The following is a 121,896-nucleotide window of genomic DNA, read 5'->3' on the forward strand; positions in this document are numbered from 1 at the left end:
TACCTCTTGCTTTCCTGATCTTTGCCTCTGTCTCTCTCTCTCTGCTTCCTGAGGCTCTAGAAACTTCTGAGCTCTCCACAAGACTGACTTTCACTTCCCTGTTTGGGCCTTATATAAACTAGGGCTCTCTAGCTCCCTCTAGCGACTAGAAGCTGGAATGACACCCCTGCAGGCCTGTACATTCAAGTTTCACAGTAACCGGGAAATACATAACATTACATTACATGACAATTTATAAAACTGACATATACCAACTTCTCCATAACTAAGGAGGGACGACAGCACACCAAGTGACACTTTGGTAGTGACGGGTATTACAGTTCCCGTACACTACATACCCCACTGCTTTAAGCTGAGTACGACCTCGTACTCCATCATGGGTCGCCCAACTGGAATCTCTACCTGAAATAGAAAATAGAGACATGCAGGCATACATACATGTAATTCATCTGCATTTACATTTACATCAGGTCCAATTGGCAAAAGTGAAGGGTAGTGACAAGGGGCGTCGTTCTCTTCTCTCAGGATAGTGAATGGAACGGGGGCGCTGACCTGGCACAGCATAACATTATAACCAGGATAGTCCATGACAATGAATAAGTCCATAATAGAACAGCAAAATAACGGAACTACCCAGGAGTTTCCCGTGGGTGTATCACAGGCAAGGGCTCACGTGGAGGAGTCCATTCTTGCGCACAAATGTCAAGTAAAGTATTGCCCGTGGCAACTGTTTGGGAGGAGACACCACCAGAATAATCAAAGTCCCCTAAACGGACTGGTGGGCGTCCCCTGGTCATCCGGGTAGACCTTCTCAAAACAGGGGTCTCCTCTTCCCTTAGCAACGAGGTAGAAGGGAGAGGAGCAACAGGAGGGTCTCCATCCGTGAGACCTCGGTCAGGAACAACTGGAACAACAGGAACAACTGGAACAACAGGAACAACTGGAACAACAATATCCGCGAGAGGGGGAACTGGATCCGGAGCATCTTGAACCGGCTCTGCTGGAGGTGAAGCTACAGTAGATGCCGGAGCAGGCACCAGCAAGTTCAACCAAGGTGTCAGAAGCCAATGCATGGGATCAGCGTCATACCTCAGATTACTAACAGCCTGCATAGGATCCTCGGACTGTATGGCTGACTCTGACACCGGATATTCTGATCCAGAACTCTCGGCACTAGGTTCTGGCGTCAGGCAGAGTTTCAACCGGTTTCGGTGTACAATTTGGGTTCCCTTGTCTTCCCGGGTGATCTCATAAGTGTGAGTTCCAACATTTGGGATTGCAGTGACAACATAGGGACTTCGCTCCCATTTACTGTCCAGTTTACTGGTACGGCGGTTATTCTTTAACCATACCACGGCCCCTATTGTCAAGGGTTCTGCATGGGCTGCTTGATCATAGTCTCTCTGCTGTCGGTCCCTAGCATAGTCCATACGTTCCTGAACAATGGCTTTGGCGGTATTCAATCGCCTTTGATGTTCAGCAACCCAGTCAGTGTTAGGTAATGGGTTAATGCAATCAGGAACATGTATGTCCAATGAATGATCAGCAGGCAATGTCCCTTGGCGCCCAAACATCAAGTAAAAAGGGGTATACCCGGTGGAACAATGTATGGTATGATTGTATGTGAACATGAGCTGTGGCAACAGACTGGGCCAATCTCCTCTGTTTTCAGGAGGCACGGCCCTCAGCATCTCTATCAAGGTCTGATTCATTTTTTCACATAATCCGTTACCTTGAGGATGGTAGGCCGTCGTCCGGATCTTCTTACAGTTGTGTAAGCGGCACAGTTCATGGAACAGATGGGACTCAAAAGCAGGTCCTTGATCGGTGAGGATCTTTTCTGGACATCCATAGGGCAGGAGAAAGTGCTTCCAGAACATTTCGGCTGTAGTCTTCGCTGTCTGGTCTCTCACAGGCACTGCTACAACAAACTTTGTGAAATGGTCAATAATAGTCATGGCATAAGCATACCCTGAGCGACTAGGCTCCAGTTTTACATGGTCGATGGCGACAAGTTCAAGAGGACGGGTACTTACAATGGGTCTCAGTGGTGCCCTCTGATCATGGTGCTCACTTCGTTTCAAGGCACAGGCTACACACTCTCGACACCACTTCTCCATGTCTTCTCTCATGCCTACCCAGTAAAACCGCTGGCGGATAGTAGCTTCAGTCTTTTGGACCCCAAAGTGACCGGATTGATTGTGGTACATCTCCAACACCATACCTGCATCTCGTCGGGGTATGAGAATCTGGTGTACTCTTTCGTTGGACACTGGGTCTAGGCTTCTCCGTAGCAATAGGCCCTTTTGTATGAAGAGTTGATGGCGCTGTCTCCACAGTTTGATGAGCTCAGGATCTGCACTCTTACGCCGAATCCTCTCAGGGGCTCTGCCACTAGTAATGAAGTCCAACAACTCACCCAGCACTCTACTTTCAGACTGAAGTTTCACCCACCTTTCTTCTTTAGGATCAGGCCTACTGGAGGGTGAAGGAACTGCAGCTCTGTTATTGGTAGCTCGAGCCTGATCCTGTTGAGCAAATTTGTTATAGAAAGCCGGCATCTCTACATCTTCCCAAGCATCTCGCACATCATCAGGAGCTGTCTCTGTGGGAAGCCTGGATAAAGCATCAGCATTATCATTAGTGCGTCCAGCACGATACTTTACAGAGAAATTATAGTTGGCAAGGCGAGAGGCCCATCTCTGCTCCAAGGCCCCCAATCTAGCTGTATTTAGATGTGCCAGAGGGTTATTGTCAGTGAATGCAATGAACGGGGTGGCGGCTAGATAATCCTTGAATTTTTCCGTCACCGCCCACACTAATGCCAGGAACTCTAGTTTGAAGGAACTATAATTCTGGTCATTTTTCTCAGCTCCTTTCAGGGAGCGGCTTTCATATGCTATCACTCTCTCTTTTCCCTCTTGGATCTGGGCTAACACAGCTCCCAGGCCTCGCTTGCTAGCATCAGTATAGAGATGGAAGGGCTTGCTATAATCTGGATAACCTAACACTGGAGGCTCGGTCAGTTTCTTTTTTAGCAATTGGAACGCTATCTCTCTTTTCTCATTCCACTCAATGGGCACAGGAGTTCTAGGACTCTTTTTGGGTTGCCCCCTCAAGAGCTCCTGGATAGGATCAGCTATTTGAGCAAAATGGGGGATAAAACGTCTATAGTAGCCGGCAAAACCCAGGAAACTCCTCACCTCTTTGACAGTAGTAGGAACCGGCCAATTACGGACAGCTGCTAATTTATCAGGGTCAGGTTGCACTCCCTCTCCGCTTACTATATGCCCCAGGTATCTTACTGCAGGTTTGAGCAGGTGACACTTGGATGGCTTTACCTTCAAGCCATATTTGATAAGGATTTCAAATACTTCTGCCAAATGCTTCAGATGGTCCTCATATGTTTTTGAGTACACAATGACGTCATCAAGATACAGCAGCACTGTTTCGAAGTTTTTGTGACCCAAACACCGTTCCATTAGTCTCTGGAAAGTTCCTGGAGCATTACATAGCCCGAACGGCATACAATTGAATTCGAACAGGCCCATGGGAGTAGTGAAGGCAGTCTTTTCTCTATCTGCAGGGGCCATGGGTACTTGCCAGTAGCCACTGGTCAAGTCCAATGTGGAGAAATAGGCAGAGGAGCCCAGAGCAGTTAGTGACTCCTCAATGCGGGGCAGTGGGTATGCATCTTTGTGGGTTATTTGATTAATTTTCCTATAATCCACACAGAAACGGATACCACCGTCCTTCTTCTTTACAAGGACCAGGGGTGCAGCCCACGGACTACGGCTGTCCTGGATTACATTAGAGTCTTTCATCTCTTGGATCATTTCTTTTACAGTCTGATATGAGGTAGGTGGTAAGGGTCTGTACCTCTCCTTGATAGGAGGATGAGAGCCAGTAGGTATGGTGTGTTGTATGGCACTCACCTCTCCATAATCAGTGGCATGCTTACTGAAGGCCTGGTGGTGCTCCTTGACAAGCTGTATAATCCCTTCTTGTTGCCGTTGGGGGGTATTCTCGTCCCCGACATGGAGCTCTTCCCACCAGGGCACTTGTGGCTGGGTCACCGGCGAACATCTGCTGTCTGCAGCTGGCGGCTTTTCTGTCACTGGAAGACGAATGATGTCTTGGAAGGACACCTGGGACAGCTGGGCAACAGGGCAATGCTTAGTAAGCGCAACAGGATGATTACTCAGATTAATCAGACGGACAGGTACTTTACCTTGCGAGACGTTCACCAGGCACTTGGCAGCTCTCACATAAGGATAATCCTCCATCTGGATTGGTTCCACCAGGGCTGGATAATCTCGGCCTTCGACTCCCAGGACAGCACGACACCACAAAAGAGTTTGAGAATTAGGAGGCAAAGTCACAGGCTTAATATCACGGATCCTGGCAGTACAAATTTCTCCTTTCCCATTAGCAAACCTCTGCTGGGCACTTAACACAGTAATAGTCTTTTGAATCACCCTTCTGGATGCAGAGGAAGCTGTGGGCAAAGTCTGGTGTAATACGGCAAGTACTTCTGAATAACAGTTTTTGAAGACATTGGTGCCTAGAATGACAGGATGTCCTCCTCTGTCACCGGCCTGTACTACGATCACTCCCTGTTGAGGCAGGGTTACTTCTCCCACCTGCAGGGTGGGTTCCCAGTATCCATGAACCTTTACTGGTTTGCCATTGCTGGCGATAATTTCCACCCAGGATTCAGGCGGTTGGGTCAACTGGTTGGTGTCCCAGAACTTTTCAAATGCAGGCAGCTGAATAGTAGTGACCTGAGACCCAGTATCTAATAGGGCTTCAAAGGGGACCCCGTTGATCTCTATATTGATTTTAGGATGGGATCCTACATAACGTGGCATCCAATTTGGATCCTCTGGACCTAGTGTTCTACCTCCCAAGGGGTGGTCCTCAGCCTCAGGGGTTGCCCGTTTAACTGCCAGCACGTGGATTCTGTGTGTCCCAGCTTTTTGCAGTATGTACACACGGGCTTCTTGCGACCTCTATTACGCCTCCCAGGATCCCTGGGGTGAGTCTCTTGGTAAGGAGGTGAGAACGGCCTAGGAGGTGACAGGAATTCTTCTTCTAGCATTATGGGTTTTTCCCATTCCTCTATTTTTCTGCACACTTTCTCTAGACTTTTAGTGAGGTGATTTACTTGTTCTGTCAGCATGGCAATAGTATCAGTAGCTGACACTTGAACAGCTTGGCCGGCCTCAGCTCGGTTAGTGACAAGCGGTTTTGGCTTGCAGGCTGATGACTCAGATAGGGCGCTCAACTCAGGAGATACTGTGGACCCCAGAATTTTTATAGCCAGTTCTTTAAAGTCCAGAAAGGCACTGTTAGGGTGCTGGGCGGACAGCATCTTTAACTGGGTCCTTATTTGTTCACTAGACACCCCGTTGATAAATTGTTCCCTCAGGGTCTGGTCCCGGTTATCAGCCTCTTTGGGATCTATCTGGATTACAGCCCCTAAAGCCTCCTGAAGTGATAGGGCATAGTCACGGAGGGACTCACCGGGCTTCTGTCTCTTGCCAAAGAAGTGCATCTTTATCTCTGAGGCAGTCCTAGTCTCAAAAGTGGCTCTGAGGCGGGTGAATATCTGTTCTAGAGTGCTCCGCTCAGTAGCAGGCCAGGATAACACTTCCCTGCGGGCAGCTCCCTCCAGTTGCGCCAGCAGGATTTCCATTTGCTGGTCGGCATTTATAGGGTATAATCGGAATAGTGCCAGCAACTTTTCTTCAAAGTCCCGTAGGGTATGGGTCTCTCCCCTGTAGCGAGGGAACCATGGAGCCCCGAAATAATAAGGCATGGTAAAGGGCATCATGCTGGGGGCTGTCGGTTGATTAGGAGCCGCAAGCTCTCCTGGGGCCGGCTGCTCAGGCACTCCTGGCTCTGACATAGTGGTCTATTGAGAGATGGCCGCTGGCGACTAAAGGGGCCGGAACAATCCCCTTCCCTCCGGTTATAAGTGCTTACCGGTATCGCTGGTCTTGCGCAGGCCAAGTCTCACGAGATTCCGGACGTCCTGAGACCGCGGTGACGCAGGAGAAGCAGGGCCGCGGCGGTGCGATGATGAAGAGGGGCGGGACTCTCTGTGTCTTTGCAGGGATCCGCCCACGAAAGTCCTCAGCGGCGCGGGAAACTTTACTCCAGGCAGCCGGTGGCCATCTTTAGCAAAACGCTGTCCATTCACTGACAGCAAGCAGGATTGCAAAAAGTCCACAAAACCACATTCCAATGCGGCGGTTTTCTTCCTCTGTGCAGCGCAATACTGCACAGCGCTTTTTAGAGGTTTTTGGGACACTTTGGGTATGATTTTCAGTCCACAAAGTCCACTTGAATAAAACAGGTAAATTGTCACTTTGGTCACAGGGCAACTGTATAAGGCACAAAGTTCACGCTTCTTGCACTAGAAAGCGTGCGTATCCTGTTCGTGACCGCCAAAAGAGAGGTGCAGCGTACTCAAGTTGTGTGCAATAGGTGTTTCTGGGTGATGTAGTGCAATATACACTAACCTGGTACAGCTGACTCTCTGCAAGGGCAGGTATAGGTAAGGAATAGTTCGTGACGCCAGTGCCAAGTAAACGGTGGCACGCCGTTTGCGGATGCAGGAATAAATGGAGGAAACGTAGTCTTAAAACAGAACTCCAACTTTAGTAGTTTTCCAAGCAGAGACAATATAGGAAATGCAGTTCCTTAGCATACAGTCGATTTTGCAATTCGGTCGATGCAGGCAATTCAGTTACAGCAGGGTAATTACAGAGTGTTGAACACAGGACTTGCAGCACAGGAGCTAGCACTCTAATTCTGTCTGATCCTGGAATACAGCAATTCTTCACCAAGGCCCATTAACCTAATTCTGGCTTTATATCCTTGGCTATGGCTTCTATAAGTACCTCCTCTGTTATGCTTAGTACCTCTTGCTTTCCTGATCTTTGCCTCTGTCTCTCTCTCTCTGCTTCCTGAGGCTCTAGAAACTTCTGAGCTCTCCACAAGACTGACTTTCACTTCCCTGTTTGGGCCTTATATAAACTAGGGCTCTCTAGCTCCCTCTAGCGACTAGAAGCTGGAATGACACCCCTGCAGGCCTGTACATTCAAGTTTCACAGTAACCGGGAAATACATAACATTACATTACATGACAATTTATAAAACTGACATATACCAACTTCTCCATAACTAAGGAGGGACGACAGCACACCAAGTGACACTTTGGTAGTGACGGGTATTACAGTTCCCGTACACTACACCTCCCCTCTGGCATTGCACCAGAAGCACCAAAAACAGCGAGTCTCACCTTGTCCACGGCTCTCGCCAAGAGGGGGGCCCGAAGGTAGGGAAGTTAGCAACTTTCAAACCTGAATAGGAGTCGCCATCTATCGCAGCCCGTCTTCTTCTGTATTCCAATCGCACTCCCCTCAAAGCAGGGTTCGGCTAGAACTCAGCTGTTCACTTTTCCTTCAATGCGCATACCGACTGACTACATGACCACGGTAACAGCTACGATTCGTAACAGGGTTTTGCAGGCAGGAGTTCACCGCAGGCTACGCGACCACATTCACAAAGGCATTCGTATGTTAAACCGGCTCGTGGGCAAGCTCACAGCTGAAGCGGCTTCTCACATGAATACACCTGGGCTGGGTGCTCACTGCACGAGAGGGAGGTGCACGCATCACCTGTGTGCGTCTGCGCTCATGCTGCTCTGTCTGAAGTGAAATATCATTGATTTAAGAAACAGCAGCGACTCAGCAATCCAAAATACAGGCGAAACTAGCAACACGTGGGACGCCAAGTCCGGAGAAGAATCTTTGCGGCTACAGCGCTCGGAATAGGTGAAGCGGTTCCCGTACAAGTTGCTCCCGCTATAGTCATCAAGGCGGTAACGTAGCTATATTAGAGCAAACATTAATTAAATGTTTCATTTTTGAAGTCTGAATGAACATTCTATTTCAACAAGGGGCATAATTACTAAGCAAAAGACTAAAGAGACATTGTTATTCACTGGCATGATTTTCTCATAAACAAGTGAGACTATACACCAGTAAGATAAAGTAAAGGACATTGAATGAAATAGATATAATTGATCAGACACACAAATAATGGATTACTAAAGATGAATCAAAATCACAATTAATTGAATCTTATTTATTACTGTCACCTTTTATCACTTTATTTTTTATTTATTTTGTATCATTTTTTATTGTTTATCACAAACAATATTTTTTCTGGGTATGATAAATATATTTCTGGACTAATCACATGAAATATGAACTTTTGCTCAGACAAAATCATGGAACAACAGAAAGGACATAGCAATTCAGGGAACTGAACTATCTCAGATTATACATTTTTATATTATATATTTTTTCCCTTTTTATATATTTTATGAGTATTTTTATATGAATTGATGTATTATATGCATTAAGATTTATGTAATCCTTGATGAATTATTAGGGGTGATGAAATATTCTATTAACCCTTAACCCCTAACCGGACGTGATTTAACATGTACGGCGGGCTGATCAGGCAGGTGCAGGAGCTGCGCCTGCCCGATCAGCCGCAGGTGTCCGGTAGTCACTGATAGCCGGACCCCTGCTGTATGCACCGGCATCAGTGAAAACACAGATGCTGGCGCATTAACCCCCGCACTGCCACGGTCAGTGCTGACCGTGTCACGTGCAGGATCCTGCTGGATGTGGGGTGGCCATCGGGTCCCCGCACTGCTGTGACGGGGACCCGATGGCAGGGAAAGCAGCCCGATGCCTTCCTTAGGCATCGTGGCTGCCTTCCGTGACAGTCTATGAGATCCAGCAAGCAGGCTGTAAGTGTATTACATTGAGTAATATACTTACATACAATGCATTACAATACAGAAGTATTGTGATGCATTTTACAGGGGATATCAGACCCCCCAAAAGTTGAAATCCCCCCCAAAAAAAAAAAGGATTTTTTTTTAAACAATAAGGAAAAAAAGAAAAGTAGACATATTAGGTATCGCCGCGTCTGTATCGACTAGCTCTATAAAAATATCACATGACCTAACCCCTCAGGTGAACAACGTCAAAAATATTTAATAACAAGTGTTAAAAAAAACTTTTTTTGTCACCTTACATCACTAAAAGTGCAACACCAAGCGATCAAAAAGGTGTATGCCCCCCAAAATAGTACCAATCTAAACTGTAACCTCATCCCACAAAAAATGAGCCCCTACCTAAGACAATCATGCAAAAAATAAAAAATATGGCTAAAACGTGATTTTTTGGGGTTTTAAAAATGATATTATTGTGTAAAACTTAAATAAATAAAAAAAGTATACATATTAGGTATTGCCACGTCTGTAACGACCTGCTCTATACAAATATCACATGACCTAACCCCTCAGGTGAACACCGTAAAAATAAAAAAAAGCAATTTTTTTTGTCACCTTACATAACAAAAAGTGTAATACCAAGCAATCAAAAAGTCATATGCACCCTAAAATACTACCAATCAAACCGTCATATCACACCGAAAAAAATTAGCTCCTACATAAGACAGTCGCCCAAAAAATAAAAATAAATATGGCTCTCAGAATATGGAGACACTAAAACATGATTTTTTTTGTTTTAAAAATGCTGTTATTGTGAAAAACTTAAATAAATTAAAAAAACATACAAATTAGGTATTGCCACGTCCGTCAGAACCTGCTGTATAAAAACTAAACCCTCAGATGAACACCATAAAATAATAAGAAAAAAGTGTGGCAAAAAAGCCATTTTTTGTCACCTTACATCACAAAAAGTGTAATACCAAGCAATCAAAAAGTCATATGCACCCTAAAATAGTACCAATCAAACTGTCATCTCATACAGAAAAAAATTAGCCCCTACATAAGACAGTCGCCTAAAAAAAACTAAAATAACTATGGCTTTCAGAATATGAATACACAAAAAAAATCATTTTTGGTATTGTCGTGTCCATAACAGCCTGGTCTATAAAAATACCACATGATCTAACCTGTCAGATGAACATTGTAAATAACAAAAAATAAAAACGGTGCCAAAACAGCTATTTTTTGTTACCTTGCCTCACAAAAAAGTGCAATATTGAGCAACCAAAAATCATATGTACCCTAAAATAGTACCAACAAAACTGGCACCTTATCCCGTAGTTTCCAAAATGGGGTCTGTTTTAGGAGTTTCTACTCTAGGGGTGCGTCAGAGGGTCTTCAAATGTGACATGGCAACTTAAAAATATCCCAGTGAAATCGGCCTTTCAAAAACCATATGGTGTTCCTTTCCTTCTGCGCCCTGCCATGTGCCTGTACAGCAGTTTACGACCACATATTGAGTGTTTCTGTAAACTACAGAATCAGGGCAATAAATATTGAGTTTTGTTTGGCTGTTACTGGAAAAAATGGATTCATATGGAAAATCTGCCAAAAAAGTGAAATTCTGAAATTTCATCTACATTTTTTTTAAATTCTTGTGGAACACCTAAAGGGTTAAGAAAGTTTGTAAAATCAATTTTGAATACCTTGAGGGGTGTAGTTTCTAAAAGGGGGCCATTTATGGGTGGTTTCTATTCTCAGACCTGAACTGGTCCTTAAAAAGTGGGTTTTGGAAATTTTCAAGATTTGCTTCTAAACTTCTAACGTCCCAAAAAAAGAAAATGTCATTTACAAAATGATCCAAAAATGAAGTAGACATATGGGAAATGTAAAGTAATAACTATTTTAGTTGGTATCACTATCTGTTTTAAAAGCAGAGAAATAGAAAATTAGAAAATTGCGGATTCTTCCAAATCTTTGGTCAATTTGTTATTTTTTTTATAAATAAAAATGAAATATTTGCACTCAAATTTACCACTGTCATGAAGTACAATATGTGACAAGAAAGCAATCTCAGAATAGCTTGGATAAGAAAAAGCATTTTAAAGTTATCACCACATAAAGTGACACATGTCAGATATATCAAAAAAATGGCCTGGTCCTTAAGGTGAAAAATGGCAGGGTCCTTAAGGGGTTAAGCAATCATTAGACAGCTATGACAATGCTTTACAAAGTATTGCTTTTATAATTCCTTGAAGATTTGCTATATTCTTATAGAGCCCTGCCACCTGCAGGCCTCCATATGAACTACATTGCTAAAAACATTCATTTCTGCAGACAGACACACAGCATTAGATACAAACAACTGCGTCCCCCATAGCCATGTGGGGGATCTGTTGGGGCCTGAAAAGTGCTCGCTCCACCCTGGAGTGGCCGGCATCTTTAAAGACCTTATTTCTGCCGTGCATGTATGACACAAGTCGGAAAAGAGTTAAAACATAACTCCTTTCCACTGACTAGGGCTTAACCACCTCCGGACCGCCTAACGCAGGATTGCGTTCCGGAGGTGGCAGCGCTGCGCAGAGTCACGCATATACGCGTCATCTCGCGAGACGCGAGATTTCGCTCAAAGCCGGCCCGCGCATGCGCATCGCGGGCCGGCAAAATTAAAAGAAGTATTTCGTCACCAGCCTGCCAGCAACGATCATTGGCTGGCAGGCTGGCGATTTTCAAAAAATCCAATCCAAAGTCATATAACAGATCATATTAGTAAATATGATCTGTTATATGGCTTGTCTGCTCCTGTGCTGGTCCTTTTCGTCGGTTGGCTCCAGCACAGGAGCAGACTGAACTGTGAGTAGCACCAACACTACACCTTAGCCCCAGATCACCCACCTGCACCCCAATTAACCCTTTGATCACCCCTTTGATCGCCCCTGTCAATCACTAGTGAAAGGAAAAAAAGTGATCAGTGTAAACTGTCACTTTTTTTTTTTCACTGGTATTGGCTGTTAGGTTTTAGGGATAGTTTAGGCCCCTTGGTTAGGTAGTTAGCGTCAGTTAGCGCCCACCCCACCGCAGTCACTTTTATTCGCTGTTTAGCGTATCGCTAATCAGCATTTGTACTTTTATAGTATCTGTAAGTGATCAAAACTGATCACGGTCAGATCTATAATAGTATTAGTGTCACTTTAGTTCGCCCTCCACCCAAAACGCAGTGTTTGCCCGATCAGGCCTGATCGGTCGCCCACACGTGCGTTCACCCACGCCCGCCCCACCGCAGTGACAAAAAATATATATTTTTTGATCACTGCACATTCATTTTACACGCACTGCGGCGATAAAAAAATCAGTTTTGATATTTTTTATCAACCGCAGCGGCCTCCGGTACTTCGCTAGCCTCCCCTTTGTAAGACAGGTTTGCTTTTTTTCTTGGGTAGTCTCAGGGAATACCCCTAAATTTAGTAGTCCAAAATGTCAAACAGGGGGTATTCTTCTGAAGAGGCCTACAGGATTCTGACCCAGTCGGATGAGGAGTGGGAACCCTCATCTGACGAATCTAGCGGGTCAGAATATGAACCTGTGGAAAGCAGTGGCTCTCTGACCCAAAGTTCGGACGAGGAGGTGGAGGTCCCTGGCAGCACCAGGCGTACCCGGCCCCATGTCGCTAGACCACAGGTTACGCAGGATCCGCTTCAAGAGCAGCAGAGTGGGGCTGTCGCTGCCGGATCACGTGGTGAGGCATACACCAGCAGCGCAGCCCTTCCTGGACCTAGTACCAGCACTGCCGTACAACCTGGTGAAGTAGCGAGCACCAGAAGGGCAGTTGAAGCTGGTACGGTGGCACGTGCAATAGTTACCCCGTCGCAGCCACCGCACAGACAGGCCCGTAGAGCCCCTAGAGTCCCTGAGGTGCTGGCAAATCCTGATTGGCAGTCACCAACTTCAGCCGCACCAGTAGTTCCCCCTTTCACCGCCCAGTCTGGAGTTCGGGTTGAGACGGCTCAAATCGGTTCGGCCCTGGGATTTTTTGAGCTGTTCTTGACTGCGGAGCTCTTGGACTTAGTCGTGGCAGAGACCAACCAGTATGCCACACAATTTATAACCGCTAACCCGGGAAGCTATTATGCCCAGCCTTTCCGGTGGAAACCAGTCCAAGTTTCCGAACTTAAAATTTTTTTGGGCCTTCTCCTCAACATGGGCCTGACAAAAAAGCATGAATTGCGGTCATATTGGTCAACGCACCCAATTCATCACATGCCCATGTTCTCTGCTGCTATGTCCAGGACACGATTTGAGACCATCCTGCGTTTCCTGCACTTTAGCGACAACACCACCTCCCGTCCCAGAGGCCACCCTGCTTTTGACCGGCTCCACAAAATTCGGCCCCTCATAGACCATTTCAACCTGAAATTTGCAGATTTGTATACCCCTGAGCAAAACATCTGCGTAGACGAGTCCCTAATATATTTTACCGGGCGCCTTGGCTTCAAACAATACATCCCAAGCAAGCGTGCCCGGTATGGGGTCAAATTGTATAAGCTCTGTGAAAGGGCCACAGGCTATACCCACAAATTTCGGATCTATGAGGGAAAAGATCAGACCCTGGAGCCGGTCGGTTGCCCTGACTACCTGGGGAGCAGTGGGAAGACAGTCTGGGACTTGGTGTCACCCTTATTCGGCAAGGGGTACCATCTTTATGTGGACAATTTCTACACAAGTGTGGCCCTCTTTAGGCATTTGTTTCTAGAACGGATTTGCGCCTGTGGAACCGCGCGAACTAGTCGCGTGGGCTTCCCCCAATGGCTTGTAACCACCCATCTTGCAAGGGGGCAGAGGGCTGCCTTGTGTAACGAAGAACTGCTCGCGGTGAAATGGAGAGACAAGCGTGACGTTTACATGCTCTCCTCCATTCACGCAGACACGACAATCCAAATTGAGCGAGCAACCCGTGTCATTGAAAAGCCCCTCTGTGTCCACGACTATAATGCGCTCATGGGAGGGGTGGACTTCAATGACCAGATGTTGTCTCCGTATTTAGTTTCCCGCAGAACCAGACGCTGGTATAAGAAGGTGTCTGTATATTTAATTCAATTGGCGCTCTACAATAGTTTTGTTCTCTACAGTAAGGCTGGGAGAACAGGATCCTTCCTCAAATTCCAGGAAGAGATCATCGAGAACCTCCTTTACCCAGGAGGTTCCGTGGCCCCATCCACCAGTGTAGTTAGCCGTCTACACGAGCGACATTTCCCCAGTGTCGTTCCTGGTACCTCAACCCAACCGTCACCCCGAAAAAGATGTCGTGTCTGTAGCAGGAGTGGAATAAGGCGTGACACCCGCTATTTCTGTCCTGACTGTGCTGACCACCCTGCCCTATGCTATGGAGAGTGTTTCCGGAAGTACCACACACAGGTACACCTAGCATAGGGATCACATCTCACCAGGACAGGCACACAGGGCTATTAGGGCCCATTCACTCACAGCTGCTGCAAACCTCTCCTTTCACCTGGGATAAAGTGCATAACGTACTTCGCCACATCTTTGGGCGATTTGCGCTTTGCACATTGTCCCATGGGGAAGGAGAGGTTTGTTCTATAAAGGTAAAAAAAACTAAACAAAAAAAAAATACCGGTAAGTAAAAAAGTTAAAGGTTCAGTTAAAAAAGTTTAAAAAAAAGTTTCTATGTTCTGTTCAACAGTTAATAAAGTTATTGCTTTGCGGCCTGGTTTTTTCTTTTTTGTTTTGTTTTTTTTACCTTTCAGGTGGACCAACCGATCGACCAGCTGCAGCACTGATGTGCATTCGGACAGAAGCATTGCGCTGCTGTCAGATTACACGCAAGTCGGTGTATGCGGCGCTGCAAGACGAGATTTCTCCTCTGCAGTAAAAGATACGTTTGCCGAGGCATATGAGCTGAGGAGGTGGCTGTGTTCATATACTTTGGCAAACACTTTGTATATATAAAAAAAAAAATCCCGGCAATGATTTATTCATCCACATCGATTGATGTGAATGGAGAAATCTGGTTTGCCAGGGCATACGAGCTGAAGTGGGTATGGATGTTGGGCGGAGCTCCTATGTCCTGGCAGACGCCTTTCCCCTCCTTTTTCTTTTTTTGGCAGAGATTTTTTCATCCACATTGATCGATGCGAATGAAGAAATCTGTGCCGTTCATTTTTTTCTTTCAGCCCAGAGGCTGAACGGAAAAAAAAAATCTCATTACCCGTATGCTCAATATAAGGAGAATAGCAGAAACTCCTAATGCTGGGCATACATGTAATGATTGCGGAGACCCTCAAATGCCAGGGCAGTACAAACACCCCACAAATAACACCATTTTGGAAAGAAGACACCCCAAGGTATTCGCTGAGGGGCTTATTGAGTCCATGAAAGATTGAAATTTTTGTCCCAAGTTAGCGGAAAGGGAGACTTTGTGAGAAAAAAATCAAAAAAATCAATTTCCGCTAACTTGTGCCAAAAAATTTTTTTTTCAATGAACTCGCCATGCCCCTCATTGAATACCTTGGGGTGTCTTCTTTCCAAAATGGGGTCACATGTGGGGTATTTATACTGCCCTGGCATTTTAGGGGCCCCAAAGCGTAAGAAGAAGTCTGGTATCCAAATGTCTAAAAATGCCCTCCTAAAAGGAATTTGGGCACCTTTGCCCACCTAGGCTGCAAAAAAGTGTCATACATGTGGTATCTCCGTATTCAGCAGAAGTTGGGGAATATGTTTTGGGGTGTCATTTTACATATACCTATGCTGGGTGAGATAAATATCTTGGTCAAATGCCAACTTAGTATAAAAAAAATGGGAAAAGTTGTCTTTTGCCAAGATATTTCTCTCACCCAGCATGGGAATATGTAAAATGACACCCCAAAACACATTCCCCACCTTCTCCTGAGTACGGAGATACCAGATGTGTGACACTTTTTTGCAGCCTAGGTGGGCAAAGGGGCCCACATTCCAAAGAGCACCTTTCGGATTTCACAGGTCATTTACCTACTTACCAGACATTAGGGCCCCTGGAAAATGCCAGGGCAGTATAACTACCCCACAAGTGACCCCATTTTGGAAAGAAGACACCCCAAGGTATTCGCTGATGGGCATAGTGAGTTCATGGAAGTTTTTATTTTTTGTCACAAGTTAGTGGAATATGAGACTTTGTATGAAAAAAAAACCAAAAAAAAAAACCATCATTTTCCACTAACTTGTGACAAAAAATAAAAAATTCTAGGAACTCGCCATGCCCCTCACGGAATACCTTGGGGTGTCTTCTTTCCAAAATGGGGTCACTTGTGGGGTAGTTATACTGCCCTGGCATTCTAGGGGCCCAAATGTGTGGTAAGGAGTTTGAAATCAAATTCTGTAAAAAATGACCTGTGAAATCCGAAAGGTGCTCTTTGGAATATGGGCCCCTTTGCCCACCTAGGCTGCAAAAAAGTGTCACACATCTGGTATCTCCGTACTCAGGAGAAGGTGGGGAATGTGTTTTGGGGTGTCATTTTATATATACCCATACTGGGTGAGAGAAATATCTTGGCAAAAGACAACTTTTCCCATTTTTTTATACAAAGTTGGCATTTGACCAAGATATTTATCTCACCCAGCATGGGTATATGTAAAAAGACACCCCAAAACACATTCCTCAACTTCTCCTGAGTACGGGGATACCAGATGTGTGACACTTTTTTGCAGCCTAGGTGGGCAAAGGGGCCCACATTCCAAAGAGCACCTTTCGGATTTCACAGGTCATTTTTTACTGAATTTGATTTCAAACTCCTTACCACACATTTGGGCCCCTAGAATGCCAGGGCAGTATAACTACCCCACAAGTAACCCCATTTTGGAAAGAAGAGACCCCAAGGTATTCGCTGATGGGCATAGTGAGTTCATGGAAGTTTTTATTTTTTGTCACAAGTTAGTGGAAGATGAGACTTTGTATGAAAAAAAAAAAAAAAAAAAATCATCATTTTCCACTAACTTGTGACAAAAAATAAAAAATTCTAGGAACTCGCCATGCCCCTCACGGAATACCTTGGGGTGTCTTCTTTCCAAAATGGGGTCACTTGTGGGGTAGTTATACTGCCCTGGCATTCTAGGGGCCCAAATGTGTGGTAAGGAGTTTGAAATCAAATTCTGTAAAAAATGACCTGTGAAATCCGAAAGGTGCTCTTTGGAATATGGGCCCCTTTGCCCACCTAGGCTGCAAAAAAGTGTCACACATCTGGTATCTCCGTACTCAGGAGAAGGTGGGGAATGTGTTTTGGGGTGTCATTTTATATATACCCATACTGGGTGAGAGAAATATCTTGGCAAAAGACAACTTTTCCCATTTTTTTATACAAAGTTGGCATTTGACCAAGATATTTCTCTCACCCAGCATGGGTATATGTAAAAAGACACCCCAAAACACATTCCTCAACTTCTCCTGAGTACGGGGATACCAGATGTGTGACACTTTTTTGCAGCCTAGGTGGCAAAGGGGCCCACATTCCAAAGAGCACCTTTCGGATTTCACAGGTCATTTTTTACTGAATTTGATTTCAAACTCCTTACCACACATTTGGGCCCCTAGAATGCCAGGGCAGTATAACTACCCCACAAGTGACCCCATTTTGGAAAGAAGAGACCCCAAGGTATTCGCTGATGGGCATAGTGAGTTCATGGAAGTTTTTATTTTTTGTCACAAGTTAGTGGAATATGAGACTTTGTAAGAAAAAAAAAATTAAAAAAAAAATCATCATTTTCCGCTAACTTGTGACAAAAAATAAAAAGTTCTATGAACTCACTATGCCCATCAGCGAATACCTTAGGGTGTGTACTTTCCGAAATGGGGTCATTTGTGGGGTGTTTGTACTGTCTGGGCATTGTAGAACCTCAGGAAACATGACAGGTGCTCAGAAAGTCAGACCTGCTTCAAAAAGCGGAAATTCACATTTTTGTACCATAGTTTGTAAACGCTATAACTTTTACCCAAACCATTTTTTTTTTACCCAAACATTTTTTTTTATCAAAGACATGTAGAACAATAAATTTAGAGCAAAATTTATATATGGATGTAGTTTTTTTTGCAAAATTTGACAACTGAAAGTGAAAAATGTCATTTTTTTGCAAAAAAATCGTTAAATTTCGATTAATAACAAAAAAAGTAAAAATGTCAGCAGCAAAGAAATACCACCAAATGAAAGCTCTATTAGTGAGAAGAAAAGGAGGTAAAATTCATTTGGGTGGTAAGTTGCATGACCGAGCAATAAATGGTGAAAGTAGTGTAGGTCAGAAGTGTAAAAAGTGGCCTGGTCTTTCAGGGTGTTTAAGCACTGGGGGCTGAAGTGGTTAAAGGGCTTCTGTCACTCCACTAAACTCATTTATTTATTTTTGTGCACTTATAATCCCTATCCTGCCATATTGCCATACATTATGTTATTAATAATTTTTGTTCAGTAGATTTAGCAAAAAACTTACTTTTATCATATGCTAATTACCTTTCTACCAGCAAGTAGAGCGTCTACTTGCTGGTAGCAGCTGCAGAAAACCGCCCCTCCTTCTGTTGATTGACAGGGCCAGCAGCGATCTCCTCCTCTGGCCGGCCATGTCAGCATTTCAAAATTTGCGCGCCTGTGTTAATTCGGCACAGGCGCTCTGAGATAAGGAGGCTCGCCTCCTCAGCACTCCCTCAGTGCGCCTGCGCCGAGGACGTCACCGAAAGAGAAGACCCCACAAGTGACCCCATTTTGGAAAGAAGACACCCCAAGGTATTCCGTGAGGAGCATGGCGAGTTCTTCGAACTTTTTATTTTTTGTCACAAGTTAGCGGAAAATGATGATTTTTTATTTTTATTTTTTTTCTTACAAAGTCTCATATTCCACTAACTTGTGACAAAAAATAAAAACTTCCATAAACTCACTATGCCCATCACAAAATACCTTGGGGTGTCTTCTTTCCAAAATGGGGTCACTTGTGGGGTAGTTATACTGCCCTAGCATTTTAGGGGCCCTAATGCGTGAGAAGTAGTTTGAAATCAAAATGTGTAAAAAATGCCCTGTGAAATCCTAAAGGTGCTCTTTGGAATGTGGGCCCCTTTGCCCACCTAGGCTGCAAAAAATTGTGTCACACATGTGGTATCGGCGTACTCAGGAGAAGTTGGGCAATGTGTTTTGGGGTGTCTTTTTACATATACCCATGCTGGGTGAGAGAAATATCTCTCTAAAAGACAACTTTCAAAAAAAATTTATAGAAAGTTGTCATTTGACATAGATATTTATCTCAACCAGCATGGGCATGTGTAAAAAGACACCCCAAAACACATTACCCGACTTCTCCTGAGTACGGCGATACCACATGTGACACTTTTTTGCAGCCTAGGTGGGCAAAGGGGCCCACATTCCAAAGAGCACGTTTAGGATTTCACAGGGCATTTTTTACACATTTTGATTTCAAACTACTTCTCACGCATTAGGGCCGCTAAAATGCTTGGGCAGTATAACTACCCCACAAGTGACCCCATTTTGGAAAGAAGACACCCCAAGGTATTTCGTGATGGGCATAGTGAGTTCATGGAAGTTTTTATTTTTTGTCACAAGTTAGTGGAATATGATACTTTGTAAGGAAAAAAATAAAATAAAAAATCATCATTTTCCGCTAACTTGTGACAAAAAATTAAAAGTTATATGAACCCACAATGCCCATCAGCGAATACCTTAGGGTGTCTACTTTCCGAAATGGGGTCATTTGTGGGTTTTTTCTACTGTCTGGGCATTGTAGAACCTCAGGAAACATGACAGGTGCTCAGAAAGTCAGAGCTGCTTCAAAAAGCGGAAATTCACATTTTTGTACCATAGTTTGTAAACGCTATAACTTTTACCCAAACCATTTTTTTTTTTTACCCAAACATTTTTTTTTTATCAAAGACATGTAGAACAATAAATTTAGAGAAAAATTTATGTAGAAATGTAGTTTTAAAAAAATAATAATACAACTGAATGTGAAAAATGTCATTTTTTTGCAAAAATTTCGGTAAATTTCGATTAATAACCAAAAAAGTAAAAATGTCAGCAGCAATGAAATACCACCAAATGAAAGCTCTATTAGTGAGAAGAAAAGGAGGTAAAATTCATTTGGGTGGTAAGTTGCATGACCGAGCAATAAACCGTGAAAGAAGTGTAGTGCAGAATTGTAAAAAGTGGTCTGGTCATTAAGGGTGTTTAAGCTAGGGGAGCTGAGGTGGTTAAGTAAGGTCACAATGAGCTCCTTAGAGAAACCCTTGATTAATAAGTTCCGCTCAAATTCCAAGCAGGCAGATGGAGACCACTGACTGCTGGATGAAAAACCGGACCCTGGGACAGCAGATTCGGGATGTCTGGTAGAATCCAGGGGTCTGATATCGACATGGTCCGGAGCAGAGTAAACCATGCCCTCTTGGGCCAGAAGGGGGCAATGAGGATAACCCTTGCCCTGTCCTTCCTGATCTTTTCCAGGACTGCTGGGATCAATTGGAAGGGGGGAAAGGCATAGGCTAGGGGGAAGTTTCACTTCAGGAGAAAGGCATCCACCCCATAGGGGGATTCCCTCGGATTTATTGAACAAAAAAGTTCCACTTTTTTGTTCTGGCTTGAACAAAAAAGATCTATAACCGGCATGCCCCAAGACTCTGTGATCATGGAAAATATTGAAGTGTTCAGGGACCATTCTCCTTGCTTCAAGGGATACCTGCTGAGAAAGTCTGCCTGAACATTCTCCTTCCCCTTTATGTGGAGAGCTGATACGTGGCTGACCTGTTTTTCTAATGTCCCCAGTAATCTCCTTGCTTCCCACCCTAGGGTTATCGACCTTGTTCCCCCTTGGTGGTTCACATACAGTACAGACCAAAAGTTTGGACACACCTTCTCATTCAAAGAGTTTTCTTTATTTTCATGACTATGAAAATTGTAGATTCACACTGAAGGCATCAAAACTATGAATTAACACATGTGGAATTATATACATAACAAACAAGTGTGAAACAATTGAAAATATGTCATATTCTAGGTTCTTCAAAGTAGCCACCTTTTGCTTTGATTACTGCTTTGCACACTCTTGGCATTCTCTTGATGAGCTTCAAGAGGTAGTCCCCTGAAATGGTTTTCACTTCACAGGTGTGCCCTGTCAGGTTTAATAAGTGGGATTTCTTGCCTTATAAATGGAGTTGGGACCATCAGTTGCGTTGAGGAGAAGTCAGGTGGATACACAGCTGATAGTCCTACTGAATAGACTGTTAGAATTTGTATTATGGCAAGAAAAAAGCAGCTAAGTAAAGAAAAACTAGTGGCCATCATTACTTTAAGAAATAAAGGTCAGTCAGTCAGTCGAAAAATTGGGAAAACTTTGAAAGTAAGGGCTATTTGACCATGAAGGAGAGTGATGGGGTGCTGCGCCAGATGACCTGGCCTCCACAGTCACCGGACCTGAACCCAATCGAGATGGTTTGGGGTGAGCTGGACCGCAGAATGAAGGCAAAAGGGCCAACAAGTGCTAAGCATCTCTGGGAACTCCTTCAAGACTGTTGGAAGACCATTTCAGGGGACTACCTCTTGAAGCTCATCAAGAGAATGCCAAGAGTGTGCAAAGCAGTAATCAAAGCAAAAGGTGGCTACTTTGAAGAACCTAGAATATGACATATTTTCAGTTGTTTCACACTTGTTTGTTATGTATATATTTCCACATGTGTTAATTCATAGTTTTGATGCCTTGATAGTCATGAAAATAAAAAAAACTCTTTGAATGAGAAGGTGTGTCCAAACTTTTGGTCTGTACTGCATGTCACGGTCGCCTGATTGTCTGAGAGAATTCTCACGTGGCCTCTGCCTAGTAGGGACTGAGAAGCTTTCACGGCCAGTCTTACTACCACTAATTCTTTCCGATTGGAAGAGAACAATCTTTGACTTGGGGACCATTGACCCTGAAAATTGTACTCTCGAATATGGGCTCCCCACCCCCATGGGCTTGCATCCGTGTTCAGGACAATAGGATCTGGATAGGACCATGGGACTCCCTGAACTAGATTGTCCCTGTCCAGCCACCATGATAGACTCTTCCATGTCGTGTTCGAAATTTTTATTCTGACATCCAATGTCCCCCTGTGCTTTTTGAAGGCTGTTAGTATCTCTGACTGTAACTGACGGGAATGAAGTTGAGCCCACTCCACCGCCGGGATGCAGGAAACTAGAGACCTCAGGACCGACATTGCCTTTCGAAGAGTCAGAGAGGTGGAAGAAAGGGATTTGATTTGATTCCAAATTTTTGAAATTTTTTCTTCTGGGAGATATACCTTCTGAGTCTCTGAATTCAAAACTAGGCCTAGGAACCTCAGTTTTTTTTACCGATTTTAATCTGGATTTTTTGTAGTTTATAATCCACCACAGTTCTTGAAAGGTTTGTACAACAAACTGAACGCTCTTCTCGCAATTCAGCCGGGAATTCGCTATGATCAAAAAATCGTATAGGGGACTATCAAAAACGTTTTTGATTCTTATGAACGAAACCATCTCTGCCACCACCTTTGTGAATATCCGTGGGGCCATGGACAGGCCAAAGGGCAATGCCTGGAACTGATATTGCTGAATCTGACCCTCCATCGTAATTGCCACTCTTAGGTATTTTTGAAATTTCTGGTGCATGGGAATATGAAAATTGGCGTCTTTTAAATCTATTACGGCCATGAAACAATGAGGAAAAAGAAGCTGGATCGTATTCCTCATTGTTTCCATTTTGAACTTTTTGAAAACCAGAAATTTGTTCAAATCCCTTAGATTGATGATAGTCCTGTGTCCAAGGAAGATTGGTCAACTACCAGGATGGGATTCACCATTTCACCCTCAGCAGATTCTTGTCTTCTTTATTCCTCCATTGTCAGAAAGAAGAAGGTAGGGAGTCTATTAACTTTAAGGAAAAAAAGAATAAATAATCCTTTAGTCCACACCGTGATAAACTAATGTTTCCAAGAAAGGAAATTCCCCATACATGCAGTCAAGCACAGACCGTCCTGTAATAGTTCAGGGACTGGTCTGGCTTGTACCTCTTAAATATAGCACGAGCGGCGTCCACCACCGGAAGCACAGCTCTGCTCCTGCGACCAGCTCCCGGAAGATGCCGCCCACTCGCTCCATGTCATCACGTGGACGTCATGCGTTCCACCGCCTCCCGGACGCTGCCCATGTGACTAGCCAGAAGCGCGTCATCACGCGCATCGCCAACCGGAAGTGACCGCCCGTCGACATCACGTGTCCGGAAGAGTCTGCACCGGCCTGCTCCTTTTAGAAAATCAGTGTGGCAGAGGCCTTCCTCAATGATGACCACATTTACCGCCACTCCAGTTGGCGCTTTCCACGGGGCAGAGCTCTCCCTGAGAGGTAACCCGCATGCCTGCCGCAAAATACGGAGGGCCCCTGGAGCACCTCCATATCCAAGGGTCCTGTCAGCCTGCCCAGCATCGCGATGGACCCAAGAACTTAAAAGGAAAACTGTAGGTCTCCCACTCCAGGAAACCACTAAATGGGTAGAGAGGCTCCACCCTTTTATTTCTGTAGGTTTCCTGTCCCTGGGGGTGGATACCTCTCTCTATGGTGCTGTCATGGGGAAGGGGAAAAAAATTACTATATTTTCCAGAAAAACCTCCTCCTCCTCCTTCGTTGTTCCAGCCAATCGCAGCGCTGGGAGGGGACATCAGAGACATCAGTGTCTGATGTCCCCTCCCTGACCTCGGAGGTGACATGGGCTGATGTAATCAGCCCCAATCACCTCCGTCCCAGCCACCAGCAGCACCACAGATTGGCTGATTCTTGTATAGCGCTGCCATAGGCTTGAGCGTTGCCCCAGCCAATCGCAGCGCTGGGAAGGGACACCTGTGTCTGGTGTCCCCTCCCTGACCTAGGAGGAGACATGGGCTGATGTCATCAGCCCCCTCCCACCTCTAGCCGAGCCCCCCTGCAGCTCCATTCATTGCCGACGCTGCGATGGGCTGGTCTTCACTAGCCAGCCAATCAGGGTTGCAGGGGGGCAGAAAAACTACTATTCTCCTTCAGCTAAGATGGCTGACTGCCGATTAGTGCAGTCAGTTTACTCCGGTCACCGCGCGATTCGCCGCGGTGACCGGAGTTATCCATGACGTACTATTACGTCACGATGCGGTAAGTCACCGACTTTCATGACGTACTAGTACGTCATGTGTCAGGAAGGGGTTAAGTGGTAAGAAAATAAAATAAATAAGTTTATTAAATTCAAGTAAAAAAAAAGCTTTTTGCCATTGAAAATACATTTTTCAATGAAAAAAAATAAATAAAAAATCTCCCCCAGATGTTTGGTATCGCTTCATCCGTAACAACCCGGACTACATAAATATCATGTAAATTATCCCCTACGGTGAACACCGTAAAAAAAAAAAGAAATGACAGAATTGATCATTTATTCTTAGTTGCCACCGAAAAAAAGTGTGATCAAAAAGCGTAATTTACTCCTAAATGATACCAATGAAAACTACAAGTCTTCCTGCAAAAATCAAGCCCTCACACAACTCCATAAAAAAAAATAAAAAAAAAATAAAAGAAAGTGGCAATGCAAAATGATTTTTCCCTTTTAAAAAAAGAAAAAATATATATATATATGGTATCGCTGTAATCGTACTGACCAGAGAAGATATCATATTATTTATACCGAAAAATGAATCGGGGGTGATCAATGACAGGGGGTGATCACCCCATATAGACTCCCTGATCACCCCCCTGTCATTGATCACCCCCCTGTCATTGATCACCCCCCTGTCATTGATCACCCCCCTGTAAGGCTCCATTCAGACGTCCGTATGTTTTTTACGGATCCACGGATACATGGATCGGATGCGCAAAACACATACAAACATCTGAATGGAGCCTTATAGGGGGGTGATCAATGACAGGGGGGTGATCACCCCATATAGACTCCCTGATCACCCCCCTGTCATTGATCGCCCCCCTTTAAGGCTCCATTCAGACGTCCGAATGTTTTTTACGGATCCACGGATACATGGATCGGATCCGCAAAACACATACGGACATCTGAATGGAGCCTTATAGGGGGGTGATCAATGACAGGGGGGTGATCACCCGATATAGACTCCCTGATCACCCCCTGTCATAGATCACCCCCCTGTCATTGATCACCCCCCTGTAAGGCTCCATTCAGACGTCCGTATGTTTTTTACGGATCCACGGATACATGGATAAGATCCGCAAAACACATACGGACATCTGAATGGAGCCTTACAGGGGGGTGATCAATGACAGGGGGGTGATCACCCCATATAGACTCCCTGATCACCCCCCTGTCATTGATCACCCCCCTGTAAGGCTCCATTCAGACATTTTTTTGGCCCAAGTTAGCGGAATTTTTTTTTTATTTTCTTACAAAGTCTCATATTCCACTAACTTGTGTCAAAAAATAAAATCTCACATGAAATCACCATACCCCTCACGGAATCCAAATGCGTAAAATTTTTTAGACATTTATATTCCAGACTTCTTCTCACGCTTTAGGGCCCCTAAAATGCCAGGGCAGTATAAATACCCCACATGTGACCCCATTTCGGAAAGCAGACACCCCAAGGTATTCCGTGAGGGGCATATTGAGTCCATGAAAGATTGAAATTTTTGTCCCAAGTTAGCGGAAAGGGAGACTTTGTGAGAAAAAAATAATCTATTTCCGCTAACGTGCCAAAAAAATAAAAAATTCTATGAACTCGCCATGCCCCTCATTGAATACCTTGGGGTGTCTTCTTTCCAAAATGGGGTCACATGTGGGGTATTTATACTGCCCTGGCATTTTAGGGGCCCTAAAGCGTGAGAAGAAGTCTGGGATCCAAATGTCTAAAAATGCCCTCATAAAAGGAATGTTGGCGCCTTTGCGCATCTAGGCTGCAAAAAAGTGTCACACATCTGGTATCGCCGTACTCAGGAGAAGTTGGGCAATGTGTTTTGGGGTGTCATTTTACATATACCCATGCTGGGTGAGAGAAATATCTTGGTCAAATGCCAACTTTGTATAAAAAATGGGAAAAGTTGTCTTTTGCCGAGATATTTCTCTCACCCAGAGACACCCCAAAACACATTGCCCAACTTCTCCTGAGTACGGCGATACCACATGTGTGACACTTTTTTGCAGCCTAGGTGGGCAAAGGGGCCCACCTTCAAAAGAGCACCTTTCGGATTTCACAGGTCATTTTTTACACATTTTGATTTCAAACTACTTACCACACATTAGGGCCCCTAGAATGTCAGGGCAGTATAACTACCCCACAAGTGACCCCATTTTGGAAAGACGACACCCCAAGGTATTCCGTGAGGGGCATGGCGAGTTCCTAGAATTTTTTATTTTTTTGTCACAAGTTAGCGGAAAATGATGATTTTTTTTATTTTTTATTTTTCTTACAAAGTCTCATATTCCACTAACTTGTGACAAAAAATAAAAACTTCCATGAACTCACTATGCCCATACCTTGGGATGTCTTCTTTCCAAAATGGGGTCACTTGTGGGGTAGTTATACTGCCCTGGCATTTTAGGGGCCCGAATGCGTGAGAAGTGGTTTGAAATCAAAATCTGTAAAAAATGGCCGGTGAAATCCGAAAGGTGCTCTTTGGAATGTGGGCCCCTTTGCCCACCTAGGCTGCAAAAAAGTGTCACACATCTGGTATCACCGTACTCAGGAGAAGTTGGGCAATGTGTTTTGGGGTGTCTTTTTACATATACCCATGCTGGGTGAGAGAAATATCTTGGCAAAAGACAACTTTTCCCATTTTTTTATACAAAGTTGGCATTTGACCGAGATATTTATCTCACCCAGCATGGCTATATGTAAAATGACACCCCAAAACACATTGCCCAACTTCTCCTGAGTACGGCAATACCAGATGTGTGACACTTTTTTGCAGCCTAGGTGGGCAAAGGGGCCCACATTCCAAAGAGCACCTTTCGGATTTCACCGGCCATTTTTTACAGATTTTGATTTCAAACTACTTCTCACGCATTCGGGCCCCTAAAATGCCAGGGCAGTATAACTACCCCACAAGTGACCCCATTTTGGAAAGAAGACACCCCCAGGTATTTCGTGATGGGCATAGTGAGTTCATGGAAGTTTTTATTTTTTGTCACAAGTTAGTGGAATATGAGACTTTGTAAGAAAAAAAAAATCATCATTTTCCGCTAACTTGTGACAAAAAATAAAAAATTCTAGGAACTCGCCATGCCCCTCACGGAATACCTTGGGGTGTCTTCTTTCCAAAATGGGGTTACTTGTGGGGTAGTTATACTGCCCTGGCATTCTAGGGGACCTAATGTGTGATAAGTAGTTTGAAATCAAAATGTGTAAAAAATTACCTGTGAAATCCTAAAGGTGCTCTTTGGAATGTGGGCCCCTTTGCCCACCTAGGCTGCAAAAAAGTGCCACACATGTGGTATTGCCGTACTCAGGAGAAGTTGGGAAATGTGTTTTGGGGTGTCATTTTACATATACCCATGCTGGGTAAGATAAATATCTTGGTCAAATGCCAACTTTGTATAAAAAAAATGGGAAAAGTTGTCTTTTGCCAAGATATTTCTCTCACCCCACATGTGTGACACTTTTTTGCAGCCTAGGTGGGCAAAGGGGCCCACATTCCAAAGAGCACCTTTTCGATTTCACCAGCCATTTTTCACACATTTTGATTTCAAACTACTTCGCACACATTTGGGCCCCTAAAATGCCAGGGCAGTATAACTACCCTACAAGTGACCCCATTTTGGAAAGAAGACACCCCAAGGTATTTCGTGATGGGCATAGTGAGTTCATGGAAGTTTTTATTTTTTGTCACAAGTTAGCGGAATATGAGACTTTGTAAGAAAAAAAAAATTTAAAAAAATCATCATTTTCCGCTAACTTGTGACAAAAAATAAAAAGTTCTATGAACTCACTATGCCCATCAGCGAATGCCTTAGGGTGTCTACTTTCCTAAATGGGGTCATTTGTGGGGTGTTGTACTGTCTGGCCATTGTAGAACCTCAGGAAACATGACAGGTGCTCAGAAAGTCAGAGCTGCTTCAAAAAGCGGAAATTCACATTTTTGTATCATAGTTGTAAACGCTATAACTTTTACCCAAACCATTTTTTTTTACCCAAACATTTTTTTTTTATCAAAGACATGTAGAACAATAAATTTAGAGAAAAAATTATATATGGATGTCGTTTTTTTTGCAAATAAATCGTTAAATTTCGATTAATAACAAAAAAAGTAAAAATGTCAGCAGCAATGAAATACCACCAAATGAAAGCTCTATTAGTGAGAAGAAAAAGGAGGTAAAATTCATTTGGGTGGTAAGTTGCATGACCGAGCAATAAACTGTGAAAGTAGTGTAGTTCAGAAGTGTAAAAAGTGGCCTGGTCATTAAGGGTGTTTAAGCTCTGGGGGCTGAGGTGGTTAATACTGTGATAAATGTGGTTTGACGATAGCAGTTTATCCATCAGTAAGCGACTTTACAAAAGTCGCACGTCTTTACGAAAAAGTCACATGTTCTTTTAAAAAGTCGCATAAGATAAGCATGGTTCACACTAGAGTGATTTTGCACATTTTTTGCGACTTTTTAAATTGTCGCAATACTAAATCTGTCTAGAGATTCATTTACATAATAAAACACGCCCACTTTCAGAAAACTGGCAAGCATAGCGCAGAGCAAATAAAAGTCGCAAATTTTTGCGCAGTTTAAGCGATTGCGCAAAAATTTGCAACTTTTTCACTCCATTATTCTGATTTGAGCTAATGATAAATCTGGCCCACAGACTTTTGGGTTTTCATTAGCTATAAACCATAATCATTAATATTAAAAGAAATAAATGTTTGAAATAGATCACTCTGTGTATAATGAATATATATATATATACACTCACCTAAAGAATTATTAGGAACACCTGTTCTATTTCTCATTAATGCAATTATCTAGTCAACCAATTACATGGCAGTTGCTTCAATGCATTTAGGGGTGTGGTCCTGGTCAAGACAATCTCCTGAACTCCAAACTGAATGTCAGAATGGGAAAGAAAGGTGATTTAAGCCATTTTGAGCGTGGCATGGTTGTTGGTGCCAGACGGGCCGGTCTGAGTATTTCACAATCTGCTCAGTTACTGGGATTTCCACGCACAACCATTTCTAGGGTTTACAAAGAATGGTGTGAAAAAGGAAAAACATCCAGTATGCGGCAGTCCTGTGGGCGAAAATGCCTTGTGGATGTTAGAGGTCAGAGGAAAATGGGCCGACTGATTCAAGCTGATAGAAGAGCAATGTTGACTGAAATAACCACTCGTTACAACCGAGGTATGCAGCAAAGCATTTGTGAAGCCACAACAGGCACAACCTTGAGGCGGATGGGCTACAACAGCAGAAGACCCCACCGGGTACCACTCATCTCCACTGCAAATAGGAAAAAGAGGCTACAATTTGCATGAGCTCACCAAAATTGGACTGTTGAAGACTGGAAAAATGTTGCCTGGTCTGATGAGTCTCGATTTCTGTTGAGACATTCAAATGTTAGAGTCCGAATTTGGTGTAAACAGAATGAGAACATGTATCCATCATGCCTTGTTACCACTGTGCAGGCTGGTGGTGGTGGTGTAATGGTGTGGGGGATGTTTTCTGGGCACACTTTAGGCCCCTTAGTGCCAATTGGGCATCGTTTAAATGCCACGGGCTACCTGAGCATTGTTTCTGACCATGTCCATCCCTTCGTGACCACCATGTACCCATCCTCTGATGGCTACTTCCAGCAGGATAATGCACCATGTCACAAAGCTCGAATCATTTCAAATTGGTTTCTTGAACATGACAATGAGTTCACTGTACTAAAATGGCCCCCACAGTCACCAGATCTCAACCCAATAGAGCATCTTTGGGATGTGGTGGAACGGGAGCTTCGTGCCCTGGATGTGCATCCCTCAAATCTCCATCAACTGCAAGATGCTATCCTATCAATATGGGCCAACATTTCTAAAGAATGCTATCAGCACCTTGTTGAATCAATGCCATGTAGAATTAAGGCAGGTCTGAAGGCAAAAGTGGGTCCAACACCGTATTAGTATGGTGTTCCTAATAATTCTTTAGGTGAGTGTATATATATATGAGTTTCACTTTCTGAATTGCTGAAATAAATTAGCTTTTTGATGAGATTCTAATTTATAATAGTGGGTAGACTTGAGTTAACCGAGCTTTAGATCGTAGATTCAAAGTCGATTTGTTCAAACACTTTTTCTTTTAAAACATGAATGGTAGGGAGAGGAGAAAGAAAGGCAGCACTGCCAGACGTCACAATATATATATTTTGATGTACCCGGTCTTCAACTACCTGTCCCTTTATACGCCTCCGCCGGTGCACAGCCTCGACAGCATAACATAAATGAAATGAAGGGTAATAGAATAGGCGGCACTCACCAGCATAGATAAGACGATTCTTTATTCATACAAAAGATAAAAAGTTACTCTTCGGGCTGTAATGTGGCGTCAGAGAGGAAGGTCAGATAAATACACCTAGATCATTTCTGTCATTTAGTCCCAATGGACCTGCAGCATTAGCCTTCATAATCCACATGGATTCCCTCTGTAGGAGTGCATGGTGCCTGTCCCCACCTCGGGACCTAAATGGCACTTTCTCTATCCCTGCAAAGGAAATGCACTGCAGATTACCACCATGTTCATTGCGGACATGTTCAATGAACCTGGTGCAGCCTTTTCCCATTTTAGAGAATTTAGATGTTCTCTAAACCTCTCAAATAAGGGGCGGATAGTTTTTCCTATATAAAAGGCCGCCGGCAAGTGATCAAGTAGACCACATAATTACTTCTGCAAGTAATAAATTGTGTGACTCGATGTGAAACTCCACCAAATGACAGATGTTTCATTTGATTATGATAATTGCAGAAGGAGCAATTCCCACACTTGAAATTGCCCTCAGGTCTACTGGATGACAGCCAGTTGCTGGGCGCCTTGTTCCTAAACCTGCTCCTTACGATCTTATCCTTTATGGTTTGACACTTTTTGAAAACTATGAGTGGCCTGTTATTTGCAACCACTTCCAAACCTTCCTAATTTTTCAAAATATCCCAGTTATTACAGAAAGCTTGTTTTAGGATGTTTGCTACGGGACTATAGTTGAACGTGAAGACGAATATTTCTATTTCATTATGGGTATTTTTCCTTTTTCTATACAAAAGCTCTTGTTGAGTGAAGGAACCTGCTTTTTTTCTGGCTGTGTCTACATCCCTCTCCTTGTATACTCTGTCAAGTAATCTTCTTTTTAGTTCCTCTGACTGTCTGTTGTATCCCTCTTCAGTATTGTTCATACGCGGTATGGATTTCTTGACACTATCTGGGTGGAAGCTCCTGTGATGCAGGAGGGAGTTTGTGGCTGTCGGCTTTTAGTGGCCACTAGTGTGAATGCCATCCTCTCCAGCCTCTATGTGTACATCCAGAAATTCAAGAGACCGGCTCCCAAAATTGAGGGTAAATCTCATGTTCATATTATTGCTATTATTTAAAGGGCTTCTGTCACCCCACTAAACTAATATAATTTTTTTGCGGGTACTTATAATCCCTATACTTCGATATATCTATACAGTATGTTATTAATCATTTTCGTTCTGCAGATATGGCAAAAAACGTACTTTTATAATATGCTAATTACCTGTCTACCAGCAAGTAGGGCGTCTACTTGCTGGTAGCAGCCGCAAAAAACCGCCCCCTCCTCCTGTTTATTGACAGGGCCAGCCGCGATCTCCTCCTCCGGTGGCCCTGTCTGCATTTCAAAAATCACGCGCCTGTCTTGATTGGGCGCAGGCGCTCTGAGAGAAGGAGGCTCGCCTCCTCAGCACTCCCTCAGTGCGCCTGTGCCGATGACGTCACCGAAAGAGCAGACATCAACAGATCCGTCCTCCAATGACTTTCAATGGTGTTCAAGACGGATCCATTTTGGCAATGTTACAGATAATACAAACCGATCCGTTCTGAACGGATGCAGACGGTTGTATTATCGGTGCGGATCCATCTGTGCAGATCCAAGATGGCTCCGCACCAAACGCGAGTGTGAAAGTAGCCTAAAAAGACATTTTTTGTCATACATGTAGAAAAATGGGATTTTATATCCTTGTCTTGGGTGATACATCGAATCCCCTTTTTAAAATGGAATTGCAGTTAGTACAGGATAAACATGGGAAAGTTCCTCTCTTCCTTGCAGCTAGAAAAGTCTGTTTTGTTCTGATGTCACCTCTGATAAGTGTATTCCCTACAGTTCTATTTTTTATCGTATTTTAATATTTTAATGAATATACGTAAATGTAAAATGACAATGATGGAAAGATTGTATTTAAAACGCACAAGCACGGATGATTAAGGGGGCGTGACCCCCGAAACGTCGCGCAGCATGGGGTAGCAATCAGTTCAGCGCTCTCAGGGTTACTATGCATTATAGCAATTTATTTATATGAAAAATAAAAGGACTGAAAAAATACAAGCAAAGCTTCAAAAGAGTGAGTATTATTTATACCTCACAAATAATCTTTTAAACAAGACTAATACGACCTGCACCTATCAGACAATGGGGGGCATATCCTAGAGATATGCCCCCCATTGCCCCATTGTCTGTTATGGCAAAACCCCTTTAAGTAAAAACAAAATTATAATAAAATACTCTTTTGTGATGGAAGTGTCCGTTTAACTGCAAAATAAGACAAAATAGGATCAAAGGGGAAAAAGTGGCCAGGAAGGAGTTGCTGGGATTGTTTATTATTGGGCGTAGCATATCCTCAGAATACAAGGGGTTCATGTAAAAGATTGGCGCCAACACACAATAGGTGACGTGTTTACATCAAAGCTTTATGCAAATATTTATATTTTATACGTGAGTAAAACCCTTTCATTCACTTTACATGTTAATATCTCATGTCTTTTTAAGTGTTATTGTTTTACAGAAAATCCGAATGATTTTTACTTTGCATTTTAACATGGATTCTGAATTGATCGTCTTTATGTAGCAAATCAAGACTTGTGAAAAGCAAGTCTGAAAGTCATCTGGAGAGATGATAAATGACAGGATCCACCAGACGATATAGTAATCCCGCAAACAGTCGCACACCAGCAGGTTAGGAAGTTCAGTTGTTTAGGGTTTATTATATTCAGTCCAAATACAGCAACTCAAACCGCCTCACTTCAGCAACCCCTCAGGCCCTTATTGTTAGGTCTCATACTGGAAACTCAAAATGTCATGATTCTTAACCAGTTTGCAGGTTCAGTTCACTTTGCATAGTGATGATTTCGGGCTCACACATAGGCCTCATGCACACGACCGTTCCGTTTTTTGCGGTCCGCAAAAAATGGAAGCCGCCTGTGTGCCTTCCGCAATTTGCAGAATAGAACGGGCAGCCCATTGTAGAAATGCCTATTCTTGTCCGCAAAGCCGACAAGAATAGGACATGATATTTTTTTTTTTGCGGGGGCCACGGAACGGAGCAACTGATGCGGACAGCACACGGAGTGCTGTCCGCATCTTTTGCGGCCCCATTGAAGTGAATGGGTCCGCACCCGAGCCGCAAAAACTGCGGTTCGGATGCGGACCCGAACTACAGTCGTGTGCATGAGGCCACAAGCTGGTCTTTTCCTCAGACCAACACACAGATTGCTCTGCTCTCTCTGACAGTTTGCTTTTGAGCTCCACCTGGGCTCCAGCTGAGGTAGACAATCCCCAGGATAGAGTATGGGCATGACCTTCCCACCCTGGTGGATCAGTCACTTCTAAGTCCTGGACCCAAACTCCAGTACTTAGTGACACATACCGTACCTACCATCTACCACCCGATTGCTTACTTTATGTATATATTGTATATATACACACATTTATGGACAAGAATGTGTTGGCATTTATTAGCAAGAAAACACTCACCCACACATAGCAAGGATTTCCCAGATTGCTAAACATCCTTGGTCTGCCTGGTCCCCCTGCTTTCTCACCAATCATTTATGGGACCAGTGGAGAAGCCAGCTTCCCCTTTCGCTCTAATCTTGTAATCACTGACATGTATCATCATTATATTCACACAAACACTACTCACAAAAAGTTAGGGATATTTGTCTTTCAGGTGAAATTTATGGAAAACGTAAAAAGTTCATGCTACAGTGATATCATATTATGAAAGTAGGGCATTTAAGTAGAAGCAGCAATGGTGATTTCCTCATCTCAAACAAGTTAGGCTACTTTCACACTAGAGTTTTTTGAGGATCCGTCATGGATCTGCAAAAACGCTTCTGTTACAATAATACAACCGCAGGCATCTGTCATGAACGGATCGGGTTGTATTATGTCTTCTATAGCCATGACGGATCCGTCTTGAACACCATTGAAAGTAAATGGGGGCGGATCCGTTTTCTATTGTGCAAGATTGTGTCAGAGAAAACGGATCCGTCCCCATTGACTTACATTGTGTGCCAGGACGGATCCGTTTGGCTCCGCTTCGTCAGGTGGACAGCAAAACGCTGTAGGCAGCATTTTGGTGTCCACCTCCAGAGTGGAATGGAGACTGAACGGAGCCAAACTGATGCATTCTGAGCGGATCCTTTTCCATTCAGAATGTATGAGGGCAAAACTGATCCGTTTTGGACCGCTTGTGAGAGCCCTGAACGGATCTCACAAACGGAAATCCAAAACTCCAGTGTGAAAGTAGCCTTATTGAAACAAAAGCCAGAAACAGTGGTGGGTATACCCCCACAAAAAATGTCAGTGTCTCAAAAACTTGTCATGTGACCTTGAGCATTAATTACAGCTTGACAACCACATCTCATGCTGTTCACAAGTCGACTTCTTGTCTGCTGAGGCATGGCATCCTACTCTTCTTGAAGGGCGGCCCTCGGGTCATTGAGGTTCTGGGTACAGAGTCTACACAGCGACTCAGCTCATCCCATCAATAGGATTCTGGTCTGGGGAAAGTGCAGGCCACTCCATTCGAGGTACCCCAGCCCCCAGCTGTATTATTAAATAAATGGTTGCCTCTTTGAGGCTTTTACCACTATGGTTGTTCCGTGGTTAGATCAGGTCTTTAATAGGCCATAACACTCGTGTAGGTTTTCAGGATGCTAATTCCATGTGGCAAAGATGCTGTGCTACGATCCCACACAGCACTCAGGTGGTTCGGTCAGCTGACCCGGTCATGTGATGAATTCTGGGTCATGTGATTCGGTCGGCTGACCCCGTCATGTGATGAGTACTGGGTCAGGTTATCTTTTCTAAAGGTCCTGCTCACAGGTCCTTGTAGGTTGGTGTCACCCTTATTGAAGAGTAAGGATAAATCTTTACCGGCAAAAATGTGAAACATAAAGAACAGCTGTATTCTTATTCCTTTTGGTCCGGACCAGTAGAAGAAATATGGCGATGGAGCACAAACAGCCAGACGCGTTTCGAGGCTACTTGCCTCTTCCTCAGTGGCTACAGAACTGTGCTCCTCTTTGTATTCTTTTAGGCCCCTTTCACACGGGCGAGTATTCCGCGCGGATGCGATGCGCGAGTTGAACGCATTGCACCCGCACTGAATCATGACCCATTTATTTCTATGGGGCTGTGCACACGAGCGGTGATTTTCACGCATCACTTGCAAGCAAGTGCGGATGCGGTGCCATTTTCACGCACGGTTGCTAGGAGACGATCGGGATGGAGACCCGATCATTATTATTTTCCCTTATAACATGGTTATAAGCTATATGTACCACCTAATCAAGGTCGCCTGTTGGATAGGAAGGGCAAAAGTGCCCAAAAATGCTGCTCCCCAGAAAATTAAAGCACATTAACACTTAAAGGTGCCACTCCTTCAAGAGTAAGGGAGAAAAAAACTACAGAAAATAATGCATTAACACAATAGATGCAAACATTATATATTGACTAAGTCCTCACTCTGAACAGATGTACTTTCACACTTGCGTTTTTATTTTCCGGCACTGAGTTCCGTCAAAAGGGCTCAATGCCGGAAAAGAACTGATCAGGCATATCCCCATGCATTCTGAATGGAGAGTAATCCGTTCAGGATGCATCAGGATGTCTTCAGTTCAGTCTTTTTGACTGATCAGGCAAAATATAAAACCGTAGCATGCTACGGTTTTATCTCCGGCCAAAAAAACTAAAGACTTGCCTGAATGCCGGTAAAACTGTGAAAAAAAAAATACAAGACAGATCCGTCTGTCCGCATGACAAGCGGAGATACGGATCCGCATCCGGATGCGTCTCACAAATGCTTTCAGTCTCATCCAGATCGGCGGATCCGGCGGGCAGTTCCGACGATGGAACTGCTTTCCGGATCACACTGCCGCAAGTGTGAAAGTAGCCTAAGGCTAAATATATGCAGGATAGCGTGCGGAAATGTATGTCAGCCAGGCCAGTTCAGGCACAAAGACTGCCGGATGCTGTGTGTAAGCCTCGTTATATGGCAGCACTCCTGGTTATCATAGCTCGTGCGTACGCTGCTGGGCTATGATAAATCTGCCCCTATGAGTCCGTCTCCTGCAGACAGGACAGAGAGCTCTATGAGGGCACTTCTCTTCTCATTCAAGCAATCGGTGTGGGTCTCAGCACTCAGACATCCACTTATCAAAACCTTTAATATGTCGCTATGACATATAAAACGTTTTTTGAATGCTCAGTGACACTTAAAGTCCGATAATACATGTCTGAAACCATCTAAGGAAAAAATGGTATATTTAAAGGTATTCAAAAGAAATACAAATGCTGTAATATCATCGCTGAGGGTACCACCTTTTTCTAAAGTAACGCTACTGGTGAACTTTTCGAGATAAAATCACCCGTAATTGTAACTCGGTACTAGCTCCCGAGTGAAACAAGCGAAAAAACAAGGAAACGGAGCTCATAGTACCGTGTATAAAAATATATAATTTTATTATGACATGATTAAAATATAAAGCAATAAATAATATACCGTTAAAAAGTGAAAAGAAGCAGAAAAAAGAACGCCACCCTGGGATAGCACACGTGTCAAATGTAAAACATCATGATCAATGAAATAGATTATATATGGTACAGTGACTGGCCATTGACCAAAAATACAACATGGGTATCGGTTAAGTCAGCAATCAAAAAGATACCTACACGGCAGAAATGGACAGGGTTTGCATGCAAGTGCAGCATAAACCAGGTAGAAGCAAACCCCAATAATAACCGGGTATCAAATGGCCTGAATCTAGAAAAGACCGTGTGCTATATCACCCAGGATGGCGTTACCCCAACGCCCGTTTCGGCATGCCTTCGTCCGGGGGTAACGCCATCACTGTGAATCATCTATTTACAGGCTCTCTCCACCAATCGGATGTTAGTTGTACGTACTTGTCCCCACCTGTGCATGTATACTGGAGCGCGTGGTTCCAGTCAAACCGCGCCCAGTCACCTCCCGGCCCGCGTCCCGCCTACACGCCCACATCACGAGACCAAGCCACATGATCGGACGATGGCGGCGTAAGGACGCACAGGCAGCTTAAGAGGTGGGTACTAGTGATACCAGCAAGGAAATTCTCCGATGCTCCTCTCCTACAGGAAGAGGAGCTTACAGTTTAATGCCCCTGGAAGGCAAAACTTAAAGGGGTTCTCCGAGCATTATGAAAAATACAAGCATTCCTTCCTTGGACCTGTTGAAGCATGATGGTTTCATTAATATTTACCCAGCCGCCGTCTACACTGCATTCACACAGGCCGTGCGCTTTTCCGCTTGGGTCCCGAGCAGATGTATGCACTTGTTTTCCGAGTAGTAAAGGCAGCTGAACAGAGACCCAGGCGGAAGTGCTTGCGGCCTGTGAGAGCAGCAGAGAGAGTGGCATCGACAGTGCAGCGGATGGTTAAGTATTAACAAAACCATCTTTATTCAACAGGGGCGAGGAATGCTTGTACTTTTCATAATGCCCGGGGAATGTCTTTAACTCTATTATCCATCTGAGTATCCACCTATGCGATGTCGACGCAGAGCTTCCCTATATCCTTTCACCATTGAAATGCTGACAACAGGGCGCATTCACATGACCGTATTATTTTCCGGTCTGCAAAATGCAGATCCACAAAAAATATGGATGGCATCTGTGTGAAGTCCATGTTGTATCCGTTTTTTTGGGTGGATCCATTGTAACAATGCCTATTCATGTCCACGAAACAGACGGACATGTTCTATAATTTTTTCGGAGCTACGGAATGGGCATATGGATGCGGACAGCACAAGGTATGCTGTCCGCAGTTTTGGTACAGCCACTGAAATTAATGTGTCTACATCCGATCCACAAGAAATGCAGATCAGATGCAGAGCAAAAATATGGCGGCTTACAGTGATCTTAGCTCCCAAGCACCAACTAGATCAGGCAGTTCAGAGGTCAATGGCGAACAATGTGTCCCAGCCATCCCCGATGAGCTTCTGCGTATCTGCTCCATTTTAATGTACATTTTACCCTCATGGTTTTAACCTCTTCTAGCGATTTTCCATTTTTTACTCTAGGCCTTCCAGAGGCCATACATTTTTTATTTTTCTGTTCAAATAACGGTATGAAGGCTTTTTTTTTTTGTGGCGTAATTTGTGCTTTCTAATGGCACAATTTAATATATCATGCAATTTAGTGGGAAGGTAAAAAAAAACGCGAATTTGTTTTCATTACGCTGTTTACCATACGGGATATATATTTTTTACATTTTAATAGTATGGGCATTTTGGGATTCAAGGATGATAATGATCTTAGATTATTTTTTATTTATTTTTTTCACTTATTTTAATGCCCCCTAGAGAACTTTAACATTAGATCATCTGATCATGCGACACATGTCGTTGTGTAGCCCTAGCCTTAAATGCCAGACACAGCACATCTGCATTCAAAGTGTAGTGGCTGTGTCAGGTTACTATAGCTCAGCTGCCATTCACTTCATTGAGAGCTGAGCTGCAGTTCCGCAGGACGGCCACTACACTATAAATGGAGCTGTGCTTCCTGATCTATCCACTGTGCTAGATCCAGTGCTGGAGGCAGCAGGGTGCTCGACTCTCACCAATCTGTTATTATATGATCTACCCTGAGAATAGGCCATCAATGAGGAGTCTGGAAAGCCCCTTTAATCTAAACTATTCTACAGGGCGTATCTGTACGTTCACTGTCCATCCAGTTCGGCGTTTTTGTTTTCCGGCATAGAGTTCCGTCAAAAGTGCTCTATGCCGGAAGAATCCTGATCAGTTTTATCCCCATGCATTCTGAATGGAGAGAAATCCGTTCAGGATGCATCAGGATGTCTTCAGTTCAGTCATTTTGACTGATCAGGCAAAAGAAAAAACCGTAGCATGCTACGGTTTTTTCTCCGGCGAAAAATACTGAAGACTTGCCGGAATGACGGATCCGGCATTTTTCTCCATAGGAATGCATTAGAGCCGGATCCGTCGCAAAGATTTCCGTTGTTTGCCTGATCAACGCATCCGGCTCTTCTTTCTGCGCCTGCGCAATCGAATAGGAGGAGCTGTGGGCGCCGTCAACTTCCTGTCTCTCTTCGATCCTGCCTGCGAGGGAGAAGGGAGGACGCCATTCTAGGTGAGTATAAAGTTTTTGTTTTTTTGTTCGTTTTCGATTTTGCAGGGAAAAAAAATATAAGCAGCTCCTATTATACATAGGAGCTGTATAGATCATGCTAGGAGTAGTAGTCTTGTTGATTACTACTCCTAGCATCCACTATGTACTTGTACCACCAGTGGGGCCCTATGTACTTTTGCATAGGGACTGCATGTGGTGCAAGTACATAGTGGATGGGATGCTAGCATCCACTATGTACTTGCAGCACATGCAATGCCTATGTAGTTTTGCATAGGCAATGCATGTGGTGCAAGTAAATAGGGGATGCTAGGGGTAGTAGTCCTGTTGACTACCACCACTAGCATCCACTATGTACTTGAACCACATGCAGTGCCTATGTAGTTTTGCATGGGCACTGCATGTGGTGCAAGTAAATAGGGGATGCTAGGGGTAGTAGTCCTTTTGACTACCACCCTGTAGTAGTCCTTTTGACTACCACCCTGTAGTAGTCCTTTTGACTACCACCCCTAGCATCCACTATGTACTTGCTGCACATGCAATGCCTATGTAGTTTTGCAGAGGCACTGCATGTGGTGCAAGTATATAGTTGATGCTAGGGGTAGTAGTCCTACAAAAAGTTAACTCGCTTTTTTTTTTCTCATGTAGTCCAAAATCTATTTCCCACAATTTTTTGGGCCAAAGAAAAAAAATAATAATTTCAAGATCAGGGAAAGGAAGGGAAACCTAAAGAATGTATACCATAATGTCAAGTAAGTATAATTTGTCTTTTTTTTTTGTATTAATATTTAATAATAATAATCTGATTAATATTTTTTTTTCTACAGGCTCAACATCTTCTACTGATGCCGGGACCTCTCCTCCAAGACGTTGGCGCAGACATGAGGTAAATTTTTTTTAAAGCATTCTGCATTTACATTATGAACGCATTTTAAATTTAAATTTTTTTATTTCATAGTCATCATCTGTGGAGGAGAGGCCTCGCGACACAGAGCCTACTGGAGAGGAGGAAGTTGGTGGTGAAGGACATGAAGCGGTCATTTTTTTTTTTTTTATCTCAATATTATTATTTCTCTATTGAATTTTTTTTTATTATTGTTACAGGTCGCTAGTCCCGTTGACTCCAATAGAGGACGTCAATCTAAATCCAGAGGAAGTCGGGGAGCCCGCGGCGGTCGTGTTCGTGTGAGTATTTCATAGAGGAGTAGTTTTAATTGCAAATCTGTTAAAAGCATTTCTGTCACCAGGTTTGGGTCTATAGAGATAGGGACCTGCACGGCTAGATCGCCGCTAGCATGTTCGCAATATATCTGTCCTATAGGGCTGTGTGTTTTTAATTTATTTTAAAAAGTATTTTATAGATATGTAAATGAGTGCTGAATGTGTCCAAGGGGCTGCACTAACCTTCCTTGTGTGCAGTGCCGGTATAGTGTTCCTTCCCTGTCCTGACATCAGCTTCATGCAGAGAACAGCGCATGAGCGACACATTTAACACTCATTTACATATCTATAAAATCATTTATTTTTTTAAATTAAAACCACACAGCCCTATAGGACACATACAGTATATTGCGGACATGCTAGCGGCGATCTAGCCGTGCAGGTCCGTATCTCTATAGCCCCAAACCTGGTGTTAGAATCCCTTTAATCATTACATAATATATATTTTTTTTTTATTATATATTTTTAGGGTTCAAGACGCTCCACCAGAACGGATGAGGAGGAATTTGGCAGTTGTATAATTGACAATGAACTCCTCATCCAGATGGTGGAGGACAGACCACCACTGTGGGACCACACGGACCGCCGCCATGCTGACCATCATGCTACCCGGCTCCTCTGGCTTGAGATATGCGAAGTCTTGGTGGCTAATTGGGACGACCTCAATGAGAGTCAACGGGAGGAGTGCCGTAAGTATACTCTAGTATAATGCACATGTGTACTTTTCATTAAAAATTGGTTTTGTGTCTGGTTGAAGTTTGTCACTCACTGCTACCTATAGTGAACATCAATAATTTTTTTATTGTTGTTGTAGCAGGTTCAAACAAATACTAAACCATTTCTGATGTCTGAAATAAATTATTATAATATTTATTATTTTATTTTTTTCTTCCGGACAGGGACTACAATCCTGGTGCGGTGGCGGTCAATGAGGGACCGCTATAAGAAGGACTACAACGAGGAGGTCAAGCGCCCGAGTGGTTCGAGAGCAAGCAAAAAGCGGCCGTACCGGTATGCGGCCGCATTAGGTTTTCTCCGTAGAACCTTACATCTGTGAAGGTAAGCTCTAATGTTTATAATGATTATGAATACTAATCTCCAATCTATGTGTGTGGCCTAGCCAGACTGTCATTTGACACTCTGTTGGGACATTCGCATATAGTTCCCTATTTGTCCATTAATTATATTTTTTTCCTTTTACAGCACATCTAGCAGTACTTGGGCGCACCAAGCTCCTCGTGAAGTCCTTCCAGAGGCCGGAGCACAAGAGGCGGTCCCCGAAGAGCCGCCCACCGTGGGTCCCTCACGTCCTACTCCAACAGCTGGTCGGGACCTCAATGTTCCCCTACCTGTGCCCTCTGGCGACTCAACAATGGCCACAATGGCACCACTTTTTGAGGCATTGATGCGTCGCCAGAGGACCGGTAGGAGCCGTCAGGCGGACTATGAGGATCTCACAAGGCTCGTTTCCGAGTCCTTGATGGGATATACCAATAGAATTGCAGCTTTGGAGGAACAAGTGCGACGTCTGCAGGAGGGGGCGGTGCATACGTCGCAATTGGGTCCTGTGCATCACTATTGGTATTCGTTGCTCCCCGTGATGGAACGATTTACGCCCGACCAGTTGTTTGAGGCCCGAAGACAGGTGGACAGTGTCTTGTGGCAAGTTCAGCACCGCCCCACATACTATCCCCAATCCATGCCCTATCCCCAATCCATGCCCTATCCCCCATCCATGCCCTATCCCCCATCCATTCCCTATCCCCCATCACAACCTCAACAACCCCCTACCCAAACTACCTACCCCCCTTTCCTACCTCCTCAGCCCCCATCCCAGCCTCCCCATTCCACCGAGCACTTTTCTCACCACTTTTCTCCTTCTCCTCCTCAATATTTTCCTTCTGCCAGTTTCAACACTCCTTCTACTCTTGCTCGGTCAACTCCTCCCGCTCCCCCTTCCAGATTGAATACTCCCTCTGTTGTGCTTGCCACAACACACACTTTTATGTCCACAGGGGCACAGGAACGAGGGGGACCAACCAGTGTTCAAACCTCCACCACCACCCAACCTTCTACTCCCACCACTCCCACCGGTCCTACTTACAGGCATTTGTAGCCTTTTCTTATTTATTTTTTTTATTCCAAAAAGTTATTTATATTATTTAAAAATATTTATTTTTAAAATAAAAATTTTATTGTTTCAAAATTTTATTTGCTTTGTATTTATTAAAAAAAAAATTCAATAAAAGTGAACATCCACATCGCTTTTGAAGTGAACTATACTTGGTTTGCTCCACCAGTGATGGCATATCACTTTAGTGTATGTAGGAAAGGTCTTTAAAAATGTCCAATCGCCAGTGGAGCAACACAAGTATGTGTCGCTCCTCTGGCGTTGGTCAGATCACTACACAATAACAGGCCTGATAAAATCTACCAGCGCCAGCGGAGCGACACATACTTGTGTCGCTCCTCTGGCGTTGGTCAGATCACTACACAATAAGTGGCCTGATAAAATCTACCTGCGCCAGCGGAGCGACACAAGTATGTGTCGCTCCTCTAGCGATATAGAAGATTGAAAATGAGTATATAACAACACAATAATATAACATCAGTGTAGAAAACAAAGAATGTATTTCTCTTCTATCGTGCGAAAAATAATATATAATTAAAATTTCAAATACTTTGAAAAACAATATTTATTCAACCACAAATCCTATTTAAAACTAATACAAAAATCTATAAACCACCAAAAAAACAGAAATTAACAGTAATTCAAAATTAAATCCAAAAAGTTTATACAAATCGGTCCTGCCAGTCCACCCTTCCTGCCTCCAAGCAAAAATAATCCGCAAAACAATCTCTCATCCGTGATACCGCAACACTTGACCGTGGTCCAAAACTTTCAATGCTTGCCACCTCGCTGTCCTCCGGTATCTGGTCCAAATTGAGTGGTTCCTTTTTAAGGAGGTAGTTGTGTAACACAACAGCACACTTTACAAACTCATCCACCGATTCCACCTTCATATGAATTGGTTTTGTAAAAATCCGCCATTTTGCAACCAAAATTCCAAATGTACATTCAACCATTCTCCGAGCCCTGGTCAAGCGGTAGTTGTAGGTCCGTTTCGTTAAATTTAATCCGCGGCTTGAATACGGTTTCACAAGATTTCCACACATTTGGAAGGCCTCATCACCAACCAATACAAACGGCATGGGTGGGGCATCAGTACCTGGCAGTGGTTGAGGCTGAGGGAAATCAAATTGTCTGTTATATAGACTACGGCCCATATAAGAATTTTTAAAAACCATGGAATCGTTTGTGCGTCCATAGGCCCCTACGTCGACGGCAACAAAACGATATTGTGCATCTGCGATGGCCATTAGGGTTATCGCAAAATATTTCTTGTAGTTGTAAAACTCTGATCCGATTCCTTGGGGCTTGATTATTCTTATATGTTTCCCGTCTACTGCACCTATGCAGTTGGGAAACTGACAAACGTCCCAATATTTTTTAGCAATTTTTTTCCAATGCTGTCGAGTTGGATGTGGAATAAATTCATCATGAAGTTGATCCCACAAAATACGGCATGTCTCCTTCACAATAATTGAAACAGTCGATATGCCAAGGCGAAATTGGAAATGGAGTGAGCTAAAACTTTCTCCACTTGCAAGAAACCTATATAAAAAAAAAAATTTCATGTATTTAAAAAAATTATATAATATACAAGGTATATCAATCAGACACAATTCTATGGGACAATTTATTAATATTTATCAAGATTTTTTATGTAGACAATAAAAAAAAAAAAAAGATAAAGGTTTCTTATCCATGGTGACCTATATTGATCACAGTTCATTTGTCATCATTTGACTATTATATGGATAGAAACTTTAAAAGATGCAGAATTAAAAATAATAATGCTGATCATCACTTGTGGCCTATGCACTTTGTACAATGATCCCAGGAAAATAGTAAAAATTTTAAATTTTTTATAGTTTTAGAGCAGCTTTAAAAAATATAGACAGAATTGGTACTATATATAATATTTATCTACTTTCCCTTATGGTCAACAACAGGCGTTCTGCTGGGGAAACACAGCTGCGGAAAGTGGTGTCTTGTCTTTGAATGTGAGGTGACACACGTTGTAACAGATCATCAAAACTTTCTACCGTCATCCGTAAGTAATTAAAAAATTTGTCAGGATAATTCCTCAATTCAGGAAACAGAGTTTCAAAAACTCCCCTTCTTATTCTTGCAGAGGTTATTGGATGAACCCAATAGCGACGCTTACGACGCTGTCTGGCTCGAAGACGTCTTCTCCAGCGCAAAACCAGAATTAGAGCCTGAAATCCAAAACTAATATGGTCCGGCATCATCTTTGCACTCTGCAGAAGGAACTTCTGAGTGGTAAGTGACCTTGGTTTTTCTTTTATAGCCACTTGTAGTATTTGCTTAACAGATTAAAATCTTTTTATCTCTGAAATTTGAATAACGGATCCGTCGAAAAGTGTCTGCCGTATGCAACGGAATGACGGAACCGGCATTAATTATTATAGACGGAACGACGGATCCGTTGCATGAAAAATATCCGGTAATGTTGACTTTGACGGATCCGGCAGTCAATTCCGGCAACGGAACTGCTTGCCGGATCACTCTGCCGCAAGTGTGAAAGTAGCCTTAGGCGCATTCACATCACCACGGTGATGGATCATGTGATTGGACCATGTGATCTGATGTCACCACAGGTCCTTTAGCCGGCAGCTCATGATTAAAGTAGTAAGAAGAGACAGGCAGCTACGCGATCAAGAGGAGGAGGTGAGTTAATTATTTTTTAACCCTCAATTGACCTTCTACTAAGCATTCTGTACTAAAGAATGCTATTTTCCCTTATAACCATGTTATAAGGGAAAATAATACAGTGAATAGACTGTTATCTTAGCAACCATGCGTGAAAATCGCACCACATCCGCACTTGCTTGGGGATGCTTGCGATTTTCACACAGCCCCATTCACTTCTATGGCACCTGCGTTGCGTGATAAACGCACAATATAGAGCATGCTGAGATATTCACGCAACGCATAAGTGATGCGTGAAAATCACCGCTCATGTGCACAGCCCCATAGAAATGAATGGGTCCGGATTCAGTGCGGGTGCAATGCGTTCAACTCCCACATTGCACCCGCGCGGAAATCTCGCCCGTGTGAACTCAGCCTTAGGGTACTTTCACACTAGCGTTATTCTTTTCCGGCGCTGAGTTCCGTCCTAGGGGCTCAATATCGGAAAACGACTGATCAGGATTATCCCCATGCATTCTGAATGGAGAGCAATCCGTTCAGGATGCATCAGGATGTCTTCAGTTCAGTCACTCTTAGGCCTCTTTCACAAGACCGTATGGCTTTTTCAGTGTTTTGCGGTGTGCGTTTTTCACGGATCCGTTGTTCCGTTTTTTTTTGTTTCCATTGTATTTCCGTTTCTGTTCCGTTTTTTCTGTATGCCATATACAGTATACAGTAATTACATAGAAAAAATAGGACTGGGCATAACATTTTCAATAGATGGTTCCGCAAAAACGGAACCGATACGGAAGACATATGGATGCATTTCCATATGTGTTCCGTTTTTTTTGCGGACCCATTGACTTGAATGGAGCCACGGAACGTGATTTGCGGGCAATAAAAGGACATGTTCTATCTTTCAACGGAACGGAAAAACGGAAATACGGAAACGGAATGCATACGGAGTACATTCAGTTTTTTTTGCGGAACCATTGAAATTAATGGTTCCATATACGGACCGTATACGAAACGCGCAAAACGGAAAAAAAAACGGTAGTGTGAAAGAGGCCTAATGGTATTTGGCCGGAGAAAATACCACAATGCTGCGGTATTTTCTTTGTCCAAAATTCCGGAACACTTGCTGGAATGCCTTATCCGGCATTATTTTCCATTGAAATGCATTAATGCCGGATCCGGCACCAAGTGCATGCATGTGGTGCGAGTGGAAGAAAGTCGCCTTTACAACAAAACGATCGGGCATGTTGTCACCATCTGCCATGGGGGTAGTCAGGACGCCTCCATACACATTAGGCTAATGGGCAATTGCATCGCCGGAACTGCCCGCCGTATCCGGAAAAACGTGTGAAAACGGATTACATTTGAATCCTGATCAGGATTCTGATCACAATGAAAAAATGCATTGGAAAAAACGGATCCGCCATTTATGGACATTTTTGGGGTTTAACATGCAGAAGCCGGATCCGGTTTGAAGGAACACACGGCGCCGGATCCGGCAATAATGCAAATCAATGGGAAAAATGCCGGATCCGGCGTTTAGTCAAAGTGTTCCGGATTTTTGGCCGGAGGTAAAAATACAACATGCTACGGTTTTCTGAAAAGACTGAACTGAAGACATCCTGAACGGATTATGGCTCTTTCACACTTGTGTTGTCAGGATCCGTCGTGTACTCCATTTGCCGGAGATGCCCGGCGGATCCGGAAAAACGCAAGTGAACTGAAAGCATTTGAAGACGGATCCGTCTTCAAAATGCATTCAGTGTTACTATGGCACCCAGGATGCTATTAAAGTCCTGGTTGCCATAGTAGTAGTGGGGAGCAGTATACTTACCGTCCGTGCGGCTCCTGGGGCGCTCCAGAATGACGTCAGAGCGTCCCATGCGCATGGATGACGTGTCCAATGCGATCACATGATCCATGCGCTTGGGGCGCCCTGACGTCACTCTGAAGCGCCCCGGGACCCGCACGGACGGTAAGTATGCTGCTCCCCCGCTCCCCACTACACTTTACCATGGCTGCCAGGACTTTAGCGTCTTGGCAGCCATGGTAACCATTCAGAAAAAGCTAAACGTCGGATCCGGTATTGCGCCGAAACGACGTTTAGCTTAAGGCCGGATCCGGATCAATGCCTTTCAATGGGCATTAATTCCGGATCTGGCCTTGCTGCAAGTGTTCAGGATTTTTGGCCGGAGCAAAAAGCGCAGCATGCTGCAGTATTTTCTCCGGCCAAAAAACGTTCCGTTCCGGAACTGAAGACATCCTGATGCATCCTGAACGGATTTCTCTCCATTCAGAATGCATTAGGATAATCCTGATCAGGATTCTTCCGGCATAGAGCCCCGACGACGGAACTCTATGCCGGAAGACAACAACGCAGGTGTGAAAGAGCCCTAACTCTCCATTTAGAATGCATGGGGATATGCCTGATCAGTTTTTTTTCCCGGTATTAAGCCCCAAGGACGGAACTCACCGGAAAAGAATAACGCTAGTGTGAACGTACCCTTATTTAGTATGTACATGATTATGTGAGTACATCCATCTCTGCGGAATATACTGCTACTATACTGTCTACAGGTGACGTCTCATGTAGTAGAGCTATACCTTATTATTCTCAATAAGAGGGGGAAACTATAAAACCTGAACAGAAGTCCCACAAACTAGCCCTTCGCTAGCTGAGTTCAGTGCGTTTTTGGTGCGGCTTTCCTGCGGTGGACACCTTGACCAGACCCTCCCAGGCTCCAGTCATCACACAGTCGGCCGGTAGAGGGCGCACTATTGTGTCCACGTAGAACTTCATCCTGTATGACCATATAGTCCACACACAAGTTGTGTGACTGAACCGTCACTCCCGAGTCCCTGCTTCCTCCAAGCCCCCTCTGACGTGTCTGCCCCTCAGCATGACCCCGTACCTGAACACGTACCTACTGACCTGCCCCTCGCCTTTACTTCCTCTTCCTCCCCGCCCTTTCTCTGGCTGGGTGACTGCTGGTTGCCAGGCAACGCCTTGAAGTAAGGAGTCCCGGTCGGCGCACAGTCCTGGGGCAGAGTTCCACGTTTACATTGGTGTCGTCGCTGAGAGAGTCGCCGGCCGGAGGTGAGTGCCCCGCCGTACACAAGTGAGTGGGCGGCCTGTGTCAGATGTGGGACCCCCCGCGGGTGTCATGTAGACTATGTGCTCTTGTTCCCTGTTATCAGCCACTTCAGTGGTGGGATTGCTGATAAGTATCACCCTCCTATGATCTGTAGGTCACCTACATGGTGAATGGCGGCCCTTTATCCTGGGTGATGGGGTAACCGGCAGTGGCCATATCTGTGAGGAACATGGGGCTGGTATCTACTGATGTCACACTATATGGCAGGGAAATGGTTAACGTGTTCACAGTCCCACCACCTCCATGGAGCCCCTTCTGCTGACCTGAGCTATGTCACCCAGTCAGTGGATCTGTGGTCCGGAGAGGACATACCCTTCTTAACCCCTCATTGTGGGGAGACACGACTATTGAAGTCTATGGAACTGTGAAAACCACTGACAGACCTTGGCTGGCCTCCATGTCCCGTCTCTTTCACAGATGAAGCAGTGTCCGCCTCGTCATGGACGCTATCCCTGACACAGACATGCGAATGAGGCCTTAGATGCACTAAAAGTTGTCAGCCGCTATTTGTACAGGGGGGTGGTCAGAGAGACAAAGTAGTGACCATGGGGGGCAGACATCTTATGGACTGAGAGGTTTTCCAAGATTATTCTTACCTCCTCAGGATAGGTCATCAGTATCTGATCCGTGGGGGTCTGACCCCCGCCGATCAGCTGTGTGAGATGGCATTGGGCACTCGCAGTAGCGCCGCCGCCTTCTTGCAGCTCACCAAGCATATGTATAGCGGCTGTGCTTAGTATGGCGATCCGCTGCTTTCAATTCTATGAGCCTCAGCTGCTCCTAGGCCGAGAGATGCCACATTCATCGGTGCCTTCGCCCCCAGCTGATTGGTGGGGTCCCTGGTGTCGGACCCTCCCCATGACTTACTGATGACTAGGGGTGAGCGAATGGACTTCGGATGAAACATCTGAAGTCGATTCGCATAAAACTTCATCCTAATACTGTACGGAGCAGGAGCTCCGTACAGTATTAGAATGTATTGGCTCTCATGAGCCGAAGGTATTGCTTCGCAAAGTCTTGCGAGACTTTGCGTAATAACTTCATAAATTAATTTGTACTGTAAAAAAAACCATTTCCCGAATTCAGGTTCGGTTCGAAGTGGTACCTTGGAACCGAACCCGAGTTCGGGAAATGGCCAAAATATATTCACAGCGAAGGGGCAGGGGGCGTGGGTATCTTTACTTGAAGCAAGGAGGCCGTCGCCCCCTTGACTTCAAGCATGACTAGAGAAGCGCGCCGGCAGGGGATAAAAGAACGTTTTCTGAGCTTAAGCCACATCGGCCTTCAGGAAGAAAATGATCGTCGGAAACAATCTGCTGGCTGCTGTCAGGTACTGCTGGCGGCTTGGGATGGTTTTTGGAGGTGACAGGTTCCCTTTAAAGGTTGTTGTTTGAGATGGCCAAGGGCAGGAATGTGTTAAAATAATAAAAGGTCCTGTGCTCATTTCAAGCCCTGCACTGCCGCCTGCCACTCGCTGCAGCCACCTAATCAAAGCCGTTGTGGAGCTGAGGGGGGTTGACCCAGTAAGTTTAACGTCTTTTGTTATTTTCACACCGCCTTAGGCCATTTTGATTTACTATGACATTGTCCTCTCTGGGCAGCATCTTCTCGGGCTACATTCACACGACATGTTTTAAGAACAATGGAGTTATTAGGGTACTTTCACACTAGCGTTTTTCTTTTCCGGCGCTGAGTTCCGTCCTAGGGGCTCAAATCCGGAAAAGAACTGATCAGTTTTATCCTAATGCATTCTGAATGGAGAGTAAGGGCTCTTTCACACTTGCGTTATTGTCTTCCGGCATAGAGTTCCGTCGTCGGGACTCTATGCCGGAAGAATACTGATCAGGATTATCCTAATGCATTCTGAATGGAGAGTAATCCGTTCAGGATGCATCAGGATGTCTTCAGTTCCGGTACGGAACGTTTTTTGGCCGGAGAAAATACCGCAGCATGCTGCGCTTTTTGCTCCGGCCAAAAATCCTGAAGACTTGCCGCAAGGCCGGATCCGGGATCAATGCCCATTGAAAGGCATTGATCCGGATCCGGCCTTAAGCTAAACGTCGTTTCGGCGCATTGCCGGACCCGACGTTTAGCTTTTTCTGAATAGTTACCATGGCTACCGGGACGCTAAAGTCCTGACAGCCATGGTAAGTGTAGCGGGGAGCAGGGGAGCAGCATACTTACCGTCCGTGCGGCTCCCCGGGCGCTCCAGAGTGACGTCAGGGCGCCCCAAGCGCATGGATCACGTGATCACATGGATCACGTCATCCATGCGCATGGGGCGCTCTGACGTCATTCTGGAGCGCCCGGGGAGCCGCACGGACTGTAAGTATACTGCTCCCCCGCTCCCCGCTCCTACTATGGCAACCAGGACTTTAATAGCGTCCTGGGTGCCATAGTAACGCTGAACGCATTTGGAAGACGGTTCCGTCTTCAAATGCTTTCAGTACACTTGCGTTGTTACGGATCCGGCAGGCACCTCCGGCAACGGAAGTGCATGCCGGATCCCAACAACGCAAGTGTGAAAGAGGCCTTATCCGTTCAGGATGCATCAGGATGTCTTCAGTTCAGTCTTTTTGACTGATCAGGCTTTTCAGAAAAACATAGCATGCTGTATTTTTACCTTCGGCCAAAAATCCTGAACACTTTGACTGAACGCCGGATCCGGTCTTTTTCCCATTGACTTGCATTAACGGCAGATCCGGCGCTGTGTGTTCAGTCAAACCGGATCCGGCTTTTGCATGTTAAACCCGAAAAATGTGAAAAAAAAGTTAAAGTCCATAAATGGCGGATCCGTTTTTTCCAATGCATTTTTTCATTGTGATCAAAATCTTGATCAGGATTCAAATGTAATCAGTTTTTACACGTTTTTCCGGATCCGGCGGGCAGTTCCGGTGTCGGAATTGAACGCCGGATTAAAACAACGCTAGTGTGAAAGTAGCCTTATTGACACAGCAGTTTTTATTTATTTTTAATGGCCAGTGAATAACGGACAGACTGGTTCTATCCTGTTTGTTTTCACTGACCGCTCCATTACAATTGAAGGGACTGTTTATAACTTCTGTTTCTCAGAAAGGCATCGGTTAAAAAAACAAAAACCTTCTTTTTTTTTTTTTTTAACGGACGTTGTGTGAACATAGCCTTAGAATGAATTTCCAAAATGACACAGTGTGATACCTTGTTGAGCCAGAGACACTCATTTCCTCCATAGGGTTGTCACGATGCCAAAATTTTGATTTCAATACCATAAAAAAGTATTGCGATACTCTATTCTGTTCAATACCACGCGAAAAAAATTAAGCACCAAAAAAGCAGCATGCATTCTGCATTTTATGGAACGTCCGGCCCATAATAGAACAGTCCTATCCTATTTTTAAATATATTTTTTATTTTTTTGGGGGGGGGGATAAGGTGACTAATGGCGAATTGCTCGGTTTTTATTTATATACTTTTTTTCTATTACGGCATTCACCGCTTAGGAGATTTTTATTTATTTTTTATATTTTAATAGTTAGATTTTTCGGATGTGGCGATATGTAATATATTTAAAGGGCTTCTGTCACCCCACTAAACTCTTTTTTTTTTTTTGGGTACTTATAATCCCTATACTGCGATATATCTATACATTATGTTATTAATCATTTTCGTTCAGTAGATAATGCAAAAAACGTACTTTTATAATATGCAAATTACCTGTCTACCAGCAAGTAGGGCGTCTACTTGCTGGTACCAGCCGCAAAAAAACGCCCCCTCGTCCTGTTGATTGACAGGGCCAGCAGCGATCTCCTCCTCCGGCTGGCTATGTCTGCATTTCCAAACTCGCGCGCCTATCTTGATTCGGCGCAGGCGCTCTGAGAGAAGGAGGCTCGCCTCCTCAGCACTCCCTCAGTGCGCCTGCGTCGATGACGTCTTCTCTTTCGGTGACGTCATCGGCGCAGGCGCACTGAGGGAGTGCTGAGGAGGCGAGCCTCCTTCTCTCAGAGCGCCTGCGCCGAATCAAGACAGGCGTGCGATTTTTGACTTTACACTCTTGCACACAGCAGCAGGGAGATTACCATGGCAGCCAGGGCTTCAGTAGCGTCCTGGCTGCCATGGTAACCGATCGGAGCCCCGGGATTACACTGCTGGGGCTCCGATCACAACTACCACTGCACCACCAATGAGGAGGGGACCCTCTGGCCACTGCCACCAATTACTTTAATACTGGGGGGGGGGGCGTACTGCGCCACCAAGTGTTAGAATTTATAATACTGGGGAGGGGACGCACTGTGCCACCAATGATTAGAATTTATAATACTGGGGGGGTCCACCGATGAAGATAACTAGCCTTTTAAAACAAATATAGGCGGCGGGTGCTGGCAGCAGAATCGCATACCTGGCCTTTATGCACCTGAGGGGTTAATTGCCGGGGATCGCAGCACCTTGTCATAGAGGTTGGTTGCCAGGTATGTGATTCTGCAGCCGTCACCCGCCGCCTACATTTGTATTAAAAGGTTAGTTATCTTCATCGGTGGCGCAGTGTCCACAGCCCCTCCCCTCCTCCTCTCCTCTCCTCTCATTGGTGGCAGTGGCACAGGGGGAAGGGAGAGAGTTCTTCTCCCCTGAGCTGTTGAGGAGAACATGGTGCGCGCTGAGAGCAGCGTGCGCCATGTTCTGTGATACTAGGCTGCGCAGTAGCTCAGCCTAGTATCGGTAAATGGCAAATCCCGGTATCTAATTGATCCCGGTACAAAAGTATTGATACCCGGGGGAACCCTTGTCCTCTGTCATGAGGCAGTGTGATGTTTATTTTCATGTAAGTGCACACAGGAGCAGCCCCCCAGTACAGCTGAGTTGTGGGCGCACTACAGGTGAAACTCGAAAAATGAGAATATCGTGCAAAGTTCCTTTATTTCAGTAATGCAACTTAAAAGGTGAAACTAACATAAGAGATAGACTGATTACATGCAAAGCGAGATATTTCAAGCCTTTATTTGTTATAATTTGGATGATTATGGCTTACAGCTTATGAAACCCCAAAGTCACAATAGCAGAAAATTAGAATATTGTGAAAAGGTCCAATATTCTAGGCTCAAGGTGTCACACTCTAGTCGGCTAATTAATCCATACCCCCTGAGCAAAGGGTTCCTGAGCCTTAAAATTGTCTCTCAGTCTGGTTCAGTAGGAATCACAATCTTGGGAAAGACTGCTGACCTGGCGGGTGTGCAGAAAGCCATCATTGACACTCTCCATAAGGAGGGAAAGCCTCAAAAGGTAATTGCAAAAGAAGTTGGATGTTCCCAAAGTGCTGTATCAAAGCACATTAATAGAAAGTTATGTTGAAGGGACAAGTGTGGAAGAAAAAGGTGCACAAGCAGCAGGGATGACCACAGCCTGGAGAGGATTGTCAGGAAAAGGCCATTCAAAAGTGTTGGGGACTTTCACAAGGAGTGGACTGAGGCTGGAGTTAGTGCATCAAGAGCCACCACACACAAACGGATCCTGGACATGGGCTTCAAATGTCGCATTCCTCTTGTCAAGCCTCTCTTGAACAACAAACAACGTCAGAAGTGTCTTAGGCTACTTTCACACTAGCGTTCAGGGCTCCACTTGTGAGCTCCGTTTGAAGGCTCTCACAAGCGGCCCCGAACGGATCCGTCCAGCCCTAATGCATTCTGAGTGGACGCGGATCCGCTCAGAATGCATCAGTCTGGCTCCGTTTGTCCTCCGCTCAGCAGGCGGACACCTGAACGCAGCTTGCAGCGTTCGGGTGTCCGCCTGGCCGTGCGGAGGCAAACGGATCCGTCCACACTTACAATGTAAGTCAATGGGGACGGATCCGTTTGAAGTTGACACAATATGGCTCAATTTTCAAATGGATCCGTCCCCCATTGACTTTCAATGTAAAGTCAAAACGGATCCGTTTGCATTATCATGAACAAAAAAAAATATTTTTTTATTTTTTTTTGTTTGTTCATGGTAATGCAAACGGATCCGTTCTGAACGGATCTAAGCGTTTGCATTATAGGTGCGGATCCGTCTGTGCAGATACCAGACGGATCCGCACCTAACGCAGGTGTGAAAGTAGCCTTAGTTGGGCTAAAGAAAAAAGAACTGGTCTGTTGCTCGTGGTCCAAAGTCCTCTTTTCTGATGAGAGCAACTTTTGCATCTCATTTGGAAACCAAGGACCCAGAGTCTGGAGTAAGAATGGAGAGGCACACAATGCAAGATGCTTGAAGTCTACTGTGAAGTTTCCACAGTCTGTGTTGATTTGGGGAGCCCTGTCATCTGCTGGGGTTGGTCCACTGTGCTTCATTAAGTCCAGAGTCAACGCAGCCGTCTACCAGGAGATTTTGGAGCACTTCATGCTTCCTTCCACAGACGAGCTTTGAGGAGATGGTGACTTCCTTTTCCAGCAGGACTTGGCACCTGCCCACACTGCCAAAAGTACCAAAACCTGGTTCAATGACCATGGGATTACTGTGCTTGATTGGCCAGCAAACTCGCCTGACCTGAGCCCCATAGAGAATCTATAGGGCAAGGATGGCCAACGTGCGGCTCTCCAGCTGTTGCAGAACTACAGCTCCCAGTATGCCCAGTCTGCCTACAGCAGGGCATGGTGGGAGTTGTAGTTTTACAACAGTTGGAGAGCCGCAGTTTGGCCAGCCCTGCTATAGGGCATTGCCAAGAGAAAGATGAGACATGAGACTGAACAATGCAGAAGAACTGAAGGCTGGTCTTCCATAACGCCTCAGCAGTGCCATAGGCTGATAGCATCCATGCCACGCCGCATTGAGGGGCCCAAACCAAGTACTGAACATATGCATGATTATACTTTTCAGAGGTCCTACATTTTTCTATTTAACATCCTTTTTTTTTTTTTATTGATTTCATGTAATATTCTAATTTTATGCAATTGTGACTTTAGGGTTTTCATAAGCTGTAAGCCATAATCATCCAAATTATACCAAATAAAGGCTTGAAATATCTCGCTTTGCATGTAATGAGTCTATCTCATATGTTAGTTTCACCTTTTAAGTTGCATTACTGAAATAAATTAACTTTGCACAATATTCAAATTTTTCGAGTTTCAACTGTATGTAGAGGGTAAGGCGACTCCTGCATTCTTGTGGCATCTAAGAAGGCAGTCTGACTGGTTGGCTCAGAGCTGTAAATGTGGCATTGTGCTGTCAAACCGCATTCCTGGCAGGTAACAATAAATTGCATTTCTAAAACCCAGACCTGCTTAACTGCTTTCATTCTTTTCATTGTATCGTCCTTTATCTCTGATCTCTTATTGCACTCCATCCGAATTACTAGTGAGTGTTACTTTGACCTCCATATCTCCTATTGTCCGGGCCCACTGAAGCCCAAAAACTGCAGCCTCTGCTACCCACCTAGAGGCATTTCAAGATTGTTCTTGTAAGAGTTAGTGTTGGACACAATGGGGCAAATTTACTAAGCAAATGGCGCCAGAGTTCTGGCTCAAATTGCGCTACAAAACAAGTGTACATGGTGTGCCTAAAATGCACAAATCTGGTGCACATTTTGTGTCTCACCAGACAACTTTGAAAAGTGTCTGAGAAAGGAAGTATGGCCAAGTGGCATCCTAAAATATGCTAGATTTATTATTTGCATGTATTACAATTGTGGTGCAAAATAGCGGTCCAAAGTCAGCCAACCAAGATGTGGTGTAAGGAAAAGTGACTCAACATGCTCCAAATCCATGACACAGCATTCACCATTGGGATCATTTGGCACCTTTTTTGCCTACCTGGTCATGTATTAACTTTGACCTTCACAGCAGCCTGCCCCTTTAACAGTGAGTTCCACAGCACCCCACCCCCTTGACAGTGACCTTTACAGCACCCGCCCCTTAACACTGACTTTAGGTTACAGTCTCCTTAACTGTGATCTCCACCATTCCCGTCCCCCTTAACAGAGACCGCCACAGCGCCCTCCCCTTTAACAATGACCTCCACAGCAGCCACCCCTTTATTAGTGACCTGCACAGTTACCCGCCCCCTTAACAGTGACCTCTACAGCTCCCCGCCCCTTAACACTGACATCCATAGCGGACCGTTCCCTTAACTATGACCTCCACCGTTCCCTGCCCCCTTAACAGAGACCGCCACAGCGACTTCCCCTTTAACAGTGACTCTTAGTACCCCGCTGCCCCTTTAATAGTGGCCTCCACAGTCCCCTGCTCCCTTAACAGTGACCTTCACAGTGCCCGCCCCTTTAACATTGACCTCCACAGCGGCCTGCCCTCTTAACAGTAACATCCACAGCGCCCTCCCCTTTAACAGTGACCTCCACAGCAGCCACTCCTTTATTAGTGACCTCCACAGTTACCCGCCCCCTTAACAGTGACCTCTACAGCTCCCCGCCCCTTAACACTGACATCCATAGCGGACCGTTCCTTTAACTATAACTTCCACCATTCCCTGCCCCCTTTTAACAGTGACCTCCACAGCAGCCACCCCTTTATTAGTGACCTCCACAGCAGCCACCCCTTTATTAGTGACCTCCACAGCATCCTGTCCCCTTAACAGTGACCTCCACAGCGTCCACCCCTTTATTAGTGACCTCCATAGCAGGGCTGTGGAGTCGGTAGATAAATGCTCCGACTCCTCAGTTTTTGGTACTTCCGACTCCACGACTCCAACTCCTCTGTATTTATTATGTGAGTGTATTTTATACATTCCTTGAAGGAAAGAAAGGCAACATACATGTCATTACCACAGAACTACTGGCTAGGAAGCTGCTGCCTTCTCCTTTGTGTGCTGATCTTCTGCTGAAGATAGGGCAGTGGCAGGATCCAGGAAGGGGCAGGGGAAGGGGCTTTTATTTTAAAACATGATTTCCCTAGTAGAATCCCATAGTCATGTTTAAAGTTTAAGCTAAATCTGAGTTTACAAGTTTTTATAGCCTTAGGCTACTTTCAGACTAGCGTTCGGAGCGGGTCCGTCTGATGTTTCATCAGACTGATCCGCTCCTATAATGCAGACGTTTGCATCCGTTCAGAACGGATCCGTCTGCATTATAACTTAGAAAAATTTCTAAGTGTGAAAGTAGCCTGAGCGGATCCGTTCAGACTTTACATTGAAAGTCAATGGGGACGGATCCGTTTGAGCCATATAGTGTCATCTTCAAACGGATCCGTCCCCATTGACTTACATTGTAAGTCTGGACGGATCCGCTTGCCTCCGCACGGCCAGGCGGACACCCGAACGCTGCAAGCAGCGTTCAGGTGTCCGCTCGCTGAGCGGAGCGGAGGCTGAGCGCTGGCAGGCGGATGCATTCTCAGTGGATCCGCCTCCACTGAGAATGCATTAGGGCCAGACGGATGCGTTCAGGGCCGCTTGTGAGCCCCTTCAAACGGAACTCACGAGCGGACACCCGAACGCAGGTGTGAAAGTAGCCTTAGCTGAATGACAGCAGTTTTTCAAATGGTTTACAGCTTCAGTCTTGAGCTATTGACTCTCCATTCCCGTCACTTATACAAGTCTCTAGTCCTGCAAAAAACATATTTACTTAATCAGTTATCAGTGAGAGGCTAGGTTAACCATGGGCGATGCGTTCCCTGTAACAGCGGAACACAACACAATGGAAAGTATAAGTATTGCCGCTCCTTAACTGTGCGTTGCGTGCCATATAGTGAAGCATATGAAAAGCATGCTTCTTCATGGTCACTTAACGTGTTCGTTTTGCGGTAATGTGACGCACTGCATGCATTGGCCTTTATTCTTACAGTAGAGAAGTACCGTATTTTTCGCGAAAGTGGGGGAAAAATAGCAGTGCGTCTTATTGGGCGAATGCTGCGACCGTCCGGTTAATAGGCTGAGAGGGAGGAGGGGCTGGGGGCCCGTGCAGTCACTGTATTCTACTACACCGGGCCCCGCTCACTGTAGTATACGGTAATCATATCTAACTTGTGGGTATTGTTAAAGTTTTCCAATCATCTTAAATCTAGCGCTGTACTACTTACTACTAACTTCTTGGCAGTCAGGAGGCCGGGTGGGCGCTCGAAGCGTAGCTCACTACGTCACGCGCCTGCTCCGCCAACTTTATGAATGAAGCAGGCATCGGGCCTCGCTGCCATTACAGAAACAGATTCCGGCCCCCATTCACTACACAGGGACACTGTTATGGGGGGGATCTGTGGATGACACATAAGATAAGATGCTATATATGTGTCATCCACAGATGCCCCCATAACAGTGCAATCCACAGATGCCCCCATAACAGTGCAATCCACAGATGCCCCCATAACAGTGCCATCCACAGATGCCCCCATAACAGTGCCATCCACAGACCACCATTAGTTCAAAAGCACACCTTTTGGTTAAAAAAAAAATTTCTTATTATTTTCCTCCTCAAAAACCTAGGTGCGTCTTATGGGCAGGTGCGTCTTATAGGGAGAAAAATACGGTAATTAATTATAACTTTTTGTGAATCGGGACATTTAAACTTGCTTTTTTTTATTTTTTATTCCAATTTAAATCTAGTAGGAGTCGGCAAATTTTTTGCCGACTCCAGGTACCCAAAATTGCCTCTGACTCCTCGACTCCGACTCCATAGTACCCCGTCTCCTTAACAGTGATTCCCACAACACCCCGCCCCATAACAGTGGTCTCTACAGCAATCTGCCCCTTAATACTGACTTCCATAGCGGACAGTCCCCTTAATTGTGACCTCCACAGCAGCCTGCCCCTAGGGTGGCTAGAGGTCCGGTTTTAGGCAGGACAGTCCAGCTTTCAGAATCCCTGTCCTCCGTCCGGCGCAGGGCCTGGATGGACACAGGGATGTCTTTTTGAACAGCTCGCTCTCAGACAGCAGCACTTTACTGTCTGAGCGTGAGCTGCAGGGAGAAAGTCACCCTCCCTCCCACCCCTGCAGCTGACAGAAGTTGATTTTTGCCTTCATTTTTTCAATCCCGGTCGGCTGCCTGGGCTCCTTTCTGCAAGAATGACGCCCCTCTGGGAACCTTACTGGCTCATTTAATCCTGACTGTCATGGGATCCCAAACAGCACCTGGGTCCATAGCTAAAGAAGAACCAGTTCCAGTCAGTAGTAGTTCAGGTCTCTCATTCACAACACAACTGTAAACCATGCCAATGGTGGCTGTCAATGGCAGGACACGTAATGGGGCGTCATGACCCACATTTCCTTCTACAAAGCGCCTTCAAATGGTCCAGGCTGAGACAGGGGTCTGTAATGAAGGTGCCACTTGTGTCTGGATGGTAGACAACTAAACTGTGGGAGATGCTTGTGCTTGTCTGCGGATCAAGTGATCCTGTCTACTGATGGTTTGTCTCGTCTGTCCGGAGCCTGTTCGCTGTGTATGAGTGCCCTCACAGAACCACTGCTTCCAACACCTTCTAACAGATAGCTCAGAGCGCCTTAGATGGTGAGCACTTCATCGAAACAACCATCCTGCTTCTCTCAGTCCAGTGATGTGCGCCTCTAAAAGTCTGTTAAATGGGCATAATGTCTTGAGACATGTCTTGCAGTCAACTATCTCTCACCAAGAGGTACCCTACCCAAAAGTAGCCTCTGAGAGCCTTTTTTTTTTTAGAGCATTGGGGAAGCCCTTTTACTCCCTAGTGTCTAATCGGACCACACTAATAATCATTTACTTATCTTGCTGAGACATAACTGCATACTGAGTTTGACATTTCTATCTGGGTGCATTTTTTATTTCTTTTGTCAGTGTATGTAATTGAAATGGAGACCTGAGTTGATGGTTTGGATAGTACTCTATTTAGTTGTCCCAGATGCATGCCATCTATTAGGACAAGCACGTATATAGGTATGGCATGCGCATACCTGAAGCTTCAGCTTCGATGTCATTTTGACATACCCTTTACACTTCTGATTACATTATACAAATATTTGAAGCTGTACACGTTTGCACCTATGTTCATATGTAGCATGTCGATTTGCACTTTTGAGAAAGTACATATAACATTACCTGTCGACAGGTTCACACAACAGGAAATATGTATTTGACACAGAAATCCAAGGCTGACCACAAATGATCCCTGTCCATGGGGCTAATCCATGTGCGGACAACCATACACGTTAGCTGTTGGACAAAACCGATTTCTTGACTGTGCGCACGTGTTTGTCTGCGGTCAGAGGGTTATAAGCTGTTATCGGACACCTTTGGCAGCAGCTTATCTTCCACGGGTAACAAGCATCCATTCCTGGTTTTTACCATTGGGGAACTGTTGGCCGGCCTCAATACGTATGAGATAATTGGCTGTTCAGTTACTTTGGGTAAGTGCCACCCAACATAGTATAGCTATAATCCATACACACAAGCACATACAAAAACAGTCAATGCAGGCACCACATGAGTGAAACAGTTGTGTAAAATGACAGAGTGTCTAAATCCCGTTGTATCTATCCACCGTCACATTAATAGACAACAATTTATCATATATTAAAGGGGTTATCCGGTTTCTAGATATTGATGACCTACTCTGGAGATAGGTCTTCAATATCTAGACAAAGGAGAACTCCCTTTAAAAGGATTGTTCATGTCTGGGGTCCTTTTCTGTAGACCCACTAGTGTGGTTGAACCTACTGTGTGAGTCATACATATTACCTGATGCCCACAACTAGGATCTGGCTCCACCACTCCCCCTAGGGCATCACACATCTTGGTTTCGCCTCGTGTCAACATCTGGTTTGACATGGGTCACATGGCCACTGCAGCCAGTCATTGGCTGCAGCAGTCGTGTAACCCGTGTGAAACTAAATGTTGACGTGGGGAGACCCAAGACCTGCAGCGCCCGAGGAGGGGCAATGGCGCCATATCCCAGGCCAGAAAAGATATAGGTTAGTGAAACCACTGGTCACTCACAGACCCTTTTGCTTCATCATATGGCTGCACCCAGGGACTTTTCTCCATTGGGTCCATACGTAGGAACACATATGGACAATGTACAGTGTATAGGATCTTGTTCTCACTTGGTGCCATGATGTAACCAGCTTATCTTTGGCTGATTGTCCGAGGTGTGCTTTGCCTAACACTATGTGTCCCACACCCTGTAAAGATCAAAGACACGTATGCAAGGACATATTTCAGGTGTGACGTGTTACCAGTTTATCGATGACTAGTTTAAGTATAGAACCCCAGGGCAATCCGGTAAAGCTCACATGGGTAGGCGGCTATCCCTCTACAGATGCCTTGAACTGGCTCTACATGGAAGGGTAATATTAGCTTTGGGCACAGTTTGGCCGATCTTCTGTTCCTCCCAGGAGATAAGGAGTCTGACAGCAGCTCCTCATTCCCTATGGAAATAAATATGTGGTTGCAGAGTCTGTCACTCAGTGTGATCAGTTACTGGCTTAAAACTGGAGAGAATGCAGACGACCATATATTGTATCCGTGTCCGACCTATATTTTTTTGCAGATTGCATATGGACCCATTCACTTCTATCAGTCTGCAAAAAACGGACAGCACACCTATCTGCATCCCTCTGTCCATTTTGCAAATTTTAGAACATGTCCTGTTGTCCATTTTGCAGACAAGAATAGCCATTTCTATTAATGGGACAGAGAAAAATGAGGAGTGCACACAAAAGTTGTCCGTATTTTTCTGGTCTGTGGTTGGTGGACTGAAATACAGACGCAATCCTGTACATGAGGCATAGACTTAGACTAGTCAGTGTAAAAATGGCAGATTTATCACAGTAGCTGATGCCCAATGAAAAATTTTCTACCACCTATCATTAGTTGGCTTACTTTAGGCCAGAGTGTTGCCAGATGCATTGAAAAATGGGCCTGAAATAGGGTTGTTTCGATACCAAAATTTAGATTCGGTTTCGATACCATAAAAAAGTATTGCGATATTCGATACCACGCAAAAAAAAAAACGTAAAAAAAAGCTGCGTGCATTCTGCATTTTATGGAACATCCGGCCCATAATCGAACAGAACTATCCTATTTTTTGGGGGGACAAGGTGACTAAAAAAAAAATTCGAATCGCGCTGTTTTTCTTTTACAACGTTCACCGCATAGGAGATTTTTTAAATATTTTAATAGTTTGGACTCTTCGGATGTAGCGATATGTAATATGTTTATTTATTGTTTATATATTTTATATGTAAAATTGGGAAAGGGGGTGATTTATACTTAATATTTTGATGTGGTGTGTTTTTTTTTATTTTTTATTTTATTTATTTTTTTACTTTTTATTTAATAACTATTTTCCCCCCTTAGGGCCAGAACCTGGGATCTTTTAATCCCTTGGTCCTATTCACCCTGATAGAGCTCTCAGGGTGAATAGGACTTAAAGGGCTTCTGTCACCCCACTAAACATTTTTTTTTTGGTTACTTATAATCCCTATACTGCGATTTATCCATACATACTGTAATTAATCATTTTGGTTCAGCAGATTATGTTAAAAACGTACTTTTAAAATATGCAAATTACCTTGCTACCAGCAAGTAGGGCGGCTACTCGCTGGTAGCAGCTGCATCCTCCTATCCTAAAAACACCCCCTCCGCATGTTGATTGACAGGGCCAGCGGACGGGATCTCTCTCTGCTGGCCCTGTTTGCATTCAAAATCTGGCGCCTGCGCCGTACCTGTCTTCGGTCGGCGCAGGCTCACTGAGAGGCGGACGCTCCCTCGGCCGCTCCATCCTCAATGCGTTTGCGCGGATGACGTCACATCTACACCCGGCGCAGGCGCATTGAGAAGGGGGGACGCTCGCTCAGTCGCTCCTTCCTCAATGCGCCTGCGCCGGGTGTAGATGTGACGTCATCGGCGCAGGTGCATTGAGGATGGAGCGACTGAGCGAGCGTCCTCCTCTCAGTGCGCCTGCGCCGACCGAAGACAGGTACGGCGCAGGCGCCAGATTTTGAATGCAAACAGGGCCAGCAGAGAAAGATCCCGTCCGCTGGCCCTGTCAATCAACATGCGGAGGGGGCGTCTTTAGGATAGGAGGATGCGGCTGCTACCAGCAAGTAGCCGCCCTACTTGCTGGTAGCAAGGTAATTTGCATATTTTAAAAGTACGTTTTTAACATAATATGCTGAACCAAAATGATTAATTACAGTATGTATGCATAAATCGCAGTATAGGGATTAAAAGTAACCAAATAAAAAAAATAAGAGTTTAGTGGGGTAACACTCTCCCTGCTGCCCTGTGCATAGTACACAACAGCAGGGAGATTACCATGGCAGCCAGCTTCAGTAGCATTCTGGCTGCCATGGTAACCGATCGGAGCTGGGATTACACTGCTGGGGCTCCGATCAGAAGCTGTCACTGCATCACCAATGAGAGGAGGTAAGGGGACTCTGTGACCACTGCAACCAATGATTTTAATACTGGGGGGTGGGGGGGGGGGGGCACACTGCGCCACCAATGACTTAATACTGGTGGGGGGGCGCACTGCGCCACCACCAGTGATAATTAACATTTAATACAAATACAGCCGGCAGCAGAAACACATTGCCGGCACCCGACCTCTATGACAGGGAGCTGCGATCAGCGGCAGTTAACCCCCTCAGGTGCGGAACCTGAGGGGTTAATTGCCACGGACGCAGCGCCCTGTCAGAGGTCGGATGTCGGCAATGTGTTTCTGCCGCCTGTATTTGTAATGTATTAAACGTTAGTTATCATTGGTGGCGCAGTGTGCCCTCCCCTCCTCTTCGTTCCCATTGGTGGCAGCGGCACAGGTGGAGGGAGAGACTGCTTCCTTCTCGCCGTGCTGCTGAGGGAACATGGCGCACGCTGAGAGCAGCACGAATCATGTTCTCTGATACTGGGCTGTGCAGTAGCACAGCCTAGTATCGATAAAAGGCAAATCCCGGTATCTTATCGATTGGGTATCGAAAATTCGATATCCGAAACAACCCTAGTCTGAAACACTTAAAAAGTACCTGTCACTTCATGTCTGTTGTAGTAACTACGTGCACTCCCCGTGTAATAGCAATTCTGGAACCTCTATTCTTATGACTCTATGATGTGCCATTCCTTTATTATTCTTGCTAGAAGGTATGAAAGAATTGCTAGCAGTCTGTAATGATGGGGGTTACCAGTTGGGGCTGTGTCTCTGCACAGTGTTACCCTGGCAGCATTGATTGGATAGTGTCAGATTGTGCAGGGACCCCCCCCCCCCCCCTCAAGTGGTAACACCCATCTGGACCATCATTGCAAATTTCTGGTAATTTATTCATAACTTCTAATAGGAATAATAAAGGGCACATTATAGAGTTATAAGAACAGATCCCCCAGGATTGGAATTGCCATGGGGATGCAAGTAGTTACTAAAAACAGACTTGTCAGGTGAGGTTACAGCTCCTTTTTAACAAATGTGGGGTAAAGCAGTATGCCAGTTTCTTGGCGCCAATTTAACCAGAATTGTGGCACATTAATTAGTAAATCTCTCCCAATATGTCTCTTGCATGTTTTGCTGTGGGCTTCTGACGCTGCTTTCTTTATATGTCTCTTGTAATGCATCCATGACCTTTTGTTCATTTCGGCTGGCGCTCCAGAGACTGTACAATAGACTGTGGCCACCTACGTTTCCATGCTGCCTCCTGACAGCACGTAGCTATTCTCTGTTGGTTTAGTCAAAGGCAGTTGCCTGTAAAATACCAGGATGCATTTCCTTCAGTGACTGAATTATGTACTCGCTTGTATACCTCATTTTTAGTTCTATTTGCCAAGTGACCCATTCGATTGTATTACAGTTGTCAGAGTTCCTTTTTTAAAGGGATTGGCCCATTTCACATACATCTGAAGCCAAAAACATGATGTTATGGCTGTGGGCAACAGGGAGAATAGGAGCGGTGATGCTCAACCGGAGAGGGTTCGGGACAGTGACTACAATTTTTTTTAATTTTTTTTTATTATAGCTTCCATGCCAGTCATGCCAAGTTGGAGCTAATTAGCAACACTGTTGGCAGTATGTCTCAATGAGCTTTTGTCGAATCAGTCAAAATGAGAAGGATAATCGTCTGAAATGATGGAAATATCTTGTAGCCATACTTTAGACTTGTTACTGACTAATCCAGAAGTAGGAGCTTTTCCTAGCACATGACTCTGCTTCCATCACATGGACTGTTCTTTGAGAATAAGAAATTCATCTCAAGGCTGTGCCCAATAATTACTGGACGGGTGGTACTATAGGTGGGTCCACAAGTATCTGGTCAGTGGCACAGTTTTGCCAATTCAGCTCCTGTACCACCACCACGATAGATCTGACACAAAGCCATCAATATGTGATTGAAGCGTAGACTTTTAATTCAAGGAGTTTAGCAAACACAGTGCGTTAACCGTTTAGGTATTGCAGCCATTTTCACGGGCTCAAACCGTTCAGTGGTCCAGTCCTCCCTCGGATCGTGATCTTGCAACGCTGATGAGGCTTTTCAAAAGCCAAAAAACCCTTAAGGGTATGTTCACATGGCGGTATGTTGATACAGATGTCGGGACATGGGCAAACAAGAAGATCCAGCACTAGTAGAAATAAAATCCATGGTCATCCATAGAAATCTATCACCTCTTCCGACTGTCAGAAATAGCTTACGCGTTTCAGATATACGTATCCTCATTCATAGCTGTCGGCATGTATTCCATAACAAAATCCATGTCAAAACCTTGTTGTTGTCAATGGGAATCCTTACTGCCCTTTACTGTATATGGCTGAAGATAGTCCGCAACTCGTAAGCCACACACAGATTAGTCCTATTGAATGGGGCTAATCCGTGTGCCAACCCATGGCAGTTTAGACTAGGGGGGGGGGGGGGCATTTTTGGATTTCTGCCATGGGTTGTTCCTCATGACTGAAGCCTTATTCACAAATTTATGTTTTGGTCAGTGATTTCCATCAGTCGTTATGAGCAAAAACCAAGAGTGGAGGCTAGAAGGTATAATGGAAAGGTTTGGATCTGTTCTGTGGTTTTGGCTCACAATCACTGATGTACATCACTGATCAAACACTGAGTGTGTGAACTAGACCGTATATGTATAATTAGTGTGAACATACCCTTAAGCTATATCGCCTGGAGTCTTGTCGTACTTTTGGCAGGGCCACCCATGGGCACTGTCAGGAGAGAGAGCTGTTGGCATACATCTATTTAACGGGGTTGTACAGGTCTTGGCTATAGATGACCAGTCTGGAAGATTGGTCAACAATATCGGATTGATAGTGGTCCTACACACCTAGCACCCCCTCCCCTCCACTGATAAGCTGTTTGCTGTAGCATCGGCATTGGAAATGTAACAGTTGACAGAGACCGAAGCAGAAGGCGCCGTCCACTGTGTAGTGGCCATGCGTGTGTACTGCAGCTCAGCTCCCAATCATTTGTATAGGAGCTGATCTGTAATATGTTGGCACAGCCAGTACACAATGGACCGAGCCTTCTGCTGGACTGCACTGCCTAACATTTAGTTCTTTTCTATTGAGGCCTCCGCTTGGCTACCAAGGAAGTCAAAATGGCTTCTGATGCGTACGTCTACAGTGCTGGGCTTTTTACAGTATACTTGCCTGTCCGGTAAAAAGAATAAAGGCCTGCATTCATCTGGAAACGAAATGTGAATTTGCTGAAAGCTGCTGTCATCACAATGTGAATAACATCTCGATCTCCTGAGTGACCTAGAACAAGTCCAACAACCTGTTCTTGTCAGTTTAGTGGTTTTTTTTTTTTTTTGCCTTTTATGATGCGATCGTGTATGTGGTTGATGAACTGGTTTCAATTTCCCTGCAGGTTTGAGCAGCCGAACTTCATATTATGGGATTGGGGAGTGGTCGCAGAGCAATGAAGTCTCCTCCGCTTCTGATCGCTGTGCTCCTAGCGTGCGTGTTTGTCCTGGGAATAAACTACTGGATTACAAGCACCCGATGTGTGGAATTACAGGTAGGATGCTTTCTCGTTTCGTATATACATATTTTTTTATTTATTTATCTTTTTCTGTGCAAACTATAGTCTCTTTGTCTGTCATCTGGCCTTGGCAAATGCATAGTGCATGCAATAAACACAAGATATCCTGTTCTGTAGAGCCGCTCGCTTCTGCTGCCAGCAGATGATGTGGCATCTGTGCTATTCGTGCAGCTTTCTGGATTTCCGTCTCAGTAGCTACAAGCAAACACTGGACATTGTACATGGAGAGCTCTACAGCAACAGACTGACTAAGCAGACAGCTTACTTGTTCAGCATCACATTATAGCTATGTGCCCTTATTAGTGGATTTAGCTCTCATAAGATTGCATGCGAAGGATACAGATGGAGCAAGCAACCTGCTGTCAGCAGAACTATGGCTCACAAAGTTGCAAAATAAAAAACCAGGAACATCTCTATTAAAGGGTTGTGCAGTGGGTTAATATTGATGGGTTTAAAAATGTCACTTTTATTAACCACTTCAGCCCCCAGTGCTTAAACACCCTGAAAGACCAGGCCACTTTTTACACTTCTGACCTACACTACTTTCACCGTTTATTGCTCGGTCATGCAACTTACCACCCAAATGAATTTTACCTCCTTTTCTTCTCACTAATAGAGCTTTCATTTGGTGGTATTTCTTTGCTGCTGACATTTTTACTTTTTTTGTTATTAATCGAAATTTAACGATTTTTTGCAAAAAAATGACATTTTTCACTTTCAGTTGTCAAATTTTGCAAAAAAAACTACATCCATATATAAATTTTGCTCTAAATTTATTCTACATGTCTTTGATAAAAAATATTTGGGTAAAGAAAAAATGGTTTGGGTAAAAGTTATAGCGTTTGTGAATTTCCGCTTTTTGAAGCAGCTCTGACTTTCTGAGCACCTGTCATGTTTCCTTAAGTTCTACAATGCCCAGACAGTACAAACACCCCACAAGTGACCCCATTTTGGAAAGAAGACACCCCAAGGTATTCCGTGAGGGGCATGGCGAGTTCCTAGAATTTTTTATTTTTTGTCACAAGTTAGTGGAAAATGATGATTTTTTTTATTTTTATTTTTTTTCCATACAAAGTCTCATATTCCACTAACTTGTGACAAAAAATAAAAACTTCCATGAACTCACTATGCCCATCAGCGAATACCTTGGGGTCTCTTCTTTCCAAAATGGGGTCACTTGTGGGGTAGTTATACTGCCCTGGCATTCTAGGGGCCCAAATGTGTGGTAAGGAGTTTGAAATCAAATTCTGTAAAAAATGACCTGTGAAATCCGAAAGGTGCTCTTTGGAATGTGGGCCCCTTTGCCCACCTAGGCTGCAAAAAAGTGTCACACATCTGGTATCTCCGTACTCAGGAGAAGTTGAGGAATGTGTTTTGGGGTGTCTTTTTACATATACCCATGCTGGGTGAGATAAATATCTTGGTCAAATGCCAACTTTGTATAAAAAAATGGGAAAAGTTGTCTTTTGCCAAGATATTTCTCTCACCCAGCATGGGTATATGTAAAATGACACCCCAAAACACATTCCCCACCTTCTCCTGAGTACGGAGATACCAGATGTGTGACACTTTTTTGCAGCCTAGGTGGGCAAAGGGGCCCATATTCCAAAGAGCACCTTTCGGATTTCACAGGTCATTTTTTACAGAATTTGATTTCAAACTCCTTACTACACATTTGGGCCCCTAGAATGCCAGGGCAGTATAACTACCCCACAAGTGACCCCATTTTGGAAAGAAGACACACCAAGGTATTCCGTGAGGGGCATGGCGAGTTCCTAGAATTTTTTATTTTTTGTCACAAGTTAGTGGAAAATGAGACTTTGTATGAAAAAAAAAAAAAAAAAAAAAAATCATCATTTTCCACTAACTTGTGATAAAAAATTCTAGGAACTTGCCATGCCCCTCACGGAATACCTTGGGGTGTCTTCTTTCCAAAATGGGGTCACTTGTGGGGTAGTTATACTGCCCTGGCATTTTCCAGGGGCCCTAATGTGTGGTAAGTAGGTAAATGACCTGTGAAATCCGAAAGGTGCTCTTTGGAATGTGGGCCCCTTTGCCCACCTAGGCTGCAAAAAAGTGTCACACATCTGGTATCTCCGTACTCAGGAGAAGGTGGGGAATGTGTTTTGGGGTGTCATTTTACATATACCCATGCTGGGTGAGAGAAATATCTTGGCAAAAGACAACTTTTCCCATTTTTTTATACAAAGTTGGCATTTGACCAAGATATTTATCTCACCCAGCATGGGTATATGTAAAAAGACACCCCAAAACACATTCCTCAACTTCTCCTGAGTACGGAGATACCAGATGTGTGACACTTTTTTGCAGCCTAGGTGGGCAAAGGGGCCCAAATTCCTTTTTAGGAGGGCATTTTTAGACATTTGGATACCAGACTTCTTAAAACGCTTTGGGGCCCCTAAAATGCCAGGGCAGTATAAATACCCCACATGTGACCCCATTTTGGAAAGAAGACACCCCAAGGTATTCAATGAGGGGCATGGCGAGTTCATTGAAAAAAAAAAATTTTGGCACAAGTTTGTGGAAATTGATTTTTTTGATTTTGTTCTCACAAAGTCTCCCTTTCCGCTAACTTGGGACAAAAATTTCAATCTTTCATGGACTCAATATGCCCCTCAGTGAATACCTTGGGGTGTCTTCTTTCCAAAATGGTGTTATTTGTGGGGTGTTTGTACTGCCCTGGCATTTGAGGGTCTCCGCAATCATTACATGTATGCCCAGCATTAGGAGTTTCTGCTATTCTCCTTATATTGAGCATACGGGTAATGAGATTTTTTTTTTTTCCGTTCAGCCTCTGGGCTGAAAGAAAAAAATGAACGGCACAGATTTCTTCATTCGCATCGATCAATGTGGATGAAAAAATCTCTGCCAAAAAAAGAAAAAGGAGGGGAAAGGCGTCTGCCAGGACATAGGAGCTCCGCCCAACATCCAGACCCACTTCAGCTCGTATGCCCTGGCAAACCAGATTTCTCCATTCACATCAATCGATGTGGATGAATAAATCATTGCCGGGATTTTTTTTTTTATATATACAAAGTGTTTGCCAAAGTATATGAACACCGCCACCTCCTCAGCTCATATGCCTCGGCAAACGTATCTTTTACTGCAGAGGAGAAATCTCGTCTTGCAGCGCCGCATACACCGACTTGCGTGTAATCTGACAGCAGCGCAATGCTTCTGTCCGAATGCACATCAGTGCTGCAGCTAGTCGATCGGTTGGTCCACCTGAAAGGTAAAAAAAAACAAAACAAAAAAGAAAAAACCAGGCCGCAACGCAATAAATTTATTAACTGTTGAACAGAACATAGAAACTTTTTTTAAACTTTTTTAACTGAACGTTTAACTTTTTTACTTACCGGTATTTTTTTTTTTTGTTTAGTTTTTTTTACCTTTTATAGAACAAACCTCTCCTTCCCCATGGGACAATGTGCAAAGCGCAAATCGCCCAAAGATGTGGCGAAGTATGTTATGCACTTTATCCCAGGTGAAAGGAGAGGTTTGCAGCAGCTGTGAGTGAATGGGCCCTAATAGCCCTGTGTGCCTGTCCTGGTGAGATGTGATCCCTATGCTAGGTGTACCTGTGTGTGGTACTTCCGGAAACACTCTCCATAGCATAGGGCAGGGTGGTCAGCACAGTCAGGACAGAAATAGCGGGTGTCACGCCTTATTCCACTCCTGCTACAGACACGACATCTTTTTCGGGGTGACGGTTGGGTTGAGGTACCAGGAACGACACTGGGGAAATGTCGCTCGTGTAGACGGCTAACTACACTGGTGGATGGGGCCACGGAACCTCCTGGGTAAAGGAGGTTCTCGATTATCTCTTCCTGGAATTTGAGGAAGGATCCTGTTCTCCCAGCCTTACTGTAGAGAACAAAACTATTGTACAGCGCCAATTGAATCAAATATACAGACACCTTCTTATACCAGCGTCTGGTTCTGCGGGAAACTAAATACGGAGACAACATCTGGTCATTGAAGTCCACCCCTCCCATGAGCGCATTATAGTCGTGGACACAGAGGGGCTTTTCAATGACACGGGTTGCTCGCTCAATTTGGATTGTCGTGTCTGCGTGAATGGAGGAGAGCATGTAAACGTCACGCTTGTCTCTCCATTTCACCGCGAGCAGTTCTTCGTTACACAAGGCAGCCCTCTGCCCCCTTGCAAGACGGGTGGTTACAAGCCGTTGGGGGAAGCCCACGCGACTAGTTCGCGCGGTGCCACAGGCGCAAATCCGTTCTAGAAACAAATGCCTAAAGAGGGCCACACTTGTGTAGAAATTGTCCACATAAAGATGGTACCCCTTGCCGAATAAGGGTGACACCAAGTCCCAGACTGTCTTCCCACTGCTCCCCAGGTAGTTAGGGCAACCGACCGGCTCCAGGGTCTGATCTTTTCCCTCATAGATCCGAAATTTGTGGGTATAGCCTGTGGCCCTTTCACAGAGCTTATACAATTTGACCCCATACCGGGCACGCTTGCTTGGGATGTATTGTTTGAAGCCAAGGCGCCCGGTAAAATGTATTAGGGACTCGTCTACGCAGATGTTTTGCTCAGGGGTATACAAATCTGCAAATTTCAGGTTGAAATGGTCTATGAGGGGCCGAATTTTGTGGAGCCGGTCAAAAGCAGGGTGGCCTCTGGGACGGGAGGTGGTGTTGTCGCTAAAATGCAGAAAACGGAGGATGGTCTCAAATCGTGTCCTGGACATAGCAGCAGAGAACATGGGCATGTGATGAATTGGGTGCGTTGACCAATATGACCGCAATTCATGCTTTTTTGTCAGGCCCATGTTGAGGAGAAGGCCCAAAAAAAATTTAAGTTCGGAAACTTGGACTGGTTTCCACCGGAAAGGCCGGGCATAATAGCTTCCCGGGTTTGCGGTTATAAATTGTGTGGCATACTGGTTGGTCTCTGCCAAGAGCTCCGCAGTCAAGAACAGCTCAAAAAATCCCAGGGCCGAACCGATTTAGGCCGTCTCAACCCGAACTCCAGACTGGGCGGTGAAAGGGGGAACTACTGGTGCGGCTGAAGTTGGTGACTGCCAATCAGGGTTTGCCAGCACCTCAGGGACTCTAGGGGCTCTACGGGCCTGTCTGTGCGGTGGCTGCGACGGGGTAACTAGTGCACGTACCAGCTTCAACTGCCCTTCTGGTGCTCGCTACTTCACCAGGTTGTACGGCAGTGCTGGTACTAGGTCCAGGAAGGGTTGCGCTGCTGGTGTATGCCTCACCACGTGATCCGGCAGCGACAGCCCCACTCTGCTGCTCTTGAAGCGGATCCTGCGTAACCTGTGGTCTAGCGACATGGGGCCGGGTACGCCTGGTGCTGCCAGGGACCTCCACCTCCTCGTCCGAACTTTGGGTCAGAGAGCCACTGCTTTCCACAGGTTCATATTCTGACCCGCTAGATTCGTCAGATGAGGGTTCCCACTCCTCATCCGACTGGGTCAGAATCCTGTAGGCCTCTTCAGAAGAATACCCCCTGTTTGACATTTTGGACTACTAAATTTAGGGGTATTCCCTGAGACTACCCAAGAAAAAAAGCAAACCTGACTTACAAAGGGGAGGCTAGCGAAGTACCGGAGGCCGCTGCGGTTGATAAAAAATATCAAAACTGATTTTTTTATCGCCGCAGTGCGTGTAAAATGAATGTGCAGTGATCAAAAAATATATATTTTTTGTCACTGCGGTGGGGCGGGCGTGGGTGAACGCACGTGTGGGCGACCGATCAGGCCTGATCGGGCAAACACTGCGTTTTGGGTGGAGGGCGAACTAAAGTGACACTAATACTATTATAGATCTGACCGTGATCAGTTTTGATCACTTACAGATACTATAAAAGTACAAATGCTGATTAGCGATACGCTAAACAGCGAATAAAAGTGACTGCGGTGTGGTGGGGTGGGCGCTAACTGACGCTAACTACCTAACCAAGGGGCCTAAACTATCCCTAAAACCTAACAGCCAATACCAGTGAAAAAAAAAAGTGACAGTTTACACTGATCACTTTTTTTCCTTTCACTAGTGATTGATAGGGGCGATCAAAGGGGTGATCAAAGGGTTAATTGGGGTGCAGGTGGGTGATCTGGGGCTAAGGTGTAGTGTTGGTGTACTCACAGTTCAGTCTGCTCCTGTGCTGGATCCAACCGACGAAAAGGACCAGCACAGGAGCAGAGAAGCCATATAACAGATCATATTTACTAATATGATCTGTTATATGACTTTGGATTGGATTTTTTGAAAATCGCCAGCCTGCCAGCCAATGATCGTTGCTGGCAGGCTGGTGACGAAATACTTCTTTTAATTTTGCCGGCCCGCAATGCGCATGCGCGGGCCGGCTTTGAGCGAAATCTCGCGTCTCGCGAGATGACGCGTATATGCGTGACTCTGCGCAGCGCTGCTACCTCCGGAACGCAATCCTGCGTTAGGCGGTCCGGAGGTGGTTAAAGATGCATTAAAACGGATGTAGTAAATGAGAGAGATTAGGGTTGTCACAGGGTGTTAGTCGATCCCCTCTGCGCGCCAAAGACACTGTAGGCACATTTATCAAAACTGGTGTATAGGAAAACTGGCTTAGTTCCCCATAGCAACCAATCAGATTTCACCTTTCATTTTCCAGAGGAGCTCTGAAAAATGAAAAGTGGAATCTGATTGGTTGCTATGGGCAACTAAGCCAGTTTTCCTATACACCAGTTTTGATAAATCTCCCCCCTGTTACTTTCTCTGTGGGTAGTTGACAGCTGGGGGGGTCCCCCTGAAAAGGGTGCAAGTAGGGATGAGCGAACTTGTGTTTTCAAGTTTGGCGTACAAGGTTCGGGTTATCTAAGAATTCCGTTATGGATTCTGCTACCATGGACTATACGTTACGGTCCGTGGTGGCGGAATCCATAATGGAATTCTTAGATAACCCGAACCTTGTACGCCGAACTTGAAAACACATTTGTTCAACACTAGTTGCAAGGTAATCCTTAACAGTGCCCCTGCATCAAACTGGTCTCATGGCTGAAGTTTCCTGCGCAGTTCACTGCATCAAGCAGCGCATGAGGTAGAGAACCAGCGTGCAGAGCCCATGCCTTCCCTAGTCTCTCCCATTTACTACAGCGGGGGTATAATTCCCTGAAGGGATTTTAGAGTCGCATTACCATCTCAGATATATGCCTTGGCCACCGCATCCATGGCCCCCTTCTAGAGAAAGGTGTAGATATGCCATGAATGTGCGATGGGAATACCCCTTTAATTATCAGTAACTATATCCATTTTACAACCGGGTTTTGTGGGAAGTGACTGCTTTGTACATGGGGTAGAACACACATTTGTGGCATTTTTACATTTTTCTGGACAAAAACTATTCATGACATTGGGACTCTCTTACGAAGCATAACGTGAGTGATTTTTTTTATATATCTTTCCTTTACCTCTGACGTGCGCCATCAGATTTTCATCTTCCTTCTGCAGAAAAACCTTGAGGCCTATGATTCCAGTCTGAAAATAGTTATACGGGCAGGATCATTCTACCAGTATGGATCTAAATAATGTATCAATCTGGTGTAAAGTAGAACTGGCTTAGATGCCCATAGCAACCAATCAGCACCTTTTATTTTTCACAGCTCCTTTTGGGAATTGAAAGGTGGAATCTAATTGGTTTCTATGGGCAACTACGCCAGTCCTACTTTACACCAGTTTGATAACTCTCCTCCTTAGTTTAGGGTTTATACAAGTAGCTCCTCTGTTTTAAAATAGATGCCACGGATTGCAGTAAAATGCCCTTTGCTGATGTAGATATATGCATATTTAAAGGGTTCTGTTTTTTGAAGCTGTGATCCTGTAATAGATCTGAAAAAGTAGAATGTAAATTGCAAAAGGATTTTATGCCAATGCAATCCCCAAGATGCTTCTATATTTCTTCCCATGTACACCTCGGCAGCGGAAGATGTGCTATGAGCTTGACACCATTCCTGGCCACAGATTGTGATTATTTTTTTTATTTATTTATAAAAAGTGATGTATTTATGCGCCATGATTTTATAATCTTAGAGCCGAGTGATGGAGTTGGAGAACCGGATTCGCCGGGCAGCAGCAGAGAGAGGGGCAGTTGAGATGAAAAAGAACGCATTTGAAGACATGCTGTCGAAGCAGAAAAAGCAAATTGACACTATCCAGTCCTTGCACAGCTCCCAGATGCTGAATATGCAGCAGATATGTAAAAGTGAGACGGTAAGCAGGTTTCCTCCAATCCTTCCCTGGCTACACTCACATTATGTGACCCGTACTCAGATGTGTTATTTCTCAGTATTTGCTTTACTGATTATTGTTCTGTTCTCAAATAAATGTGAGCTAAATGCGTGACAGACTGGTACAAAGGGAGAGTGGACCCTGCCCACAAGGGCTCACAATCTAAAAGGGAAGCCGGGGTATTGTAGATTGTACGCTTTATGAAGAGGTGGGTTTTCATAAATGTAAAAAGATTGCATGCAGTGGCTTTTGTCCGGCCGAAACCCAGTGAACTGCAGTATCCGGCAAACTCACGGACTGTTCGCTGCCTACCGGATCAGTTAAACTAAGGTGTGAGCCTACTCTTTACAAGGAGCGAAGGGGGGTGTTACGGTTTCCAGTATTTTCTATATTGATGGCCTGTGCTGAGAATAGGCCATCAGTATCTGATCGTTGGGGGTACGACACCCGCCGGCAATCAGCTACACTGAAGTAGCTTCGGTGGCAGAAGTAAACCGTTCCGTCTATTGTGTAGTGCAGGGATGCTCAACCTGCGGCCCTCCAGCTGTTGTAAAACTACAACTCCCACCATGCCCTGCTGAAGGCTGATAGCTGTAGGCTGTTCAGGCATGCTGGGAGTTGTAGTTTTGCAACAGCTGGAGGGCCGCAGGTTGAGCATGCCTGTTGGCGCTGGTTACAGTCACTTCAGTGGGAGCAGTGCTGCTGTAACCAGCTCCGTCCGCTACACAATGGACGCGGCTATTTACTTCTAGCACAGAAGCTACTTCAGAACAGCTAATGTGCGGGCTTCATCAGGGGGTGCCGGCAGTGTATACTCAGACTGCATATGTTCCGTGTATAATTCCTCAGGTGACTCCATGTAGCTTTTCTGGTGCATGCATGTTATTTGACAGGTTGTAGTTGGAGATCCATACAGTAGATATTACTGCAACTCCATACTAATGGCTTTGGATTTAGAATGGGATGTCATAGAGGCTCATGTAGGTGTAATGTGTACATTGTTTATGGTATTATCTGTACAGTGGGTTTATGGAAGCTGCAATGAATGGAAGCCAGGTAGCATAGTGGTTAGCACTGGTGCCTTGCAGCGTTGAGGTCCTAGGCTTGAATCTGACCAAGGACATCTGCATGGAGTTTGTATGTTCTCCCCGTGTCTGTGTGGGTTTCCTCCAGGTTCTCCGGTTTCCTCCCACACTCCAAAGACATACTGATGGGAAACTTAGATTGTGAGCCCCATTGGGGACATTGTGACACTAATGTATGTAAAGCTCTGCGGATTATGTCAGTGTTATATAAGTGCGTAAAATAAATAATTGACGGAGAAATGTCATAGATTATTACAGACTTCAGGATGTTAGGGAAGACAGCCCTCTCTATGACAACAAGTTCTAAGGTCAATCTAGGAGTGTCTTATTTTTCTTCTCTGCTGTGTATTGTCTCTTTATATGCCGCTCCTCATAAATCCTGTGTAGACTTTTTTTATTATCCGTCTCCTAAAGAACCGAGGTTGGACTTTAGACTTTACCTCTCTGTAAATGCACATTTTCAGGATGCTATTCAGTTGCATCTGCAGAGTTATTTTATAGTTTACAGTTTTATTGCTGGTGACAATGACCAGGAAAAAAACTTACTGTTTGCACATTGATATAATCTGCAAAATGGTGACTTTATATTGTACGTACCTTGTACATGTGCTAATTTATTTCACAATTTCTTTAAATCACTGCAGGGAAATACTTTTAGTGGGGGCAAGGGTGAGTTACTGTCAGCAATGTATAGCTTAAAGGGGTTGTCCTTCTTTAAAACCCCTCCTAAATTTGGTCAGTACTGCATTGTAACAAAGCAATGAACTACACTCGCCTGCTCCCTGCCAGTTCGCACCAGCCCCGAGGGTGGAGGCACACAGCGCACTGTGATGCAGTTAAAAACTTGGTGCAGTTAACTACATGCTGTTACTGCATAGAGTTTAGTCTAAATAAACACTCGTGTTCTGCATGGAAGAGATCTAAAGGCCAGTTCACACAACTGATTTTGAAAAACACACTTAAAAAAAAAAAATCTGCGTGAAATCCGCACCAAAAGACTCAGTCTCAACTGTCATATTTTCATCAAAAAAATCTATTGTAGCATATGTTACTGCTGCTGTAGCATTATGCATAAAGCAATCTTTAGTTTCTTCACTTACCGCTGTTTTTCTTGAGTTTTTCCCCTTAGTTATGGTTGTTTTGAATCCTACATTATGAGGATCTTCTTAAGATGGCCACTGTGCCAGTTCTCTGAGGCCAAAACTGCATTCCCTCAGGTCACATACAAACTTGCTGTAGCCAGCAGCTTCCTGACAGCCAATCAGATTGGATTACTGAGAGACACGCCTCCTCACTCTGAAGCCTAATGCAGGCATGCAGTGTGAAGGACCGCCCCTCAGTCTTCTTAGCCGGAGACAGATGAGCCCTAGCAAGGGAGCAGTGGAAAGGGACAGGAGACATTAATGAAAGCTGTTATTAGAAGGTAATTACAGATTTTTTGACCATCATTGACAGACTAACTCAGGTATACATGTCTAGCTCTAATAAATAAAGGATTACAGAGGCTCCACTGTCAGCAATTCACGGATAGGTGCTCTCTCCAAATGGCAGCACCTATTGCCAAAATATTGGATTCAATATAGAGAATTAATGGGGTGGAGGGCACTCAGATGACTGGGTATATAGATAGTAGAAAGATATGGGTGGATGCAGGTTTAGTATATAAAAGGTTATTTAATAATTAAATATAAAAATATACACTGCTAAGTGGTGAATAAAACCACAAGTGGGTCTTGATAAATTCAACTGAGTGGTACCATTACCACAAACTCATGTGGTGTTGAGATATGGTAATCAGATAAAATATATATATACCACTATATGGTGCAGGTTGCCCACTTATACAGGTGATAAGTCTGTATAAAGGTCTTTCTAAAAATAATACAAAAATGTGCACAGTATATAAAAAATGGTAAAGATGTGGGTAAAATATGCTGTTCTTATCTTGAATGTTAGTGTCCTTCTTTTGTATCCTGGATACAGTAATAGCAGCCGTATAAGTTCTGGAACGGTCTTACCCCATTAGTTGTGGGTCTCAAGTGGTTGCTGTCAGTGTTCTGTGCTGGTGGTACCTTGGTGGGTACTGGCGATGATCTGGTCCTGAATAGCGTTGGTGCGCACGTGTCTCGATGCTCCCTCGACGTCTCTCTCCGCTGCGGCGTCCTGGGCTCCTGGCGTCTCTAGCTCCGTCCCACGTGGTATGGGAGATGGTGTCCCACGTGACCGGAAGAATGTCTGTGTGGCTGCGGTCAGCTGGGCAGTTACGTCAGCTGTTTGCGGCAGGCTCTGTTAGATAGATATGTAATGCAATCTTTCTTTGTAGAAGTCCTTAACTGTTAGACCATTGTGGGCAAAAATACTGTCTCTAATGTAACCAAACGCGTTTCGGTGCACTCTTGCACCTTGCACCACTGATAAAGGTGCAAGAGTGCACCGAAACGCTATGACATGTTGTTGCAGCAAGACTTCAGCAGGGCTTCTTCCATTTTCTCAGTTTTTAAATAAATGGTTATTCTTTTTCAGGAGAATTTGCTGAACAATGCAACTCTTAAAGACAGCCTTCTAAAGAAACTTCAAGGTAAATAGTCTCCTACTTCGTAGCCATTTCTGTGCTGGCATTTTGTCGTGTGCTACACTGCGTTCAGAATTATTAGGCAAATGAGTATTTTGACCACATCATCCTCTTTATGCATGTTGTCTTACTCCAAGCTGTATAGGCTCGAAAGCCTACTACCAATTAAGCATATTAGGTGATGTGCATCTCTGTAATGAGAAGGGGTGTGGTCTAATGACATCAACACCCTATATTAGGTGTGCATAGTTATTAGGCAACTTCCTTTCCTTTGGCAAAATGGGTCAAAAGAAGGACTTGACAGGCTCAGAAAAGTCAAAAATAGTGAGATATCTTGCAGAGGGATGCAGCACTCTTAAAATTGCAAAGCTTCTGAAGCGTGATCATCGAACAATCAAGCGTTTCATTCAAAATAGTCAACAGGGTCGCAAGAAGCGTGTGGAAAAACCAAGGCGCAAAATAACTGCCCATGAACTGAGAAAAGTCAAGCGTGCAGCTGCCAAGATGCCACTTGCCACCAGTTTGGCCATATTTCAGAGCTGCAACATCACTGGAGTGCCCAAAAGCACAAGGTGTGCAATACTCAGAGACATGGCCAAGGTAAGAAAGGCTGAAAGACGACCACCACTGAACAAGACACACAAGCTGAAACGTCAAGACTGGGCCAAGAAATATCTCAAGACTGATTTTTCTAAGGTTTTATGGACTGATGAAATGAGAGTGAGTCTTGATGGGCCAGATGGATGGGCCCGTGGCTGGATTGGTAAAGGGCAGAGAGCTCCAGTCCGACTCAGACGCCAGCAAGGTGGAGGTGGAGTACTGGTTTGGGCTGGTATCATCAAAGATGAGCTTGTGGGGCCTTTTCGGGTTGAGGATGGAGTCAAGCTCAACTCCCAGTCCTACTGCCAGTTTCTGGAAGACACCTTCTTCAAGCAGTGGTACAGGAAGAAGTCTGCATCCTTCAAGAAAAACATGATTTTCATGCAGGACAATGCTCCATCACACGCGTCCAAGTACTCCACAGCGTGGCTGGCAAGAAAGGGTATAAAAGAAGAAAATCTAATGACATGGCCTCCTTGTTCACCTGATCTGAACCCCATTGAGAACCTGTGGTCCATCATCAAATGTGAGATTTACAAGGAGGGAAAACAGTACACCTCTCTGAACAGTGTCTGGGAGGCTGTGGTTGCTGCTGCACGCAATGTTGATGGTGAACAGATCAAAACACTGACAGAATCCATGGATGGCAGGCTTTTGAGTGTCCTTGCAAAGAAAGGTGGCTATATTGGTCACTGATTTGTTTTTGTTTTGTTTTTGAATGTCAGAAATGTATATTTGTGAATGTTGAGATGTTATATTGGTTTCACTGGTAAAAATAAATAATTGAAATGGGTATATATTTGTTTTTTGTTAAGTTGCCTAATAATTATGCACAGTAATAGTCACCTGCACACACAGATATCCCCCTAAAATAGCTAAAACTAAAAACAAACTAAAAACTACTTCCAAAAATATTCAGCTTTGATATTAATGAGTTTTTTGGGTTCATTGAGAACATGGTTGTTGTTCAATAATAAAATGAATCCTCAAAAATACAACTTGCCTAATAATTCTGCACTCCCTGTATTCGTATAGCTATGCTTCAGTGAATTCATATACAGCTACATCTCAATAAATTAGCATATCAACAAAAAGGTCATTTATTTCAGTAACTTAATTCAAAAAGTGAAACTCATACAATACTGGATAACACTGGCAGCATTATGTCAGTGCTATACAATACATTCCAGAACTGTAAGGGTTACATAGCATTATATTTATTTAATATAATGCTATGTGACCCGGTCAGTGCTGGGAGGTCAGGCCAGGAACTGCGCTCCGGACTCGCAGCATGACCGACGCTCTTCTACAAGGGGCCTAAGTCTTTAAATGGTTCCGCAGTCAATAGGCTACACAATCGAGGTGAAGACGGCTTACTTGACAGTTGTCCAGAAGACACCCTCCACAAGAGTGGTCATTGGAAGGAAAAAGTGTGGTAGACAAAGGTGCACAAGCAACAGAGATAACTGCAGCCTTGAAAGGATTGTGAAGAAAAGGCCATTTAAGAATTTGCAGGAGATTGACAAGGACTGGGCTGCAGCTGGAGTCAGCGCTACAAGAGCCACCAAACACAGACGTGTCCAGGACATGGACCTCAACTGTCACATTCCTTGTGTCAAGCCACTCATGACCCAGAGATGTCAGAAGCGTCTTACCTGGGCTAAGGAGAAAAAGGACAGGACTGTTGCTCAGTGGTTCAAAGACCTATTTTCAGATAAAAGTTAATTTTGCATTTCATTTGGAAATCAAGATCCCAGAGTCTGGAGGAAAAGTGGACAAGCACACAATCTAAGTTGCTTGAGGCCCAGTATGAAGTTTCCACAGTAAGTGATGGTCTGGGGAGCCATGTCATCTGCTGGTGTTGGTCCACTGTGTAATATCCAAAGTCAGTGCAGCCGTCTAGCAGGTAATTTAATAGCACTTCATGCATCCCTCTGCTGACCAGCTTTATGGAGATGCTGATTTCATTTTCTAGCAGGCCTTGGCACCTGCCCCACTGCTAAAAGTACCAATATCTAGTTTAATAACCATGGTATCACTGTGCTTGAATGGCCAGCAAACTCTCCTGATCTAAACCTCACAAAGAATCTGTGGGGAATTTTCAAGATTAAGATAAGACAACAGACCCAACAATGCAGACGAGCTGAGGGCCGCTATCAAAACTGGGCTTCCATAACACTCAGCAGTGTTGCAGGCTGATCACCTCCAGGTCACGCCGCACTGATACCGTAATTCATGAAGAGGGAGCCCCGTCCAAGTAGTGAGTGCATTTACTGTACACACTTTTCAGGAGGCCAACACTTCTGTATTAAAAATCTTTTTTTTTTTTTTTTTTTTATTGGTCTTATATAATAATGACATTTTCTGAGACATTTACTATTGGGTTTTCATTAGCTGTAAGCCAGAATCATCAACATTTAAAAGAAACGAACGCTTGAAATAGATCACTCTGTGTGTAATGATTCTACATGATATAAGAATTTCACTTTTTTAATTGAATTAATGAAATAAATTAACTTTTCAATGATATTATAATTTATTGAGATGCACCTGTACTATTGAAATGAAGGAAAGCATTAAAGAGTTAAAGGGGTCTTCAACATAGGTGCAGACCGGAGGTTGGAGTCGTTTTTATGAAATATTTCTGGCTTGTGGTGATATGCCATAAATGTCTGTGATAGAATACCCCTTTAAGGAAATTACAAGGTCAGCATTACACTAATCTTCACACCTGGTGACATTCTAGATTAAAAAGTAACAGATAAGGAAACGTTCTGAAGGCAGCGTGTGTCTTAGGCTACTTTCACTGCACACTAGTGTTTTTACTGGATCTGGCAGGGTTCAGCAAAAACCCTTCCGTTACTGATAATACAACCATCTGCATCCGTTCAGAACGGATCCGGTTGTATTATCTTTAACATGGCCAAGACGGATCCGTCATGAACTCTATTGAAAGTCAATGGAGGACGGATCCGTTTTCTATTATGGCAGAGAAAACGGATCCGTCCCCATTGACTTGCATTGTGGGTCATGCCGGATGTCTTGCTCCGCATCCCAGGACGGAAAGCAAACTACAACGGAATGGAATGCATTTTGGAGCAATCCGTTCTGTTCAGTTCCGTTTTGTCCCAATTGACCATGAATAGGGACAAAACTGAAGAGTTTTTTTTCTGGTATTGAGCCTCTATGATGGATCTCAATACCGGAAAACTAAAACGCTAGAGTGAAAGTAGCCTTATTATAAATATCTATAAATAGTACGCACATAAACCATACCCCCACACGTACATGTGACCAGAACAGTATCTCTATTCACTTATTAGAAATAGTCTGGCTGTCATAATAAAAGCCAACCCAGCACAAGGATGGTGGTCATGTATGGGAGGTGAAACCTGCCAAAATTAAAATGACATTGAAAAACAAAATTATAGGAAGCAGTTTCTGACGCTTCCCTCACTGTAAACCTGTAAGTAAGAGCCGAAGGAGATACTGGCGCATGCGCAGTGTATGTGCGTACGGAGCCGGAGCAGAGATATCGGTGCATGCGCACTGTAATTGTGCATACTGCTCCTGCGTTGGGAAAGAAGACAGAGGCCGGCGCTTCCACTTGCAGGAGGCGGTGACGTCATTAGTGACGATCAGTCTCCTGCTCAAGGCAGGAAGAGAAGAGCGGAAGACTAGGAGACGGACTTTGCCCGGAAGCACAGAAAAGCCATCTGGAGGGACCACGTGACCGGTAGGCAGATCTCCAGAGGTTAGCTTTTCATAGCCAAAAATAGGTTAAGTCCGGAGAACCCCTTTAAGTTTCATCTCTTGCAGGCATTTTCCCAGCCAAAAGTCAAATGAAAAAGAAAGCCCATTTGAATTTTCATTTTAACATTGTGCTTACATTCAAATTAATTTAAACGACCAATGCTGTTATTTAATACTTGCCTGACCAGACAGCGTCTACTAGAGGGCGCTCTTCTTGTACACATTTCCAACAGCTCACAGCTGCTGATCAGATCAAATTTACAATTCTAATATATGGCGCTGTGACAGTAAAATCTAGAATCAGTTCTTCTGGTGGACCCTAGGCACCCCAGTCCGAAACTGGCCCCAGGCACCAGTTGAATTCTGGGCGCAAATACAATTGGGCATTTGGCAGCGCTGGCGGAAGAAGGGGACTATATATTGCTGTATATACTATACTATATATCTGTACACACTGCATCTATTATACCTCATACCTCACATATCATTACACCACTGTATATACTATATATCTGTTCACACTGTGTCAGTGTGGGAAGGGAACTCCACACAAAAGGGAGGGAGAAGGTACCAGGCCTGCAAACTATGGAAAGGGGGAAGGTGGCCACGTAATAAATCCCAACCCGAGCTCTGACTGCTAACAGAATGAACAGACCCCGATGGTAGGACTGTTCATCCGCAGGAACCTAAGCCTAGCTTGCCCTAGAAAGCCCTGAAGATAGTGATTGGGCCACAGACAACCTGTTCCTTCCCAGCTGAAGGATCAAGAGTCTGCCTTAGGTCTGGTACCAAGAGACAGGGAAATCAACACAATACAAAAAGGAAAGACACTTCACTCCGGGTAAATGGAAAGCAGGAACTCAGCCGAGATCCAGACTCCAAACGATCCACAACCAGAATGAGCTATCAACTGCAAGGAGTGATGGGTAAAGCCAGACTAAGAAGGGAGTAGTAATGATCACATGATCTACACCTGAAAAGGAGGTGTGGACATCCCAGGAAAACATAGACAAAGTGAAACCAAAAGAAGCTGTCGGATCACTGACGTGCAGCCAATCTTTCAGATCTTCTACCACCTGTCACGGTGTTAAAGGGGGTATTAATTATTGATATTTATCCAAATCTCAATAATCATAAATAGGCGTGAGTCATTTAGTGATGACTCCGCCTATTTATGCCTAAATCATATATATACACTCACCTAAAGAATTATTAGGAACACCTGTTCTATTTCTCATTAATGCAATTATCTAGTCAACCAATCACATGGCAGTTGCTTCAATGCATTTAAGGGTGTGGTCCTGGTCAAGACAATCTCCTGAACTCCAAACTGAATGTCAGAATGGGAAAGAAAGGGGATTTAAGCAATTTTGAGCGTGGCATGGTTGTTGGTGCCAGACGGGCCAGTCTGAGTATTTCACAATCTGCTCAGTTACTGGGATTTTCACGCACAACCATTTCTAGGGTTTACAAAGAATGGTGTGAAAAGGGAAAAACATCCAGTATGCGGCAGTCCTGTGGGCAAAAATGCCTTGTGGATGCTAGGGGTCAGAGGAGAATGGGCCGACTGATTCAAGCTGATAGAAGTGCAACGTTGACTGAAATAACCACTCGTTACAACCGAGGTATGCAGCAAAGCATTTGTGAAGCCACAACACGCCCGGATGGGCTACAACAGCAGAAGACCCCACCGGGTACCACTCATCTCCACTACAAATAGTAAAAAGAGGCTGCAATTTGCACGAGCTCACCAAAATTGGACTGTTGAAGACTGGAAAAATGTTGCCTGGTCTGATGAGTCTCGATTTCTGTTGAGACATTCAAATGGTAGAGTCCGAATTTGGCGTAAACAGAATGAGAACATGTATCCATCCTCTGATGGCTACTTCCAGCAGGATAATGCACCATGTCACAAAGCTCGAATCATTTCAAATTGGTTTCTCGAACATGACAATGAGTTCACTGTACTAAAATGGCCCCCACAGTCACCAGATCTCAACCCAATAGAGCATCTTTGGGATGTGGTGGAACGGGAGCTTCGTGCCCTGGATGTGCATCCCTCAAATCTAAATCAACTGCAAGATGCTATTCTATCAATATGGGCCAACATTTCTAAAGAATGCTATCAGCACCTTGTTGAATCAATGCCACGTAGAATTAAGGCAGTTCTGAAGGCAAAAGGGGGTCCAACACCGTATTAGTATGGTGTTCCCAATAATTCTTTAGGTGAGTGTATACCTAACCTAATTAGCTATGTTAACTAGCTAACTACCTCTGTTACCTATACACTCCACTGAACTACACTACGGCTATTACTGCGGCGCCTTACTACTACAAAAGACTACACACTGTGCTTAAATAAAAGGTATTTATTAACACACTATACGACACAGTATAATATATTTGCTTATAACTATATATATATATATCTATATCAATGGAATAGATATATATATTTATAGCAGCACACAGCAATATAAGTAAACGCACTATAACACACTAATACGGTCCTAACTACGCTAGCACAGTCCCAAGTCCTCCCCAGGATCTAACTACAATTACAATAATACACCTACATACACACAAATATCAGTAACCCACCCGCCTGGCTACTCACTGTCCCTACGGGGTACAAGGAGTTTAATCACACAATTGTGGCACTGCAGGGGTTAATACATGCAGGCCAAGGAACACGGGGTAGTGGTAACCCAAGAAAGGGTTAACAAGGCAGCAGCAGTAAAGGGGCTACTGCTGGGGCTACACACAGGGTAATGCGGGGGTTAATGCTCTGCAGGGACTTTAAGAGCAGGGCTGAGGCAGGGCAGCATGTAGTGAAGGGGTTAATGGTCAGGGACAATAATACAAGTCTAATTATACGCTATATCTATATATATATATATATTTATAGATCAATGGTTATAAATATATATACATATAGACGCACACACCACAATACAAACCTAACTACACTAGACAATTCACAGTTCCCAATTCCACCCCACACTCTAGCTATACAATACACTTACATACATTCCTTAGCAGCCCACTCAACCTGGCTCTAAGCTATCCCTATGGGAGGCAAAGGGTAAACACACACTCGGCTGCTGCTGGGGTAAGCAGGCAGCAGTGAAGGGGTAGGATTACAGGGCAGCTACAGGGGTAACTGGGGCTGCCTCAAGGGTACAGGCTCATCAGGGATTAATGCTGCAGTATGCAGTGAAGGGGTTAATGGTCAGGGCTCTGCAGGGACAGGGCAATGCAGAGGTTGATGCTCTGCAGGGACTTGCAGGGGTGTCAGGGCAGAGCAGGGGAAGCAGGGCTGAATGTGGCAGGAGTTCAGCAGCCGGGGTTAGGGGATGGTCGGTGGAATAGGGGTAAACAGGGCAGGAGTATTAGGGGTCTGGAGGGAAAGGGTTACTCAGCCATCTCCAGGGGCATGTGGCCTCTCTTCCTTCAGGGAGATGTTCCCAGGTGTCTCTGATTTTAGTCCGATTCCAAGAGCCCGCACCTTTGTCCTGCTTGGGCTAATATAGCCCAAAAGCAGCCCCCTCCTCCTTCAACAGGAGGGTGATGACATCATCGTGGGCATGTGATGGAATGCTTGAACTGAATCAGTTGCCCCCCCCCCTTCCCCCCTGAGGCTAGCTCAGGAATCAAAAGACGTCCTGCCCAAGGTGTAAATGAGAACATCCCCCCCCCCCCCCCCCCAGATGCCACAATCACACACCTACGTCATAACAGAACTAGGCTGACCAATATATATACATATACCGTACATATATATTTGAATCCAACACTTCCCTCAACACACGGGTGTGACACACAGCATCTATTATACCTCATACCTCATATATCAGTACACCACTGTATATACTATATATCTGTACACACTGCATCTATTATACCTCTTACCTCACATATCAGTATACTGCTGTATATACTATATATCTGTACACACTGCATCTATTATACCTCGTACCTCACATATCAGTATACTGCTGTATATACTATATATCTGTACACACTGCATCTATTATACCTCGTACCTCACATATCAGTATACTGCTGTATATACTATATATCTGTACACACTGCATCTATTATACCTCTTACCTCACATATCAGTATACTGCTGTATATACTATATATCTGTACACACTGCATCTATTATACCTCGTACCTCACATATCAGTATACTGCTGTATATACTATATATCTGTACACACTGCATCTATTATACCTCGTACCTCACATATCAGTATACCGCTGTATATACTATATATCTGTACACACTGTATCTATTATACCTCATACCTCACATATCAGTACACCACTGTATATACTATATATCTGTACACACTGCACCTACCCGGGGGGAGGAAGCGGCTGTACTCCCACTGGTCGAGCATAGTCCCTCTCCAGTGGGTATATCTTATTACCGGAATACCCTTTTAATAAAAATGGAAGAGAACTTAGAGTAACAGTACTTCTAATCTAGAATCCTGGGTTCCTTTATTGGCAGGTTACTACAGTGTGAAGAATTACTGCAAATTTGTCAATTCTTTATTTATTTTTTGCAGATGAAATAGCTAATGTTCAGAAACAATTAGAAGACTCCAAGCTGGAATTTAAGGAACTTAAAGAAAGCCAAGCCAAGAAGCTTTCCTTTGAGTTGTAAGTATAATAAATTTGACCTGCTTTGTGACCTGTAGTAGTTCTTTGGCTTTATGCCTTCACATTTGGGCAGTAAAGCAGCTCCCCATCATGTGCATTGGTGACTTGTGTACCATGTTTTAGTATAGCTCCTTCATAAATGTCTTTTCAAAAGACGCACATAGGGACAGTGTGCATTTTGTTACCTTTTCTCTGGCATTTCTTTTGACTAGTCTGTCCAGTTTTGTATTTTATTTATGTTGCTTTGTAATTCCTAAAGTGTTTTATTTTAATGCTATGTTTGAAGGGGATAAGTATCTGGTTATTGAAGGTCCAAACCAAACGCTACATGTAAATGGAGCAACAGGTTGTGCATGCTGCTGCTCCACTCATTCTGTGGAGCTGCTGGAAATAGCAGAGTGTTGTACTCTCTGGCAGTGCCACCTCGAATGAGTGGGGCATAGGACTCTCATTATTGGTGGGGCTCCAGCGGTTCACAATCAGAAAGAGGCACAACCCCTTTTTAAGGATCGAGTCAACTTCGATAGCAATGTTTTTCATTTTTTCCTTTACTACATTCAAAGAACAATAATTTTGCTTTACTTTTAAAAAATGAGACTTTATTTTTTTCAAAAATTGCTGCATGGGGGGCTCTTTTTTGCGGGTTGATGTGTGATTTTTATTGGTACAATTTTTTTTAAATTTTTTTTTGGGGGGCGGGGAGGCATGAGATCAAAAATAGTTGCAATTCTGGCATCTTTTAAAGCATTCACCATACAATGGTATTGTATAATTTCAGACATTTTGGACACAGCAATACTAATTATTTTTTAACTATGATAAATGGTAAAACTGTATTTATAAAATGTTTAATATTTTGGAGTGTTTTTGAATTTTTAAATGCCTGTTTTTGTTCTTTACATAGGGGATTTGAACCTGTATTTCTCTATTGCAATGTATAGGGATATTACAGACATCCTATTACGTTGTGTAATAGAAGCAGTAAGATGGCAGACCCCAGGCTCAGCAGCCCGCTATTGTGCTGTGGGGGAGTTTGATGGGGAGGACAGAGGGAGCTCTATGTATAACCGCTCAGATGGCTTTGTAAATGGCGTCTGCAGAATCTGAATGGTTAAAATTTAAAAAGGACTTGTCCCTGGAATTTTTATTCAAAAACTAATACCTTCCACGCTCAGATCTTCAGTTCCCCTTCGGTTCTGTCTGTTGCATCTTCTTCGCTAGTCAAAATGGCATTGGTCGGGAATTACTTGCTTCCATAGACTGTTCTCATGAGATTTGCGAAATTTAGCGAGAACAGCACATCTTCTCCCTGGCTGTGAAACGGTCCGCAACAATTGGACAGCGTCACAGCCAGGGAGAAGAAGATGCCCACTGAGGACTCTTCCTCCCTGCACTTTTGCTGCTCATTTGCATATTGGGTGCAAGAACAGAAATGGGGGAAATGCTGAGCAAAGGAGGGACCAATCTGAAAAAATAAAGCGCAATGCCGTTTGATGAAGGCGGACTACAACAAAAGGTATTAGATTTATGAGAACATAACATTCTAACAATGTGCCTTTATAGCATAGTAACTAAGGAACAAAACCAGTGATCGGGACATGCCAGAACCGCTCACCTCCAATCACTTTCCACTTGCATTCTCAGAAAAATGAGTTATGTTATAGTTATCATAAGACTGTCAGTGGAATACGAGATGCATAAGAAGACGTGCACCATAAATCCTATCTCTGCAATACTTGAGATCTAGCTCGGTGTGAAGGGGCATATATACTTTCATGCTGCATATATTTGTTAACTAAGGTTATCAGCTACCTCTTGGAAAGTGACAGGTTGTTTCCAAGAGGTAGCAATTAGTTTCCGTGCCGCCGTTAGGATCCCCGCCATTACCCAGCGAAGTGTATATGGGAGGGCCATAGATCACTTTTGTTTTATCTCCTGTTAACAATGCTGATTGATTATTGATGATCTAAATGTTGTACAAACCATAGGAATGCTGGCTGCTCTCTTCTAGTCAATGTACAGTTCAAACAGCATCTCATTGATTGATTTATTGGTTTGTACTGTAAAATCTAATAAAAATCGGAAAGTTAAAAAAAGGTATTAGATTTAGAATAACAAAACCTGTGACAACTACTCTTCAAATGGACGGGATCTGTCTGATCTCTGATTCCATCTGCAGGCGGATGCCAGCTGTGTAACAGCAGGCACCCACTGTGTACATCAGCGATGTGGAGTTGGAGTCAAAACTAGTTTTGGGTGGAGTTGGTAGAAAAGTACCTACTTCCGCTTAAAAAAAATATTGGGGATCATGTATCAAACTGGTGTAAAGTAGAACTGGCTTAGTTGCCCGTACCAACCAATCAGATTCCGCCTTTCATTTACCAAAGGAGCTGTCCAAAATGAAAGTTGAATTCTGATTGGTTGCTATGCCATCTCAGAACTGTTAGACAGAACAGGAATACCATATTAAAGGGTTGTCCAGGAAAAAGGAGCCAGGACAGGAGCCTGCAGGTGTGATTTTCATTCATAATTTCCTGCTACTTGCAGCTCAAGTTTTGTGCACCAGCTCCTGTGTAGCCGCCTCCCGGTAAACCTTGTTTACTTCCTCCCCAACATGGCCAGGCATGGTGACCTGCGCAGCTGCAGCCAATGGCTGGCTTCAGCACTGATGTGTCTCTTGTGGACATGTCATTGCTGAACCCAATCACTAGCTCCAGAGAAGCAGATGATTATGCCCTGGCCATGCTGGGGAGGAAGTAAATGAGCCATGAACCAGAAGATGGACACATGCGAGCCAGTGTGCCGGACCGGAGCTGCGGGTAGCAGGTAATTATGAATCTTTCCATAGCAGAGGCAGGCTGCAGACAGACTGCCAGACATCTCTTTAAGGCAAGCACTAAAAAAGCAGCTACATTTCTCGCTCGTATCATTGGGGGACACAGGACCGTGGGTATAGCTTTTGCTGCCGCTAGGAGACGACACTAGGCTAAAAAAAAAGTTAGCTCCTCCCGGCGGCTATATCCCCTGCAGCCTGGAGAGAGCATATACGTTTTTAGCTTAGTGTCGACCTTTTCTCACAGGAACCTGTCTTCCACCAGCATTTAGAATCGCTACGTTTGACGGCCTGGCTATTGAAACCGCCATTCTGAAGCGGCAGGGTTTCTCCGATGGAGTCATTCGCACCGTGATTAAGGCCAGGAAGCAGACGTCGTCCAAGATATATCACAGGACTTGGAAGTCTTTCCTGCCCTTCTGTGTGGATCATCTCCTCCCTCCGCTCAGTTTCTCCCTTCCCACAATCCTCTCCTTTTTGCAAATGGGGCTGGATTTGGGTCTTTGCCTTAGTTCCTTAAAGGGGCAGGTGTCGGTGCTTTCAATCTTTTTTCCAGCGATCTCTGGCACAAAAGGCCGCGGTTAAGACCTTTCTCCAAGGGGTGGCTCGCACTGTCCCTCCTTATCGCACCCCCGCCCCCCCTTTACCTTCTTGGGATTTGAACCTTGTGCTTGGCTCTCTACAATCAGATCCCTTCGAGCCTCTTGACATGGTTTCTCTCCACATTCTTTCCTGGAAAGTGGCCTTTCTGGTGGCGGTCACCTCCATCAGACGTTTGTCGGAATTGTCTGAGCTCTCCTGTAGGGAGCCCTTTCTTATTCTGCACCAAGATAAGGTGGTGCTTCACCCTGTGCCTTCCTTTCTTCCGAAGGTAGTCTCCGCCTTCCATGTCAACGAGGACATTGTTCTCATCTCATTTTGTCCCTCGTCTTCACATCCTAGGGAACGGGCCCTCCACCAGCTGGACGTGGTTCGTGCACTCGGGATTCACTTATCCGCTTCAGAGTCGTTTCGGCTTACCGACTCACTGTTAGTTATTCCTGAGGGTCCTTGCAAGTGTTTGGCAGCCTCCAAAGGAACGATTGCCAGGTGGATATGCTTGGCAATTGCCGAGGCGTATCGCTACCGGGGCAAGGCTCCGCCCCTCCGTGTCACGGCTCATTCGACTAGGGCAGTGGGCACTTCTTGACTGTTGTGTAAAGCGGCAACCTGGTCTTCCTTGCACACATTCACCAAGTTCTACCAGGTGCATACCTTTGCATTGGCAGACGCCGCTCTGAACCGCAAGGTCTTGTGGGCTGTGGTGTCGTAGACTCCCGCAGCTGTGACTTCCATGGGAGTGTGGTTTCTCCCTCCCAGTGGACTGCTTTGGGACGTCCCACGGTCCTGTCACCCCCAATGATACGATTGAGAAAACCAAGATTTTTGTGGACTCGCCTGTAAAATCTCTTTCTCGCTAAGTTCACAGCTCCCCTCTGATGTTTTTTATTCTAATTTTGCAGCAGGTGACGGCAGTTGATTAACTGGTAGGGTCCTCAGTTTTGGGTTCGGACTATTACGGATTATTACGTTATTTGATTTCTTTTCCTCCTACTGCTTGTGCACAAACTGATATGCTGTCTCCAGGCTGGAGGGGATATAGCCGGCGGGAGGAGCTAACACTTTTTAGCCTAGTCTCGCCTCCTAGCAGCAGCAGCTATACCCATGGTCCTGTGTCCCCCAATGAACAGAAAGAGAGATTTTATAGGCGAGTCCACAAAAATCTCGTTTTTTTACATGTCTCTTTTATTTCCATTTACACTTGCACGTGAATCTCTGTATTTTCAGGACATGCATATAGAGCTTTTCTACCATTTTCAGTGGACAGATTCCTAGATTTCTTAAAATAAGTGCATAATAGTGTTCTCCAGTTATTAAATGCATAGTGCATTACATATTTACTTACAGGAATTTAGAAAATGACAGGAATTTCAGAAATTGTGTTCCAATAAATATGGTTTATGCTCTAAGAAGCCTAACTACATGATGATGAGAAAAAGCCCATAGTTACCATTTGTCTACAGTAAATTTTTATTACTAAATTATTGCCTATTAATGAAGGAGTGGGAGCCGGAGTTGGAGTCAGACAACCACAGCCCCGGAGTACATTCTCTAGAAGAAAAGCATAGTCAACTGAGCATTCAATACTATGTGGATTTTTTTTGTTACATTTCAGCTACCAGACGTTTACAACCCTATAAACATAGGGCCAGATTTATCATTAGCTCAAGTCAGAATAATGGAGTGAAAAAGTCGCAAATTTTTGCGCAATCGCTAAAACTGCGCACAAATTTGCGACTTTTTTCTGCTCTGCACTATGCTCGCCAGTTTTCTGAAATTGGTTGTGTTTTCTTATGTAAATGAATCTCTAGACAGATTTACTATTGGGACTATTTAAAAAGTCGCAAAAAAATGCGCAATTTCACTCCAGTGAGGACCATGCTTATCTTATGAGACTTTTTAATAGAACATGCGACTTTTTCGTAAAGACGTGCGACTTTTGTAAAGCTGCTTACTGACGGATAAACTGCTACCGTCAAACCACATTTATTACAGTCTTAAAGGGCCAATCATAAATCTGAAAAAACTGACTTTAGCCATATGTGAAAGTGGAGTAAGCTGTCAGAGTAATAATAAATCTGGCCCATAGTGTTGTATATGTCCCCTGCATAGGTTCAGTAGCATGCTTCAATAATTTACACCATTCACATATATATAATTGTGATGGGACTAGATGATTGTATAAAAATATATCCAGATACAGTATTTAAGAAAATCACCATCCCCATGTATTTCTTTTTATTAACGGAATCTGTCAAACATGAAAATGCAGTGTAATCTGCAACATGTTATAGAGCAGGAGGAGCTGAGCAGATTGATATATATGTTTATGGGAAAAGTTTCAGTAAAACTTGTAATTTATTCATTTAAATTCCTGCTCATTCTGGGCTTTGAAGTCCAGGAGGCGGTCCTATCAGTGATTGGCATCTATCTATGTATTCACATAGAGGAAAGGCTGTTAATCACTGATGGAATCAGCTCCTTGACGTCAAGGTCCAGGGTGAGCAGGAATTTCAATGAATGTAATGCAACTTGGGTTGCTTTCACATGAGTGCCATATTCGGCACATAACTGAAAAGGAACGGAGCCTAGCGCATCCCATTAACTATAATGGGCTCCGTCTGTTTTCTATTCAGGAGACTGTTATATTTTTAGCAGAGTAAAAAGTTCTTCATGCAGAACTTTTCTCTCCGCTAATTTTAACAAACTTTGTAAGCCCCGAACAGAGCCTCTGACGCAGATGTGAATGCAGCCTAATAACAAAACTTTTCCCATTAAAAGTATACATCAATCTGCTCCGCTCCTCCTGCTCTATAACATGCTGCCTGCAGCTCAAACATCATATCCAACATGGCAGGTTCCCTTTCAGGGCAGATGACCTGATCTGCAGTGTTTTGTCGCTCTCAAGTTTCCTTTCCGTCTGTTTATTTTTATTAAATACTTTATCTTCTTTATCTCCCTTTTAATTTTTCTTTAATTCTATATAACTGAATCTTTTAATGATTTTTTTTATTTTTTTTTTGCTATTTGAAGGGCCCAGTGCAGCAATAAGATAGCAGAGGTGAATGAGCAGTGCGAGGAGAAGATCCGCATGTTGAAAGCAACAGATGCAAACACTGAGGATGAGGAAAAAGATAAAAGCAAGCCTGAGAAGATAAAGGTGGGATGGACCGCATCCAAATTACTTTTCCATGTATTGTAGGAATATATTGTCAACAGTCACTAGGTACAACCCAAACATTGTGTATTGTAATAAACCTAAGGAGAAGTTCCTATCGCCACAACTCCTTGGCTAAATCAGTCTTAACCCCTTCACTATCGAGCCACTTTTCAACTTAAAGGGAACCTGTCCCATCCAAAAACCATCCCAAGCCGCCAGCAGTACCTGACAGTAGCCAGCAGCGTGTTTCCGACGATAATTTTCTAACTGAAGGCCAATGCGGCTAAAGCTCAGAAAACGTTCTTTTATCCCCTGCCCGGCGCGCTTCTCTAGTCATGCTTGAAGTCAAGGGGGCGGCAGCCTCCTTGCTTCAAGTCAAGATAACCACGCCCCCTTCCCTGCCCCTTCGCTGTGACTGACAGCGCTTATGCAAAGTGTTTGGCAAAGCCAGCCGAACTGCCAGCTGTCAGTCACAGGAAAGGGGGCGTGGTTATCTTGACTTGAAGCAAGGAGGCCGTCGCCCCCTTGACTTCAAGCATGACTAGAGAAGCACGCCAGCAGGGGATAAAAGAACGTTTTCTGAGCTTTAGCCGCATCGGCCTTCAGGAAGAAAATGATCGTCGGAAACAATCTGCTGGCTGCTGTCAGGTACTGCTGGCGGCTTGGGATGGTTTTTGGAGGTGACAGGTTCCCTTTAAATCTCAGGTTGATTTTTGAAAATCTGACCAGTGTGACTTTATGGTAATAACTTTAAAACGCTTTTACTTATCCAGGCCATTCTGAGATTGTTTTCTCATCACATATTGTACTTCATGACACTGGTAAAATGGAGTTAAAAAAATCTCATGTTTTTATTTATAAAAAAAAATACCAAATTTACCAAAAATTTGGAAAAATTTGCTAATTTCTATTTCTCTACTCTTATAATAGATAGTAATAACTCCAAATATAATTATTACTTTACATTCCCCATATGTCTACTTCATGTTTGGATCATTTTAAAAATGACATTTTATTTTTTGGTGACGTAAGAAGGCTTAGGCTACTTTCACACTGGCGTTTATGGGTCCGCTTGTGAGATCCGTTTCAGGGATCTAACAAGCGGCCCAAAATGGACCAGTTCAGCCCCAATGCATTCTAAATGGATAAGGATCCGTTCAGAATGCATCAGTTTGGCTGCGTTTGGTCTCCGTTCCCCTTTTGAGGTGGACACCAAAACGCTGCTTGTAGCGTTTTGGTGTCCGCCTGACGATGCGGAGCCAAACGGATCCGTCCTGACTTACAATGTAAGTCAATGGGGACGGATCCGTTTTCACTGACACAATATGGTGCAATTGAAAACGGACCCGTCCCCCATTGACTTTAAATGTAAGTCAGGAAGGATTTTTGACTTTATGTTTTTTTGAAAGAATAATGCAAACTGATCCGTTCTAAACGAATACAAGCGTTTGCATTATCGGTGCGGATCTGTCTGTGCAGATACAAGACAGATCCGCATCGAACGCAGGTGTGAAAGTAGCCTTAGACGTTTAGAAGAAAATCTTAAAATTTTTAAGAACATTTCCAAACACCAATTCTTTCAGGACCAGTTCAGTTATGAAGTCACTTTCTGGGGCTTACATATTAGAAACTACCCATAAATACATTTTAGAAACCACACCCCTAAAGCTATTCAAAACTGATTTTACAGACTTTGTTAACCCTTTAGGTGCCCCCACGAGAATTAAATGGGAATGAAATTTGAAAATTTCCAATTATTTTTTTTTTAGCAGATTTTAAATTTTTATCTATTTTTTTTCTGCAACACATCAAGAGTTAACAGCCCAAAAAAAAAAAAAATCTATTACCCTGAAGCTGGAGTTTATAGAAACACCCCATGTGTGCTCAAAAAGTGATGTATGGGCGCACAGCATCCTTCAGAGTGGAAGGAGCACCATATGGCTTTTGGAGAGCGGATTTAGGCTACTTTCACACTACCAGTCTGATGTCTGCATTATATTGTAGAAAAAATTCTAAGTGTCAAAGTAGCTTCAGACGGATCCGTCCAGACTTTACATTGAAAGTCAATGGGGGACGGATCCGTTTGAAGATTGAAGATGACACAATATGGCTCAAACGGATCCGTCCCCATTGACTTACAGGTTCAGGTGTCCGCTTGCTGAGCCGGAGGCTGAACGCTGCCAGACTGATGCATTCTGAGCGGATCCGCGTCCACTCAGAATGCATTGAGGCAGTACGGATGCGTTCGGGGCCGCTTGTGAGCCCCTTCAAACGGAGCTCACAAGCGGAGCCCCGAACACTAGTGTGAAAGTAGCCTTAGCTGGAATGGTAATTGAGAGCTATGTCGCAAATGAAGACACCCTGAGGTAGCCATACAAGTGAAAACTCACAAAAAGTGACCCCATTCTGGAAACTACACCCCTCAAGGATTATTTCAAGATGTGTAGTGAGCACTTTGACCCATCAGGCCTTTCACAGAATTAAGAAACTCTTGGCTGTGAAAATTAAAACATTTTCCAGAAAAAGTTGCTTTACACCCACATTTTTCACTTTCACAAGGGGAAACAGGACAAAATGCACCCCACATTTTGTTCCCAATTTCCCCCGATTACGCCAACACCCCATATGTGCTCAAAAAATGATGTATGGATGCATGGCAGGGTTCAAAAGAGAAGTAGCGCCATAGCGCTTTTGGAGGACAGATTTAGCAGGATTGGCTTTTGGGGGCTATGTCGCATATGAAGACACCCTGAGGTACCCCTAGAGTGGAAACCCCCCAAAAGTGACCCCATTCTGGAAACTACACCCCTCAAGGAATATTTCAAGATGTGTCGTAAGAGCTTTGTCCTCAAAGGGGATTCATGGAATTGGCTGTGAAAATGAAAAAAATTAGAAGAACAGGACAAAATGCACTCTACAATTTATTCCCCATTCCCCCCCCCCCCCCCCCCCCCCCCCCCCCCGAATACACCAACACCCCATATGTGCTCAAAAATTATGTATGGGCGCACAGCAGGTTTCTAGAGGCAAACTGCAAAATATGGATTTTGCAGGCCTAAATAAACAGACATGGATTTTAGCTGCCATGTCGCATGTTAAAAAATTCCTGAGGTCCCCAGAAAATAAAAACCCCAAGAAGTGACCCCATTTTGGAAAGTGCACCCCCGTACGAACATTTTAAAGGGTTGAAAGGGCACTTTTGTAAGCTCTGTGGACAAAATCCGTTATAAGGTGGTAAAATTACAGGGTACATCAAGGATGAAATTATTCCATGGATGAGTGATATATTCTGAAACAATTCTGGAGGCCAGGTTTTTCAGGGAAGGTTTCACAATGGTAAATGGTGTCTTTCCTTATCCCCCTTTTGGAACACACCCTGTATCTTTTTTGGGTCCTTCCCTTTCTCGATGTTTGGGGGACTTCACCAGGAAAATGTTACCCTGGTACAACGCGGGCACCATAACTTGCAGAAGTACTGGGGCCCTCAATTGCTTGGCTAAAAAAAATTAGGGCCTTTATCACCACCTCTTGAAATTGTAGGAATGTTCTTGGATGGCCTCTAGATTTAAAAAATCTGGGGACGACTTGTGAGTGTACCCAGAGCTACTCTCACAGATTTTATACATTTTTATGCCATACCTTGCCCGCTTGCTGGGCAGATATTGGCAGAATCTTATCCTCCCAATGAAAAGTAATAGGGATTTGTCTACGCAGACATTTTTTTCTGAGGTGTACACTTCTGAAAACTTTGCGTTGAAGTGGTCAAGGACGGGCCTAATTTTGTACAGACGGTCAAATGCAGGGTCATTCTGTGGTGGTGTGCACTCTGCATTATTGTTGTAATGCAAAAATTTCAGGATTCCTTGGAATCGATTACTGGCCATGGCACTACTGTAAATTGGAGTGTGGTACAAGACATCCACACTCCAATACTGAGTAGTCTTTATTTTTTTTAACAATGCCCATATGCAGCAAGAGCCCACAAAAGGTCATCATCTCTGCTGCATTTACTAGGGTCCAACCTAGGGGTCTAGCATAGGGCGATGTGGGGTTCTGGGAAATAATTTGCTGCGCGTATAAATTTGTTTGAGTTACCATCAAATTTAATAAATCTTCAGAGAAAAAGATTTAAAAAATAAATAAATTTCAGTGATGCACAATCTGAATTCCTGAGCTGCCCACAAACTCAGGAATTTGGGGCTGATAATCATCAGGGGGTGGGGTCCATATGGGGTCACTCTGGGGGGCTGTCTCCGCTCTGGGGGGCTGTCTCACCGGATGATGAGGGGGTAGAGGAGTAGAGGAAAGTGGCATCCTCTTTTCCCTCACTGGAAGACTCGGTATCAGAGGCAAGCATGGAGTATGTACTAACTACCTACCTACCACTAACTGCAGGTCTTTTTTCACAGAAAAAAAACCCACAACAATGTGCATATGTACCGTATTTTTCGCCCTATAAGACGCACCTAGGTTTTTGGGGAGGAAAATAAGAAAAAAAAATTTTTTAACCAAAAGGTGTGCTTTTGGTGGGTTTGGAACTAATGGTGGTCTGTGGATGGCACTATTACTGGGGATCTGTGGATGACGGACACTGTTATGGGGGGGATCTGTGGATGACGGACACTGTTATGGGGGGATCTGTGGATGACGGACACTGTTATGGGGGGATCTGTGGATGACGGACACTGTTATGTGGGGATCTGTGGATGACGGACACTGTTATGGGGGGGGATCTGTGTCTGGCACTGTTACAGGGGGATCTGTGTCTGGCACTGTTACAGGGGGATCTGTGTCTGGCACTGTTACAGGGGGATCTGTGGATGGCACTGTTACAGGGGGGGGATCTGTGGATGGCACTGTTATATATGTGCCATCCACAGACTCCCCAGCCCATAACTGTGCCATCCACAGATGTCCCCCATAAAAATGTCATCCACAGATTCCCCGCCGCTCCGGTATACTAATATAAAATGTCTCATTCAATTAATAGTTATTAAACATGCCCCCCAACTCCTAATAGTACCGTACATCCTAACCGCTTCAGTACAACGCAGGTCGAGCGGCCGGCGCGTCACTCACTGACGTCACTTGCCTGCGCCGCCTGCTTCATTCATAAAGTAGGTGGCGCAGGCACGTGACATCAGGGAGTGACGCTGCCGCCCGCCCGCCCGGCCTGCCTGCGTTGTACTGAAGCGGTTAGGATGTACGGTACTATTAGGAGTGGGGGGGCATGTTTAATAACTATTAATTGAATAAGACATTTTATATTAGTATACCGAAGCGGCGGGGCTATAGTACACTGACTGCACCGCCCCACCGCTATTGCCGGCCCCCAGCCCCTCCCCCGCTCACTCGCACGATGCGATGTAAAACTGCCATCATTCGCCCCATAAGACGCAGGGGCATTTTCCCCCCATTTTGGGGGGAGAAGAAGTGCGTCTTATGGGGCGAAAAATACGGTAAATGAGCACACTAGTTATCGGTGGTCTGCAACACGCACGCACACAGATCGTGCGTGCAAAAACTGTAGTATAAAAATTCACTACAGTGGTTAAAAAGTGAACACTGGCAAAAAAAATTTACTTCTATCTCATATATATTTATATACACCCCTAACTACACTTTCTTATTTTTGACCAAAACAAAAGGAAAAATTGGCAAAAAAATTAACACAGATGTGGAAAAAAAAAGCGCAAAAAATAATCCCCAGGTGCTGATCAGGCAGGTATGCACTGAACAGCACTTGGCAGTCACAGCTCGCACGCAGAAAAAGTTGTGCAGAGCTGGAAAATTGTAAAAAAATAAATAAATAAAAAAAAATATAAAAATAAATGGGTGGCCCAAATGGCATCCGTAAAGAAAAAAAAAGGACGTAAGGGAGGGGGGACGGGAAGGGGATCTAGAACTGCTGCAAATGGAAAACAAAATCACTGCAGCAGTTCCAGATGTTGTTCTTTGTTTCTTCTTTCTTCCTCTTTACAGGAACAGTTGAAGTCGCAGTGGTGGTGCACCACAAATCCCAGCAAGCCAACCAGCAGCACAGAGGGGCACAGAACTTCATTGCATGCAGTCTCTAGCTAGAACAGCTGCATACAGGGAAGTTCAGCCCTTTCCTGTGCAGTTGTAGCGCTGCCATTGGCTGGAGCGTTGTTCCAGCCAATAGCAGCGCTGGCAGGGACCCAAAACACTGGTGTCTTCTGCCTGACCCAAGGGGGACAGGTGCTGTACAAACCCTGTTCCACCCCCCTGCAGCTTCCTGGATGAATGAAAAATCATCCGGAGCTGCGATTGGCCGGTCTGCAGAAATCGGCCAATCGCAGCGATCGATGTTGCATGGGGGGCGGGCGGAAAAACCCCCTCGTTCAACTAGGGAAGATGGCTGCCTGCTGTCCTGAGCAGCCATCCTCACCCAGTCACTGAGCTCAGGGACCAGGTGAAGACCGCGCTGTACAGCTACGGCGCTGGTTGCGAACGGGTTAAGTCATCTGTACATTTCAAAACAATTATTTGAAAATCCTCTTAAAAACATTTATTTCCATGTCTGTTTGCGTTGACAGTGGTATACCAATGGAATGCAGATCTGTAAGGGCACTTTATATAATGTACCTTTGAGAGTAACCACAGTGTGGCAGTTTGTGTGTATCATTACTTTGGATTCAGCAGGCATATACACTGCTCAAAAAAATAAAGGGAACACTTAAACAACACAATGTAACTCCAAGTCAATCACACTTCTGTGAAATCAAACTGCCCACTTAGGAAGCAACACTGAGTGACAATCAATTTCACATGCTGTTGTGCAAATGGGATAGACAACAGGTGGAAATTATAGGCAATTAGCAAGACACCCCCAATAAAGGAGTGGTTCTGCATGTGGTGACCACAGACCACTTCTCAGTTCCTATGCTTCCTGGCTGATGTTTTGGTCACTTTTGAATGCTGGCGGTGCTTTCACTATAGTGGTAGCATGAGACGGAGTCTACAACCCACACAAGTGGCTCAGGTAGTGCAGCTTATCCAGGATGGCACATCAATGCGAGCTGTGGCAAGAAGGTTTGCTGTGTCTGTCAGCGTAGTGTCCAGAGCATGGAGGCGCTACCAGGAGACAGGCCAGTACATCAGGAGCCGTGGAGGAGGCCGTAGGAGGGCAACAACCCAGCAGCAGGACCGCTACCTCCGCCTTTGTGCAAGGAGGAACAGGAGGAGCACTGCCAGAGCCCTGCAAAATGACCTCCAGCAGGCCACAAATGTGCATGTGTCTGCTCAAACGGTCAGAAACAGACTCCATGAGGGTGATATGAGGGCCCGACGTCCACAGGTGGGGGTTGTGCTTACAGCCCAACACCGTGCAGGACGTTTGGCATTTGCCAGAGAACACCAAGATTGGCAAATTCGCCACTGGCACCCTGTGCTCTTCACAGATGAAAGCAGGTTCACACTGAGCACATGTGACAGACGTGACACAGTCTTGAGACGCCGTGGAGAACGTTCTGCTGCCTGCAACATCCTCCAGCATGACCGGTTTGGCATTGGGTCAGTAATGGTGTGGGGTGGCATTTCTTTGGAGGGCCGCACAGCCCTCCATGTGCTCGCCAGAGGTAGCCTGACTGCCATTAGGTACCGAGATGAGATCCTCAGACCCCTTGTGAGACCATATGCTGGTGCGGTTGGCCCTGGGTTCCTCCTAATGCAAGACAATGCTAGACCTCATGTGGCTGGAGTGTGTCAGCAGTTCCTGCAAGACGAAGGCATTGATGCTATGGACTGGCCCGCCCGTTCCCCAGACCTGAATCCAATTGAGCACATCTGGGACATCACGTCTCGCTCTATCCACCAACGTCACGCTGCACCACAGACTGTCCAGGAGTTGGCAGATGCTTTAGTCCAGGTCTGGGATTAGATCCCTCAGGAGACCGTCCGCCACCTCATCAGGAGCATGCACAGGCGTTGTAGGGAGGTCATACAGGCACGTGGAGGCTACACACACTACTGAGCCTCATTTTGACTTGTTTTAAGGACATTACATCAAAGTTGGATCAGCCTGTAGTGTGTTTTCCACTTTAATTTTGAGTGTGACTCCAAAGCCAGACCTCCATGGGTTGAAAAATTTGATTTCCATTTTTTTATTTTTGTGTGCTTTTGTTGTCAGCACATTCAACTATGTAAAGAACAAAGTATTTCAGAAGAATATTTAATTAACTCAGATCTAGGATGTGTTATTTTTGTGTTCCCTTTATTTTTTGAGCAGTGTATTTTGTCCATGTACACAATGGACTGCACACGGACCCATAGAAGTGCATGAAACCATTCATGTGTTGTGGCTGCGACATAGACAAATGTATTAAAACTAGTCTATCTGAATCCTGCCTTATATTTTCTCATCATGAAATGTTTGTGTTTCCATCCAGCCTGTGACATCAAATCAAGATATTAACCAGAAAGCCCTTGATATAAAAGAAGAGCAGAAAGTTGTATCAAGTGCTGTGAAGCCACCAGTGGACTCCAATAAGGAGGGTGCTCCTCCACTAGAAAATCCAGGTATGCCCTTATTGAGAAAAAAGGTCAATTTTCTACCTCACATATTTCAGTGGCACCATTTTTGGGTACATATTCGTTAACTTTTTTTGTTAAAGGGGTTATCCCATGAGTAATGTAAAAAATGAAAATCAGACATCATAAGTATTCAGATCCAGTTGCTGTATTGAAAACTGTACAATATTTTTTGTGGGACAACCCCTTGAACTCTTTGTGGGGGAATGGGAAAGAACAGCAATTCCACCAATGAGGTTTTGCATTATAAATTTTGTGTTTACCCTGTGGAATAAATAGCATGTTACTTTTATTCTATGGGTTGGTACAATTACATCTATACCAAATATGTGTAGGATGTCTTTTTTCATTTCAGTTTTATTACTTTTGCACAATAAGAGCACATTTAATGGAAAAATACCAATTTAACCAGTAGTAATAATTATTTCCCAGTTCCCAAAAAGTGCTCCCATTACTAGTAGTGCCCTCCCTAGTGTGCCCAATGCTGCGGCCCCCCAGTAGTAATAATTCCGCCCCTACAGTGCCTCCAGTAGTAATAATGTCCACCATAGTTCTCCCAGAAGTAAAATGCCTGTTGCTCCCCTTTTGTGCCCCTGGTAGTAGTAAAGTCCAACATAATACCCTTAGTACTAAACCCACCATAGTCCCATCAGTAGTAATAATATCTGCCTATAGTGCCCTCAGAAGTAATAATGTCTGCCTATAGTGCCTCTAGTAGTACGAATGCACCCTATAGTGGCCCAACAGTATGCCCTCCCAAAGTGGCCTTTGGCCTGAGTTGCCTGCGTCACAGCTCAGGCTTTCCTCTCACAGGCTTCGTGCCTGGTGGCCTGCAGCCTATGATAGTGAATGGTGGGACAGAGACATTGGCAGTATTCAACTGTACTGCTGTCCTGAGGATGGCAATACAGTTGAATGTGAAGCAGCCCCACATCAGTGTCCTAGTAACCAGTAATGAAATATTGCTGGATGCTAGGGCAGTCCCACATACCCCCTCATCCTGCAGTATGTACCCCCTGGGGTATGCAAATCACCAGCTGAGAAATTGCTCTAGAGGGCTTTTCTTTTGTGATTATCGCTTCTATGTATATTGCTTTCATATATATATTTCATATAGTATGCCAAAGCATTATTGCCTGGCAGTAATAAAGGGACAGGCAGTCCATTAGGCTGTGCCTTCTGCCTGGCTTTATAGGAATACAGTCATGGCAGGCATGGGGGCCTTCATCAGACCTTGAGGTATTATTGCAACTCATCATCACACCGCAAATGCATTGCCAGGGGTGCCCACAGGTGACAGACAGAGCTTTCTGTCCCTGTCTAACCATCTATATTTTGAGGTCACCATTGACTATGGCATCAAAAGGGCTAAAACAGCCTTATATCCGATACTGGTTGATGCTGCATGTGCCCAGCTGTATATTATAGCAGGCAGCCGCAGCAAATGGTACAAGCTCAGCTCCTGTGCCCATGCCATCCAATGGGCAGATTAGTACACCCATTTGTGGAAAGATACCACTTATGTCCAAATGTGGTAAGGGGTCCAAAGCAATTGTCAGGTTTTTTTCCTGCACGTTCATGAAACAGACCGCCTTGTAGAAATCCTGCAGAGAACAGAGAGGTTTATTTCCTTCTGATCATTTTAATTTTTAGCTGGTATAATCCTGATGGGTCAGTCATAATGTGGCTGGGCTCCTACTCCAGATGGAGTAGAGACATGTCTGAGTTGTTCGTTGTATAGTGTTTGTAGAATTTCAGAACAGGATCCAAGGAAATTTGTTTTATTTATTTTATTTCTTTTGGGGGGAAGGCTATATTCAGTATTCATTAATGACGGCAGTTGAAATGCCATTATTTAACATGGTTATTAGAATCAAAAACAGTTTTCAGTTTTACCTAGTGATGCTAAAACATGCTCAATTTCCAGAACAAATGAAGAAATTGAATGTTGTCTTGGACAAAAAGAATCCTAGTCCTTCACCTCCACAGCCCAAAATACAAAAGGATGAACAAGAGGAGGAGCTTCAGAATGAAGTTAACCCTAACCTTGCAAATGCAGATGAGGATGATGGGGAGCCCAAAGTAGAGGATGTAGAAGAGCCTAATAAAGAACCTGAAAACGAGGACGTTGAGAGAGAGAACCTAATAAACATGGAAGATGACAAAGGTTAGTACATGAGTATATCTGCCCTATGTAATAGGGGATAGTCAGCTCCCATTTGTCAGTATAGAGAGTTATTTTAATGTAGGTTATGTCTACGAAGGTTAAAATGAGCATGGGAGGTGAACACGTTATTTATTGCTCTTTCGCCTGCACAATTGAAGTTTACCAGCCAGCTTGCAGTTGAAGCTCTTGCACACATTGCTTTGGGACATCGACAGAAACAGAGATAATTGCATTGCGCTTGGTCATGAACTTGCAGAAATTTCTATAAACCATCCTTTGTGCCATTCCCAACAGAAGTAAATGGAAGTGAAGTTTACACAGTGTAATCATATTTTCTTTTCCCATTAAAGTCGCCAAGGAAATCCAACAAGGCGAAGAAAAACCAAACGATTACAATGGAGACGAAGCAAACGAAGCTGAATCTGAAACCGAAAAACAAGTGGAACTGAAGGCTAACGATCAAGAGGTAGAGTCTAAGAGGTAAGCACATATCCAGGAGCCTTCTGACAAATGACTACAAACATTGTGTCACGTACAATAGTCATGAAATGGAAAGCAAGGATCATAGGACGATGCAGAATAAACAAAAATGTTACAACCTTTTAATTTTATGCCTAAGACTTTGTTCACAACTGCGTTGGTAATCTAGTAGCCTGGTCTGACAGAAGATCAGGCTGCTGGAGCTCACCGTTTCTGGCATTTCAAGATACTACCCTGTACCACCGGATCTCCATTGACTATAATGGGATCCGGCAGTGATCCTGGCGGTTTCCGGAATATATGTTGGGTTTTGGCCTGACAAATAACGCCTCCTGTGGATTATCCTGCTGGATTCCCAATGCAACTGTGAATGAAGCCTAAAAAGTTCAAATAAAACTTCCATGCTGTATAGAGCGAGATACTGTGCACCTACGGGAGAATATTTCTGCAATGGGGCAGCCGCTTTTTTTTTTTTCTCTTTACCCTGGATCCAGTGCCAGACATCCATATGCCTCCATGTAAAATTTGAGAGGCGCATCATAGACCCAAAGAAGGCTATGGTAGCTGCATTGTGGGTTCGTACACTGTTACAGTTTGAGAAAATGTTAAAATTTTTGGCTTCTCCCTAAAACTACCTGTACAGTATATTTGCATGAACCACATACCTTTTAGATGCTGTACTTTGTGCATTTCTCATCTTTTAACTGACCCTCCTGCTGCAGAGTGTGCAGGTTGTTAGAGCAGGCGTTCTTTTATTATTCCTATACTTTCTCTAACTTCCTTTTTTTCTTTTTACTAGGAATTAAAAATGGAAATGCATTGAATGAACTTGCATTCAACCAACAGGCAGAGGAAGATGATGATCCAAGACTAAAATTGTGTACTGGCCCCATGTCTTAAACTACCTACCACAGTGTCCTCAACATGAGATGCCTTAAGATGAACTAGAATGCAGAAGACTTTAAGAACTGAAGTTTAGCAGACAGAAACAAACTTGAAGACTGTTTGTTTTTCCATTTTCTCAATTTAAGTAGTTTTTTTAATCTGAGTCCATCACACTGCCCTTCTACACCTTAAAGCCTTACCACAGACTGAGTAACAAATCGCAGTGAGGTTATAATCCCTTAAGGGATCTTAGCACATTCAGATGGATAGGCAACGGCTGAACATTGGACTAAGAAATTTATGGATAATATGTAAATTAGCTTTTGGTAATTAATTCTTCTATGTGTTTTAATGACAGGGTAAGCGTGCACATAACCTATGCATACTCATCAATAACACAATGGCAAAACCCCAGGTCCAAGTGATGCATTGACTTTAGTCTAGTGCTAGATGCTAGGGTAATGAGAACACATACGTAAGGGGTTATTTTGCTTGCCATGTTGCTTTATGTGTAATGAGTCTTTCCAAGGTATTTAAGGGGGTTCCCTACTTTTTGCATTACATTCAGAAATGCCACCTTAGCCCACACAGAGAAGCCCCTGGGTACCAGTGTAAACGAGCAGTGGTGTCCATAGCTTCCCAAGATTACGTTTTTTCCCTCTACTGTGTAGGCATTGAAAGCATTCATCGCAGGCACTGATAATATCCATAGCTTTCCTGTATCTGCACCCTTGTTGACTACTTTCAGGGCCTGCACAGAAATGGAGACAGTCATGGGCAAGGGTGGGATCTTTTCCATGCAGGTTAAGATGAGGCCTGAAGAGATATGGCAGCTCCTTATGCCATGATATCAGGGTGTGGCATTTCTGAAAAGTATGCTGAAAGCAGACACTTTAACTAATAATCGGTTTAGGTTTGGTGTATGTAGAAAGATAATCATTTAGTGATATTTTATTGAAGTGTAGCTCATGTCGTGCTTGAGTAACATCTGTAGGCAGATCAGGTACTGGAGATTCAAGCAAGGATAACCTCTTTACCTTCAGCAGAAGATATAATGATGCACCCCACCATTATGTCAGTGAGTCTGTCACCTTAATCTTATTTTTGCATTTGCTGCTGTCATATAGGTTTAGGACATCCACCACATCTCTATAGGCTCAACACCTACTTCATGAATATATGGCATTCTAATATAAAACTACATCTCTGCCTTAATACATGTCATGTTTCTACTAGACTGCTGCTGAAGTCGTTGACCCTTCATGCTCATTAGCACATGGACACAATGGGAACCAAATGACTCATGTTATGTACCAATTGCTGCTACAGTTTTGGCTGAACCATTGGTCAGAAGCCGGGAGACTTTTTGCAAAATTTATGTGCGGTTGCAAAGATTGGTCATTAATGCAGTGGTTCAGTCTAGCCTAAAAAACTGAATAGAAATGTATCATAAAGCAAAATTGAATGTGGCACAAAAATATATCAGCCTGAGTTCAGGGCACATGTAAATGCCATTGGTGCCCTATATAATAGAAACAATAATTATGTAGTAGAGTAATTTCACAGTATAGTATCCATTTGAGAGTGGCACAAATGAATCCAAAGAGAACCACTGTGAAAGCGGAGGCATATGGGGGTACAGTATGACCCAGTAAACTGCTGTAAGACTGAGCCTCTGAGGTGGTATCATAGCTGTTTACATGAGGCCTTATGTGTTTTTTAAAGGGCATTTGTCATCAGATTTTTACCTATGTAAATGAGCTTTTAGGTGCAACGGGGGCGTTGCTGTTACACCTAGAGACTCTAATCTCTCTGCAACTACCGCGCCCTCTCCACTTATTTTCACTGCCTAGCCGTGTCAATCTGTCATCACGTCGGGCCATTGACTTTAGTCAATCAAACTGCAGAGGGCGAGACACTTGCAGAGAGAGCTGAGCCTCTATGTGGAACGGCAACACCCCTGCTGCTCCTAGAGGCTCTTTTTTTAGCATTGCGGGCACATATGAACATGGGACCAACACAGATGCCTTCAGCTGCCAAGCGCACATGTAACAGGTCAGCCAGTTGACAGACTGGCCTACATTTGAGTCTCCCCTCCATTGTTATGCAGCAAATAATCCCAGCACTGACGTAACCTTACTGAGTCCACAATTGCACTACATTTATATGAACCCAATAGCCTTTGAGCACAATATCCTTCCCACCTGTACATCCTGCTGTTGTGTGTTTTTGTATCACATCTATGCGGTACAGTAATTTGCCTAAATCACCATCTATAGTGTAATCTACTTACATGATCGTTTCGATAAACTGTGAATGTAGCTTTGATCAAGCCATGAAGGAGAATAAGGATCAATATATTTTAGGTAGATTGCGCCGACTTTTTTTTAACTTTAGCTGGGTTGATACTGTGTATTTATCTGCAAAGATGAAATTGTACAGCAGATGTTAATTTATGAACTTTTATGGAGTATTAAAGTAGATTACTAGAACATATTGGTCTGTTTGTATTTGGTTTGGCTTTTGGGCCACGCTTAAACATAAAAAAATGTAAATCTTGATTCCCCCACTATTCTCCATTAAACTTGCCTTTCAGAAACCACTATCGCTACCTTCAGATAAAACTTTTTTCTCACACTGTTTGGTAATCACCTTTCAAGAAGCTTTGTAAAGCAGATACCTCGACTAAGTGCCTGATTTCAGATATCTATAACGTGCTTATTAATTCCCATCCTGTCCAATAGAGCAACCTATTCCCCCAGATCCATGGCATCAAATATGGAGACAAGCAGCAAAATCCCTCAGTTTGCTTAACATGCAAATAGAACGTGTACAAATTGCTAATGTTATGGTATCACATAACAAAACTCCCATGTAGTTTACACCCACCCACTCTAGACCTTTGAGGAACTCATACGACTCTTTTGGACATGCCAACAAATTTGGCCCTTTTAGGAATTATGTCAAAACCCTCGTACAACAAATTTTAAGACACCCTATACCTTATGTTCTGCCTCCTAAACACCTGCAAAGATAGGTCAATGAACTGCAAGGCAGCTCTTACTATCCTTATATACACCGCTACCAAAAATGCCTCATCTCCAGATTCTAGAAACAAACTTTCCCTCCCTCCTAAGCTTGAATTATTCTGAAGAATTAAAGTTGTGAAAGGTATGGAATATCATTCAGCTCTCCTACAACGTTGACATCTAATCTGACCTAGTCTCTCTGAAATACCTGGCGGGTTCTGCATTGTCTCTGATTTTTCCTACTTCCACACATGTAGTAAGTATTAATAGCCTTGTCAAATGATTTAACATTGTATTGAACTTAAAAGGGTATTCCAGTTTTAAGATTTACCTTTATTTGTTTAGATAATAGGAAGTCCTACAAAAAACTCCCAAAATGAAAACAGCCCCAGTAATACACCCTAGAGTATCCCTACTCTTTCTCTCTGCCTAGGAACCGAACTGTCACCCTGACAAGGGCGATCCCACTGTCCTTTTTTTTTTTTTGTTCTTCCTGTATTAGGCCTCATTCACACGGCCGTTCCGTGCATTGGGGACCGCAATTTGCGGTCCCCAATGCAAGGGCAACATCCGTGCGGCAGTCGGGACGGATCGAGACCCATTCAACTTGAATGGGTCCGTGATCCGTCCTCACCGTAAAAAAAATAGAACATGTAAAATTTTTCTGCAGTGTGGAGGAACGGACAAACACCACGGAAGCACTACTGGATTGAATGGGTCCGCATCCGTGATGCGGGGTGCACACGGCCGGTGCCCGTGTATTGCGGACCCGCTGTATGCGGGACGCAATACGGCCACGTTCGGGCAACGGCTGTGTGCATGAGGCCTTACTCTGACCTTACTGGGGTATCCTGGAAGAAGATATGGGGTCGCCTACTGGTGGAGGGACTGTTAATACAATAGAGATAAGGTCAATGGGACAATGTAGAAGATACTGAGATACCGTCTAACGTTAAATCAGTCATATGAGCACCAGGTCCAGTACATTGGTCAATGAGGACACTAGGAAATATTAGACAGCATCTACCGTTACATCAGTCATGCGAACCATCAAGTCCAATGCATTTCCACCCAGACCCACCCATGTGATGGACCATGTGATAAGCGCAGTGACGTCACCAAAGGTCCTTTTCCTCCGAGGTCCTCAAAGAAGAAGAAAGAAGACAAGCCGGGCTTCACGAACAAGTGGATGAGGTGAGTTTAATTATTTTTTTTATTTTTTAACCCCTCCATCCCTAATTAATTTAGCATTCTGTATTAAGAATGCTATTATTTTCCCTTATAACCATGTTATAAGGGAAAATAATAAAATCTACACAACACCGATCCCAAACCAGAACTTCTGTGAAGAAGTTCGAGTCTGGGTACCAAACATGCAGATTTTTCTCACGTGCATGCAAAACGCTTTGCACTCGCATTTTCCTGCAACGCACCCGCATCTTGTCCGGCCCTCACACGTGACGCCCGTGTATAAGAGGCCTTACGGTCATTTTATGAAAGCCAGCATTTCTACGCTAGTTTTGATATCCACCTGTGCTACCATGAGGATGCGCTTAATTTCAGATCCGGCATAAATTAAGTGCATCCTCTGGCAGTCTTTGTGCTGCAATAAATTAGCATGATTGATGGTAAATGTACCAGGGACAATGGCCCTGCCAACACCTCACCCCTTTTTTTTTTTTTTTAGAAAGTGGCAACAACCGTGTAGAAGCGCCACTTGCTCCTAATGGCGCAATGGTGTTTTAAAAAGTCACAAACTCATGGTTCAAAAATTTTTTACAACAGAAATCTTGCATAGGGCCATTGTAAATGACCATAACTTTATACAATATCGCCATGTGCTACAGCACCTCATCATGTCTGTCAGGTCATGGTTCTGCACTGGCTGAGGACCAGGAGAGAAAATTGCTCAGAGACCTGCTTCACCCAGGCAAAGACTGCCACCCACAATACACACACTGCACAGGAAGGAGCATCTCTGTCCTAAATTGCAGCAAGATGTGACCTTTCTCTTGAGCCTTACCCCAGGAGACATCCTTGTCATATGCCCCCCTTCTTCCATCGAAGACATTCACGGTGGTGGAGACAGGAGCCAGAACTGTTTGTGTAACAACTAGAGTTGAGCGAACCCAAACTGTAAAGTTCGGGTTCGTACCGAACTTTAGGATTTTTGGACCCCGAACATTTCCGTAAAAGTTTGGGTTCGGTGTTCACCGCTTTTTTGGCGCTTTTTACAATGCTGCACAGCAGCCAATCAACAAGCGTCATACTACTTGCCCCAAGAGGCCATCACAGCCATGCCTACTAATGGCATGGCTGTGATTGACCAGAGCAGCATGTGACCCAGGCTCTATATAAGCTTGAGTCACATAGCGCTGCACGTCACTCTGCTGTTACAAGTGTAGGGAGAGGATGCTGCTGGACTTGTGATTTCAGGGAGAGAATAGGAGGGAATCTAACTTGCCAATCTACAGACAAATAGTTGTGTGGGTGCAGGGCACTATCATTTTACCCTGCCCTGAGCTCATTGACCAAAAAATACAAACTTTTAGAATTCTGTTAGTTAGGTGGGTGGCGGCGGAGGCCATTTTATGCATGCTCAGTGCACCAGCACTGCATCTGAGCTTTTGGGACATTGCAAATCACCATTTTTTGGGGGCAAACTACAACATCTGTATTAGTCAGTGTGCAATTAAAGGTAGAAATACACCCATCATTTTCTGGGGTTTGAAAAACACACCTTTTTTTCCAAAAACAGTATTTTCCAGATCTGCAAGTGTTTTTTGCTATCTACAACATCTTGATTAGTCAGTGTGCAATTTAAGGTAGAAATACACCCATCATTTTCTGGGGTTTGAAAAACACACTCTTTTGACAAAAAACACTATTTTCAGGCCTTGCAGCATCAGCACGTGTGAAATTACAGGCTTATATACTGCTGTCAAATTCAGTTTTTAAACAAACACTCATTTGGGCACAAAAAATTTAGTTGGCAGCCTTTGATGCAGATGTCATTGTGAGATAGACCCTTAATACATTTGGGTTACATTCAGAGATTTTAAATACAGCCATTTGGTGCACCAATATTGAATTCAGGCCTACAGAGGTTCAGGCCCTCTGAGATACCACCTCTACAAACGGGTTTGAATCAGGCATTTGAAATACAGCCATTTTGTGCAAAGATATATTTACTTCAGGCCTACAGAGGTTCAGGCCCTGTGAGATACTACCTCTACATGCAGGGGTTTGAATTAGGCATTTGAAATACAGCCATTTTGGGCAAAAAAATCTTTTATTGAGGCCTAGTCTGGTTCAGGCCGTGTGAGATACACTCTTTACATACTGTCGTTCTATTCTACTATTAATTAAACACCCATTTAGGGCAAGATCCTAAATTTAAAAAATATGAGGAGAGCGTCAAATAAGGGACGTGGCCCAGGTCGTGGTGGAGCTCCTGTTGCATGGAGAGGACGTGGTCGATCTGTGCCAGCTACACGCACAAGTTAAACCCCTTCCTCGGGTGCAAGTAGGCGACAAAACCTACAGCGGTAATTGGTCGGGCCTAATGCTGCTCTACGAATGGTGAGACCTGAACAAGTACAGGCGATAGTAGATTGGGTTGCTGATAGTGGATCCAGTTCCTTCGCATTGTCTCCCACCCAGTCTCCTGCTGAAAGACCATAGTTGGCACCTGCAGCCCATGTCCATCAGTCTTTCACCTCACCCCCTTGCAAATCAGCCAAGCAGTCTGAGCCCCAAGTCATGCAGCAGTCTCTTCTGCTTTTTGATGACACTGTTAGCAGGGTTTCCCAGAGACATCCACCTAGCCCTACCCCAGAAGTGGAAGAGATTGAGTGCACCGATGCCCAACCACTTATCTTTCAAGATGAGTACATGGGAGGACCATCGCAGCACGTCTCGGATGATGACGAAACACAGGTGCCAACTGCTGGGGCTTTCGAAACTGTGCAGACCGACAAGGAAGGCAGGGGTGAAGACTGGGTGGAAGATGATGTGGAGGACGATGAGGTCCTCGACCCCACATGGAATCGAGGTCATGCGAGTGACCTATGTAGTTTGGAGGAAGAGGCAGTGGTCGCACAGAGCCACCAGCACAGCAGAAGAGGGAGCAGGGTGCAAAAGCGGAGCGGCTGTCCTCTAGACAGTACGCCTCCTACTGCCCACCGCAGCAAGGGACCGAGCACACCAAAGCCAGCTCCAAGGAGTTCCCTGGCGTGGCAGTTCTTCAGACAATGTGCTGACGACAAAACACGAGTGGTTGCACGCTGTGCAATCAAATGCCTGGTCATGCAGGTTGTGCTCAGGTTGAGAACGTATATGCCTCGCTTCAGGCTCTAAGAGCAAAGCACGAGCTGCAGTGGAGTAGACCCCTCAAAAACCAAGAAAGGTCTCTGGCTCCTCCTGCTTCCTCTTCTGCTGCAGTCGCGGCCTCTTCATCCACCTCTGGAGTGACAGTGCCACCTGGCACCCTGCAAACAGAGGATCTGCCAGCAACACCAACACCTGGGTCACCAAGCATCTCCACAATGTCCCACGCAAGCGTTCAGCTCTCCATATCCCAAACGCTGGAGAGGAAGAGGAAGTACCCCCCTACCCACCTGCGATCCCTAGCCCTGAATGCCAGCATTTCTAAATTACTGGCATTTGAAATGCTGTCATTCCGTCTGGTGGAGACGTATAGTTTTAAAGGCCTTATGGCGGTGGTTGTCCCACAGTACGTCGTGCCCAGCCACCACTACTTTTCAAGGCGAGCCATCCCTTCCCTGCACAACCAAGTAGGGGACAAAATCAGGTGTGCAGTGCGCAACGCCATCTGTGGCAAGGTGCACCTGACTACAGATACTGTATGTGGACCAGTAAGCACAGTCAGGTCCATTATATCTCCATAACAGCACACTGGGTAAATGCAGTGGCGGCTGGGCCTGAGGGGGATAGCAGTTTGGTGCATGTCCTTCCACCACCGAGGATTGCAGAGCGCTTCAGTTTGCTTCCTCATCCTCTACCAGCTCCTCATCCGGTCAGCGTAACACCTTCACCACCAACTTCAGCACAGCCAGGGGTAAACGACAGCAGGCAGTTTTAAAACGTATCTGTTTGGGGGACAAACCACACACCGCGCAGGAGCTGTGGACGGGCCTTGAACAACAGACCAATGAGTGGTTTCTGCCAGTCAGCCTCAAGCTCGGCCTGGTGGTGTGCGATAATGGGCGAAATCTCGTAGCAGCTCTGGGACTAGCCGGTTTGACGCACATCCCTTGCCTGGCGCATGTGCTGAATTTGGTGGTGCAGAGATTCCTTAAAAATTACCCCGACATGTCAGAGCTGCTGCATAAAGTGCGGGCCATCTGTGCGCGCTTTAGGCGTTCTCACCCTGCTGCTGCTCGCCTGTCAGCGCTGCAGCGGAACTTCGGCCTTTCCGCTTACCGCCTCATATGCGACGTGCCCACAAGGTGGAACTCCACCTTGCACATGCTGGCCAGACTCTGCGAGCAGCAGCAGGCGATAGTGGAGTTTCAGCTGCAGCACGCACGGGTGAGTCGGTCGGCGGAACAGCACCACTTCACCACCAATGACTGGGCCTCCAGACCTGTGTTCCTTGTTGCGCTGTTTCGAGTACTCCACCAACATGGCCAGTGCCGATAACGCCGTTCTCAGCGTTACTATCCCCCTTCTATGCCTCCTTGAAAAAACGTTCCTGGCGATGATGTGGCACAGGAGGAAGAGGGATAATTTCGTAGGGTTACCACCTGACAGCGAGGGCACAGTGGAAGCACAAGGCGAAGGCAGAGGACGAGGAAGAGGTCGCCAACGCAGCTGGGGCACCCCCAGCACCTCAGAAGGCAGGGTTAGCATGGCCGACATGTGGAAAAGCTTTGTTAGCACACCACAACAACCAGCACCACCAGTTGATATGGAACGTCAACTTCTGGGTCTCCAAATTGGGCACATGGCCTGAGCTTGCCCTTTACGCCTTAGAGGTGCTGGCCTGCCCTGCAGCCAGTGTATTATCTGAACGTGTGTTTAGTACGGCAGGGGGCGTCATCACAGACAAGCGCAGCCGCCTGTCCACAGCCAATGTGGACAAGCTCACGTTCATTAAAATGAACCAGGCATGGATCCCTCAGGACTTGTTCGTACCTTGTGCAGAATAGACATGTATACCGGCACTAAGCAGCCATTGTTATACTGCAGCGCAATTGCTCATGTTTGTATTTTGGATATTTCACACTCTTTTGGAGTGTACCTTAATTTTACAAAATGAAATTAAAACCAAAAACCTGTGTTGGCTATCTGGTCCTCCTCCACCGCCGCTTCCACCTACTCAGCTACGTCCACCGCCTCCTCAAACTCCTACTCCATATGGAACTCCACCTCATAAATCCATTTATTTATTTTTGTACGTGTTTTATTTTATATCATTTCACTACTTTGTCATTAACATTTTCGGGTGAAATTCACCAATTTTTGGGTGTGAAGTACCACTGCTATACCTAGTAGACGGGTTAAACAATAAAAAAATTTGTCTCTTACATTTTATAGTGAAATTCAGCAATTTTTTGGTGTGATGTACCACTGCTATACCTATTAGACCGTTAAAAAAAATATAACATTTGTCAGTTACATTTTAGGGTCAAATTCACCAATTTTTGGGTGTAATATACCCCTCCTCTACCTAGTTGACAGCTTAATAAATTTCTATAATTTTTATTTTACTTTTTCGGGTGACAATAAACAATTGTTTTCTGTCATAGACCCCTGCTCTATCAAGTAGACAGGTTAATTAATTTCTGTAATTTTTCTGTTACATTCTTGGGTTGACATTATACAATTTTAGACGTGAATAAACCCCTGCTCTGAATAAGTGACAGGGAATAAAATTTCTGAAATGTTTCTTTAAATGATGCACGCCACCTCCTTTGATTCAATGCTTAAACTTAAGCAAGTTGTACCACATTTAAGCTTCAATACTTTGTCCCACATTTCCGCTATACTCTTTTGGCCAACATTTGCGCCTCAATAGCTTTTCCCACAATTCCGCTTGACTCTTTTGGCCCACATTTGGGCTTTTGCAATTTGTCCCACATTTGCGCCTCAATAACTTTTCCCACATTTCTTCTTGATCCCAATTTTTTTAAATAAATTTATCTCCCTTAAATTTGGTCTCTTTTTCTCATGCTCCCTCTTCGGCCTGGAACCCTGATTCCCAGCCACCCGTAATCACCATGGTAGGCGCATAAAAGAACATCGAAAGTTGATAGAGCAGATATCAAATTGGATCGTGAACATCATGGGGATGTGCGACATTGTGGGTGGGGCAGTAAGTATGCACACGCCTACACAAACTAACTGACAGGGGTCAACCCCTGCAACTTCTGGGTCTCCAAATTGGGCACATGGCCTGAGCTTGCCCTTTACGCCTTGGAGGTGCTGGCCTGGCCTGCCCTGCAGCCGGTGTATTGTCTGAACGTGTGTTTAGCACGACTAGAGGGTTATATTTCCCAATGTTTTGGGGTGTACCCTAATTTAAAAATAAATAAATTTAAAACCAAAAAGCAGTGTAGGCTATCTCCTCCTCCTCCACCACCACTTCCACCTACACATCCACTGCCTCCTCAACCTCCTTCTCCATATGGACCTGGTCCTCCTAGATCAAGATTATTATTTTTAATTTTTACTTATTTTATGTTATTTTAAGTCATTTCCCTATCCACATTTGTTTGCAGAGCACTTGCCATGCTCTTAACCACATTTTGACGCCATTTGCCCTCTAGCCCTTTCCATGACATTTTTACAGCTATTTTAGTGCTCAAAAGTTCGGGTCCCCATTGACTTCAATGGGGTTCGGGTCAAGTTCGGGTCCCGAACTCAAACTTTTTTCCGAAGTTCGGCCAAACCCGAACATCCAGGTGTCCGCTCAACTCTAGTAACAACCTTATCACCTATAATTCATCAGCAGCCATAACCACTGTGGTATTTGCTTGGTGCTGCTGAGGAGGTATTTAATGTAGCACTATGGTATTTGGTGCTGCTGAGAAGGTATTTAATGCAGAACTGTAGTATTTGGTGCTGCTGGGAGGCATTTGTTTGGGAAGGTATTTATGCCTGCTCGGGTATTAGGTGCACTTCTACGGATATTATGGGTGCTGTGCCATACTACTCATTCGCCGGTGAAACCCAAGTCGAAACAGATGGAGAAGTACTGCCCTAGAGCCAGGTGCAGTGTCCCACTATGTGCTATATGTGGGCACTTTAAACTTTTGCTGCTAACTGTCGTATTTAATCTATTGTATTTTCCTAATATCAGGCTGGCATTGTCATTACATTTATCAGCCCCTAGGTGCTGGCTCCACATACTATATATAGCCAGGGGTGTGCTAGCTTAGGGAGGAAGTAGTTAGTTGGAGTGAGAGAGAGGAGAAGGAAGTTAATGGAGGAGAACAGGCAAGTTCCACAATGTAGCTGCCTTTCATTCCTCTGGGCCCTGATCAAGCCTGGAGAGGACAAACAAAGAGTTTACTGCAGCCCAGCACAAGACAGTAAGTCTAAGGCTGAATGCACACGGCCGTGTTCTGCGGCCGAGAGCGGTCCGTGGTATGCCGGGCTGGATTCCTGTTCAGAGCAGGAGCGCACGGCGTCATTGGTTGCTATGACGCCGTGCGGTTCATGCCGCTGCTGCACTACAGTAATACACTCGTATAGTGTATTACTGTAGTGCAGCGGCGACATGAAGCGCACGGCGTCATAGCAACCAATGACGCCGTACGCTCCTGCTCTAAACAGGAATCCAGCCCGGCATACCACGGACCGCTCTCGTCCGCGTGCATTTGGCCTAAGTGTGAATATAAAGCAAGTCTAGTGAAGATTAGAACTGAGTCTAGCCAAGGGACTTCACAGGCACCAGTGACCAGGAGGAACTTAAAGGTACCTGGACACAACTGGATGATTAGTGCTCAGAATTATTATTTTTCACTAAATGCCTTCTGGGACATAGTGAACCTGAATATTTCAGGAGAGCATCCTGCATCAAATAATGTAGCCGAGAATTTGCCTGCCACGGGGGAGAACACCCTTATTGGATTGCTCAAGATAAATAGGAAATCATTATATTCAGTACCTGAGTGCTAGAGAGTGGACTTAGTGCAAATTTACCCATTCATTGCCTGTAAAGTAAAAGCATTCGATAACTCCTCAACAGACCATTGCCAGACCTGGTATAAGGATCTCAGCTAAAGTAACATCTGGATTATTACCTTTGATATATAAATGAACTGTACCAACTGTCCTGAGACCATTGATTCAGTAAAAGTTCAACTGTGTTTTATTACAACTGACGCCTCATCCTTTCTACTACCCTCAACATTTGCACCTTACGGTGCTGGCGTCACGAGCACAGGGTCCCAGCCACCAAAGCACCCTAAACATTTATAACATGAAGGGCACCTCAACTTCCATCTGGCTGGTGTTCCCTGCAATAGCGAGAGCCCCAGAGGATTCAGTGCTGTCTTCCCCATCACTGCACGCCAGCCCAGGGAGGCTCTGGTAACCGTGAGTAAATGAACTACTACCCCCATCGGCCCACCGTCACCTCACGTGTTGCCCCTGCGGTCCGGTTCCCTGCACAAGTAGCTACAGTATATTACAAATCACACAGTGATGGGGTTACTCTAAGAAACACTATAAATATCCACCACCACTAGTACTACTTGGGCTATGTTCAGACCTCAGTTAGGCCTCTTGCACACGAATGTTGTGCATCTGATGGATAATTTGTTGTATCATTAAACACATTTTATACCACACGTTGGTCTGTTTAGGCTACTTTCACACTTGCGTTCGGAGGGGATCCGTCTAGTGTCTGCACAGACGGATCCGCTCCTATAATGTAAACGATGGGATCCGTTCAGAACGGACCCGTCTGCATTATATTTCAGAAAAAATTCTAAGTGTGAAAGTTTGTCAGACGTTTGAAATTGACCAACGTGTGGTGTAAAATGTGTTTAATGATACAACAAATTATACAGTAAGGTGCAAATGTTGAGGGTAGTAGAAAGGATGAGGCGTCAGTTGTAATAAAACACAGTTGAACTTTTACTGAATCAATGGTCTCAGGACAGTTGGTACAGTTCATTTATATATCAAAGGTAATAATCCAGATGTTACTTTAGAAGAAAATATATGTTATCTTGTATTAAACAGGCACTCTATCACCAGAAGATGTACCAAAAATAGTTTACAACAAACAAATACAAGTATTAGAATTATAAACCAAACTAGTGTACTTCTGTTAATCCTCTAAAATAGGTAAATGTTAGAACAATATAACTCTTGTTGACCGGCCAACCTGTAGAATAGGTTTCACCAACTTGGATGTATTTTGATGGCGTGCTTTCCCTTCCACCTCAATGTGAATATACACCTGTGTTAGGTGCTATTCAAATACATTGGGGGAGGTTGGAGTCCAACACATGAAATATCCATCCATATATGTCAGTATACATCAAATAATATAATGTCAAATAAAATATAAAAATTAATAAAAAAACAATCCTTTCACTTCTTTTTCCCTTAATGCGTGATCCTGATCAAGTCGTAATAGTTTATATTCAGATATACATGATTGATGCAAAAATTATCTTATTATCTTCTGAAAATGAATCCATGATTAGTAAATACACTGCTCAAAAAAATAAAGGGAACACAAAAATAACACATCCTAGATCTGAATTAATTAAATATTCTTCTGAAATACTTTGTTCTTTACATAGTTGAATGTGCCGACGACAAAATCACACAAAAATAAAAAAATGGAAATCAAATTTTTCAACCCATGGAGGTCTGGATTTGGAGTCACACTCAAAATTAAAGTGGCAAAACACACTACAGGCTGATCCAACTTTGATGTAATGTCCTTAAAACAAGTCAAAATGAGGCTCAGTAGTGTGTGTGTGTGTGTGTGTGTGTGTGTGTGTGTGGCCTCCACGTGCCTGTATGACCTCCCTACAACGCCTGTGCATGCTCCTGATGAGGTGGCGGACGGTCTCCTGAGGGATCTCCTTCCAGACCTGGACTAAAGCATCTGCCAACTCCTGGACAGTCTGTGGATAGAGCAACAGTATGGTGGATAGAGCGAGACATGATGTCCCAGATGTGCTCAATTGGATTCAGGTCTGGGGAACGGGCGGGCCAGTCCATAGCATCAATGCCTTCGTCTTGCAGGAACTGCTGATACACTCCAGCCACATGAGGTCTAGCATTGTCTTGCATTAGGAGGAACCCAGGGCCAACCGCACCAGCATATGGTCTCACAAGGGGTCTGAGGATCTGATCTAATAGCAGTCAGGCTACCTCTGGTGAGCACATGGAGGGCTGTGCGGCCCTCCAAAGAAATGCCACCCCACACCATTACTGACCCAATGCCAAACCGGTCATGCTGGAGGATGTTGCAGGCAGCAGAACATTCTCCACGGCGTCTCAAGACTCTGTCACGTCTGTCACATGTGCTCAGTGTGAACCTGCTTTCATCTGTGAAGAGCACAGGGCGCCAGTGGCGAATTTGCCAATCTTGGTGTTCTCTGGCAAATGCCAAACGTCCTGCACGGTGTTGGGCTGTAAGCACAACCCCCACCTGTGGACGTCGGGCCCTCATATCACCCTCATGGAGTCTGTTTCTGACCGTTTGAGCAGACACATGCACATTTGTGGCCTGCTGGAGGTCATTTTGCAGGGCTCTGGCAGTGCTCCTCC

The 121,896-nt window shown here is 44.5% G+C and overlaps 1 protein-coding gene and 1 long non-coding RNA gene across 3 annotated transcripts; both read left to right on the forward strand.

Annotated features, from left to right (window-relative positions):
- The first annotated feature begins 40,579 nt into the window (after window positions 1-40,579).
- LOC120989110 lies at window positions 40,580-41,644 on the forward strand. Its single transcript, XR_005776225.1, has 3 exons — window positions 40,580-40,611; window positions 41,123-41,342; window positions 41,553-41,644. It is a non-coding gene; the product is annotated as an uncharacterized LOC120989110 (long non-coding RNA).
- Window positions 41,645-48,291: 6,647 nt separating this feature from the next.
- On the forward strand, window positions 48,292-109,590 carry GOLM1 (golgi membrane protein 1). Of its 2 annotated transcripts, none has more exons than XM_040417009.1 (10): window positions 48,292-48,542; window positions 67,313-67,462; window positions 75,545-75,724; window positions 79,351-79,405; window positions 88,333-88,426; window positions 94,893-95,019; window positions 103,428-103,557; window positions 105,497-105,736; window positions 106,087-106,216; window positions 107,016-109,590. In XM_040417009.1, exons 2-10 carry the CDS (start codon window positions 67,337-67,339, stop codon window positions 107,020-107,022), a joined length of 1,089 nt encoding a protein of 362 aa, XP_040272943.1. In that variant the 5' UTR covers window positions 48,292-48,542; window positions 67,313-67,336; the 3' UTR covers window positions 107,023-109,590. The 2 variants fall into 2 exon arrangements, with proteins under 2 accessions (XP_040272943.1, XP_040272940.1); XM_040417006.1 differs by having other exon boundaries at window positions 48,295-48,542; window positions 106,084-106,216.
- The last annotated feature ends 12,306 nt before the right edge of the window (window positions 109,591-121,896 follow it).

This window comes from Bufo bufo, chromosome 2 (assembly GCF_905171765.1).
Source record: "Bufo bufo chromosome 2, aBufBuf1.1, whole genome shotgun sequence".
In the NCBI taxonomy this organism is placed as follows: Eukaryota; Metazoa; Chordata; class Amphibia; order Anura; family Bufonidae; genus Bufo; species Bufo bufo.

What these genes read in the sequence shown, in the direction of transcription:
- GOLM1 (XM_040417006.1), top strand. Translation starts at nt 67,337, where the DNA reads ATGGGATTGGGGAGTGGTCGCAGAGCAATGAAGTCTCCTCCGCTTCTG. An exon ending in CCTTCTAAAGAAACTTCAAG is followed by an intron (nt 79,406 to 88,332) that starts GTAAATAGTCTC and finishes TATTTTTTGCAG; the next exon opens with ATGAAATAGCTAATGTTCAG. An exon ending in TCCTCCACTAGAAAATCCAG is followed by an intron (nt 103,558 to 105,496) that starts GTATGCCCTTAT and finishes CTCAATTTCCAG; the next exon opens with AACAAATGAAGAAATTGAAT.